The sequence below is a fragment of the Halichoeres trimaculatus genome, unplaced genomic scaffold, assembly GCF_033239565.1.
Source record: "Halichoeres trimaculatus isolate MK-OKI-2021-1 unplaced genomic scaffold, fHalTri1.1 fHalTri1_scaffold_4, whole genome shotgun sequence".
NCBI classification, from domain to species: Eukaryota; Metazoa; Chordata; class Actinopteri; order Labriformes; family Labridae; genus Halichoeres; species Halichoeres trimaculatus.
In genome coordinates, this window is record NW_027437182.1 from 2919274 (window position 1) to 3063452 (window position 144179).

The window sequence follows — 144179 nt, forward strand, 5'->3', positions numbered from 1 at the left end:
AGCAGGGGTCCTTTCCTTGAAGATGGGAAATTTATTGGATACATTATGAATTTCATGTTCATCTTTTATGAATGGTAGCTACATATCACTTGTAAGACACTACATTTTAAGTTAACATGTTACATTTCGTGTACTGTCAAATATGTATGTTTAATACAATCTCAACAACTACAGTGAAGTACTTCTAAAATAATAATAATAGTAATAAATTATTGTTATAAATATTAGTAGCAGTAGAAGAATTACCATGATGACAGTCTTCATTTCAGATGTCAGTCTTGCTCCAAGTGATTGTCGATTATTTTCAGCCACATATTTCAGCTTAAACCTTGGGTCCACTGCAGAGGCCATATCGAAGAGCTCTTGTGTTTCAGGGTCATCATATTTCTCTCTGAGGTAATCCATGATCTTCTGCTTGATGCTCTTGGAAAGGTCTGTGTCATTCTCATTTACTGCTAGTATGGATGTTTGGAAGAGGTGGAGAGTTGGCTTCACAAGTGATACGCTCACATATTGTTCCCCAGAAAGCGCATCTGTAAACTCAACCAGAGGGCTGAGGGACTTGTTGATGGCCTCTAGAACATCGATGTCCTGACATGAGGGTCAGATGCCTGGTTTTACGGTCATTGGACAGGACCTGGGCAATGGCCTTCTGCTGCTCAAGGACCCTGCTGATCATTGCTTGGCGAGATCCCCATCTGGTGGGGCACTCTGTCTTCAAGGAGTGCTCAGGCAGATTCAGTTCCTTCTGGGCTTCTGTTAGTTCCTCTTTTTTTTCTCCAACTGTAAGAAAAGGTGCTGACCACTTTTTTACAGACTGCCATCGCACGGTCAATCCTGCTGTCCTTCATTGCATTCTCTAGGATGACAAAAATAAGACATGAATGTTTATCATTCCATTTACTTTAGATGAACATTACTATAATCTACAAATCATCCTGTGAAACTGAGTTGTTCGATAGAGGTCACAGTGTGGGTCACATGGTATTATCTATTTCTTGTTAAAATCAATTAATGACATGTCACAGGTTTAGTGATCTAGAGGAAAATAACTACACATTATTTTTTGTTATGCAGAAAGTATATAATAAATATGTTATTTTTCAATTTGCTTCTTCTTTACATCCACTCCACATCATTTAAGTAAAATATTTAAGTGACTTTTATTTTTCATTTGCATAATATTCAAATATCTTGACACACCCTTATGTTTGCAGCGGTAGCAGTTTGATACGTTCTAATTTACTATTTAATAAATAACATCACACGTCACACAGTCAGGAAAGAAGAAAATTTCTTACCTATAGCCAAGTGGAGTCTGTGCCCGCAGCACTGCAGCCTTATCCAGCCATTAAGTTCAGCTGCCAGCTTGACGTCTGAGGCATTGTCCGTGGTTATGCACACAAGGTTCTCCTCCTTTAAATCCCACTCAGCCATAGCTTGCTTTAAACCATCAGCGATGTTTACTCCTGTGTGGTCATCAGGAAAAAATGCTGTTTGAAGACATTTTGTCTTCATGTTGAAATCTTCAATCAATGTAATGTATAGTGAGGGATATATATGGCTCCATCCTGCGGCTTGACCACAGGTCAGTTGTTGTGGCAAAATAGTCAGCTGTGGCGACATCTTTTTCCACTTCAGTACGACATTTATCGTACAGACCAGGCAGTGCAACTCAGCTGAAATATTTACGTGATGGCAACACGTAACGCTTGTCCAAAGTTTTAATAAGTTTCTGGAATCCTATGTTGCTCACAGTGCTGATGGGGCACATGTCCTTTGCTAGCATACATTTCACCGCCTCCGTTATCTCTTGATGTCTCTGGGAGCTGGTGGGATATGGAGTGGCACTGTAAAGCGTGTCCTGAATGGAGGACTGTGTTGTCGTGGCGCTGGCTGAAGCTGACGAGCTCGCACTTTTTTGGCTCTTCTGGTCCTTTAAAACCTGGTCGTAGACTACTTTGTGACTGGACTTTAAATGGTTAAATAAATTGGTCGTGTTGCTTTGTGGAGCGGACACAACAGCGTGACAAATTTTACAAATAATGTCCCTCTGCTCGATGTCCGATGACTTGAATCCAAAATGCTTCCAGACGACTGAAGTAGTTCTACCTTTCTTGTTGACTAAAGGCTCCTTTTCTGCCATGTTTGTAAACGGCTATCTTCACGTGTAGCTGATCGTTCGAGCCCTTACTGCAGCTGCGCACACAACACTGACGCATTCACGGTGCTTGGGCAGCGTAGGAAATTAGATATGCGCCGCACCTTGCAGCACATTAATCGCTTTTGTCCGATTATGACGTTTTTATGATCGTGAGTAACCAAAATCGTAAACGAGATTAAAATTCAATTAATCGTCCAGCCTTAGTGCTGAGATTGTTTTCATGTTCCAATTATAGAAACATGAAATCATATCCCTTTATAGTACGGACAGTCATGCCAGTTAGAAAAAATAATAGTTTTTGATTGTTTTTTTTTTGTCTTAAAATAGATCCAGTAAACAAAATCTAAAGAAATGTTCCAAAAATAAAAATTAAGAAATTTTACATTTTTGGGGGGTTTCTTGCCTTGAGGAAACACTGTACCATAATGTTGTGAAATTAAAAATAGTATTCATATTTCAAAACATTTTTTTAGATTTTGTAAAAAAAAAAACACATGCACAACAGTTGTTGTTGATGACCTCAACAGTTTACAATGAGTGTTGTCTGAATGTTGCCTGAAGACATCACCGTACCACTGAGGAAACGCCCCATTGGAATGAATGTGTCAGGGAGTCTCAACATATTACCCAACTCTACATGAACTGTTTAATAGAAGACTTCACTTCTGTTGCTGTCAGTAGACAGACTTTCCATTGTGGGACTGGAGGAAAGCTCCTGTTAGTTTTACTCTTACTTCATCAGCCCTTTGAGCTGCTTCTCGGGGAGGAACTGAAAAACAACCAGACGTCCCAAACAAGCAGAAAAGAAAATTCTTTTGAAGAAAATGAATGATCAATGTATTTTATAACCTATCTCATAATAGTAGAACCTGTTCTTCTAGAAATACCTGTCACTGCACTTTTACCCTCAGATGCCCCTTTTCCACCAGTGCCTGTTGGTGCTGGTGCTAGTGCCTAATTGGTTCAGCTCACGTTCCTCCTGAGGAACCGGATTAGTTTTCCATTGGCAAAGAGCCAAGTTGGGACTACGGAGGACCAAAACCAAGTCTGAACTTTACTAAAACTAACATCAAATTTATCTAGGTGAAAACTGTAGAGCTACAAAAGAAAAAAAAATTAATAAGCAGATCGCTTTTGAACAGTTTGTAATCCCAAAGACAGTCTACCAAAATGTTGTCATGGTTAATCTGTAAAGGTACAGTGTTGCCTCAGGGTAACATTTGCATGTTTACACGTTTCTTTAAATAAAATATCAAAACATGTAAATTAAACTATTAGAGATTAAGCTTCACTTGTCTGTTAATATGAATTTATCTTTTCTAGACTGAGAACGGCCGGGTAAAAAAAAGTTATTGGACAGTTTTAAGGAGAGAATTGGACAAGTTGGTCCTTGCAAGAAAGTCTGCAAAACAGAGAGTCTGCCTAATCTCCAGAGAGTCACATGACAAATTCAAACACTGCTATTGATTCTTTAAGGTTTTCTTTCTTTTTTAATGTATTTCATGACAACTGGGATGGATTGTGGGATTGCAAAAGGCAAAAAATTGGCATGCTGCCTAGAGGCAACAAAGTACCGTATCACCCAAAGTTGTTGGAAATTATATTAACTATGACAACATACATTGCCTTCGTGACTTGTTTGAGATCTCCTCAGTTTGTTTTCTCTCTTCCTGCAGAATGGATACACCCATTTCAAAAGCTCATCTCAAGAAAATGTTCATCATTTTGCTTCTTTCAACACTGGTTCTGTGCAGCCTGCTGTTGGTCACCATGACGGACAAGCAGATCTTTCAACATTTACCACCACTTGAAGATATTAAGACTTTCCACAAGTACAACATCAACTGTAAGGCCATTTATGATCTGGACCCTGCGGAGTTGGAGAAATCACGCATCATAAGGAAGCAGCACATTGTTAAGGACACAGATGAAAGTCTGTTTAATCTCACCTTAGACTGTCCAAAGTTCATCAGGGCAAGAGGTTATAACGATGTGTGTGTGTCTAAGGAGGAGAGAGATTTTCCCATAGCTTATTCGATGGTTGTGCATAAATATGCCTGGATGGTGGAGAGGCTGGTCAGAGCCATCTACTCCCCTGCTAACATCTACTGCATCCACTACGATGAAAAGTCTCCAGATCACTTCAAATCGGCCATCGAGGGCTTTGTGCGCTGCCTGCCAAACGTCTTCATCGCTTCTAAGCGAGAGATTGTCTATTACACCGAGTTCAGCCGGGTACAAGCCGATCTCAACTGTATTGATGATCTCTTGAAGTCAGATGTTAAGTGGAAGTATCTCATCAACCTCTGTGGCCAGGATTTCCCCCTCAGAACAAACAAAGAGCTGGTGTCAGGTCTCAAAAATCTAAAGGGATCAAACATGCTGCTGTCAAAACAACCAGGGAACAAGACTATTAGATATTTGTACCACTATGAGCTGAAAGGCCCCTCTAAATACAACAAATGGCTGGTGAAAACAGACCAGTTGAAGTCACCACCTCCACATGGTATCCAAATGTTTGTTGGCAGCACCTACTTCTTCTTGTCAAAAGAATTCATTGTTTATATGAACTCCTCAGCTGTAGTCAAGGACTTTCTGGCATGGACAGTGGACACCCTAGTACCAGAAGAACATATCTGGGCTTCGCTTGTGCGAATTCCAGGTGTACCCGGGGAGGTGCCCAGATCCCATCCAGACATCACTGACATGACGAGTAAGACCAGGATAGTAAAGTGGTTATGGAATTCCCGTTATCCACCATGCACTACCATACACATTCGGGATGTTTGTATTTACGGTGCAGCAGAGATAAACTGGTTACTTAACTGTGGTCACTGGTTTCTCAACAAGCTGGACCCTAACGTGGACCCTGTTACAGTTCAGTGCCTTGAGGAGCTTCTCCAGGAAAGACGGGAGCTTTTTGGCCGTTAGTGGAAAATTATATCTTTATGGGTTTTCATTTTATTTTGTTTGTTTGTTTGTTTTACTGGCCTCAAAATTCAAAACGGTTAACTTCTTGGGTTCAGACACTGATCCAAATGACTTTTCTCATCTAGACATGATTCATATGCCCAAGAAAACATATTCTGGTGTGTTGTTGTTTTGGACTTTATTTTTAATGCAAATGTGTAAAGCTTTTGGAAGATAAAACCATGAAACTTTCCTGATGGATGAGTTTTTTAATGTCATTGAATGTGATGCTTGTTTCAATGAAAAAAAGAAGTATTCAAACAGGTGTCTGGGCAATAGAAAAAAATCAAAAAGCCTGGAAGGAGACAGGCGTCTGTTTATTTGTAACCCTTTAATGTTTTTTGTATCCTTGGGGCATAAGTGTTTTCCTGTGTTATCGTCCTTAATTCCAAATAATAATTATTTATGGACCTGAACGTTGTGATTTCTTTTCATGTGTGGATTATCTGAGTTAGTAACAATGCCTGGTCGAAATTTTGTTTGAATTGCATCTTTGGAAATAAGCGTGATGAGAAAAAAGTTGACACGTTCAATACTTATTTTCCCCACTGTATGTATATATATATACACTGCTCACAAAAATTAAAGGAACACTTTTTTTATTGGGCCTTGCATGAAATCAATTAAACCTGTCTGATAATTTTCTGGTTGGTTAAGCAGCTGAGGACATCATTAATCACTTTCAGCTGTATTGGTGTTCATGGAATTAACAACAGGTGCACTACAGTGGCAACAATTAAGCCGCATTTCCACCAAGCAGACCGGTTTGGTTCGTCTCGGTACGGCTTTTTGCGGCGTTTCCACTGACTCATCCCGGGACAGATCCCTAAAAACGAAGACGAGCTGACATACTTTTTTGGGACCCTTTGGTATGGGTGCCAGACTGAACCGATCCGCTCTCCGAAGGTGGAGCAACACACTGCAGACCGTTGATTGGTCAAAGGAATTGTCATTTACCCCGACAGCGGCTGCATTTCTCCAGGCGGCACTCAGTCTTCACTGAAACAAAGCTTGATTGCACTTTGTAACAGAGAGCTACATGAAAATCACAGAGAGGACGAAATGCTGGATGTCTTTCATCCGTGCTCTTTGTTTACTGTGTCGCGTTTCTCTTCTTTGTTGGATTTAATAGCGGGGTAAGCTGCTACGGTGTTGTGCTATTGTTTAACAGCTGCGGCTTCCGGCGTCCGGCATCCGGCTTACACGCTGCCCACCACGAGAGGGCACAGTTTGCTGTGGAAACGCAAACGGGATCAGGCTTAACTGTACCAAACTGTCCCAAACCGCACTGAACCGACCCGAACTGCTTAGTGGAATCGCAGCTTTAGAAAACCCTCAAAACAGGACTGGTTTTACATGTGATGGTCATTTCAAGTTACTCCCTCTTGAACTTTCTTGGCTGGTTTTCCATTCGTGCTGGTTTTGGCTTGAGTAATTGTCTCTACTGGCAGAATGAGGCGATTCCTTAACCCTACAGAAATTGCACAGGTTGTCCAACTTCTCCAGGATGGCACATCCACACGTGCTGCATCAAGAAGGTTTAATGTGTCTTCCAGCACAATCTCCAGAACATGGAGGAGATTTCAAGAGACTGGTGGTTATTCTCGGAGAGCTGGACAGGGCCGTAGAAGGTCCTCAACCCATCAGCAGGACCGATACGTGCTCCTTTGTGCAAAGCGGAACAGGCTGAGCACTGTTCGTGCCCTACAGAATGACCTCCAGAGGGCCACTGGTGTGAATGTCTCTACCCAAACAATCAGTGACAACTGATGGTGTCTTGTGGCAGGAGCATGCCGCGACATTGTCAAGCATGCATACAAGCTCGGGGGGGCCACACAAGATACTGAAAAGCATTTTGAGTTGCAGAAATTAAGATATGGAAAAAATGAACAAGCTTGCCACATCCTCATTTCACTATGATTTTAGGGTGTCTACACAATTGAGCCCTCTGTAGGCTGAAAACTTTTATTTTCATCAAAAGACTTGGCATCCTTTTGTTCCTAAGACATTGCCCTGTCGTTATTTGTATAGATATCCAACTTCATATTGAGATCTGATGTATCTAATGTGTTTCTTTAAAATGCTCTTTGAATTTTGGGGATTTATATATATATATATATATATATATATATATATATATATATATATATGATATACCACTCAAGAATTAAAGAGAACAAATTATCATAACGATGTAACTCCAAGTCAGTCACACTTCTGGAGTATCAACCTCTTCAGTTAGAAAACTACACTGATTTTGAATTAATTCCAGGTGCTGTTGTGCCATTGGAAGAGGTAATGTGTAAATGAAAGGCAATAAACAAGACAACCCCAATAGAGGAATTGTTAAGCAGGTGGTGGCCGCAGACCATTTCCCTGTCACTGTCTGTTTTCATTGATAATGTTGATGATTTTTATATATAGTATAGTATTGTATAGTATAGCACAGAGTAGTATGTTATAGTATAGTATATCACAGACTTATTGCATAAACCTGTTTCCACAGCTCAAACATGTGTAAAACATTTTCAAATGTTCTGTTTTTCTCCAACTATTTTTAAAAAGTTGTGCGCTAGATCTAAAGGGGACCTAAATAATTGCTGTTCTATATGTTTTTAAAAGTTAAAAATATCACATTTTAAAAAATTGGTTAAATTTAAAATTTTTACCCCCAAATGGACAATGTGTCCCCGAGGGTACAGAGCGTAAAGTTGAAAATATAGATATTCTTTAAGAAAAAATCATGGAAGTGTGTTATTTAGCCTAGATAGATTAGAAAATAACAATTAATTGGTTTTCATAAATATCTTTATTTGCTTGCCAATTAAAGGGTTAATGCAAATGTTTAAAGCTTTTGGAAGATAAAACTATGAAACTAACCATGGTGGATGTTTTTTTGATGCCATTGAATGTGATGTTTATTTCAATGAAAAATAAAAAAGTATTCAAACAATTGTCTGACCAATAGATAAAAATCAAAGAGCCTGGAAAGAGACGGGCGTTTGTGTAGAATCCACTGGTTTTGAAGTCCTGTGTAAAGCGTCTAATGATGGTTTGGGTTGACATGTCATCTGCTGGAGTGGAACTACTATGTTCATCAAGTGCAAAGCCAGAGAAGTGGTCTACCTGGAGGTTTCAGAGCTGGGTTATCTGTCGGTCAGCTCTAACAGCTGTTGGTGTGTCTGCTCATTTGCATATAATAACTTTAATAACACATAAACAGTAACAGTGCTCTGTCTGTATCTTTAAACTTTTCAAGAAACACATTCACATGAAGAAAACCTACATTCTGTTTAGGAGCACACAGATCATTTTACCAGTGAAATGCCTCATCATTTGATCATTTATGATTATTTAGACTTTACCTAGTGCATATCTGATGGTGAACTCTGACACTTAATAGTACAATATTGCGTGTTGTGTCTCAGGAACGCTGGATATAAGTTATTTATTAGATCTCAGGGAAAATATATATCATGTTACTCTTTACAAACCTCGTTCTCTTGAATGAAACTTTATGTCTTTTAACAGATTTCTAACGGACTTTCTTCTCCAACTTAAATTATCTTCATAAAGTAAAAGAAAATCTACAAGAAAATGAAAAAGAGAAAAAACTGATCGCAAAATAATATTTCTTTTCTATGTACTTTAACTATATTAATTATCATAGCTGTTAGTGCTAATATTGATTTCAACCCACAGTCAGCAGTTATTCTGCAGTGGTCTGTTCAAACTTGAGAGTCTATCAATAAAATGAAGAGTGAGGTTACGTTAGCTCTGATTGGTAGATGACTGGCAGGACATAACCAGGATTCACTAACGTTACACATTACAGACACGTCTCACAGCACAGGGCTGCCAGCTGAGCTAAATATAGACAGCTACTAAACTACTTACAAACTGACAGTGTTCACTTGTTGTCACATTAGCCTACAGATATGTCGGAGCACCAGGCTAACATATAGCCGGCAGCTACAAAGTTTGCTTGATGTCACGTTGCAAACCGTAGCACTACGTAACTGGATTGATAAATACCTTACCTCCGTGTGATGTATCCAAGAAAAAAGTTGTCTTGAGAAAAGAAATTTGTTTGGGTCGGAACTCCTTTTAATCCCAAAACAAACACCCGCCTCGCTAAAAGTAATGTGCGACAGTGTGCAGAGACTCCGGGCCACCAGGTGGCGAGGAAGTGCAATCAAAACATATCACAGCATCTTAAACTTGTTACAAGCAATTCAGACCTCATGTTTGTTTTTAAATACCTTGAAATAAGACATTCTTCTGGTCTTGTCAGTCTGGACACTTTCTACTGAAAATAAGGGTAACACTTTACAATAATGGTACCTTCGTTAATGTTAGCTAATACATTACAAATCATTAGTTCTAAGTTTATTAAGCATTTTAACATTATTTTACATATCAGTTAAGCATAAAGCAGTTTATTAATGTCTACTGTTTAGAGTTAATTGTTAAGCATTAATAAAAGTTATGTTGTGAATTTACCTATCCTTCAACATCAGTTACCTGACATGAACCTCAATCAAAGTATAAGAGTGCCTTATGAGCATTACCAGGGTTCCTACAGCTCAAGGTAAGTTAAATTTAAGACTTTTTAAGACTTTTTTAATGACGTTGGAAATCAAATTTAAAAACAAGTCGACAATGAACCACAATTGAAACAAACAAAACTAACAAACAAAACTAACAAACAAAAGCACCACATGAATTACCTGGGTTAGAGGCAATTTTAACCCAATGTTAATTTTACATAAAACATCAATTTTTACCTTTTTTTAACCCAATTTTTACAACTTTATACCTATTTTGCCCCCATTCATCTTTTTTTTGGCCACTGTCACAAACATTTTTGGAATTTTTCCATGGTTTTTGAAATTTAATTTCAAATTTAATTCTCAATTTTGCAGCCATAATCAATTTTCCAAAGCCACTTTTGAATTTTTTGCCAATTTTTGCTAACTTTTTTCTCTCTCCAGGCACCCTAGGTAGAACCAAGACATGCATCTGCTTTAAAAGTTCCTGGTGCAACCACCAAACCGTTTTGTTAGTTCCGCTATTGTGATTACTCGATGTTGCCACGAAAGTAAATGAGGAAATTATTTAGAAAAATAGATAAATGTTACTTTTTTTTTTTTTTTTACTTCAAACGAACATAAATCTTACCAATGTGTTCAAATCTTTAAGACTTCTGAAATTTGGATTTAAGACTTTTTAATGCTAATTCAGGCCTTATTTTTAGAACTATGAATTCAATGCCTTTTAAGACTTTTCAAGGATCCGCGGGAACCCTGATTACTGAACCATAGTTAACCATTACTCAACGCTGTTTGGGCCCTTATTGTAAAGTGTAACACACATATCTCTCAGGTAACACCCATGCATGTTACACTTTTGTTAACTACACACTATAAAGTATTAATTAAGCATTTGCTAAGTATGTATGTAAAGCATGAGTTGCAAAAGCAGTTATTAATACCATTTTAAACCAGCAACACCTGAAGACGCAGAATTCATATATCTATTCTACAGAACAGAGAAAGTGAGACAGCACAAACTCAAAGTGAAAAATACTGACTTCTAAACCTTTAAATATTCAAATGAATCTTAAAAATAAAATTGGTGGTGCCTACACTTAGTAGGATCGTATAGTTCAGTGTTTCCCACAGGATTTTAGGAGACTGTGGTGGCAGAGTCGCTGACCCTCGGTGGTTTTGATGTGTGTGTAGGTTTTTAAGCGCGATGTATCGGCCTTACAGTAAGTGCAGTTTGGGACCATGGCCATGAACGTATGCTGATAAATAAGAACTTACAAAGGCATATCAGAAATATTTTAAATTTGATTCAGAAACAAGACCAAAAACTCACTCACTCACAATATTTTGAAAAATTTACTGAACAGCATTTCAACAACAGGTTATTTACACTATTTCCATGATCTGTGATCCGTTATCAGGCTACTGAGACTGTAGCCTACCGTTATTCTCTCACCTGAGTTAACGAGGTGTGTGTTTGAAGCTGATGAGAAAAAAGAGAGCAAGAGGATGTGAGTAGGTGAAAGGGAGGCAAAGTGGAAACCCTTTATATTGTTTTAACATCTTAAAAAATATTTTTTGGGATAAGGGGTCAGATTACGATTCTTCTTCTCTCTGCTCCCTTATCTGGATTTAGGAGTGATGTGTTTTCATTCTGTTTTTTTTTCTACAGTGACTGCTGAAAATTGTCTAAATAAATAAAGATTCCTAAATTTGCTGCAGCCCACTTCATCACAAAATGTAGCCTAAATCAATGTAAGATCATTTTCTGACTGATATTTCCTGATATTGCTGTTTATCTGGCTTTGAGAGAAATTCAGCTTCTTCCATGCTCTCTCCATATGTTGTGTTCACCATCTTACGCTGATGTCGCTATAAAATCCCACAGCGCACATGGCTACTTAATATGCACGTACTGATTTGCATTGACCATATATGGTTATGTTCGGGCGTGCTGAAGGCGGGAAACGAGGTGTGTCACCACATTTACGCTTTTCTCGGCGCGGTGTGGATTATCAGGGGGAATAGCGTGCAGTCGTGTGTACGCAGAGTTTGATAGATCTGAAAAGAGTGTAGGCTATATGTTTTGGTCGTATGCACGTTTTGCCTTTTCGTCGTAAGTGAAACTTAAGAGGACTTTTACACGCTGTAAAAAATGAGGCCCCAGGAGAGGAGAATATGAAATAATAAGCCGCGTCAGCTCGTTGGTATTGTAACAGGTGATTGTACTGTGTGCCTGCTCTTACTCTGAATGTGCGGTGATAATGAAACAGTGTGGTCGCTCTCGTCACTGAAACTCTGGAACCGAGACGTGCGCGGTGCAGCCGCTCCTCTTCCAGTGAAGGGAGGCAGACAGCGCAGTCAGCTACTGTGGCCACGGCCGCAGTAAGCATGAGCGCTAATGCCCAAAAAAGAAGTTGCACGTACCTTAGAGTCAGACGCCCCGCTCCAGTTTCTCTGGAATCTGGTTCGTGTCAAACGTATCAAGTAAAGAGCGACGTGTATGAGTGTGACCAGTGCGCGCACTCTTGTTCTCGCTTCTTTACGTGCGGTAGGAAATTACAGCTGTGCAATGATCTGACCGAGTGACGGATCGTATTTTTTTCTCCATATGAGACTGTGGCGGAGCCAAATGAGACTGTGGCGGGCCGCCACAGTCTCATTAATTAATGGGAAACACTGTAGTTTGTGTATTTTAATACTGATAAAAAAAAGTATTTGTAACAGCAAAATTCCCTCAGTGAAGTTAAAAACAAATCCTTAAAAAGGGAAATGTGACCCAGACACTTCACTTTGGTTTCACATTTTGGAAAAATCCATAAAAACAAACATTATTTGTCAAACCAAAATTATCTCAGATAAAATATAGGCATTAAAATAAAATAGCGCGTGCATGGTCTGGTTACTCACATGTCCTTCAGTTCCCCTCAGCTGTGAGGATGAAGGGGAGAAGCATGGTGATGGTTGATGGGCAGATGAATGAGGGAGGGCTCACAAAATGGCGGCAAACAGTCCAGAGTGAAGTAGTAGCTGACGCCATAGGAGAGTCTAACCTCCAGCAGGTCCAAAGAGAGCGTCCTGGTTCACTGTGGACATTAACACATCTCTCAGTCTCGTATTACTCCTCTAAAGCTCCTTAAACTCTCATACTGAGTCCATAAAAGCTTCAAACGAGCTAACAACACTAACAGAACACAGCAACATTAACTGCTACTGCACTGAGAACACATGCTAATTCCGCTAGCATGCTAATGCGCTAATGACGGTTAGCATCAAGTTCAAACATACTACATCTTGCTGAAGCAGTACAAAAGATTACACACAAAGTATTTACCTTTTGAAAGTCTCAAACAGTCTGTAACTCATCTGTAAACTCTGCATCCACCGAAGTGTCGGACACACGAACCTCTGAAGATTTGCTCCTGACTCTGTCTGTTAGTGATGTGCGGATCGATACTGAAATATCGATACTTCCAATACCAGCTCTCTGTGCTCTAAAATAGATTCTAAAACCATAATATCGATACTTTTGATACTTCAGTCACTGAGGGCCTGTAAATCATTAACAGGAACACAGTGAGTCTCCAAACTGTTAAGAACGTATCTGAATGATACGCCGTTCTGTCGGAACTACTTTTCCTTCCGCCAGACTAAGTGCGTAATGCGTCAGTGCAGCTGCACGCACGTGAGTCTGTCACTCACTTCTACACTGTCACAGGACAGAATGGTAAAGTGCAAAAGAGGTCATGTGTGGAGCTATTTTAGCTCCACAAACAGCCAAGAAAGAAAAGGAAGAGGAGAGCTCAGCGTCAGGTGCTGCTAGGGTGAGACACACCTCTCTAAATCCTTCAGTGCTGCAGGCGGACACCATCCAGGTACAGAGGGAGAAAATGTGGGGCTTTAAGTGTTGCTAAGCACTGTTGCTATTGGTCCAATTAATAGATATGGCTATGAAATAAGTAAAAAATAAATAAATACATGCTTCAATAAATAACTGCATGAGTTCATTTAGAGTAATAAAACATGAGTCAAGGAGATAATCTCACATAGGCAAAACAGCCTAGATTAATCCAGGTAAGGTTCCCTAAGGAATTGATTATTTGAAGTGGATTACAAACAACAGGTGTCATTAAATTACACAGAACAGTTGTAATAAAACAGTCATGTTGAGTTGAGAAAACTATCTTCTGGAAAACATAAATAAAAGATAACATTTATCTATAAAATATACCCATTATGAATTTACAACCCATCTAATTTTCTTTAACTGTTGAATAAATAATTCAAAATGTAGGTATTGACAAACTTGTGAACTCATTGGGGCATTTATTTGTTTATTTAATGATATATTGTACTGGCAAATTCAAGTTAGTGGTATGATTTGAAATGCACTAATTATTTTTTCTTTAGATTTACCAGACACATTACATGTATTTACACTAAGTATCAGTATTGGATAGGTATCGCACATACCAGCCTGAATTTTACTCAGTATCGGAAAGGAAATCAGTGGTATCGAACATCACTACTGTCTGTGCCGTATCACCTCACGTCATCTTGAGATTAAGTCCCGCCCCTCGACCTTCCTGAAAGAGCTGAAAGGGCTAAAAAGAAACAGTTTAAAATGAGCTGAAAATACTTCCGCTGACCCAATATCACATGATTTTGAGATGCCAATCTTTTGTTTCTTTGATTTTATTGGTTGCTAACAATCCATCAGCCCTATCACAAAGGCAGAGGGGGGAGTGATGAGACATGAGACATGTCAGAAACTGCAGAAGTTCATCATGTCCAATACTTTGGTGGATGCAGAGTTTACAGGTGAGTTATGTTATGACGTTTCTTGGTTTATCTGAGAGCAGATCAGACAGCAGCAGACTGTGCACTGACTGTCTCATTGAAACACATGGGAGTGCACAGATGCGCGCGAATAAGATGGAGTGAATCGTCCGCGATCTGTTACTTATATATATATATATATATAAAAAAAAGCTCAGGAACATGTTTGTGTAAACCTCCAAAGTGAGTTATGTCTAATTTTTTTTATAGAGATGTTCACTTTTAAAATCAAAATATCAAACAAACAATTTTGAAACAATCTTTTATTATTTTTCGTTTTTCCATTTTTAAAACCAGGACAGAAAAACATGTTTTTTCTGTTTTTCTGTTATTCCAAAGCAACTCCCTGTGCGAGTGCTGTAGAGTTTAATATAGTTATCACTATGCATTTTTTTAGCTCTTTCTGTGTATTTTTACTCGCTCGCGTCACCCTGTATGCTCTCGGTTGTTGAATTTCTGCAGGTGAGGAATAAAAAAGTGCGTGCGGCAGGACCTTGAAGCATGAGTCCAGAGCTGAAGCTATAGACAGCTCATCCTTCAGGCCCATACAGGTTATATAAAGACAAAAATGAGGTCTGATTTTCTTGTAACAAGTAAAAAAAAAAAAAAATCCGACAATGTTGTTTCAAGCAATTCAGACCTCATTTTTGGTCTTTAAATAACTTGAAACAAGACATTTTTCTGGACTGATATGTTGAATGTGGCAATTTTTACTCACAATAATACAAAAACAAGAGAGTAAGTAAGATATCCGTTTTTTTGCACACAAAGACAACACCAAGACTGGCAAGCTTAATGTCTAGATATGTGGAGCATCAACTTTTTGGTACAGCAGTGTGGGCGTGAAATAATTACTACTTATAAAATAAAGAGCTGAGCCACCTGGGCAGGTGTCAGGCAAACAACAAACCCAGCCTGCACTCAAAGACAACACCCAGATTGGCAAGCATTAAGTTTGGATAGGTGGAGCATCAACTATTTAGCCCTGGTCCTGATTTACCAGGCCATCAAGTTGTCTGCTCATCAGGCAAATATAATTCTGACCCCAGAGACTCTGATGCACTTTCTTGACTGTAACCGATGAATAAACATCCAACTGAGAACTTGGCCGACTCCTCGTCATCCTCACCACCTTTGTTTTTTGTCTGAATAACAGTGGGTGTGTAACCTCTTGTTTTTCTAATGTCAGAGTTTTCTCTGAATTTTAAAATATCACATGTGATTTTTTTGAGATGATGGACTTGACAACCTTTTCTTTCCAGGATGGTTCAGCAAGCCCGGAGATCTAACATCAAAACCTGACAAAGACACTGAAAAAGAATCATCACACAGGTAATTTTGGACCCGTTTTTAATTTTGGAGAAAAATTAGCAAATTGAATCTGATGATGAAATGAATGGACTGCTTGTGTAAAAATGGGGAAAACTGTTGTCATTTCATCCCTCCTTTTGGTGGATTTTGTCTCATATATTAAAGCGACCTTGTCTAAGAAAGTAATTCAACTTTTGGATGAATAATAACTGTAAATATGCATGGTTCACATGAGAACAACTTAAAGCTGGTGTGTTTGGTTTTTGGACAAGGCAGCTTAAACTGACACCTCCAATCTTGTCTGAGTGATTGGGCTCCAGGTTGGTTGACTCCAGTTAGCTCAAGAAGTCACAGCTTAGTGGTTCACGTACTGTTTCCACCCTGTGCTGAGATTGTTTTCATGTTCCAATTATAGCAACATGAAAACATATCCCTTTATAGTACGGACAGTCATGCCAGTTAGAAAAAAATAATAGTTTTTGATTGTTTTTTTTTTTTTGTCTTAAAATAGATCCAGTAAACAAAATCTAAAGAAATGTTCCAAAAAATAAAAATTAAGAAATTTTACATTTTCCTGGGTTTCTTTCCTTCAGGCAACACTGTACCATAATGTTGTGAAATTAAAAAATAGTATTCATATTTCAACACATTTTTTAAGATTTTGTAAAAAAAAAAAAAATCAAAACACATGCACAACAGTTGTTGTTGATGACCTCAACAGTTTACAATGAGTGTTGTCTGAATGTTGCCTGAAGGCATCACCCTACCACTGAGGAAACGCCCCATTGGAATGAATGTGTCAGGGAGTCTCAACATATTACCCAACTCTACATGAACTGTTTAATAGAAGACTTCACTTCTGTAGCTGTCAGTAGACAGACTTTCCATTGTGGGACTGGAGGAAAGCTCCTGTTAGTTTTACTCTGCACTTCATCAGCCCTTTGAGCTGCTTCTCGGGAAGGAACTGAAAAACAACCAGACGTCCCAAACAAGCAGCGAAATTTTGAAGAAAATGAATGATCAATGTATTTTACACTCTATCTCATAATAGTAGAACCTGTTCTTCTAGAAATACCTGTCACTGCACTTTTACCCTCAGATGCCCCTTTTCCACCAGTGCCTGTTGGTGCTGGTGCTAGTGCCTAATTGGTTCAGCTCACTGTCCTCCTGAGGAACCGGATTAGTTTTCCATTGGCAAAGAGCCAAGTTGGGACTACGGAGGACCAAAACCAAGTCTGAACTTTACTAAAACTAACATCAAATTTATCTAGGTGAAAACTGTAGAGCTACAAAAGAAAAAAAAAAAATAAGCAGATCGCTTTTGAACAGTTTGTAATCCCAAAGACAGTCTACCAAAATGTTGTCATGGTTAATCTGTAAAGGTACAGTGTTGCCTCAGGGTAACATTTGCATGTTTACACGTTTCTTTAAATAAAATATCAAAACATGTAAATTAAACTATTAGAGATTAAGCTTCACTTGTCTGTTAATATGAATTTATCTTTTCTAGACTGAGAAAGGCCGGGTAAAAAAAAAGTTATTGGACAGTTTTAAGGAGAGAATTGGACAAGTTGGTCCTTGCAAGAAAGTCTGCAAAACAGAGAGTCTGCCTAATCTTCAGAGAGTCACACGACAAATTCAAACACTGCTATTGATTCTTTAAGGTTTTCTTTCTTTTTTAATGTATTTCATGACAACTGGGATGGATTGTGGGATTGCAAAAGGCAAAAAATTGGCATGCTGCCTAGAGGCAACAAAGTACCGTATCACCCAAAGTTGTTGGAAATTATATTAACTATGGCAACACACATTGCCTTCGTGACTTGTTTGAGATCTCCTCAGTTTGTTTTCTCTCTTCCTGCAGAATGGATACACACATTTCAAAAGCTCATCTCAAGAAAATGTTCATCATTTTGCTTCTTTCAACACTGGTTCTGTGCAGCCTGCTGTTTGTCACCATGACGGACAAGCAGAACTTTCAACATTTACCACCACTTGAAGATATTAAGACTTTCCACAAGTACAACATCAACTGTAAGGCCATTTATGATCTGGACCCTGCGGAGTTGGAGAAATCACGCATCATAAGGGAGCAGCACATTGTTAAGGACACAGATGAAAGTCTGTTTAATCTCACCTTAGACTGTCCAAAGTTCATCAGAGCAAGAGGTTATGACGATGTGTGTGTGTCTAAGGAGGAGAGAGATTTTCCCATAGCTTATTCAATGGTTGTGCATAAATATGCCTGGATGGTGGAGAGGCTGGTCAGAGCCATCTACTCCCCTGCTAACATCTACTGCATCCACTACGATGAAAAGTCTCCAGATCACTTCAAAGCAGCCATCGAGGGCTTTGTGCGCTGCCTGCCAAACGTCTTCATCGCTTCTAAGCGAGAGATTGTCTATTACACCGAGTTCAGCCGGGTACAAGCCGATCTCAACTGTTTTGATGATCTCTTGAAGTCAGATGTGAAGTGGAAGTATCTCATCAACCTCTGTGGCCAGGATTTCCCCCTCAGAACAAACAAAGAGCTGGTGTCAGGTCTCAAAAATCTAAATGGATCAAACATGCTGCATTCAAAACAACCAAGGAACAAGGCCAGTAGATATTTGTACCACTATGAGCTGAAAGGCTCCTCTAAATACAACAAATGGCTGGTGAAAACACACCAGTTGAAGTCACCACCTCCACATGGTATCCAAATGTTTGTTGGCAGCACCTACTTCTTCTTGTCAAGAGAATTCATTGTTTATATGAACTCCTCAGCTGTAGTCAAGGACTTTCTGGCATGGACAGTGGACACCAAAATGCCAGAAGAACATATCTGGGCTTCGCTTGTGCGAATTCCAGGTGTACCCGGGGAGGTGCCCAGATCCCATCCAGACATCACTGACATGACGAGTAAGACCAGGATAGTAAAGTGGGTAAAGAATCGCCGTTATCCACCATGCACTACCATATACATTCGGGAAGTTTGTATTTACGGTGCAGCAGAGATAAACTGGTTACTTAACTGTGGTCACTGGTTTCTCAACAAGCTGGACCCTAACGTGGACCCTGTTACAGTTCAGTGCCTTGAGGAGCTTCTCCAGGAAAGACGGGAGCTTTTTGGCCGTTAGTGGAAAATTATATCTTTATGGGTTTTCATTTTATTTTGTTTGTTTGTTTTACTGGCCTCAAAATTCAAAACGGTTAACTTCTTGGGTTCAGACACTGATCCAAATGACTTTTCTCATCTAGACATGATTCATATGCCCAAGAAAACATCTTCTGGTGTGTTGTTGTTTTGGACTTTATTTTTAATGCAACTGTGTAAAGCTTTTGGAAGATAAAACCATGAAACTTTCCTGATGGATGAGTTTTTTAATGTCATTGAATGTGATGCTTGTTTCAATGAAAAAAAGAAGTATTCAAACAGGTGTCTGGGCAATAGAAAAAAATCAAAAAGCCTGGAAGGAGACAGGCGTCTGTTTATTTGTAACCCTTTAATGTTTTTTGTATCCTTGGGGCATGAAGTGTTTTCCTGCGTTATCGTCCCTAATTCCAAATAATCATTATTTATGGACCTGAACGTTGTGATTTCTTTTCATGTGTGGATTATTTGAGTTAATAACAATGTCTGGGAGAAATTTTGTTTGAATTGCATCTTTGGAAATAAACGTGATGAGAAAAAAGTTGACGCGTTCAATACTTATTTTCCCCACTGTATATATATATATATATATATATATACACACTGCTCACAAAAATTAAAGGAACACTTTTTTTATTGGGCCTGGCATGAAATCAATTAAACCTGTCTGATAATTTTCTGGTTGGTTAAGCAGCTGAGGACATCGTTAATCACTTTCAGCTGTATTGGTGTTCATGGAATTAGCAACAGGTGCACTACAGTGGCAACAATTAAGCCGCGTTTCCACCAAGCAGACCGGTTTGGTTCGTCTCGGTACGGCTTTTTGCGGCGTTTCCACTGACTCATCCCGGGACAGATCCCTAAAAACGAAGACGAGCTGACATACTTTTTTGGGACCCTTTCGTATGGGTGCCAGACTGAACCGATCCGCTCTCCGAAGGTGGAGCAACACACTGCAGACGGTTGATTGGTCAAAGGAATTGTCAGCGGCCCCGACAGCGGCTGCATTTCTCCAGCTTGATTGCACTTTGTAACAGAGAGCTACATGAAAATCACAGAGAGGACGAAATGCTGGATGTCTTTCATCCGTGCTCTTTGTTTACTGTGTCGCGTTTCTCTTCTTTGTTGGCGAGGTAAGCTGCTACGGTGTCGTGCTATTGTTTAACAGCTGCGGCTTCCGGCGTCCAGCATCCGGCTTACACGCTGCCCACCACAAGAGGGCACAGTTTGCTGTGGAAACGCAAACGGGATCAGGCTTAACTGTACCAAACCGTCCCAAACCGCACTGAACCGACCCGAACTGCTTAGTGGAATCGCAGCTTTAGAAAACCCTCAAAACAGGACTGGTTTTACATGTGATGGTCATTTCAAGTTACTCCCTCTTGAACTGTCTTGGCTGGTTTTCCATTCGTGCTGGTTTTGGCTTGAGTAATTGTCTCTACTGGCAGAATGAGGCGATTCCTTAACCCTACAGAAGTTGCACAGGTTGTCCAACTTCTCCAGGATGGCACATCTACACGTGCTGCATCAAGAAGGTTTAATGTGTCTTCCAGCACAATCTCCAGAACATGGAGGAGATTTCAGGAGACTGGTGGTTATTCTCGGAGAGCTGGACAGGGCCGTAGAAGGTCCTCAACCCATCAGCAGGACCGATACGTGCTCCTTTGTGCAAAGCGGAACAGGCTGAGCACTGTTCGTGCCCTACAGAATGACCTCCAGAGGGCCACTGGTGTGAATGTCTCTACCCAAACAATCAGTGACAACGGATGGTGTCTTGTGGCAGGAGCATGCCGCGACGTTGTCAAGCATGCATACAAGCTCGGGGGGGCCACACAAGATACTGAAAAGCATTTTGAGTTGCAGAAATTAAGATTTGGAAAAAATGAACAAGCTTGCCACATCCTCATTTCACTATGATTTTAGGGTGTCTACACAATTGAGCCCTCTGTAGGCTGAAAACTTTTATTTTCATCAAAAGACTTGGCATCCTTTTGTTCCTAAGACATTGCCCTGTCGTTATTTGTATAGATATCCAACTTCATATTGAGATCTGATGTATCTAATGTGTTTCTTTGAAATGCTCTTTGAATTTTGGGGATTTATATATATATATATATATATATATATATATATATATATATATAATATACCGCTCAAGAATTAAAGAGAACAAATTATCATAACAATGTAACTTCAAGTCAGTCACACTTCTGGGGTATCAACCTCTTCAGTTAGAAAACTACACTGATTTTGAATTAATTTCAGGTGCTGTTGTGCCATTGGAAGAGGTAATGTGTAAATGAAAGGCAATAAACAAGACAACCCAAATAGAGGAATTGTTATGCCGGTGGTGGCCTCAGACCATTTCCCTGTCACTGTCTGTTTTCATTGATAATGTTGATGATTTTTATATATAGTACAGTATAGTATTGTATAGTATAGCACAGTGTAGTATGTTATAGTACAGTATATCACAGACTTATTGCATAAACCTGTTTCCACAGCTCAAACATGTGTAAAACATTTTCAAATGTTCTGTTTTTGTCCAACTATTTTTAAAAAGTTGTGCGCTAGATCTGAAGGGGAGCTAAATAATTGCTGTTTTATATGTTTAAAAAGTTAAAAATATCATGTTTTAAAAAATTGGTTAAATTTAAAATTTTTACCCCCAAATGGACAATGTGTCCCCGAGGGTACAGAGCGTAGAGTTGAAAATATAGATATTCTTTAAGAAAAAATCACGGAAGTGTGTTATTTAGACTAGATAGATTAGAAAATAACAATTAATTAGTTTTCATAAATATCTTTATTTGCTTGCCAATTAAAGGGTTAATGCAAATGTTTAAAGCTTTTGGAAGATAAAACTATGAAACTAACCATGGTGGATGTTTTTTTGATGCCATTGAATGTGATGTTTATTTCAATGAAAAAAAAAAAGTATTCAAACAATTGTCTGAGCAATAGATAAAAATCAAAGAGCCTGGAAAGAGACGGGCGTTTGTGTAGAATCCACTGGTTTTGAAGTCCTGTGTGAAGCGTCTAATGATGGTTTGGGTTGACATGTCATCTGCTGGAGTGGAACTACTATGTTCATCAAGTGCAAAGCCAGAGAAGTGGTCTACCTGGAGGTTTCAGAGCTGGGTCATCTGTCGGTCGGTCGGCTCTAACAGCTGTTGGTGTGTCTGCTCATTTGCATATAATAACTTTAATAACACATAAACAGTAACAGTGCTCTGTCTGTATCTTTAAACTGTTCAAGAAACACATTCACATGAAGAAAACCTACATTCTGTTTAGGAGCACACAGATCATTTTACCAGTGAAATGCCTCATCATTTGATCATTTATGAATTATTTAGACTTTACCTAGTGCATATCTGATGGTGAACTCTGACACTTAATAATACAATATTGCGTATTGTGTCTCAGGCACGACTTGAATTATCTTAATAAAGAAAAAAAAAATCTAGAAGAAAATAAAAGAGAGAAACAACTGATCACAAAATAATATTTCTTTTCTATGTACTTTATTTAACTATATTAATTATCATAGCTGTTAGTGCTAATATTGATTCCAACCCACAGTCAGCAGTTATTCTGCAGTGGTCTGTTCAAACTTGAGAGTCTATCAATAAAATGAAGAGTGAGGTTACGTTAGCTCTGCTTGGTAGATGACTGGCAGGACATAACCAGGATTCACTAACGTTACACATTACAGACACGTCTCACAGCACAGGGCTGCCAGCTGAGCTAAATATAGACAGCTACTAAACTACTTACAAACTGACAGTGTTCACTTGTTGTCACATTAGCCTACAGATACGTCGGAGCACCAGGCTAACATATAGCCGGCAGCTACAACGTTTGCTTGATGTCACGTTGCAAACCGCAGCACTACGTAACTGGATTGATAAATACCTTACCTCCGTGTGATGTATCCAAGAAAAAAGTTGTCTTGAGAAAAGAAATTTGTTTGGGTCGGAACTCCTTTTAATCCCAAAACAAACACCCGCCTCGCTAAAAGTAATGTGCGACAGTGTGCAGAGACTCCGGGCCACCAGGTGGCGAGGAAGTGCAATCAAAACATATCACAGCATCTTTAACTTGTTACAAGCAATTCAGACCTCATGTTTGTTTTTAAATACCTTGAAATAAGACATTCTTCTGGTCTTGACAGTCTGGACACTTTCTACTGAAAATAAGGGTAACACTTTTCAATAATGGTACCTTTGTTCATGTTAGCTAATACATTACAAAGCATTAGTTCAAAGTTTATTAAGCATTTTAACATTATTTTACATATCAGTTAAGCATAAAGCAGTTTATTAATGTCTACTGTTTAGAGTTAATTGTTAAGCATTAATAAAAGTTATGTTATGAATTTAGCTATCCTTCAACATCAGTTACCTGACATGAACCTCAATCAATGTATAAGAGTGCCTTATGAGCATTACCAGGGTTCCTACAGCTCAAGGTAAGTTAAATTTAAGACTTTTTAAGACTTTTTTATTGACGTTGGAAATCAAATTTAAAAACAAGTCGACAATGAACCAACTGAAACAAACAAAACTAACAAACAAAAACACCACATGAATTACCTGGGTTAGAGGCAATTTTAACCCACTGTTAATTTTACATAACACATCAATTTTTACCTTTTTTTTAACCCAATTATTACAACTTTATACCTATTTTGCCCCCATTCATCTTTTTTTTTGGCCACTGTCACAAACATTTTGGGAATTTTTCCATGGTTTTTGAAATTTAATTTCAAATTTAATTCTCAATTTTGCAGCCATAATCAATTTTCCAAAGCCACTTTTGAATTTTTTGCCAATTTTTGCTAATTTTTTCTCTCTCCAGGCACCCTAGGTAGCACCAAGACATGCATCTGCTTTAAAAGTTTCTGGTGCAACCACCAAACCGTTTTGTTAGTTCCGCTATTGTGATTACTCGATGTTGCCACGAAAGTAAATGAGGAAATTATTTAGAAAAATAGATAAATGTTACTTTTTTTTTTTTTTTTACTTCAAACGAACATTAATCTTATCAATGTGTTCAAATCTTTAAGACTTCTGAAATTTGGATTTAAGACTTTTTTAATGCTAATTCAGGCCTTATTTTTAGAACTATGAATTCAATGCCTTTTAAGACTTTTCAAGGGTCCGCGGGAACCCTGATTACTGAACCATAGTTAACCATTACTCAACACTGTTTGGGCCCTTATTGTAAAGTGTAACACACATATCCCTCAGGTAACACCCATGCATGTTACACTTTTGTTAACTACACACTATTTAGTATTAATTAAGCATTTGCTAAGTATGTATGTAAAGCATGAGTTGCAAAAGCAGTTATTAATACCATTTTAAACCAGCAGCACCTGAAGACGCAGAATTCATATATCTATTCTACAGAACAGAGAAAGTGAGACAGCACAAACTCAAAGTGAAAAATACTGACTTCTAAACCTTTAAATATTCAAATGAATCTTAAAAATAAAATTGGTGGTGCCTACACTTAGTAGGATCGTATAGTTTGTGTATTTTAATACTGATAAAAAAAAAAAAAAGTATTTGTAACAGCAAAATTCCCTTAGTGAAGTTACAAACAAATACTTTAAAAGGGAAATGTGACTCAGACACTTCACTTTGGTTTCACATTTTTGGAAAAAACATAAAAACAAACATTATTTGTCAAACCAAAATTATCTCAGATAAAATATAAGCATAAAATAAAATAGCGCGTGCACTGTCTGGTTACTCACATGTCCTTCAGTTCCCCTCAGCAGTGAGGATGAAGGGGAGAAGCATGGTGATGGTTGATGGGCAGATGAATGAGGGAGGGCTCACAAAATGGCGGCAAACAGTCCAGATTGAAGTAGTAGCTGACGCCATAGGAGAGTCTAACCTCCAGCAGGTCCAAAGAGAGCGTCCTGGTTCACTGTGGACATTAACACATCTCTCAGTCTCGTATTACTCCTCTAAAGCTCCTTAAACTCTCACACTGAGTCCATAAAAGCTTCAAACGAGCTAACAACACTAACAGAACACAGCAACATTAACTGCTACTGCACTGAGAACACATGCTAATTCCGCTAGCATGCTAATGCGCTAATGACGGTTAGCATCAAGTTCAAACATACTACATCTTGCTGAAGCAGTACAAAAGATTACACACAAAGTATTTACCTTTTGCAAGTCTCAAACAGTCTGTAACTCATCTGTAAACTCTGCATCCACCGAAGTATCAGACACACGAACCTCTGAAGATTTGCTCCTGACTCTGTCTGTTAGTGATGTGCGGATCGATACTGAAATATCGATACTTCCAATACCAGCTCTCTGTGCTCTAAAATAGATTCTAAAACCACAATATCGATACTTTTGATACTTCAGTCACTGGGGACCTGTAAATCATAAACAGGAACACAGTGAGTCCCCAAACTGTTAAGAACGTATCTGAATGATACGCCGTTCTGTCGGAACTACTTTTCCTTCCGCCAGACTAAGTGCGTAATGCGTCAGTGCAGCTGCACGCACGTGAGTCTGTCACTCACTTCTACACTGTCACAGGACAGAATGGTAAAGTGCAAAAGAGGTCATGTGTGGAGCTATTTTAGCTCCACAAACAGCCAAGAAAGAAAAGGAAGAGGAGAGCTCAGCGTCAGGTGCTGCTAGGGTGAGACACACCTCTCTAAATCCTTCAGTGCTGCAGGCGGACACCATCCAGGTACAGAGGGAGAAAATGTGGGGCTTTAAGTGTTGCTAAGCACTGTTGCTATTGGTCCAATTAATAGATATGGCTATGAAATAAGTAAAAAATAAATAAATACATGCTTCAATAAATAACTGCATGAGTTCATTTAGAGTAATAAAACATGAGTCAAGGAGATAATCTCACATAGGCAAAACAGCCTAGATTAATCCAGGTAAGGTTCCCTAAGGAATTGATTATTTGAAGTGGATTACAAACAACAGGTGTCATTAAATTACACAGAACAGTTGTAATAAAACAGTCATGTTGAGTTGAGAAAACTATCTTCTGGAAAACATAAATAAAAGATAACATTTATCTATAAAATATACCCATTATGAATTTACAACCCATCTAATTTTCTTTAACTGTTGAATAAATAATTCAAAATGTAGGTATTGACAAACTTGTGAACTCATTGGGGCATTTATTTGTTTATTTAATGATATATTGTACTGGCAAATTCAAGTTAGTGGTATGATTTGAAATGCACTAATTATTTTTTCTTTAGATTTACCAGACACATTACATGTATTTACACTAAGTATCAGTATTGGATAGGTATCGCACATACCAGCCTGAATTTTACTCAGTATCGGAAAGGAAATCAGTGGTATCGAACATCACTACTGTCTGTGCCGTATCACCTCACGTCATCTTGAGATTAAGTCCCGCCCCTCGACCTTCCTGAAAGAGCTGAAAGGGCTAAAAAGAAACAGTTTACAATGAGCTGAAAATACTTCCGCTGACCCAATATCACATGATTTTGAGATGCCAATCTTTTGTTTCTTTGATTTTATTGGTTGCTAACAATCCATCAGCCCTATCACAAAGGCAGAGGGGGGAGTGATGAGACATGAGACATGTCAGAAACTGCAGAAGTTCATCATGTCCAATACTTTGGTGGATGCAGAGTTTACAGGTGAGTTATGTTATGACGTTTCTTGGTTTATCTGAGAGCAGATCAGACAGCAGCAGACTGTGCACTGACTGTCTCATTGAAACACATGGGAGTGCACAGATGCGCGCGAATAAGATGGAGTGAATCGTCCGCGATCTGTTACTTATATATATATATATATAAAAAAAAGCTCAGGAACATGTTTGTGTAAACCTCCAAAGTGAGTTATGTCTAATTTTTTTTATAGAGATGTTCACTTTTAAAATCAAAATATCAAACAAACAATTTTGAAACAATCTTTTATTATTTTTCGTTTTTCCATTTTTAAAACCAGGACAGAAAAACATGTTTTTTCTGTTTTTCTGTTATTCCAAAGCAACTTCCTGTGCGAGTGCTGTAGAGTTTAATATAGTTATCACTATGCATTTTTTTAGCTCTTTCTGTGTATTTTTACTCGCTCGCGTCACCCTGTATGCTCTCGGTTGTTGAATTTCTGCAGGTGAGGAATAAAAAAGTGCGTGCGGCAGGACCTTGAAGCATGAGTCCAGAGCTGAAGCTATAGACAGCTCATCCTTCAGGCCCATACAGGTTATATAAAGACAAAAATGAGGTCTGATTTTCTTGTAACAAGTAAAAAAAAAAAAAAATCCGACAATGTTGTTTCAAGCAATTCAGACCTCATTTTTGGTCTTTAAATAACTTGAAACAAGACATTTTTCTGGACTGATATGTTGAATGTGGGAATTTTTACTCACAATAATACAAAAACAAGAGAGTAAGTAAGATATCCGTTTTTTTGCACACAAAGACAACACCAAGACTGGCAAGCTTAATGTCTAGATATGTGGAGCATCAACTTTTTGGTACAGCAGTGTGGGCGTGAAATAATTACTACTTATAAAATAAAGAGCTGAGCCACCTGGGCAGGTGTCAGGCAAACAACAAACCCAGCCTGCACTCAAAGACAACACCCAGATTGGCAAGCATTAAGTTTGGATAGGTGGAGCATCAACTATTTAGCCCTGGTCCTGATTTACCAGGCCATCAAGTTGTCTGCTCATCAGGCAAATATAATTCTGACCCCAGAGACTCTGATGCACTTTCTTGACTGTAACCGATGAATAAACATCCAACTGAGAACTTGGCCGACTCCTCGTCATCCTCACCACCTTTGTTTTTTGTCTGAATAACAGTGGGTGTGTAACCTCTTGTTTTTCTAATGTCAGAGTTTTCTCTGAATTTTAAAATATCACATGTGATTTTTTTGAGATGATGGACTTGACAACCTTTTCTTTCCAGGATGGTTCAGCAAGCCCGGAGATCTAACATCAAAACCTGACAAAGACACTGAAAAAGAATCATCACACAGGTAATTTTGGACCCGTTTTTAATTTTGGAGAAAAATTAGCAAATTGAATCTGATGATGAAATGAATGGACTGCTTGTGTAAAAATGGGGAAAACTGTTGTCATTTCATCCCTCCTTTTGGTGGATTTTGTCTCATATATTAAAGCGACCTTGTCTAAGAAAGTAATTCAACTTTTGGATGAATAATAACTGTAAATATGCATGGTTCACATGAGAACAACTTAAAGCTGGTGTGTTTGGTTTTTGGACAAGGCAGCTTAAACTGACACCTCCAATCTTGTCTGAGTGATTGGGCTCCAGGTTGGTTGACTCCAGTTAGCTCAAGAAGTCACAGCTTAGTGGTTCACGTACTGTTTCCACCCTGTGCTGAGATTGTTTTCATGTTCCAATTATAGCAACATGAAAACATATCCCTTTATAGTACGGACAGTCATGCCAGTTAGAAAAAAATAATAGTTTTTGATTGTTTTTTTTTTTTTGTCTTAAAATAGATCCAGTAAACAAAATCTAAAGAAATGTTCCAAAAAATAAAAATTAAGAAATTTTACATTTTCCTGGGTTTCTTTCCTTCAGGCAACACTGTACCATAATGTTGTGAAATTAAAAAATAGTATTCATATTTCAACACATTTTTTAAGATTTTGTAAAAAAAAAAAAAATCAAAACACATGCACAACAGTTGTTGTTGATGACCTCAACAGTTTACAATGAGTGTTGTCTGAATGTTGCCTGAAGGCATCACCCTACCACTGAGGAAACGCCCCATTGGAATGAATGTGTCAGGGAGTCTCAACATATTACCCAACTCTACATGAACTGTTTAATAGAAGACTTCACTTCTGTAGCTGTCAGTAGACAGACTTTCCATTGTGGGACTGGAGGAAAGCTCCTGTTAGTTTTACTCTGCACTTCATCAGCCCTTTGAGCTGCTTCTCGGGAAGGAACTGAAAAACAACCAGACGTCCCAAACAAGCAGCGAAATTTTGAAGAAAATGAATGATCAATGTATTTTACACTCTATCTCATAATAGTAGAACCTGTTCTTCTAGAAATACCTGTCACTGCACTTTTACCCTCAGATGCCCCTTTTCCACCAGTGCCTGTTGGTGCTGGTGCTAGTGCCTAATTGGTTCAGCTCACTGTCCTCCTGAGGAACCGGATTAGTTTTCCATTGGCAAAGAGCCAAGTTGGGACTACGGAGGACCAAAACCAAGTCTGAACTTTACTAAAACTAACATCAAATTTATCTAGGTGAAAACTGTAGAGCTACAAAAGAAAAAAAAAAAATAAGCAGATCGCTTTTGAACAGTTTGTAATCCCAAAGACAGTCTACCAAAATGTTGTCATGGTTAATCTGTAAAGGTACAGTGTTGCCTCAGGGTAACATTTGCATGTTTACACGTTTCTTTAAATAAAATATCAAAACATGTAAATTAAACTATTAGAGATTAAGCTTCACTTGTCTGTTAATATGAATTTATCTTTTCTAGACTGAGAAAGGCCGGGTAAAAAAAAAGTTATTGGACAGTTTTAAGGAGAGAATTGGACAAGTTGGTCCTTGCAAGAAAGTCTGCAAAACAGAGAGTCTGCCTAATCTTCAGAGAGTCACACGACAAATTCAAACACTGCTATTGATTCTTTAAGGTTTTCTTTCTTTTTTAATGTATTTCATGACAACTGGGATGGATTGTGGGATTGCAAAAGGCAAAAAATTGGCATGCTGCCTAGAGGCAACAAAGTACCGTATCACCCAAAGTTGTTGGAAATTATATTAACTATGGCAACACACATTGCCTTCGTGACTTGTTTGAGATCTCCTCAGTTTGTTTTCTCTCTTCCTGCAGAATGGATACACACATTTCAAAAGCTCATCTCAAGAAAATGTTCATCATTTTGCTTCTTTCAACACTGGTTCTGTGCAGCCTGCTGTTTGTCACCATGACGGACAAGCAGAACTTTCAACATTTACCACCACTTGAAGATATTAAGACTTTCCACAAGTACAACATCAACTGTAAGGCCATTTATGATCTGGACCCTGCGGAGTTGGAGAAATCACGCATCATAAGGGAGCAGCACATTGTTAAGGACACAGATGAAAGTCTGTTTAATCTCACCTTAGACTGTCCAAAGTTCATCAGAGCAAGAGGTTATGACGATGTGTGTGTGTCTAAGGAGGAGAGAGATTTTCCCATAGCTTATTCAATGGTTGTGCATAAATATGCCTGGATGGTGGAGAGGCTGGTCAGAGCCATCTACTCCCCTGCTAACATCTACTGCATCCACTACGATGAAAAGTCTCCAGATCACTTCAAAGCAGCCATCGAGGGCTTTGTGCGCTGCCTGCCAAACGTCTTCATCGCTTCTAAGCGAGAGATTGTCTATTACACCGAGTTCAGCCGGGTACAAGCCGATCTCAACTGTTTTGATGATCTCTTGAAGTCAGATGTGAAGTGGAAGTATCTCATCAACCTCTGTGGCCAGGATTTCCCCCTCAGAACAAACAAAGAGCTGGTGTCAGGTCTCAAAAATCTAAATGGATCAAACATGCTGCATTCAAAACAACCAAGGAACAAGGCCAGTAGATATTTGTACCACTATGAGCTGAAAGGCTCCTCTAAATACAACAAATGGCTGGTGAAAACACACCAGTTGAAGTCACCACCTCCACATGGTATCCAAATGTTTGTTGGCAGCACCTACTTCTTCTTGTCAAGAGAATTCATTGTTTATATGAACTCCTCAGCTGTAGTCAAGGACTTTCTGGCATGGACAGTGGACACCAAAATGCCAGAAGAACATATCTGGGCTTCGCTTGTGCGAATTCCAGGTGTACCCGGGGAGGTGCCCAGATCCCATCCAGACATCACTGACATGACGAGTAAGACCAGGATAGTAAAGTGGGTAAAGAATCGCCGTTATCCACCATGCACTACCATATACATTCGGGAAGTTTGTATTTACGGTGCAGCAGAGATAAACTGGTTACTTAACTGTGGTCACTGGTTTCTCAACAAGCTGGACCCTAACGTGGACCCTGTTACAGTTCAGTGCCTTGAGGAGCTTCTCCAGGAAAGACGGGAGCTTTTTGGCCGTTAGTGGAAAATTATATCTTTATGGGTTTTCATTTTATTTTGTTTGTTTGTTTTACTGGCCTCAAAATTCAAAACGGTTAACTTCTTGGGTTCAGACACTGATCCAAATGACTTTTCTCATCTAGACATGATTCATATGCCCAAGAAAACATATTCTGGTGTGTTGTTGTTTTGGACTTTATTTTTAATGCAAATGTGTAAAGCTTTTGGAAGATAAAACCATGAAACTTTCCTGATGGATGAGTTTTTTAATGTCATTGAATGTGATGCTTGTTTCAATGAAAAAAAGAAGTATTCAAACAGGTGTCTGGGCAATAGAAAAAAATCAAAAAGCCTGGAAGGAGACAGGCGTCTGTTTATTTGTAACCCTTTAATGTTTTTTGTAACCTTGGGGCATGAAGTGTTTTCCTGTGTTATCGTCCTTAATTCCAAATAATCATTATTTATGGACCTGAACGTTGTGATTTCTTTTCATGTGTGGATTATTTGAGTTAATAACAATGTCTGGGAGAAATTTTGTTTGAATTGCATCTTTGGAAATAAATGTGATGAGAAAAAAGTTGACGCGTTCAATACTTATTTTCCCCACTGTATGTATATATATATATATATATATATATATATACACTGCTCACAAAAATTAAAGGAACATTTTTTTTATTGGGCCTGGCATGAAATCAATTAAACCTGTCTGATAATTTTCTGGTTGGTTAAGCAGCTGAGGACATCGTTAATCACTTTCAGCTGTATTGGTGTTCATGGAATTAACAACAGGTGCACTACAGTGGCAACAATTAAGCCGCATTTCCACCAAGCAGACCGGTTTGGTTCGTCTCGGTACGGCTTTTTGCGGCGTTTCCACTGACTCATCCCGGGACAGATCCCTAAAAACAAAGACGAGCTGACATACTTTTTTGGGACCCTTTGGTATGGGTGCCAGACTGAACCGATCCTCTCTCCGAAGGTGGAGCAACACACTGCAGACCGTTGATTGGTCAAAGGAATTGTCAGCGGCCCCGACAGCGGCTGCATTTCTCCAGCTTGATTGCACTTTGTAACAGAGAGCTACATGAAAATCACAGAGAGGACGAAATGCTGGATGTCTTTCATCCGTGCTCTTTGTTTACTGTGTCGCGTTTCTCTTCTTTGTTGGATTTAATAGCGGGGTAAGCTGCTACGGTGTCGTGCTATTGTTTAACAGCTGCGGCTTCCGGCGTCCGGCATCCGGCTTACACGCTGCCCACCACGAGAGGGCACAGTTTGCTGTGGAAACGCAAACGGGATCAGGCTTAACTGTACCAAACCGTCCCAAACCGCACTGAACCGACCCGAACTGCTTAGTGGAATCGCAGCTTTAGAAAACCCTCAAAACAGGACTGGTTTTACATGTGATGGTCATTTCAAGTTACTCCCTCTTGAACTGTCTTGGCTGGTTTTCCATTCGTGCTGGTTTTGGCTTGAGTAATTGTCTCTACTGGCAGAATGAGGCGATTCCTTAACCCTACAGAAGTTGCACAGGTTGTCCAACTTCTCCAGGATGGCACATCTACACGTGCTGCATCAAGAAGGTTTAATGTGTCTTCCAGCACAATCTCCAGAACATGGAGGAGATTTCAGGAGACTGGTGGTTATTCTCGGAGAGCTGGACAGGGCCGTAGAAGGTCCTCAACCCATCAGCAGGACCGATACGTGCTCCTTTGTGCAAAGCGGAACAGGCTGAGCACTGTTCGTGCCCTACAGAATGACCTCCAGAGGGCCACTGGTGTGAATGTCTCTACCCAAACAATCAGTGACAACGGATGGTGTCTTGTGGCAGGAGCATGCCGCGACGTTGTCAAGCATGCATACAAGCTCGGGGGGGCCACACAAGATACTGAAAAGCATTTTGAGTTGCAGAAATTAAGATTTGGAAAAAATGAACAAGCTTGCCACATCCTCATTTCACTATGATTTTAGGGTGTCTACACAATTGAGCCCTCTGTAGGCTGAAAACTTTTATTTTCATCAAAAGACTTGGCATCCTTTTGTTCCTAAGACATTGCCCTGTCGTTATTTGTATAGATATCCAACTTCATATTGAGATCTGATGTATCTAATGTGTTTCTTTAAAATGCTCTTTGAATTTTGGGGATTTATATATATATATATATATATATATATATATATATATATATATATATATATATATATAATATACCGCTCAAGAATTAAAGAGAACAAATTATCATAACAATGTAACTTCAAGTCAGTCACACTTCTGGGGTATCAACCTCTTCAGTTAGAAAACTACACTGATTTTGAATTAATTTCAGGTGCTGTTGTGCCATTGGAAGAGGTAATGTGTAAATGAAAGGCAATAAACAAGACAACCCAAATAGAGGAATTGTTATGCCGGTGGTGGCCTCAGACCATTTCCCTGTCACTGTCTGTTTTCATTGATAATGTTGATGATTTTTATATATAGTACAGTATAGTATTGTATGGTATAGCACAGTGTAGTATGTTATAGTACAGTATATCACAGACTTATTGCATAAACCTGTTTCCACAGCTCAAACATGTGTAAAACATTTTCAAATGTTCTGTTTTTGTCCAACTATTTTTAAAAAGTTGTGCGCTAGATCTGAAGGGGAGCTAAATAATTGCTGTTTTATATGTTTAAAAAGTTAAAAATATCATGTTTTAAAAAATTGGTTAAATTTAAAATTTTTACCCCCAAATGGACAATGTGTCCCCGAGGGTACAGAGCGTAGAGTTGAAAATATAGATATTCTTTAAGAAAAAATCACGGAAGTGTGTTATTTAGACTAGATAGATTAGAAAATAACAATTAATTAGTTTTCATAAATATCTTTATTTGCTTGCCAATTAAAGGGTTAATGCAAATGTTTAAAGCTTTTGGAAGATAAAACTATGAAACTAACCATGGTGGATGTTTTTTTGATGCCATTGAATGTGATGTTTATTTCAATGAAAAAAAAAAAGTATTCAAACAATTGTCTGAGCAATAGATAAAAATCAAAGAGCCTGGAAAGAGACGGGCGTTTGTGTAGAATCCACTGGTTTTGAAGTCCTGTGTGAAGCGTCTAATGATGGTTTGGGTTGACATGTCATCTGCTGGAGTGGAACTACTATGTTCATCAAGTGCAAAGCCATAGAAGTGGTCTACCTGGAGGTTTCAGAGCTGGGTCATCTGTCGGTCGGTCGGCTCTAACAGCTGTTGGTGTGTCTGCTCATTTGCATATAATAACTTTAATAACACATAAACAGTAACAGTGCTCTGTCTGTATCTTTAAACTGTTCAAGAAACACATTCACATGAAGAAAACCTACATTCTGTTTAGGAGCACACAGATCATTTTACCAGTGAAATGCCTCATCATTTGATCATTTATGAATTATTTAGACTTTACCTAGTGCATATCTGATGGTGAACTCTGACACTTAATAGTACAATATTGCGTGTTGTGTCTCAGGAACGCTGGATATAAGTTATTTATTAGATCTCAGGGAAAATATATATCATGTTACTCTTTACAAACCTCGTTCTCTTGAATGAAACTTTATGTCTTTTAACAGATTTCTAACGGACTTTCTTCTCCAACTTAAATTATCTTCATAAAGTAAAAGAAAATCTACAAGAAAATGAAAAAGAGAAAAAACTGATCGCAAAATAATATTTCTTTTCTATGTACTTTAACTATATTAATTATCATAGCTGTTAGTGCTAATATTGATTTCAACCCACAGTCAGCAGTTATTCTGCAGTGGTCTGTTCAAACTTGAGAGTCTATCAATAAAATGAAGAGTGAGGTTACGTTAGCTCTGATTGGTAGATGACTGGCAGGACATAACCAGGATTCACTAACGTTACACATTACAGACACGTCTCACAGCACAGGGCTGCCAGCTGAGCTAAATATAGACAGCTACTAAACTACTTACAAACTGACAGTGTTCACTTGTTGTCACATTAGCCTACAGATATGTCGGAGCACCAGGCTAACATATAGCCGGCAGCTACAACGTTTGCTTGATGTCACGTTGCAAACCGTAGCACTACGTAACTGGATTGATAAATACCTTACCTCCGTGTGATGTATCCAAGAAAAAAGTTGTCTTGAGAAAAGAAATTTGTTTGGGTCGGACCTCCTTTTAATCCCAAAACAAACACACGCCTCGCTAAAAGTAATGTGCGACAGTGTGCAGAGACTCCGGGCCACCAGGTGGCGAGGAAGTGCAATCAAAACATATCACAGCATCTTTAACTTGTTACAAGCAATTCAGACCTCATGTTTGTTTTTAAATACCTTGAAATAAGACATTCTTCTGGTCTTGACAGTCTGGACACTTTCTACTGAAAATAAGGGTAACACTTTTCAATAATGGTACCTTTGTTCATGTTAGCTAATACATTACAAAGCATTAGTTCAAAGTTTATTAAGCATTTTAACATTATTTTACATATCAGTTAAGCATAAAACAGTTTATTAATGTCTACTGTTTAGAGTTAATTGTTAAGCATTAATAAAAGTTATGTTATGAATTTAGCTATCCTTCAACATCAGTTACCTGACATGAACCTCAATCAATGTATAAGAGTGCCTTATGAGCATTACCAGGGTTCCTACAGCTCAAGGTAAGTTAAATTTAAGACTTTTTAAGACTTTTTTAATGACGTTGGAAATCAAATTTAAAAACAAGTCGACAATGAACCACAATTGAAACAAACAAAACTAACAAACAAAAGCACCACATGAATTACCTGGGTTAGAGGCAATTTTAACCCAATGTTAATTATACATAAAACATCAATTTTTACCTTTTTTTAACCCAATTTTTACAACTTTATACCTATTTTGCCCCCATTCATCTTTTTTTTTGGCCACTGTCACAAACATTTTTGGAATTTTTCCATGGTTTTTGAAATTTAATTTCAAATTTAATTCTAAATGTTGCAGCCATAATCAATTTTCCAAAGCCACTTTTGAATTTTTTGCCAATTTTTGCTAACTTTTTTCTCTCTCCAGGCACCCTAGGTAGAACCAAGACATGCATCTGCTTTAAAAGTTCCTGGTGCAACCACCAAACCGTTTTGTTAGTTCCGCTATTGTGATTACTCGATGTTGCCACGAAAGTAAATGAGGAAATTATTTAGACTTCAAACGAACATAAATCTTACCAGTGTGTTCAAATTTTTAAGACTTCTGAAATTTGGATTTAAGACTTTTTGATGCTAATTCAGGCCTTATTTTTAGAACTATGAATTCAATGCCTTTTAAGACTTTTCAAGGATCCGCGGGAACCCTGATTACTGAACCATAGTTAACCATTACTCAACACTGTTTGGGCCCTTATTGTAAAGTGTAACACACATATCCCTCAGGTAACACCCATGCATGTTACACTTTTGTTAACTACACACTATATAGTATTAATTAAGCATTTGCTAAGTATGTATGTAAAGCATGAGTTGCAAAAGCAGTTATTAAAACCATTTTAAACCAGCAGCACCTGAAGACGCAGAATTCATATATCTATTCTACAGAACAGAGAAAGTGAGACAGCACAAACTCAAAGTGAAAAAATACTGACTTCTAAACCTTTAAATATTCAAATGAATCTTAAAAATAAAATTGGTGGTGCCTACACTTAGTAGGATCGTATAGTTTGTGTATTTTAATACTGATAAATAAAAGTATTTGTAACAGCAAAATTCCCTCAGTGAAGTTAAAAACAAATACTTTAAAAGGGAAATGTGACCCAGACACTTCACTTTGGTTTCACATTTTGGAAAAACCCATAAAAACAAACATTATTTGTCAAACCAAAATTATCTCAGATAAAATATAGGCATAAAATAAAATAGCGCGTGCACTATCTGGTTACTCACATGTCCTTCAGTTCCCCTCAGCAGTGAGGATGAAGGGGAGAAGCATGGTGATGGTTGATGGGCAGATGAATGAGGGAGGGCTCACAAAATGGCGGCAAACAGTCCAGAGTGAAGTAGTAGCTGACGCCATAGGAGAGTCTAACCTCCAGCAGGTCCAAAGAGAGCGTCCTGGTTCACTGTGGACATTAACACATCTCTCAGTCTCGTATTACTCCTCTAAAGCTCCTTAAACTCTCATACTGAGTCCATAAAAGCTTCAAATGAGCTAACAACACTAACAGAACACAGCAACATTAACTGCTACTGCACTGAGAACACATGCTAATTCCGCTAGCATGCTAATGCGCTAATGACGGTTAGCATCAAGTTCAAACATACTACATCTTGCTGAAGTAGTACAAAAGATTACACACAAAGTATTTACCTTTTGCAAGTCTCAAACAGTCTGTAACTCATCTGTAAACTCTACATCCACCGAAGTATCGGACACACGAACCTCTGAAGATTTGCTCCTGACTCTGTCTGTTAGTGATGTGCGGATCGATACTGAAATATCGATACTTCCAATACCAGCTCTCTGTGCTCTAAAATAGATTCTAAAACCACAATATCGATACTTTTGATACTTCAGTCACTGGGGACCTGTAAATCATAAACAGGAACACAGTGAGTCCCCAAACTGTTAAGAACGTATCTGAATGATACGGCGTTCTGTCGGAACTACTTTTCCTTCCGCCAGACTAAGTGCGTAATGCGTCAGTGCAGCTGCACGCACGTGAGTCTGTCACTCACTTCTACACTGTCACAGGACAGAATGGTAAAGTGCAAAAGAGGTCATGTGTGGAGCTATTTTAGCTCCACAAACAGCCAAGAAAGAAAAGGAAGAGGAGAGCTCAGCGTCAGGTGCTGCTAGGGTGAGACACACCTCTCTAAATCCTTCAGTGCTGCAGGCGGACACCATCCAGGTACAGAGGGAGAAAATGTGGGGCTTTAAGTGTTGCTAAGCACTGTTGCTATTGTTCCAATTAATAGACATGGCTATGAAATAAGAAAAAAAAATACATGCTTCAATAAATAACTGCATGAGTTCATTTAGAGTAATAAAACATGAGTCAAGGAGATAATCTCACATAGGCAAAACAGCCTAGATTAATCCAGGTAAGGTTCCCTAAGGAATTGATTATTTGAAGTGGATTACAAACAACAGGTGTCATTAAATTACACAGAACAGTTGTAATAAAACAGTCATGTTGAGTTAAGAAAACTATCTTCTAGAAAACATAAATAAAAGATAACATTTAATCTATAAAATATACCCATTATGAATTTACAACCCATCTAATTTTCTTTTACTGTTGAATAAATAATTCAAAATGTAGGTATTGACAAACTTGTGAACTCATTGGGGCATTTATTTTTTTATTTAATGATATATTGTACTGGCAAATTCAAGTTAGTGGTATGATTTGAAATGCGCTAATTATTTTTTCTTTAGATTTACCAGACCCATTACATGTATTTACACTAAGTATTGGCATCGGATAGGAAATCAGTGGTATCGCACATCACGACTGTCTGTGCCGTATCACCTCACGTCATCTTGAGATTAAGTCCCGCCCCTCGACCTTCCTGATAGAGCTGAAAGTGCTAAAAAGAAACAGTTTACAATGAGCTGAAAATACTTCCGCTGACCCAATATCACATGATTTTGAGATGCCAATCTTTTGTTTCTTTGATTTTATTGGTTGCTAACAATCCTTCAGCCCTATCACAAAGGCAGAGGGGGGAGTGATGAGACATGAGACTTGTCAGAAACTGCAGAAGTTCATCATGTCCAATACTTTGGTGGATGCAGAGTTTACAGGTGAGTTATGTTATGATGTTTCTTGGTTTATCTGAGAGCAGATCAGACAGCAGCAGACTGTGCACTGACTGTCTCATTGAAACACATGGGAGTGCACAGATGCGCGCGAATAAGATGGAGTGAATCGTCCGCGATCTGTTACTTATATATATATATATATAAAAAAAGCTCAGGAACATGTTTGTGTAAACCTCCAAAGTGAGTTATGTCTAATTTTTTTTTATCGAGATGTTCACTTTTAAAATCAAAATATCAAACAAACAATTTTGAAACAATCTTTTATTATTTTTCGTTTTTCCATTTTTAAAACCAGGACAGAAAAACATGTTTTTTCTGTTTTTCTGTTATTCCAAAGCAACTCCCTGTGCGAGTGCTGTAGAGTTTAATATAGTTATCACTGCATTTTTTTAGCTCTTTCTGTGTATTTTTACTCGCTCGCGTCACCCTGTATGCTCTCGGTTGTTGAATTTCTGCAGGTGAGGAATAAAAAAGTGCGTGCGGCAGGACCTTGAAGCATGAGTCCAGAGCTGAAGCTAAAGACACCCCATCCTTCAGGCCCATACAGGTTATATAAAGACAAAAATGAGGTCTGATTTTCTTGTAACAAGTAAAAAAAAAAAAATCTGACAATGTTGTTTCAAGCAATTCAGACCTCATTTTTGGTCTTTAAATAACTTGAAACAAGACATTTTTCTGGACTGATATGTTGAATGTGGCAATTTTTACTCACAATAATACAAAAACAAGAGCGTAAGTAAGATATCTGTTTTTTGCACACAAAGACAACACCAAGATTGGCAAGCTTAATGTCTAGATATGTGGAGCATCAACTTTTTGGTACAGGAGTGTGGGCGTGAAATAATTACTACTTATAAAATAAAGAGCTGAGCCACCTGGGCAGGTGTTAGGCAAACAACAAACCCAGCCTGCACTCAAAGACAACACCCAGATTGGCAAGCATTAAGTTTGGATAGGTGGAGCATCAACTATTTAGCCCTGGTCCTGATTTACCAGGCTATCAAGTTGTCTGCTCATCAGGCAAATATAATTCTGACCCCAGAGACTCTGACGCACTTTCTTGACTGTAACCGATGAATAAACATTCAACTGAGAATTTGGCCGACTCCTCGTCATCCTCACCACCTTTGTTTTTTGTCTGAATAACAGTGGGTGTTTAACCTCTTGTTTTTCTAATGTCAGAGTTTTCTCTGAATTTTAAAATGTGATTTTTTTGAGATGATGGACATGACAACCTTTTCTTTCCAGGACGGTTCAGCAAGCCTGGAGATCTAACATCAAAACCTGACAAAGACACTGAAAAAGAATCATCACACAGGTAATATTTGACCCGTTTTGATTTTGGACAAAAATGAGCAAATTGAATCCGATGATGAAATGAATGGAGAGCTTGTGTAAAAATGGGGAAAACTGTTGTTATTTCATCCCTCCTGTTGGTGGAATTTGTCTCATATATTAAAGCGACCTTGTCTAAGAAAGTAACTCAACTTTTAGATGAATAATAACTGTAAATATGCTTGGTTCACAACTTAAAGCTGGTGTGTTTGGTTTTTGGGCAAGGCAGCTTAAACTGACACCTCCAATCTTGTCTGAGTGATTGGGCTCCAGGTTGGCCGACTCCAATTAGCTCAAGAAGTCACAGCTTAGTGGTTCACGTACTGTTTCCACCCTGTGCTGAGATTGTTTTCATGTTCCAATTATAGAAACATGAAATCATATCCCTTTATAGTACGGACAGTCATGCCAGTTAGAAAAAATAATAGTTTTTTAATGTTTTTTTTGTCTTAAAATAGATCCAGTAAACAAAATCTAAAGAAATGTTCTAAAAAATAAAAATTAAGAAATTTTACGTTTTTGGGGGGTTTCTTGCCTTGAGGAAACACTGTACCATAATGTTGTGAAATTAAAAATAGTATTCATATTTCAACACATTTTTTTTTTGATTTTGTAAAAAAAAAAAAAAAACACATGCACAACAGTTGTTGTTGATGACCTCAACAGTTTACAATGAGTGTTGTCTGAATGTTGCCTGAAGGCATCACCGTACCACTGAGGAAACGCCCCATTGGAATGAATGTGTCAGGGAGTCTCAACATATTACCCAACTCTACATGAACTGTTTAATAGAAGACTTCACTTCTGTTGCTGTCAGTAGACAGACTTTCCATTGTGGGACTGGAGGAAAGCTCCTGTTAGTTTTACTCTGCACTTCATCAGCCCTTTGAGCTGCTTCTCGGGGAGGAACTGAAAAACAACCAGACGTCCCAAACAAGCAGAAAAGAAAATTCTTTTGAAGAAAATGAATGATCAATGTATTTTATAACCTATCTCATAATAGTAGAACCTGTTCTTCTAGAAATACCTGTCACTGCACTTTTACCCTCAGATGCCCCTTTTCCACCAGTGCCTGTTGGTGCTGGTGCTAGTGCCTAATTGGTTCAGCTCACGTTCCTCCTGAGGAACCGGATTAGTTTTCCATTGGCAAAGAGCCAAGTTGGGACTACGGAGGACCAAAACCAAGTCTGAACTTTACTAAAACTAATATCAAAATTATCTAGGTGAAAACTGTAGAGCTACAAAAGAAAAAAAAATTAATAAGCAGATCGCTTTTGAACAGTTTGTAATCCCAAAGACAGTCTACCAAAATGTTGTCATGGTTAATCTGTAAAGGTACAGTGTTGCCTCAGGGTAACATTTGCATGTTTACATGTTTCTTTAACCCTTATGCACTGCTTAGGTATACTGTACGCTCGTACTGTCAAGGCTGTTTTCAGCCACTAATGTTTTTACTGCTCTAAAAACATATCAGATCAATATTTTCTTCTAATTTTTTCACACAATTCTCTTAATTCACATCTGCCCTGCTCAAAACTACCAAGCATTGAAAAATACTTTACAAATTTTAATACCTTAAGGGCAATTAATCTGATAGAACATCACTGATTATTGGAGGGTTAAAGACCAAATGACCTATATTCTATATAAAAAGCCATCAGAAACCAGAGATTTTTTACGTGACATCATAGTCTTAGATATGTCAAAGATTTGTCGCATCATTGACTTTTAATCATTTCTCATTTTTTTGTAGCATCAATTTTTTTTTTCGAAAAGTAACGCTGGTGCTGTTATGGCTGTTTTCAGCCACTAACTTTTAACTATGCCAAAAACCCATCCCATCAGTATTTTTTTCTACTTTTTTTGCTAAAATCTCTTAATTCACTTCTGTCCTTGTCAAAATTACCAAGCATTAAGAAATTAATAAATTTGTTTTACCCCTATTCTATACGAGATTCTTTTCTGTGTGTGTTTTTTCTCTCATCCCATTTCGCTACCATAACATGGCACTAATGCACCAATTCGCCATTTTCTTTTTCTGTGTGTGTGTGTGTGTGTGTGTGTGTGTGTGTGTGTGTGTTTATGTTTTTGCTCTCTTTTTTGTGTTTGCTTTTATTTTTTGTGTTTGCTAATTTTTAGTTTTTTAACTTTGACAAGGACGGAAGTGAATTAAGAGATTTTAGCAAAAAAAAGTAGAAAAAAATACTGATGGGATGGGTTTTTGGCGTAGTTTAAAGTTAGTGGCTGAAAACAACCATAACAGCCCGAGTGTTACTTTTTGAAAAAAAAATTGATGCTACACAAAAACTAAAAAGACATTAAAGTCAAAAATGCCACTCATCTCATCTAAAATCTCTTAATTCACTTCCGTCCTTGTCAAAATTAAAAAACGTAGTTAAAAGTTAGTGGCTGTAAACAGCCATAACAGCACCAGCGTTACTTTTCGGAAAAAAATTGATGCTACAAAAATATGAGAAATGATTAAAAATCAATGATGTGACAAATCTTTGACATATCTAAGACTATGGTGTCACGTAAAAAACCTCTGGTTTCTGATGGCTTTTTATATAGAATATAGGTCATTTCGTCTTTAACCCTCCCATAATCAGTGATGTTCTATCAGATTAATTGCCCTTAAGGTATTAAAATTTGTAAATTATTTTTCAATGCTTGGTAGTTTTGAGCAGGGCAGAAGTGAATTAAGAGATTTGTGTGGAAAAAGTAGAAAAAAATACTGATTGGATGGGTTTTTATGGCAGTCAAAAAGTAAGTGGCTGAAAACACCCTTAACAGCCCGAGCGTACAGTAAAGTTGTCCACAGTGACTTTTAACCCTTTGAAATTTTTTAAAATCATATTTTCAAAATGCATGTAAAAATAAGGTTCCTGCCCAAAATTCATTCAATTTGCTGTAATACAAGAAAAGTTATGGTCAAATAACTGATACAATTTTACCCCAAGTGGCTGTTTTCAGCCATAGCAGTGCACAAGGGTTAAATAAAATATCAAAAAATGTAAATTAAACTATTAGAGATTAAGCTTCACTTGTCTGTTAATATGAATTTATCTTTTCTAGACTGAGAAAGGCCGGGTAAAAAAAAAAAGTTATTGGACAGTTTTAAGGAGAGAATTGGACAAGTTGGTCCTTGCAAGAAAGTCTGCAAAACAGAGAGTCTGCCTAATCTCCAGAGAGTCACATGACAAATTCAAACACTGCTATTGATTCTTTAAGGTTTTCTTTCTTTTTTAATGTATTTCATGACAACTGGGATGGATTGTGGGATTGCAAAAGGCAAAAAAATTGGTATGCTGCCTAGAGGCAACAAAGTACCGTATCACCCAAAGTTGTTGGAAATTACATTAACTATGACAACACACATTGCCTTCGTGACTTGTTTGAGATCTCCTCAGTTTGTTTTCTCTCTTCCTGCAGAATGAATACAATTATAAAATTACGCCTCAAGAAATTGCTCATCGTTTTGCTTCTGTCAGCACTGGCTCTGTGGAGCCTGACGTTAGTCAGCATGACGGACAAACAGACCTCTGAACATTCACCACCACTTGAAGATATTAAGACTTTCCACAAGTACAACATCAACTGTAAGGCCATATATGACCTGGACCCTGCAGAGTTGGAGAAATCACGCATCATAAGGGAGCAGCACATTGTTCAGCACACAGATGAAAGTCTGTTCCAACTCACCTTAGACTGTCCAAAGTTCATCAGGGCAAGAGGTTATGACGATGTGTGTGTGTCTAAGGAGGAGAGAGATTTTCCCATAGCTTATTCGATGGTTGTGCATAAATATGCCTGGATGGTGGAGAGGCTGGTCAGAGCCATCTACTCCCCTGCTAACATCTACTGCATCCACTACGATGAAAAGTCTCCAGATCACTTCAAATCAGCCATCGAGGGCTTTGTGCGCTGCCTGCCAAACGTCTTCATCGCTTCTAAGCGAGAGATTGTCTATTACGCCGAGTTCAGTCGGGTACAAGCTGATCTCAACTGTATTGATGATCTCTTGAAGTCAGATGTTAACTGGAAGTATCTCATCAACCTCTGTGGCCAGGATTTCCCCCTCAGAACAAACAAAGAGCTGGTGTCAGGTCTCAAAAATCTAAAGGGATCAAACATGCTGGAGACAATTCTACCGAGGCACAAGGCCGGTAGATATTTGAACCACTACGCGCTGACAGGCCCCTCTGAAAACAACAAATGGCTGGTGAGAACAGACCAGTTGAAGTCTCCACCTCCACATAGTATCCAAATGTTTGTTGGCAGCGCCTACTTCATCTTGTCGAGAGAATTCATTGTTTATATGGACTCCTCAACTGTAGCCAAGGACTTTCTGGCATGGACAGTGGACACCCTAATGCCAGAAGAACACATCTGGGCTTCGCTTGTGCGAATTCCAGGTGTACCCGGGGAGGTGCCCAGATCCCATCCTGAGATCACTGACATGATGAGTAAGACCAGGATGATGAAGTGGTCATGGCATGAGAATCGCCTTTATCCACCATGCACTTCCAAACACATTCGGGGTATTTGTATTTACGGTGCAGCAGAGATAAACTGGTTACTTAACTGTGGTCACTGGATTCTCAACAAGCTGGACCCTAACGTGGACCCTGTTACAATTCAGTGCCTTGAGGAGATTCTCGAGGAAAGACGGGGGCTTTCTGGCTGTTAGTGGAAAATCATATCTTTATGGATTTCAATCAAAATACTTTTCATTTGATTATCCCAGTGATTCATTAATAATATGATGTTTTTGTGTTATGTCTGTTCTACTACATCTCAGTTTCATATGTATTGTTTCTGTTGCTGGTCTGCTGGATGTATCTCCTTTATTAGAGGCTCAGGATTTAGACGAGCCTCTCTCCCCCATAGCAAGCTATGGAATGCTCTTCCGTTCACGTCTTTTTGCTTCATCTTTAGGCGAAATTTTTGATTCTTTTCTCTTCCTAGAACTTTGAGAAAAAAAAAACAAATTATACATCAAAACATGTGGTTTGGCCGGGAATGATGTGCTATGACTTTTTTGGCTGTTGTGCCAATCTTTGGCTGAGTTATTGTCCAAAAAAGGCGAAAAAATGTCTCATAAGGAATGAATGGAAATCTAGGACTCTCTCTCCCAGATTTCCTCTAACTTTGAGATGCTAAAACTTTGGCTTGCTTCCACTTACAGGCACCATTTTTGCCTCAAAATGTTTACTGATCTTTCAGCCCTTCAGCTTTGACCTCACTTGTAGATATCTTTTACAGTTTTTGAGATTTCACTGTTTAAGCATTATGAACTTTTCAGTTTTTTCCCTCAAACCTCAGCTCCTAGAGTGCGGAACTTCTTCAGCTAGAGTGAGACAGGCTGCTGCTGAAACGTTTCAACTGTTGTGAAGAAATTGTCATAACTTCCAAAATTTACCCTGTAGAAAAATAAAAAATACATTAAAATGTTCTCTGACTTCTTCTGTTTCTTTCAAAGGGAGTATTTTACCAAAAAAAAATGCTCTGTTTTGCAAAAAAATACCCAAATGTGAGAAAAAACCTTGTGCCTGCAATCTGGGTGTAATGTTATTTTCTGACCTTTTTGTCTTCTCAGCTCCATTCAAAACTACATTTGTAGATAGCTGTCCTGCCCTCATTTATAATCCTACTGACTTGGAAAACACATCATCGTGTTCATCAGAGTCTCCAGATTCTCACTATGTTATCATTTTTCTTCTAGCCTTAAGGGTTTCAGCATGAATGCAGGGTTTTCTGACTTGTGTCTAACCCAACACTCCTGCTTTAGATCTATGGGCACAAAGGAGTTCCGGAGTTCCATTGACACATCACACCCATTGTGACATCATCACTGTGGTAACCACACAGCTGTGTATACTGACTGATGATGTCATTGAGGGACAGAGAAACACGTGTTTGTTTGTTAATGATGCCTAAACAGCCAACACACACACACACACACACACACACACACACACACACACACACACACACACACACACACACACATACTGCCTTCTCTAATCCTCTTTTTATTTCTTCCCCTCATACACACAGGTACTTTTACATGTTCTTATATACTGATTTGGGTCTTGGGCTTTGCAAAGAGCAACACTACCCCATGTATCATGTGATGGTATTTACCCAAAGCTGTACCACGTATATGATATACACAAAATAGTGTTTGGAGCTAGAAAAGTATATATAAGAGAGTGTGCGCGCAAAGTGTGCAGGACTGTGAATAAGGTACTTTTGACCTCACTTAAAGTGATACTCCGGGATGGAGCAAGTTGGGTCCTATCATAAGGTTTAGGGCAGAAATTACCCCTACAGCAGTGATTTTGTGCAGCAGAAGCCCAGAGCGCTCACACCAAACACCCTCTCCCTGCTCCTCTGCCGGTTTCCTCTGCACTCAGACGGGGCCATATTTTACTTGACCAAAAACACAAATAAATGGACTCCCACCAAAAAAATCTGATATCAGTCTGCATTCACGCTTTATTAAGATAATTTTCAGTGCGCTACTTTCACACAAAAACACAGCTAAATAAGGCTCTAGTCCTCATCTCTCATGAGCTAACGATGCATCAGATGTGAGCAGCACTGCACTTATGTCCATGACAAATTTCCCTTCGGGGACAATAAAGTTTATCTTATCTTATTTTCTTAAACATTGTGATAGGACCCAACTTTTTCCATCCCGGAGTATCACTTTAAACCAGAAACCAGAAATGTATGGAAGTGTTTGGTAAAGTCAGTCTCAGACATGTGAATAAGGTATGGTGACATCCCTCCTGTGTTTCTAAACTATTTCAAGAATGCAAAATATATAGAAATAGAATAGAATAGAAAATACTTTATTTATCCCCGAGGGGAAATTCAGGAGTCACAGCAGCAATCAAGAAAACAAAAGTAAGAAAGTGAATAGAAAGTGTAAAAAGGTCCACAAGAAAATAGATGATGACAGCCCATCCACCTCTCTCCAGCCAGCCTCCACCTCCACAGGGTCCAGGACTGAGCTTCTTCAGCTCAGTGTGTTCAGTCTCTGTCTCCTGGATCCTGTCTGCTCACAGCAGGCGAAGCTTCTCTAATGTGGCGTCCGATGTCAGCACCGTCAGCCACGTCAGCGAACAGAACGATGCCACTCTGCCCTCCGGCAGCCCCTCTGCGTCTAGGCTAGCACGGCTAGCTCGTCCATCCCATCAGAGATAGATCCCACGTTCCCAACAACGATGGATGGAAGGACAGGTCCACGTCGTCACCTCCTTCTCTCTCTCTCTCTCTCTCTCTCTCTCTCTCTCTCTCTCTCTCTCTATATATATATATATATATATATATATATATATATATATATATATATATATATATATATATATATATATATATATATATTTAATCCTTTGAATAAGTAATGTTCGTCAGTTTCATCATTATGAATCAGCAGCCTACAGTTTTTACGACAGAGCAAAGTTACTCAGACTAAACAGGAAAAACTGGCTTAATGCTGGAGTGCAGATGATGAGTTACAGAAATGAAGCCTGCAGCTTTGGAAATCTTTATTGAGGCTCGTGGAGTTGCTGGAGCCTGTTGGTGGAGAATGTCTCGTAGAGACCACTAGTCTGTCTTAGAGCTACCTGGGGACAGGGAGCACATGCATCGTTTATCAAGTCATGTCCTGTAGTTTAAGGGTGTGTCCATGGCACCACCTCAAACTCCAGAATTTGGCCATTAACCAAGAAATGATTTCCCCCTCCTTCGTATGAGGTCTAATCTGCTTCAAATTTCACACACACACACCATCAAGGTCCACCTCCCAACAGATTTATAAACCTCAGCTCTTGTAATAGCGCCATCCTCTGGAAATGCATGGTAGTGTCTTTCACAAATGTTATCCAATCTGTTTCAAACTTAATATCCCTGGTGAAAAAAATGTACTTTATTGTATTTCAATTATATACATTTTTTCAAACGTATATTAAAAATGTATTTACACAAATTATTTTTGTTAATATGCAAAAAGTAAACTAACATAATGCTTTTACGCCAACACTTTTAACACACTTTAAAATAGTTACACTATAATGCACTTAATAGAAATATATTACACAAAAACACTTTTTTTTATTACTTTTTACTTCAGGACATTCTTTTGGAAAGTGTTCAATAGCATTTCTATGAAAACACACTTGTCTTTTAGCCTGTGGTATACTGGTAATACATTTGCAAGAATGTGTAAGGAAGAAAGTATAGCAAAGTAATAATAAAGTATATTGATTATTAACTACTGAATATGCTCTTTTAGTATTTGGAAGAAGCTAAAAGTATAATTGAGCATATTATTACCACAGTAGGAATACCCTAAAAGTACAAAGCTAATATATTTTTAAGACACTAAAAATAATTTTAATGTATTTAAAATACAACCAAAACACTCTTTAATTTAGCTAAATTAACATATATTAGTACATATAAAGTTGGATACTAAAAGTATACAGAATATACTTTAAGTTGTTCCACTTCAGTACATAAAGTGCTTTAAATAAACGTTAGTTAGTAGTTGTTTTAACATATGCACAGCTGTATATATTTCAAAGATGTGAACAGTCGCTCTGGTCTCTGACTCTTCGCTTCTCTTGGTTCCAGAGTCGTGACGTCAGGACCTCTGTGACATTTCCGACGGCGTGGTTTATTAGTTTTCCTGACCTGATGTCATGAAAGGTCAGGAGCAGTGAGAGGCAGTGGAGTAGTTTGAGCTGCCAGTCACAGACGGATTATAACGTCACATCCCACCCTCCACATTTCCTCCAGTGTCCTTTGACGTCTCTGCTCGTCGTGTTTGACTGTATTTCACCTGTACCCCACTTTCAGCTGCAGCAGCGAAGAGGACGTCCATTTTGAGGCGATGATGGATCCGTTTAAAACTCTCTGCTGTGACAGCTGACGCTCTGATGGTGGAGGTGGCGTCTGCAGTGACTCATCAACTGACTCTGGTGATTGATTTCAGGGTCAGTGAGTCTGATTCCTTTCCTCTGAACTTATCCCTGAGTGCAGCCCGCTGGTGGGATTTTCACTGAGTTTGGTTCAGTTTCCATGGGAAAGGAAAGAAAAAGTAAAAAGGCAAATTGAAAGGAAAGAGAGAGCGAGAAGGAGAGAAAGGATATCAGGAAAAAACTAAGGAAAGAAAAGAAAAGGAAGAAAGAAAAAGAAAAGGATAAATATTACAGGTTAGAGTAAAAGGAGTAAAAGAAAGAAAGAAAGAAAGAAAGAAAGAAAAAGAAAGAAGGGCAATAAGGAAGGAAAAGAATGGAAAGAAAAAAGTAAATTTGTAATGGAAAGGTAAGAAATAAAAGTAAAGGAAAAAATGCAGGGAGAGAAAATGCTTCCAATAAAATGTAAGAAAGTAAAGGAAGAAGACAAGAAAAAAGACAAAGGAAAGAAAAAAAGGGATAGAGAAAGGTTTCCATTTAAAGGCAAGAGTAAAAGAAATAAAAGGCAAAAAGAAAGAAAGAAAAAAGGAATAAAGAAAAAGACAAGATTTCAAATTGAATGTAAGGGTAAAAGGAATAAAAGGCAAAAAGAAAGAAAGAAAGAAAGAAAGAAAGAAAGAAAGAAAGAAAGAAAGAAAGAAAGAAAGAAAGAAAATTGTAAAAAATAAATAAATAAAAAAAAGGAAGTAAATAAAGCAAAGAAAATTTAAGGAGAGGACAAGAAAAGACGAAAGGGGAGAAAGAAAAGGAAGGAAAGGAAAGGAAAGGAAAGGAAAGGAAAGGAAAGGAAAGGAAAGGAAAGGTCAGAATGGGAAAAAAGTGAAGAAAGATTAAAAAGAAAGGTAAAGAAAGAAAAGGAGGGGAAGGAAAGAAGAAAAGGAAAAGAATGACTGGAGAATATCAGAAAGGAAAGGAGGGTAAAGGAAAGACAAGGACTAAATTGAAAAAAAAAAACTTAATAAAGAATGGAAGAAAAGGAAAGAAAGGAGAGAAATGTATGATAGGAAAGGAGGGGAAGGAAAGTAAGAAAAAGAACAGGAGAATATCAGAAAGGAAAAAAAGGAGAGGAAAGAAAAAGAAAAAGGGAGAGTAGTAATGGGAAGGTAAGAAAAAAGTAAAGAAAAAATGGAGGGAGAAAAAGGGTTTCTATAAAATAAAATAAAAAAGTGAAGGAAAAGAAAGAAATTAAGGAAGAAGGCAAGGAAAAAAACAGAGGAAAGAAAGGGTGAGAAAGCCTGGGAAAGTCAAAGAAAGCTGTGAAAGATAAGAAATGATTAAAGAAAAGAAAATTGTAAGAAAAAAAGAAATAAAGCTATTAAAGAAGGGAAATGAAAGGAGAGGACAAGAAAGAGGAAAGGAAAAGAAATAAAAAGAAAGGTAAGAAGCAGAAAAAATAGGAAGGAAAGGGAAGAAGGAGAGAAATGTATGAGATGTACAAAAGAAGAGGGAAAGGAAGGAAGGCAGAAAAGGAAAAGAAGGACAGGAGGATATATAAAAGGAAAGGAAAGAAAAGGAGAGAAATGTATGAAAGGAAAGAAAAGAAAAGGAAGGACAGGAGAACATCAGCAAGGAAAGGAAAGGTAAATAAGGACACAAAGGAAAGAAAAGGAGGAAAAGCAGAGAAAGACTTGCTGAGAAAGGAAGAGGGGAAGAAAAGAAATGATGGAAAATAAAAGAGAGACGGTTTGGAAACACAAAGGCTCAGGTAGAAGTGACAGCAGGAGGAGCATTGGGCAGGCTCTACCTCTTTCAGCTCTCACCTAGACTCAGATCAGAAAGAAAAATAAGAATGAATGAAGGGAAATGATGCAGCCTCGGGAAGCAGCACCTCAGACTGCAGAGTCTGCAGAACAGGGGGCGAATCAGAGGCTTCTCCCTCCAGCCACGCATTCCTCCTCCGGACTCCACAGAGCAGAGACGGTGGGCTCTCCGTGGGTAGTTCTCATCATCAGTGCGTGTAACCGCCGCGGGGCGCTGGGTCTGCACAGTCACACATGCTGCGCTCCTTCCTCCAACATTTACGCGCTTTGAGGTCGTGAGGGGAATGCTGACACATCGCACATCGTGAGCTGTCGTTTGATTTTTCCTTCACTTTTTGTGGATGTAGCACAGATTCAGTGCGCAAAAGTCTCTTTTCCTTCGTGCGTAAAAGCCGTCCGGTGCGTGACGCGAGCGTGCGTGAGGGAATCACAACTGGGTAAGTTTTCAGATGCACCGAGGAGGTTCTGTTGGCATCTTTTCGGAGCCTGTCGGATCAATAAAACTAGGATTATTTTAAGCTCTGGGGAGTCTGGAATTGTCGCTCTGATCCGGATTGTTGCGCATGTCTGACCCCTCAGCGTCCTGCGCAGCTTGAGTGCTCGAAACGATGTTTTTATGCAACACGAGCGCCATAAAGGACTGGAGCTATTTCCTGTCCCAGATTCTGCCCCTGATGAATAAAACCACAGGCTTGGTGAGCATGGACAAAGCGGAGGACGTGACGACCACCATGGTGACAGCTCTGCAGCCGGACAGCGCCATGAGTGCGAGCAACCCTCCCCTGGACTCCAACCATACCTCAGGCATGGAGCACATCTTCCAGTACTCTTACTCTGAGAGTGACCTGCTCTACACGGACTACAGGACCCCCGCACGGGACCCAATGCCGCTGCCCAAAGCGGTTCTGTACCTGGTGATGGCTGCGCTCGTGGTGGTGGCTGTGGCGTACGCGATCGTGGGACACATCGTGAAGGATGTGGTCAATGACTTTGTGGGTATGTGACCTCTTTTATTTTCATTCCTCGCTAACAAACCACAAATTTACACTTTTACATCTGAGTAGCTTGGAGTTAAATTAACTGAACTTGACTTTTTTCCACATTCCCTCCTGGAAAAATCCAGCTCCTGCCCTGTTCCCCCCTGAGAGTCTCTGTTTACTAAAGACCTAAAAACAAGAACAACAGCCTGAAACTGACAACACTGACTCCAACAGCTTAATTCATTTATGTAAGGAGTGATGCGGGGACTCTCTGAAGCAGGTTGCTGAATTATTAAATGCACATAATGACCGTTTTAGGTAACTTGCCTGGTGCATCAGTGAAAGCTATCAACAAGAATGTGAAATAATCACCGCTCTGCTTTGATTTCATCATGACCTTGTGTCTGAGGCTTCTGGCAAACTTCATCATCAGCCGCCTGCACTGTAAAAAAAGGATCTTCAATCAGTTGGAGTGATGAAATTATTTTAATCAATCGAAGTTTCCAATGTATTTTCATGGATCACATATTAACTTGAAATTCTGATGTAACTTAAAAAAGGAAACAGTTGGATTAACTTAATTTATTTCTTCGATTGGTAACATCTAAATGAAGTAAGTACTTTGAAATAAATTCAATATGATTAATTAACACAACTTAAAAGGTCAAATGAGCTCATTTTTAATTGTTCTCAAATCAACATTTTGCATTATTCATTATCATTTTTAGTTGTTTCAACTCAACAATTTGCAAAACCCAAAAGGAGGGAGGAGGGGGCGCTGTGGATATGAGACCCTGCTGCACTTTAAAGTGACTCTCCAGGATGGAACAAGTTGGGTCCTATCACAAGGTTTAGGGCAGAAATTGCCCCTACAGCAGTGTTTTTGTGCAGCAGAAGCCCAGAGCGCTCACACCAAACACCCCCTCCCTGCTCCTCTGCCGGTTTCCTCTGCACTCAGACGGGGCCATATTTTACTTGACCAAAAACACAAATAAACGGACTCCCACCGAAAAAATCTGATATTGGTCTGCATTCACGCTTTATTTAGAGAATTTTCAGCGCGTTACTTTCACACAAAAACACCGCTAAATAAGGTTCTAGTTCTCATCCTGTTGTAAAACGGCACTACCTCCGCTGCAGAGCCACAGCTGGCTAAGAGGCGCTTGCCGCTTAGTGTATAAGTCCGCGTGCGCGGGTGCCAGATATAAACAAACGCAGGTAGTCTGCCAGGACGAAGAGACACGATGAGAACTAGAGCCTTATTTAGCGGTGTTTTTGTGTGAAAGTAACGTGCTGAAAATTCTCTTAATAAAGCGTGATGGCAGACCGATATCAGAGTTTTTTGGTGGGAGTCCGTTTATTTGTGTTTTTGGTCAAGTAAAATATGGCCCCGTCTGAGTGCAGAGGAAACCAGCAGAGGAGCAGGGAGGGGGTGTTTGGTGTGAGCGCTCTGGGCTTCTGCTGCACAAAAACACTGCTGTAGGGGTAATTTCTGCCCTAAACCTTGTGATAGGACCCAACTTGCTCCATCCTGGAGTGTCTGTGCTCCACAGCATAGGCTGCCTGGCTGCAGTGAGGGCTCCAATTAAAGTACTGTCTCAGTAATAGTAATTTAAATATAACTGAAGACAAAAACCAGTTTTTTATTTCTGATCATAATTTTAGCCCATCAACTCATTAATTAACAACATAAACAGTAAACCTTAAAAAGAAAAAAAAATAGGTACATGGTCCATGCCACAGGGCACAGACAGCAGGTCTGTGCCCTGTGGAGCACAGAAAGCCTGTGCCCTTGGCAGGTTAACTTCTCAATATACAGCAGGGTTGAATATTCACTGCATTCACTTATTGTTAGGCGATTAGCAGTTCTCTCTTCTCTCTTTGTCCGTGTCTTTAATTTTTTTGTAATCTTTGTATTTGGAGTGGGTCATTACTTTCTATGGTTCATTTGTTGGTCATGGACACCAAACTGGTTTTGTCTTCAGTGATATTTTTACTATTTTTCCTCCTTTGTTTGTCTGGAGATCCCACATGTAACCAAAGCTGCATTGTTGACATGTGAAATCAGCTGTTAGCAGCCTGTAGCATGTCAGTGCTAACTGGTGCTAGGCCGGATGTTTCCCCACAAGGTGAGGAGAAGGAGGTGAGGACGACGTGCTGGTTCTCAGGTGTGAGCTAAGAAGTGACGACGTGGACCTGTCCTTCCATCCATTGTTATTGGGAACATAAGATCTATCTCCAATAAGATGGACGAGCTAGCCGTGCTAACCCAGCAGCAGAGGGAATACCAGAAGGCAGAGTAGCATCATGCTAGGATCCAGGAGACAGAGACCGAATAGACTGCTGAAGACGCTTTTTGCTCTGTCGATACACTTTCTTACTTTTCTTTTCTTGAGTGCTGCTGTGACTCCTCCTGAATTTGCCCCCAGGGATAAATTAAGTGTTTTCTATTCTGTTCTATTTCCTTTTCACTCACGGTTGAAATCAAGTCAGTTCAATAGGCTGAAAAGTAAACTTTACAAGTACAATAGACATAAAGTGAACTCAACTTAAGACTTTTAGTTCTATTTACTAACCTTTCTTAGTGCAGTGGTTTCCCAGATTCTTTTAAGTTAGCTTAACTCGTCACATTTTCACAGTGAAACACCTCGTCATGTTTTGCTTTGAAGCACTAAATTTAGTTGGTCCAACTGTTTCCTTTTTTCAGTGTGTGAGAGAAAGGGAGAGGCCTGCTGCTGCTGCTGTTTCTCTATCTTTGAAGAGTTATACATAATAAATGAAGAGACGAAACAATGAGTCTGTTCTGAGGACACGAGTCGTCTCAAAGTGCTGACTGGACCGGTTTGTCGGCTCATTACTTCAGAGGAGTCAGAGACAGATTGAAAATGTCGCTCTCCTGGTTCACCTGGGGCAGATCAGGTCAGGGATGCTCTCTGGAGACGGTTTTTAACAGCAGCACTGTTGAAGTTTTGGTAATTTAGCTGTTCTACAGCTGTGTTATTTATCACCCAATAAGAAAAAGAGTACTAAAGTGGTTGTGGCATGAGCTTATGACACATTTCAAAGGGAATTTGTCGGAGGAAATTATGTTGGCATACAAAAAACATTCAGGGCATGTGCCTAATGATATACACCTTTGAGATTTTTATCTTCATTTATAAAACCCCAGATCACACAAAACACAGATTCGGTCTGGCATACATTTACCATACACATACTTTCCCAGTTTTCAGAACCCTTCTTTTGGGTCCTACCAAAATGGACGTCATCTTGCTCAGCTCGAAGTGAGTTCGCCACAAAACCTGCTCCCCCTGGTGGCTGGCTACAGTCAAAAAATCCATCTCCCCAGTCATTCCAGATGGGCTGTGGCCAAACTTTAAAAAATCAATACACCTGGTAGAAATGTTTCTCACGTCTGATTGTTGAGGTGATTTGAAGATATCATTTGGCTGTCTTGTATTCAAGTCCTCTGCAAAATGTGTCACTATTATTACTAGTAACCTGAAAAATGTTCACTAGTAGTACTAGTGAACTACGAAAACTACAGGCATCGTTTATAAACCCTCCTACTTCATTTGCATAAAATCTACCAGTACTACTAGTGACTCTTTCGGCTTTACTAGTACTACAAGTAATCTACAAACAGTCTACTAGTACCACTTGTGAGAAATTTGAGTTTACTTGTATTACCAGTAAACCAAGATTTTGTCCTACCAGTAAAGGTTTTTGATGCACTAGTGCACAAGTAGACCTTACTAGAAAAGCAAAGTCATCTGCTAGACCAGGGGTGGCCAACCTGTGGCTCACAAGCCGCATGTGGCTCTGAACCTTTTGGTGTCTGGCTCTTCAATCCATTCCTAAACATATATATATATAGAGAGATAAATATATATAGTTATGAGTAGTGGTGTGCTGATCAATCTAAAATATTGATATATTGATGCCTACATTGGGATTAGTATTGATCAATACTTGGGTGATGAGATTGATACTTGAAGTTTCGGTTTCTCTTCTCTACAGGTGCTCCTCTCAATTGCTCGTGCTTGTAGCTATCTATCTAAAGATAGATAGATAGATAGATAGATAGATAGATAGATAGATAGATAGATAGATAGATAGATAGATAGAAAGAAAGAAAGATGGAAATGTACTACTTTTCATTTTATGTCATTTCATTTATGTGTGAGATTCATGTGAAATGTGGCTCTTTGTAGTACCATGGTACATTTTTGTGGCTCTGGGTCTCTGACTGGTTGGCCACCCCTGTGCTAGATAATAATGTGTTACTTAGGGATGGGTACCGAATTAGGTACTTTTATAGGTACCAACTGAATTCTGTCAAAAGTACCGGGTACCAATTCATGTAAAATCAAAATATACCATGTTTAGGTACCTAAACCCAGCCTTGTGACTGTGAGGGAGAGGAAGAGTAGGAGATTTTCCATGCTGGACATGAACACAGCATTGCAAGGTTGTATATTGAAGAATAAATTTGTTACATTGAATTTGTTCATATTTCATGATTAAACAAAATGATATTTTTTACCTGGCATCGGTACCGTATCGTTTCAAATGTGAAAGGTACCCATCCCTTGTGTTACTAGTTGTACTAGTAAAGTTTTGATTTTCACTAGTGTCATTTTCCAAGTCTACTCGTACTAGTGACATAAAATTGTTTACTAGTAGACAATTTTGCTTTACCAGTAAGGTCTACTTACACACTAGTGCGCCAAAAACCTTTTCTAGTTAATTAAGATTTTGGTTTACTGGACTTTTTGTAGTGTACTAGTCCTACTAATAAAGCTAAAGGAGTCACTAGTAGTACTAGTAGAACTAATGCAAATAAAGTAGGAGGGATTATTAACAAATGCAGCACCCTGATTGGTTGTCATATTTCCAAAAGCCAATGGGAAGCCTGGATTGTTTTTTCCATCCACTTATTAGCATAAATGGCTTACTAGTAGTACTGGTGGTAATTTTAAAGTCTACTAGTAGTATGAGTAGACTTAAAACAGTCTACTCGTACTACTAGCAAACGTTTTTCGGTTCACTAGTTGTACTAGTGACACTTTATGCTTCACCAGTAAAGTCTACACGTGCACTAGTAAACCAAAGTTAAGTACATGTACCCTAGAACTGAGCATTAGTAGAGCTGAACTATGGCTGATATCACTGATACTAGTTTTATGCTCAAAGGCCTTTCCTTAAGGGTTGATGGGTGAACATCTGAAACTTTTTTTAATGACAGGTGATGTAAGAGGTGCGCAGGAGATAGAGGACCCCGCCACCATGTAAGAAGAGGTGTGACCAGAGCGCACTGAGAACACAGGGAGCGGAACAGCCGGCAAAAAGAGCGCGTGGGGCACATTATGAGACATGACAATACGCCAGTGTTGGGTGGCGTTTTTTTTTTTTTAGAGTTTGTGTTAAGGGGGGGTTAGCTAGGACCGCCCCTGGTTGTGTCTCCTAAAGCTGCTGCTCCTTTCAGGACATTATCCTTCTCCTTTGTTTTGCACTTTTTTGGACAATTTTGTTCACAAGTCAAACAGGAAGGACACAGAGAAATTGAAAATAGATTAACAGCTCACTGCTGCAGCTACTACCACTTCTAGGGACAACCTAAAGCTGTCAGCTGAAGAGGAGTAGTAAAGCAATATGAGCTCTTTGAGACGAGCTGGTGAGCGTCCGTCTCGAGCTTTGTTTATGAAAATCTCAGCAAAAGCCGCCCTGAGGCATCAACCTCAGCTCTCTGCCTTTTTGCTCATATTACCACACCTGTCAGCTCGAATTTAAACGGCTTCTGATTCGTCTGTTTCCATCCCGTCATAAAGAAACAAAGAGCCACTAACACGTCTGTTCTCTTCCTGTTGAAGGCGGAGGCCGACCTGAAGGTGACGGAGGCAGAACCAGTGAACCAGGTAAGAAATAACAACGCTCACGTGGGTCACAGTCTGCTGCACTTATCTGCGCCACAGAGACACGCTGACCCCTCAGCGGGTCGGCGGGAACAGTCACGTGACCTTCTCACACGGACACTTTCACACTATGGGACCTCCTGGGTGTGCTGCTGAGGTGTAAATGTTTTCAACCCTCAGCAGGATGTGTCAGGTTTTTAAAATTGTGCAACAGCCACGTGTTAATGTGACTTAAAGGTAGACCGTTTTTGGCCTCCTATGTTTCCCTCTGTTTGTTTCAGAGATTAAATGAAGCTAAGCTGTAAACATCCTCTCTGATAATCTCACCGAGCAGGTTTGGAGAATCTGAGGAATCCCTCTCCCCCCGCCTGCCGTCTGCTCCTCCCGCTCTGGATGTCATGAATAATCTCAGCTCCTCATCTGTTGATGATTGATGTGTCCCTCTTCAGAGAGGCTTCAGCACGCCTGACAGGCCGGCGGTGCTGCACACGTCTCCCGCAGAAACAATTTTATGGTGCTCTGCCTCTAATGTGAGAACAAAGACTGGGCCCATCATAAACTTTCTGTGAGATGAAGTTTGCAGCATCGTTCTGCTTCTCTTTAAACCGCGAGGTCACAGGATTTTGTATGAAACACAAATGTTTCATTATAGATGTGGCTTTACTTTATAATAGTTTTTAGTAGTTGCATCAGGATGTCTAATTGGATCCATAACTGATGTTTTTCAGAGCTCCAGACTGACCCCAAACTGTTGCATTTGAGACGACAAAAAACTGAAATCTTATCAAGTGTTTTTTGTCTTATTAGGGGCTTGGGCTTTGAATTTTGGTTGGGCGACTGCTCAGGGGGCTTTGAAAACCCCCCCACAAATTATACATCAAAACGTGCGGCTTAATCGGCTATAGTGTGCTGTGACTTCTTTCACTAATTTGTAAAATTTTGGCCGAGTTATTTGCAAAAAAACACCGGAAAAAGTCCCATAGGGAATGAATGGGAATCTTTGACTTTCCCCCGTGAATTTCTTAACTTTGAGATGCTAAAACTTACGCATACTTCCACTTACAGACTCCATTTTTCCTGGAAATTGTTCACTGATCTTTCGACTGTTTATGTTTGAACTAACTTGTAGATATCTTTTACAGTTTTTGAGATTTCACTGCTTAAGCAACATCAACTTTTCCGATTTTGCCCTGAAATCTCAGCTCCTAGAGTGCGGAACTTCTTTAGCTAGAGTGACAGAGGCTGCTGATGAAACGTTACAATGTTCTCGAACAAATTGTTGTAACTTTGAGAATCTTAACTCCAGAAGAATAAAAACACATTTAATCATTCCCTAATTTCTCCTGCTACTTACAAAAAGAGTATTTTACCAAAAAAAAATTACAGTTTGGCCAAAAAATGCCCAAATGTGAGGAAAAAACCTATTTTCCTGTAACTTGGTAATGTTATTCTCCATTTTTAATTTTTTCATGAACTATTCCATCCCTAGTCTGTAGACAGGGAGGACGTCTCAAGTTGTCTTAAGGTATCACTATTCACTAATCCTTTTTTAAGCGGTTGATTTTATCTTTTTTTTCAGTTTAACTTTCATTACTAATGTTGAAAAAAGAATGAAAAACAATATGACGTAATCAGCATTTAATGATATAACATTAAAATGAACTGAATGTTCGTTTCAGTTCGTCTCCGTACGACGCATTTTCTGGCGTTTCCACTGACTGATCCTGGGACAGATCCCCAAATAACCGAGACGAGCCGTCACACTATTTGGGACCCCCCTTTTTGGTATGGGTGCCAGACTGAACTGATCCGCTCTCTGAAGGTGGAGCTACAACACTGCAGACGGTTGATTGATCAAAAGAATCGTCATTTCCTGTGCGACAGCGGCTGTATTTCTCCTGGCGGCTCACAGACTTCTCTGAAACAAAGCTTGATTGTTCTTTGTATCAAAGAGCTACATGTCAATCACAGAGAGGACGAAACGCTGGATGTCTTCCATCTATGCTCTTTGTTTACTGTGTCGTGTTTTTCTTCTTTGTTGGATTTATTGGTGGGGTAAACAGCGTCGCGCTGCTATGGCTGTGGAAACGCAAACAAGACCAAAATTAACCAAACCAACCCATACCAGACTGTACTGATCTGGCACTCAGCTGATCGTTAATCCTCCTCGCGCTCATACAGGAGTCACCTTTCTTCTCTCTTTGGGACAGAAGTTTTAGTTTGTCTATCTTTCCTCTCATTCTTTAAAAATCATCAGAGGAGTTTTCCTCCAGCTTTTGATGATCAAACCTGAGAGTCTGTCAGCTTTCATATCACAACGCTACTGTGTGTCTCTGTGCAGGGGCGTGTCCAGACTTTCAGACTGGGGTGGCTCGATGGGGGCAGGGAAGGTGCACACTTATAAACCGTCACCATTTATCTTATTCAACTTCGCTCCCTGATTTAAGAACTATGAATGACTATGATTGTTTAGATATTAAATTCCAGTTTTTGGTTTTATTATAAAAACTGTATGATAGATAATGTGCGTCAGCCAGTCTGTTATTTTAAAGAAGAGCTTTTAAGACAAAATTGAAAAGATAAACCTTTGAATTACTACACAAGAGACATTCAAATCAGAAATAGAAAGACAAATCAAAGAACAGCAGTCATCTTATCATCAGCCACCCTACTGACTGCTAACATGTAACGGATGGTGACTGCAGGTAACACTAAAGTTCCATTTTCTCATAATGTAAAAGGTTAAGTCAGCACCTGATCTCTACCTTCTCACGCAACAAACTCACTCCTTTCTCTTTCCTCAGACTGGGTGTTCGACTCTCGCCGCCTCCAGAACCGCAACAAGCCAGAAATAAACTGCATCACCAACAACCTGAGCAACTCCACCGAGCTGGTCGAGCGTCCCCGGCTCCTGGAGATGAACTACGTTTCTCTGAACCACACAAACTGCCTGAGCGCGGACAGAGCCGAGGACGTCGTGGACGCCGTGGTCACCGTGGACGAGACGCTGCTGCAGCGACCTCCTGATACCTAACCGTCACCGTCCAACCTCTCCTGAGGGAAACACATCGATGGCTTCTTTAAGTGGATCTACAAACCCAGGTCTACCTGCTGTTTTGTCCACTGCAGGTGGGCTCAGATACCTGTGAACTGTTGAGCAGAAAGCTGGATAGTGGAGGCATGTGGTCCTGATTCTGGACTCAGATTGGACTCCTCCTGTGGAGATAAGCTGTTACTGAACACGCAGACGTTTTTTAGCTGTTTTTTTCCTCGTCAGTGTCGCTAGGCTGTGATTCCTGTAAAAACTGCCGCTAGAAACCACTTTACCCTCATTTCACAGGATTTACTTTGACTTTCCTCAGTGCTGTGAAACTCTAAATCGTCTTTTTCCTCTCAGAATAGTCACCGTATGACAATAAATGAATTGATGTTAGCTTTACGAAAAGTGCTTTGATCACTCCTGACTGCAAAAAATCATACATGACACTTCCTGCTCATACTTTCTCTTGACATCTCTGATTATTAGCATCATCTCTCTTTGGTTTCCCTTTGTTTTGTCACTGTCTAAGGGCTATGAACTGTTTATGAGGCATTTTTGCAGGTGTCTGTTCCAGCTAATCTTGCAAATTTCGGAGATACAAAACATCAAACTGATCCTCAAGCTAATGCACATATACTTCTTTGTAAGGGCATTAATAAAATGTTGTAAAACAAAAAGTTGAGAAACAGAAACTGAAGAAAAAAGAAGAAAAAAGTGTATTTTTATTTCACCACCAGAGGTCACTGTACTCCTGTACTAAATCAGATAATAAATACACATGGGTCAAAGCGTTCATGCTAACTCTTTTGCTGTTGTCTTATGCAGTGTTGTGCATGAATGAGAAGGAATGAATGTCATTACTGTATCAGTTTGTCTTCAGTTTATTTTTCTTCTTCCTTTTTGTTGGATCATTTAGCGGTTGGCGAATAGCTGAAGGTGCATTACCGCCACCTACTGGACTGGAGTGTAGATTACCTGGGCTGTGGGGCTGTATGCGTCACATGTAAACAGATCAGCATGGAGGAGGAGAAGCCCAGAAATGAGGTCTTTTTATTAAATTGTCACCCTGTTTAAAAACCAAGAGGAGTTCATTAAACCAATGTTAGCATTAGCGTTAGCTGCAGAGGGCAGAGGGGGTGAACTGTTTGACCTGCAGGTGAAAAGACTGAGGACACATTTTTATTTATTTGCCTTTTGGGCCCAATAAGTTCTTCATCTGATGGCATAACAATATATTTTCTGATTCTTTAAGTGACAGTACATTCATATCATTTTTTATACTTTATAAAAGTAGCATCTGGTCATTTTAATTATGTTCAAATATGTTGTTTCTTTGTAAATATCTTTAAGCAAGCAATAGTCATCAACTAAAATAACAACGCATGTTTAGTTTTGCTAATTTTACTATTATGCATTTCATGCTTTTATTTTCAGAGTCATCGATTAATCGTAAATACAATCGTTGAGTAATCGATTACTAAAATAATTGCAAGTTGCAGCCCTAGATCATTTAACACACTCATATTTTCTTGAATAGTGACCTGAACCGCTCATGAGCTAAACGTGAGTGTAGTTCACCCCGACACTTTCCGTACATCATGAGACTGGCAGTAGCTTTGAACGTTTGCTGGAGTTTAATGAACAGATCATAAACACTGAGACTAACAGGAATCAGAACAGAAACCTGTGGTGCTGAGATAGCATACAGAGATTGAATTACTTTGAGAAGTGGTTCGAGGGCTTGGTGTTAAAGTATGTATGCCTCTGTTGAAAAAGAGAACTTGCAGCAAAAAATGAATGTGAACTAATTCTTTTGAATTGTTGTGAACTGAATTTGAGCTAGCTCACTGTTTGTGTAAGCTAGCACAACTCTCTCACATTCACCGTCACATCACTCTAACCAAGGTGTGTGTTTGTTTTTACCTCCACCAAGGAGTTTGTGTCTGTGAACAACTCAAAAAGTAACAAATGGATCTTGTTGAAATTTTCAGGAAATGTTCAAAGTGAGATAAGGAAGAAGTGATTAAATTTTGGAAGTGATCTGGATCATCGTCTGGATCCAGGACTTTTTTAAAGGATTCTTTATCATTGTGAGATAGAGCTGTTTTCACCGTATGTGGATATAATTCCACATGGTCGGATTGCTTTGCAAAACAATACAAGACAAGGTCACCATCATTTCTGACAGATGTTAAAGTACGATCCAGATCCTGGTAATATTCTGGATACTAAGATCTGGAATATGAAATATGTACTGGGTCATCATCATTTTCAACACTGTCAGGAAACAAATTATCGTACAAACCTGCGACTAACACCAAATTGCAGCAGACAGTCTGCTGAAAGGGAGTATAACATTAAAGTAGGACTAAAGTGTTGGTGACAATCACACAGTATGCTTGGTGGAGGTCTGTGCTCCCTGTGTGCTTTTCGAAATCTTCTTTTTAATTCTACATTTTGTTCAACACGACTTTCTACATGTAGCTACATGTCATAGAGACTTTGACATGCCAAGAATCAAACGGGAAGATAAGAAGTAGCATTTCAAATCAACCTAATTTGGTGCTGATAATCTGATTTTAAACTCTGGATTACAATCAGGGCCTGTATGCACATCAAGTCATTAAACAAACGGGCGTTAGCCGCATGCACAACTGCAAATAATCGGCCAGTTAACTAATCACACTATGAAAGAGACACAGGTGCAGATTACATCATAATTCAGGGAAACCTCCTGGAAAAGCCCATCAAACAAACTCCAACTGTGCATGCCTACTACTCATAAACAGCAATAAACCTGGCGAGTGGTCACGGTGTGACTGAGAGAAGTTCAAGAAAAACATTTTTCAGACGGAAAAATGGAGATTTTATCACAAGAATACACATAGATGAACAGCTGTAAAGCGTCAGTCAATCAGGAAAACAAAGAGAAAGAGAAAGTTTGGCGATCTTGAAAATGTAAGCAGTAGAAAAACTCAATAATAAAATCAGTATTATGAAAGCTGCTTTGAGGAACAAGTGATGCAGCAAAGCCCCAGTACCTCGATGAATAACTTTTAAAGCAGAGAAATCCAACATTTCACCACTAACATCTTAAAGGAACCAGACGCATAAAAGCAAAGAGTGAATCAAACTTGGTAAACTGACGGCAGCGAGCCTCGCTGGTTTGAGACTTCGATTGTCTTCCTTCCTTTTTTTTTGTTACTACAAAGAACAGTCCGTTACCCCGCTAATGGCTGGTTATGCATACAAGCCCAGGCATATATCTGTGTTGATTTTCACACTAAAGTTCAACCACTAGAAAGTCTTCTTGTTGTGATCACAGCTGAGGGAACTTATCTTTGTGTAGTAAGAGTTAGCCATTTACCATTTCTTTCACTTCATTGCTTTTCCGTGCAAAGCTTCATGTACAGTTTGAAAGAAGAACCATACAACGAAAACCGACAGAGCCAGCAAAGAGAGATCTTAAATGTCCAGGTGAGGTCAAAGAAACAACAGAATCTAAATGTTATCTCACTCGGTGTCCTTCTTAAGCAGCAAAGCGTGAAATAATGTTTCCAGCAGCGCATCAGTAGACTGTGGAGAAAATCCTGACTGCACAGTTTGAAGGTTTTACCCTAAAACCACCAAATCCAGAGACGTTCCAGGCAGAACATGACCTTGAGGAAAAATACTGCGGTATGTTTTTGCTACATCCCGTCCTGCCTCAGAGACTCTTTAATGCAGAGCCCAACTGCTGGGAGGACGCAGAGGAAATACTAATGAGCGCTGCACATGGCTCACACGTGTGGTACTGTATCAGGGGAACACGGTGCTTCTGTGTCCAGATCTGAGATCTGAGGAGCTGCTGTCTTCTGTCCATGGCCAGCAGGGGGAGACATCTGGTTTCAAAGTGGTGTTGTGTCAGAAACCAGGAGAGAATTTTCCTTCGATTAATGAATGAAAGATTTTAATCTTTTGTCTCCTGTCTTCTGAGCTAAAATGGGTTTTTCGTTCAATTAAATCAGGATTTTAAGTCGATGAAAGTTGTCAGCCATTAATAACCTGTAATGGAGACCATGAAGTAATTAAAAAATGTTTAGTAATCAATCAATCAAGTGGGAACTGAGATAATTTTCGCATGGATTTCAACAGGATCATCTGTTTTTAACAGCAAGGAAGTTGCCCCCTACTGGTCCCTAGACAAATGCAGGGTTGAGACAAATTGGCAGCGTAAGAGGCAACGTACAGGTCTAAGCGCTTTAAACTTAAATTCCCTCATCCAGGTCTACCCTCCTTCTGGTCCTCTACACTCTGCTTGTGAAAGACGCCTGGTGCTCCCAGCCCAGCGCGGCTCCAAATCACTAGCCAGACTCATCTCCCCTGTTGTTCCTAAATGGTGAATGAATTACCTGCTAAATGAAACTGTAGAACTGTATTAACATGTTATTGTGATAAATCAGAATCCAAACCTCTAATAATCAGTAGGTCAAGGAAAGCAGAGTTTACGGTATGCAGCTCTTGTGGCTCTGACTGAGCTGAAGGAGGACTTGGATCTGGCGGATCTGGTTTCCTTAAGTCTTTTTCAAGTAGACTGAGGCATTGGAGGAAGATGATGGAAAAATCTTGTTTTATCACAATCATTAAAAAACCATTGATAAAACTTTGACTGACTTTGAGATTTTACCTTTTATGTAATCAATATGTTGTTTCCATGGTAACTTATTGTCAATCACAACCCTAAGAAATTTGGTTTGGAAAAATCTTTCCATGCAAACATTACTAATTTTAATTGTTCTATCCTCATTTATTTCACTTTGATTTTCAAAAACCATGAATTTAGTTTGTTTTTTTAGTATTGAGAGATAATTAATAAACATGATAATAATATACGTTTGCATCATTGTTAAGAAAAAAAAATGAATATTTTTGGCTGAATCTGCTCTAGCTTAACAAGCTTCAAGTTCTGCAACACCAAAGTGCATCCTCAGAAGTCTTTACACCTTGTTTTCTGTCTTTTCTAATAAACAGAATCAAGTTTTATTGCCACGTACATTTGCACATACAAAGAATTTGACTTGGTGCAACAATTAACAAGAAAATAATGTAAACAGAAAATAATACAGAAATACTAGCTGTACACTCTGTAAAATAGAATAAAGAGAGTAAAGATATAAAGTATACTCATATACAAAAAATATGTAGTGAAAAAAAATAACATAAAAACTAAAAATATAATTAGAAAAATAAAAGATAAATAATGAATAAAATTAGAGAAATCAGATAAAAACTAAAGAAAATATATAGAAAATTAAAAGAAAAACTAAAGAATATATATTAAGAAAAACAAAGTAAAAACTATAGAATATATTCAGAAAAATGAAATTAAAACTGAAGAATAAATACAGAAAAAAATAAAGAATATATATAGAAAACTTAAATAAAAAATAAAGAATATAAATAGAAAAACAATATAAAACTTAAGAAAATATATAGAAAATAAATAAAAAAAAATACAGATAATATAAAGAAAACTTAAATATAAAATAAAGAATATATATATATATATATAAAATAAAACAAAACTTTAGAATATATAGAAAAAAACAAATAAAAATAAAGAATATATCTTTGAAAATTGAATAAAAAATAAAGGATAAATATAGAAAAATAAAATAATAATAGTTGTGTAATTTATTTAATGAGCTTAAAGTGTTTTTTTTAAAAAACATCTTCAACTTGTGGAAATCTGCTTCATATTCCAACAGATCTCTTCTGTAAAATCAGTGTCTCAGAAGTAATTTGAAGGTTGGTTCACCTTTTTGCTACCTTAATGAGCCAACAGAATTAAATCCCCCTCTGCTAAAAGGTTAATATCTGGACCAGGATGTATTTAATCTGACAGCACACACATCACAGCCGACTCTTAATATTTAATCACCTTAAAGCCACGGCTCGGTCTGGAGTGTTTCCACTGTCCTACATTCCCGTGGTTGTTACCTGCCAGCTCCCCCTTCATTAAAGAGGAGCATGACACAGGAGCTAATGAGAGGAGAGGAGAGGAGGCCACCCTGTCCAGCCCGCGCAGGTAACCATCTGTTCCACAAACCTCCCCACCCAGCACCGCCCGGGCTCACAGAGACCTCCTGTCATCTCAGCAGCTCCGTCCTGAGAGCTGTCACCTTTTTTACTCTCCTGACTCTGACCGTTCCTCCAGCAGCGACAACCAACGGTGAGAAAGCAATGGTCAAGAAACTACAGTCATTCCTCAGCTATCCTTATTTCAACCACCAGTGTTTCCCCTAAAAGGGTTTTGATTTCTAAAATGATCTTTCCAACATTTCAAAGTGTTTCTCTCTTCATTAAAAAAGTACAACAATGTAAAATATTAAAACTAGACTCTTTACATGCTTTAAATCCAGTTGTTAGTGCATGCAAATTCAGAGGGATCCTCAGACTGTCAAAGGGTGAAAGTGCCCTCTAGTGGTAGACAAAAGAACTGCCGTCAGGGGAAATTGATAATTATAATCAAGAATCAGAAATACTTTATTGGTTTAGCAGTAGGAAATAAAAAATAAATAAAAAAGGGTAATAAAGAATATAATGAAATAGAAAGAGCAATAAAATAAGAAGCAATAAACTAAGTGAAGTGTGCCAGAGTAAACAATAAGTAAGCAATAAAATTAGCAATAAGTACCATAAAGAGCTTACATACAAGAAAATCAATATTTACATATTAAATCTTAAAGGATATGTAGAATTAAAGATATTGCACTAATGAATTATATAAAGCAGATAATGCACATTTTTTACAGTCTGGAGTCCAGGTATGGAAATTTTACAGGGATGAGTTATGACACCCGATGGCCACAGACAGGAATGACCTCATGTGACGTTTTGTGATGCATTGTGGGGGAATCTGTTTCACATTCTTTATTTAAAGAGTTTATTTTCTCTATTTTCAACTTTTTACATACCCTGTTTACATCTTTTATACATATCTTTATATCCTTTATATCTTTTGTCTTTGACTCTGAGAGAACCCACAAAAGATTTCCAATGTGTCTGGACTGTCGGTCCATCTACGAATGGCAAATAAAAAACTTGAGTCCTTAAAGATCCTTGAGGCAGATGGGCTACAGCAGCAGAAGACCACACCGGGTGACCCTCCTGTCAGCTAAGAACAGGAAACTGAGGCTACAATTCACACAGCAACACCAAAACTGGACAATAGAAGATTGGAGAAACATTGCCTGGTCTGATGAGTCTGGATTTCTGCTCCACATTCAGATGGTAGGGTCAGAATTTGGCCTTAACAACATGAAAGCATGGATCCATCCTGCCTTGTATCAACGGTTCAGGCTGCTGCTGCTGGTGTAATGGTGTGGGGGATATTTTCTTGCCTCACTTTGGGCTCCTTAGTACCAACTGAGCATGGTTTAAAGTCCACAGAAACAAAAAGAAAAAAGGAAAAAAAGAAAAAAGAAAAAAGAAAAAAAGAAAAAAGAAAAACAAGGGGGGACAAAAGAAAAAAAAGAAAAAAAAGGAAAAGAAAGAGGGGAGAATGGAAAAAAGAAAAAAGAAAAAAGAGAAAAGAAAGAAAAAAGGGAAAAGGGGAGAAAAAAGAAAAAAGACAGAAAAAAGGGGAAAAAGAAAAAAGAAAAAAGAGAAAATAAAAGAAAAATCAAGACAAAAAGGGAAAAAAGAAAAAAAAGAAAAGAAAAAAAGAGAGAGAAAAAGTAAAAACAAGGGGGGACAAAAGAAAAAAGAAAGAAAAAAGGAAAAGAAAGAAAAAAAGAAAAAAGAAAGAAAAAAGGGGGAAAAAGGGGGTAAAAAGAGAAAAGATGAAAAAAGAGAAAAAAGAAAAAAGGGGGGAAAAGGAAAACAAAAGATAAAAAGAAAGAAAAAAGGAAAAGAAAGGGGGGAGAAAGAAAAAAAAGAAAAAAGAGAAAAGAAAGAAAAAAAGGGAAAAAGGAGAAAAGAGAAAAGAAAGAAAAAAGGGAAAAAAGAAGAAAAAAGAAAAATGAAAAAAAAGAAAAAAGAAAGAAAAAAGGGGAAAAAGAAAAAAAAGAGAAAAAAAGAAAAATCAAGAGAAAAGGAAAAAAATGAAAAAAAAAAAAAAGAAAATAGAAGAAAAAAAGAGAAAAAAGAAAAGAAATGAAAAAAAAATCCACAGCCTTCCTGAGTATTGTTGCTGACCATGTCCATCCCTTTATGAGCACAGTGTACCCATCTTCTGATGGCTACTTCCAGCAGGATAACGCTCCATGTCATAAAGCTGGAATCATCTCAGACTGCTTTCTTCAACATGACAATGAGTTCCCTGTACTCAAATGTCCTCCACAGTCCCCAGATCTCAATCCAATAGAGCACCTTTGGGATGTGGTGGAACGGGAGATTCTCATCATGGATGTTCAGACGACAAATCTGCAGCAACTGTGTGATGCTATCATGTCAATATGGACCAAACTCTCTGAGGAATGTTTCCAGTAACACATCAAAAGAGCGTCATGCTTCAGGCCCAGACGTGTGCATGACAACAGCACTGCAGCTAATGTGATCACAATCAGTCAGGATAAGGAAATTAGGCTGCAAGACATTAACTCTCCAGACAGCGCAAACAAGTGACGTGCTTCTTAGCGCAAAAGTTTATCAAACTGTCGGCTTTCATTTCTTTCCTTCAGTCATAAAAACACAACTCACTCTCTAAGCACTTTTTTCTGCATCTTTAAATACAATCTACGCACACAGGAGCTGGATCCAAACTAAATCCCTGCAGGTGATCTGGACTTAGAGGTTGAGGTTACAGCCCAAAAGTTTAATGATGGATTACAGTTAATCTGTCAGTAATTATAATCCAATATTAAAGTGAGTGACTTGGAGTAGAGCTACGATAAAGAGTCGAGTGTACAACAGAAATAAATAAATCCATCTTCCATTTAATTTCTTTGATGCAAAGCACTCAAAACCCTCAGCACAACCTGAATTCTCTTCTCTATCTGCTCATTTGAACTCTTTAAATGCATCAGATAAATCGTGTAAATTAAGAAACAGGCTAATAAATGTCAAAGAAACACAGATTTCACCATCCCCGTTTTTTTCTGACTCAATTTTAACGCAAAAACTCTTGTTCTTTTGTCTTAATTGCTAGTTTTTAATCAAAGTCCATCCACAGTCAAATGCCCGCTAATCTCCACACATGGCCCCTGTCCCAATAAATCCCTGCAAGTGAGCTGGTCTTAGCTTAAAGTTCAAGGCTGCAGCCAAAAAGTTAAATGTTGGAGCTGAGCATCGACCTGCCTGGATGCAGATATTGATTTCTCAGAAAGAGCTCCCAACCTTTATCTGGTTGGCCAGGGACAAGAACAGGAGGACCTGACATACGGAGATATGGCCGGACGAATTAGGAAGCACCGAGCAGGAGCATCGACTTCTGCCTGATAGCAGCGTCCTACAGAAAACTGAATGGGGGGCAGGTTATTTTACAAGTCCACACCGCAGTAAAGTCTGAAACAATCTAGTTTGTCTGGTCTTGTGCAGGTGAGATAAACTGCAAGAGGTCGATACGCTAAAATGTGATCACTAACCAGCACAGGGGCTCAGATTAATTAGGTTTTGGATGTGCAGGAATTGCTTTTGGTGATCTTTAAGTGCAAAAGTTAGGGCTTTCCTTTCACTAACATCCATCATGGTGGTTTTGAAGACTACAAAGGAGTAAACAAAGTACAAACAACTAAAAAATGTGTGTACTCTCGATAAAATGGAGGAAAAAGCCAAATAAACAATCCTTTTGCCATTTAATTTGTTTCTAAGTTCATGACAGAAGGGTCTTGCAAGAGATGTATGGTTTGGATGGTCCCTGCTCAAGCTTTATTAAAAAGATAAAATAAAATAAAAAACAATGATATAACCACAAAACAAAACAAAAAGTTTTATAAACAAAAAATTAAAAAAGGAAAAGCAAAAATAAACAAACAAACAAAAATGAAATAAAAAACAAACAAAAAGGGAACAAAAAAAAGAAAAAAAAAAACTAAAAACTAACAAACCAAAAATCTAAACCAGAACAAAAAAATACAAACAAAACAAGAAAACACTAACAAACAAAACAAAACAAAACATAAGAATAAAAAACCCTAAAATAGAATAAAATTAAAAAACAAACAAACAAACAAAATAAAATAAAATAAAAAAACAAACAAAAAACAACAAAAAACTAACAAAAACTAACAAACAGAAAACAAAAAAAGAAAAAGACAAAAAACTAACAAACCAAAAAAAAATGAAAAAATTGAAAAAAAGCAACAAAAATTTGAATAAAATAAAAACAAATAAACAAACAAACAAAAAAATCTTATTTGGAGTATATGTAATTGTGGAAAAAACTAACAAACCCCCTCCCAAAAATCAAAACAAAACAAAAAGCACTCACAAGCAAAACAAAACAATTAAAAAAACAACAACAAAGAATACAATAGAATAAAAAAAACCAAACAGACAAAAAAAAAAAACTGATTTGGAGTACATTCTATTGTGCAAATAACGTGCACTCGATTTGCTCCATTTGGTGCAGCAGTGTGATATTGTGGGGTATAAGCAGATGGAAAACAGATACCGTATAAAACCTAAAATAATTTCTGACTCCCTAGGGCTTTTACCTGTAGAACGGCTCTTTAAAGTGGCTAAGTTTTTTGTCTGGAAAGCTCTGATACAGATAGTAAATATATCTTGGGCAAAAGTCCCAAAATGATCCTGCAGGGCTTCCTTAGTGAACAAAAGTTTGATATATTTATTTCTTAACATGTTTTCAGTCCTACAGGGGGCGGGGCTTCTACAATGGAGCCCACACACGAGCCACAGCCCTGATGTTGCCGTAGCAACGGCTCGCAGAGTAGGGGGACGCTTAGAACAACTTCTGATTGGCCAACTCAGCATGTCAGTTGGTCTTAATCTCCCGCCTGATTCGCTACATGAAGCGTCGCTCTCGCATGCCGTGACGTGATTGGCTCGCTTCTACCCGTAAAGCCCGCCTCTGTGGATAAGCTCTTGCAGCTGCACACAAGTCAGAAAAAGGCGAGCGGAGGAGGAGGAGGTATCACAGTTAAATAAGTGGAAGACGGCTTTTCAAGGGCTGAAGAAGGTTTTTCATATTTTAATCTACATTCAAAGCTTCTTGGGGATCTGGAGACGAACAAATCTGAGAGACATGTAGGAACTTTTTATCTGTTTTTGTCGTTGTTTCACGATGGAGGAACCTGCGCCAAGGCAAGTTGTCAAACCGCGGCTCATAAACGTTAGCTAACTAAACGTCCCGTTTGGGGGTAAATGCTGTTAGTGTCTGTATTATTTTGTTAACTTTTACAAATGTTGGGTTGTTTTTGAACTACGTGCTGTTTTGAGAAGCCAAAGCGTGATAAATATTGACATTACCCTCACAGAGAGTCGGAGATGTCCCTGTCAGACGGTGCCTCGGACGACGACCTGCCCTTAACGTTACCCACAGATGGCAGCCACAGCGGGAGCATCCGAAAGGTGAGACACACACACACTCACACACACACACACACACACACACACGTCTTTACGGTAGCGGTACACACCGGAACTTTGAGGAAATACCCTCTGTGTGTCATAATCTGTAGAGAATTACAGATTAGGTTTTGGAGCCACAGGGACACTCACAATGTGATACCTGATTCAACATCCTTATAATGGTAATATCACAACACAGCAGTGATATTACGATTTAAAGATTCAATGTTTGCCACCCTGTCATATATTACAATTCTGCATCAAATGTTAAATATAATTTCCAAATAGTGTTTCAAAATTATTGTAATAATCAAAGTAAATAAATATATTTACATTGCTTTTTTATTCAAAACAGACATTTCACACCAGCAAGATGATTATTGTATTGTAAAAAGATTTTTCCCACCCCATTAGAGAGGAATGAGTTTCATCCCAAGCTCCTGACTCTTAAAAACACTATTTGTTTTAATAAACATGACTTTTGAGAGCCTGATATTTTGTAAAATCTGAATTATCCTGACTTTTTTTTCACTACATTTTTTTTTCATTGAAGACAAAATTATCAACTTCTGGGTCATAAAAATAATTCTTCAACCACATTGTTAGACGATAGAAACTGCATATGATAGTTGTCATCCTATTCCACTTTACTTGCTTAAGCAAGAATGGTAAGCTAGTCATAGAAGTCTATTTTTGGGATGGGCAATGGTTTTAAAATATTCAGATAGTCATTAATATAAAAAATAAAGAGTTCATGTGGCAATGGCTTTGTCCTGTCTGCGACTAGGTATGGGTACCTTTCACATTTGAAACGATACAGTACCTATGATCGATACCTGGCAGTCGGTACCGGTACTCAACGGTACCAATTTTCGGTGCTTTATTTAATTTATATGGTAAAAAAATATCATTTTTTGGGGGAATGAAGTATAAAAGAAAATTCAAATGTCAATTCAAATTCTTTAATATATAACCTTGTAGTTCTGTGTTCATGTCCAGCATGGAAAACTGCCTACTCTTCCACTCCCTCACAGTCACAAGGATGCAGTTAGGTACCTAAACATAGTACCTTTTGATTTTACGTGAATCAGTACCCGGTACTTATGACAGAATTTGGTCGGTACCCATAAAAATACCTGATTTGGTTCCCATCCCTATCTGCGACAGGTTGCAGTTTTATGCTGGATACTGGAGCTGTTACGCGGCAATTTCACACGAAAGCAGGTTGAGTGGGACAGGAAGTTAGGCAAGGAAACCATCTAAAATGCTAATTGACTTTTGAAATAAAGCAAACCATGTCTAAATCAGATCGTGTTAACTTGACTATGGCAACAACAAAATTACAAAATGAACTCAGCCCGACCAGAAGTCAACAGGTTGGAAGTTTTTTACATCAAAAGCAACAACTTGGGAACTCCTTTCAAAAGATAACCGAACAAAAGATGCAGTGCAAACTCTGCAAAGTTAGTCTCGCACCGAATATCAAATAGCTCTTTTGCTTGAAATGGCCATTCCTAGTTTATTTTACTTAAAATATAAAAATAGAAAGTGTTCAATGAAGCAGATATTGCAGCGGTACTCTAAGTATCAGGTATGTACACCAAACAAAACCGTGATATCAAGAGGAATAAAATTCAATTAGATTCAATTCAATTTATTTAGCAGATCAGAGGATAGTATAAACCAGCAAGGAGCTCAGTCTTCGATAGATTGAGTTGAAGTTGGGGATTATTCATCCATTTAGAGATATCAGCAAGGCATGATGGGATTCTTGCTGAGACTGTAACATTGTCTGATGAGAACGACAGGAAAATCTGGGTATCGTTGGCATATCAGTGGTTTTAGAAGCCATGTGAGCAGGTTATTGAGCAGAGTGAGATTGTGTATTTGGAGAACAGATGGGGACCGAGCACTGACCCTTGGGGTACCCCGGTGTATAAGCTGCTTGTTTCGGACACTCTTCCTTTCCATGACACTCTTAACTGATCGCCCAGAGAGATGGGACATGAACCAGTAGAGGGCATATCCTGAGATGGAGTTCAAAGAACGTGGGACACAAGGATTACAAAGTCAAATTCAAACAAGGTGTTTAAACCTTTCTCCTTGCAAAATGAGATAAAACTCTGAAAGACTCGATTTACTATCAGACGTAACACGGAAAAGCATTTACACCCCTGACAAAGTTTTTAATAAATCTTTGCAGTGGCTTTGTTGGGACAGGAGTTGCAAAAAGCAATGAAAGTTGCAAATTGATAACTCCTCACAGGAAAAATCTATGTCAAAGTTAGAGGCATGAAAATGACTTTTTAATTGTGCATGGTAATGCCCATGCAGTTTTAATGGCACTAATTTACTTCACTGTTTTGTAGAGTGGGACTTTCAGGATGTCTGTATCTCTCTCTGACACTTGTTTGCCATTACTCATCAAACAACCTGGAGAAAAACAACAACAATGTGACAACTTTGCTTTGATATTACAACAAATAACTTGCAGTTAGCCTTTCATACCAGGGCGAGCAAACTAACAATTTTTTTTCTTTCTATCATGATGAAATCTGCTGGATAATGGAGGGGAAGGCGTGTAAACAGGTCGATGGTGTTGTCCTTTTTCGTAAACTGGAGTGACCACAAACGTCATGGATTTGTTAATATTTCCCAGAACCCCCAAACTGTGGTGAAATCCCGCCCCTCAAAGCTGGATTGGGTACCATACCATACCATACCAGCTTTATTTATAGAGCACTTTTAAAAACAACCACAGCTGTAGACAAAGTGCTGTACAGGTAGATCAAATGAAATGATAAAAACAGATAATTAAAAACAGACAAATAAAAGAAAAACATTTTAAAAACAATAAAAAGCAAATAAAAAGGGAATAAAAGAAAATAAAAGAGAATAAGACCAGGCAAAGAAACTAAGTCTCGCTGGAGTTAAAAGCCAAAGAATAAAAATGGGTTTTAAGACGTGTTTTAAAAGTGGACAGTGAAGGGGCCTCTCTAATGTGCAGGGGAAGACAGTTCCACAATCGGGGAGCAACATTAGAGAAGGCCCTGTCCCCTCTGAGCTTCTTCCTGGACCTTGGTACCTGCAGGAGCAGCTGGTCGGCCGACCTGAGGGACCGAGAGGGTGAGTAGGGCTGAAGAAGCTCAGAGAGGTAAGGCGGGGCAAGGCCATTTAAACATTTAAAAACAAACATAAGAATTTTAAAATCAACTCTAAAAGTCACAGGCAGCCAGTGGAGTGAAGCCAGTACTGGGCTGATGTGCTCTCTTTTTCTTGTACCGGTTAAAAGTCGTGCAGCGGCGTTCTGGACCAGCTGCAGACGGGAGAGCAGGGACTGACTCACTCCAACATAAAGTGCGTTGCAATAATCCAAACGTGATGAGATAAAAGCATGGATCACTGTTTCAAAGTGCTGCCTGGACATAAAAGATTTGACCTTTGCCAACCGCCTTAAGTGATAAAAACAAGACTTCACAACATTTTTAATTTGGCTGTCTAGTTTAAAATCACTGTCCAGCTTAAAACCCAGATTGGTAACAGTTGATTTAAAATAAACTGTCAGGGGTCCAAGATCAACAGAGGTGGACTCACAGGGGCCACTTGGTCCAAACACCATAACCTCTGTTTTCTTTTCGTTACAGTTTAAAAAGTTCAGGGCCAACCAAGATTTAATGTCTTCAAGACAAGCAAGGAGGGGTTTGACTGAAAAGCAGTATATACAAAGAAAAGAGTAATGGCCCCAAGACTGAGCCCTGTGGGACCCCACATGACAGAGGAGCAGAAGATGACTCTGAGCCTAAAATATTAACACTGAAGGACCTATCAGTCAGATAGGATTTAAACCAATCAAGTGCAGTGTCACATAGGCCCACTTGGTTTTTTAAACGAGATAGGGCAGTGGGAAGGGGCCAATCCGTGGTGCCAGCTCTTCGCCTTTTTTTAATCAGCGCTCTTGGCTACTTGATTTGGGATGTAACCTGTGAGACACTGTCTTTGTTTTTTGCTACATTACCAGTCTACAGGGTATAAAAGTTTTCAGTTGAATAGTTATTTCTGTACATTCTGAAGCTTTGTTTTTACCAAACTGCTGGTAAACATTTAACTATTTTGTAGTTTTGATTAATAAAAACTTCAGTTTTTCAATCAACTCATTTTTTGCCTTTGAACTTAAATATTAACATCGGTATCAATTGATACCCAAAGTCCGGATGTTGTTGCTAAGCACTTTTGTAGGCGTAACAGATGTGGTCCCTCCATCTAGACCACGTCACTTCTCCTCATCCTGTGTCCACTTGTTTGTCTCCGGCTGAACAATAAGATTTGTGCTCAGAGATGTCCATCCCACTCCATCCTCCTGCCCCTCTGACGGAGGAGCAAAGGTGGGAGCTGGTCCAGGAGTCTAATCCACGCAGGCCCTCTGAGGATTACTTTGACGTGTCCATGCTGAACAAACAACTTAACGTGGTGCAAGAGGATGACAAAGATAGAGAGGAGGAGTTCACTGCAAAAACTGAAATCTTATCAAGTGTTCTTGATAAGTGTTCTTATTTTCAGTAGAAAATTCCCTTTTAGACTCAATATGAGCCAAATTCACATGACCAATCCAGAAAAATGTCTTGTTTAAAGTTATTTAAGGAAAAAAATGAGGTCTGAATTGCTCGTAACCAGTAAAAAAATCTGCCAATGGAACAAGAGAAAAGTTACTTGTGTTAAGACATTGTTCTAGTCTCAAGGAAATTTTTAAGCAATTTTTTCTTGTTCCATTGGCAGATTTTTTTTACTGGTTACAAGCGATTCAAACCTCATTTTTGTACTCTGATAACTTGAAACAAGACATTTTTCTGGATTGATAAGTTGAAAGTGGCTCACGAGTATAATAAGACGTTTTTTACTTAAAAAAAGACAAAAACACTTGATAAGATTTCAGTTTTTTGCAGTGTTTAAGAAAAGGAGGGAAAGAAGAGAAGAGAGGAGTCTCCGGGATAAGGGCAGGGAATGTGCTGAATGTTTACAGTCTTCACACCAAACTGTTCCTCAAACTGAGCACGCTCAGCATCCACAGCCGCTCTCAGCTCCGTCACCACCTCACGCTCTCTGACACCCATCATCTTTGGCTGCTTTCCTTTTTGCCCTGAACTAAGCCTCTCAGGCAGCTTTCTAATCGATGTGACGTTCACGGTCACCAATGAGATGTACTATTAAAATGCTGCAGTTCTCCAGGTAGGATTAAAGGGAGATTCTGCCAAGTTTCATGTTGATGTCCAATCTGTGAGATGGCAGATTCCACAGTGAGCTTTACATCCTGACAACAGTACCAACATGTGTTTCTCTGACTGCTTCTAGCTGACAAGAATTATGCAAAACATTGAGTATATCCACATCCATGACCAGTCTTTCCACAACTCTAAACAGTATCAGTGTGGGCGCAACATTCTGGTGTCGTGTATCCTGCATCTGTCCAAAACCGAGGTATGACTATCCCCAACTCTGAGAAGATAAAGATTTCCATCAAATAACAAATACATTTCAAATGTAGCTCAGAGGGAAGTTAAGCATCTGTCAGTTCTTGAGTCAAAGTATAAAAGATTATATCGACTAGAGGTGAGTTTTGGCAAAAACCTCACGATACGATAATATCATGTTATCACAATATTGTGATAAAATAGAAATATTCTACACAGTTAACTATTTGATTAAAAAAAACTTTTCTAATTTTTCATGTTTGAAATAACTAATGTCAGATGCAGAGTTTTATACAAACACTAAACTCAAAAACATAAAGTGTGTCAAGTTTGTCACTTATACTACTGGGACATTAAACTAATGTTGCAAAAAAAAAAAAAAAGACGTGGTCAGTCGGCGAAACTGATAAATGTCACTGTAACCAATGTAACTCAAAAAAATCTAATATCATCTAACATCAAGTTTAGGAAAAAATACTTAAGAATATACGTTGAGATTATATTTTTAATACAGTTTATGGGCAACAAAGGAGGTGGCAGGAATAGCTCTTTAGCGCCATCTATTGCAATGGAGGTGCAGAAGATGTATTGTACCTCCAACTCACCTGAATTTTTTTTTAAATAAAATATCCTTTGTTGAAATATTACTTTTTTATCACAGGTCAAAGTATTGCAATGTAATGCCGAATCAGCATTTTTTCGCACCTCTAATGTCGACAAGAAAAAAATGTGTGTCAACATCCTGGGCCGTAGGATTCTCCATGTCACAAGATGCTTTTTTTTGCTTTTAGTAGCTGTGTTTCAAAGTCAGTTTGCAGTAAAAGCACAATGGGATTCTAGAAATTTACAAGCACAGTTTAGTAAAAGCTGCACTTAGTCGCTGTAGGAGTCAACTCAATGCTACACTGTAAAATTTACAACAAATTACTGGTAGATAGTTACATTAGCTTCACAGCAGAACTACAGGTTTATACTGTAACTTTACTGTCTATGCTCAAAGAGCTTGGAAACTGTTAAAGCTTGAAAAGTGATAAAGTGATAAAGCAGCAATTTATCGATATGTCACTGTTGAATATTGTCAAACATGCTAATATTTACAGTGTAGAATGAAAGATTTTTAGGTTAACCTTAGAGGGACGAGAGATATCATCAGGGGTCAAATTCAAAAGAAGCTTAAATGATATGAACTTTTTTAACATGTTTCCGAAGCTAGTTTACAACTAAAATTATTAAGAAAACATATCAACAAAGAAACACACATTATTATAAATAAAATGGACGTCATCTTGCTCGGCTCAAAGTGAGGTCGCCACAAGAACTGCTCCCCCTGTTGGCTGGCTGCAGTAGAGGTCAAAAACTCTGTATTTTCTCGTGTATTTTTGGGGGGGATTGTAAAATATGTCAGGAGGTAGAGTCAAGAAGTGATTAGTCTCTTGCAGGACAAAAGTAAGACAGTCAGCAGCAGAAGAATGGATGATAGTGGCTGCTGTTTGGGGAGTGTTTATTGGCTGTAGGCAGGGGTCTTGCACTTCCTGTAGAAAGACATACAGTATTTCTCACCTGGCTGCCACCTCTGTTTTTAGCTGTTGAAGTAAACTGGCCATGCTGCGTTTAGCTCCAACAGTCTTTGAACAGACTTCGTTGTGGTTTGTTTGAAATCTATCAACACTGATCCTTTTTTAAAGGGACAAACTGTGTATTAGTAATTGATGCTGCTAGCCATGTTGCTGTTGTGTGAGTCTCTATAGGAAATAAACATGAGAGGAGGGCACCTCAGAGGAGCTGGACTACAAATCATCGATCAATAAAATCAACTATCTAGATGTTTTCTCAAGCTACATGCTGAAACAGAGTTTTCTGAACTTGCATGCAGGGATGTGCCAGAACCTTTCTTCCTCCAGCACTGGAGAGATAAACATAAATATACTGATCTCTGACATTTTGCTATCTTTGACCAACATTACACTCTCTGCTGGCATCTCACTGTTATTTCTGTTACCATCACAGGATGATTTAGGTCCAAGCTTTGAGTTTTAGGGAGGCAGATGTGGAAAGTGGAGAGGGAAATATCAGAGGGAAGCGGTATACTCTCAATATCTCAACATCATTTGGTGATATCTTAAGAGTTATGACAACTTAAATTAAAGCTGCAAGCAGCTTTACCTGTTTCCCCTCCACTGTCAGGGTTTCATCCCTTTCTGGGCCTCTTAGTGCTATAACAGTTGATACCATGTATTATTTCCTCTGCTTAGTCACATGACCAGCTGCACGGGACTCCTCATCAGTGTGACATCATCACAGAACTGCAGCAGCCACAGAGGGAGGATTTAAATTCACAAAAGTTTACAAACAACTTATCATATAAGCCAGAATGTTGAGCTAATCTGTGTAAAAATATGATATTCTATTAGGAAATTTTGTCAGGAATCCATTCATGTCATTTTTAAAGCTGTATGACTTTTATTTTTTCATCTAGAGGCCCAAATGCAGCAGCAAGCGCAAAGTGGAGGCTCCTAACCTATTGATTCTAATGGAGGGAGCTGAGAGGGCTTCTTTGAGGTTCGCTGACTTTGAGGGCTCGCCATTCAAAAACCGGGACCAAAATAACAACTTCCAGAAGAACTTTTGTATAGCAGGGTCTAGTTTGTCATATCAGCGATTTACAAGCCGACACCACTTTTGGTTTTGGAGGAGATAATTTTTGCAGAAAGGGTAAAAAAGTGGTGAAATCTTATTGTGAGAGGCAAATTGCTGGCTTCCTGTGCGAGATAGGTCAGGGGTGTCGGTGTATAATTTTTACGTCCCAGTGAGACAAACATTTTGGTGTTGGTTTGATCTCTCTATGACATTCCAACTGGCCGCTAGGGCTGTTTTAGTGTGCCTAGGTGGTGCTAGAGAGCATATTATGGGATGTTTCGGTTCATGTTTGGTATCCAGATTTTTTGCGATTGTGGGGTGTGTGCCAATTTTTTAAAATTGACACACACACAATTAACTTTATTGGCAACTTATAGTTGATAAAACTTTATCAGGGTCCTCGCCCTGAGGGAGAGGACCTCTTTCTCACACTCACTCTGCCGCTAAATCGCTTATGAGAGCCCCTGAATGTGCTCAAAAACTCATCAAAATTGGCACCTACCTAACATGCGTCAAAAAAATTCGTAAAATACCAAACTTGACCCCCAACATCCCTTACTTTTCTCTCTAGCGCCACCTAGGCACTTAAGAAAACACTAAAACGGACAGTAGGAATGTCATAGAGAGATGAAACAAATGTCAAAATGTTCGTCTCAGTGAGACCCACAAATTGCTCCTTGGGCCCAAAAGCCCTATGTCCACAGGAAGCCAGCAATTTGCCTTTCAAAATAAGACTTTTCTACATTTTTGCCTTGTCTAAAAAACTATCTCCTCCTAAAGCGTAAGTGGTATTGGTTTGAAAATGGATGAGATGACAGATTGGATCCTGCTTTACAAAAGCTGTTCGGGATTTTGACGTTTCGGACCTGGTTTTCGAATGACTAGCCATCAAAGAAGCTGTCTCACCTCACCCCCTTTAAAATGAATTGGACTACACGGAACATCACCGTGAAAGCTGCCACATTTGGGCCTCTATACAAAAAAGTAAAAGTCAGCTTTTAAAACGACATAGGTGGATTCCTGACAAAATTCCCTGCAAAAATATCACATTTTTGCTGAGATTTGGGTAAAATTGTGGCATCTATGAGGAGTTGTTTCCGGAACTTTTGTATATTTCACTCCTCACTGAGCAGCAGTTAGTGATGATGTCACACACTGATAAGGAGTTCCGTGCAGTTGGTCATGTGACCGAGCAGGAGAATGATACATGATATCAACTGTGAAACAGTGGTTAACTAGTAATCAAAAAATCTCTTTACATGATCAACAGAATCTATATAAATGTCAGAAAACAGCGCCATCAGTACGGGCGTTGTATCCTTGCAGCGTGAAAGCACGGGTGCTGGTAATCCCACGTCGAACACACAGGCTTGTGAGGTGAATTCCCAGCGTCATCGTACCAGTTTGAGTCACGTTTTATCTCTCTAATTAAATTGACCTTATCCTCTGATTGTCTTCTAATCTGTTGTCTGTGTCAGAGGAGGTTTTTTTGCAGGGAGAACATTAGTAACCTGGCTGCAGCTTCACCCGCGTGGCTGCTGCCAGTCTGTGGATTAATTCACTAATCCTCTGCTGGTTAATGCTGTCTGTCTTTCAGATAGTACGATGGAGCTGAAATACAACCAGTCATAGTTTGACATTTGTTCTGTACGTTTTCAAGCCCCTCTGAAAAACCCAGGTCAGGTTTCTGGGGGTGTTGAAGCTGACTCCACTCCTCCAGGTGTCCAAATGCTCAGATTTACTGATTGTAACCCTGGTTCATGTTTCCCTACAGGGCTGTGATCCTTTTGCTCAGACCCAGCGCAGCAAACTCCAGCACCGGCGAGCTCGCATCAACCAGCAGATCAACAAGGAGATGCGGATGAGGGCGGGGGCAGAGAACCTGTTCAGGTGAGGGGTTCAGGAGACTCTCAGGGGCATGCTCCATCCCTCTGTCAGCACACACTCTGTAGATAAAGTTTTCTGACTTTCTTATTGAGCCGTCTCCTGTGAGCAGCTCTTTGTTTCCCTGTGAGCTCTGTGACGGTTTTGCTGGTGTCCTGTGATGGGAAAAGGTCAGAGGTCACTGCCCTCTAAACTACACAAACTGCAGCACAGCCCAGTTTTATGGCTCTGTTTGTGCGAACACACAGCTTCATGTTGTTTCTCTGCGTGGGTGTCCTCTCCCTGTTTTCTGTATTTTTGCGCTCATTCAGAAAAACATTTGAACTTCCATCAGGTTTAAAGCCAACTTGTGAGTTTTATTGGTGGAGAAACGAGGGAATAAAAAAAGAAACGGTGGCAGAACATCAAAGTGGTCTCTCTGAGAACATTAGCGTCATCTTTATCCTCACAGCTTCTCTTCCTCTCTTCTCAACACATCCTCAGACCACGGCGTGTTTCTCCTTCACTCTCACTCAGGGCTGGAAGTTTCCTCCTAATATATGTGCATACATTTGGAGCAGACTTTTGTTGTGGTAGCTTTGTGAATAGAGCGCTGTGTAAAACTCACTCACAGTGATTTTGCAGGCACTCCTTGTACTCATAAAGCTTCAACTTGGGAGTGTAAGGAGGAGGAGGAGGAGTATGAGGAGGAGGAGCCTCCTTATTAAAGCAGGGAGCTGCTTTCTTCTCTTTCTGTGTCAGAATCTAATTAGATCGACAGAAAACAACAGTGACTTTAATTAAGGGCCTCTTTCCTGCTGTCCCAGCACTCCCTCCCAAATCCTCTCGTCAAAGGTCAACGGACAGCAGACTTTAGGATTACTTGTAATTATAATGTATTATGACTTATTCTTCTGTATTAATCTATTAAAGTACTCCATGATCCTAAGAATCCTGAAATCAAACAGAAAATGGTCAATATTTGCTTGAAAGATCAACAAGCTCTTCATTAATTCTCAAACTTTTATGCAATGATTAGGGATGGGTACCGAATCAGGTACTTCTATAGGTACTGACCGAATTCTGTCAAAAGTACCAGGTACCGATTCATGTAAAATCAAAAGGTACCATGTTTAAGTACCTGAATGCATCTTTGTGACTGTAAGGGAGTGGAAGCGTAGACAAGTTTCCTTGCTGGACATGAACACAGTATTGCAAGGTTATATATGGAAGAATCAGCATGTTAAATTGAAAAAATATATATTTTATTAATAAACAAATTGATACTTTTTACCACACAAACTCAAAAAAGTACCAAAAAGTGGTACCGTTGAGTACCGGTACAGATTGCCAGGTACTGGGCATCAGTACCGTATCGTTTCAAATGTGAAAGGTACCCATCCCTAGGTACCAACCAAATACTATCTGTAGTACAGAGTACCACTTCACATAAAATCAAAAGGTACCATGTTAAGGTACCTAAACGCATCCTCGTGACTTTGAGGAAGCAGAAGAGTAGGCGACTTTCCATGCTGGACATGAACACAGCATCACAAGTTTATCTATTGTAAAATAAACGTGTTAAATGGGAAACTTTGATATTTTTTTAATAAGCAAATTAATATTTCTTACCACATAAACACACAAAAGTACCAAAAAACTTGATATCATTGAGCACTGATACTGGTTGCCAGGCCAGTATCATTTCAGATGTAAAAGGTACCATCCCTAAGGATAATCGTGTTCTTGGTTAATCCATCAATGCTGCTGGATTGCAGGTTGGAAATTATTAGGAGATACGGCAGGAATTTTTTTGATTGAGGCTGCAGATGATGACGACTCACCCTGGACCCACACCCGATCCGTATCCGCTCAGTTTTAAATCTCTAAGTGGCAGCTCACACTAGCTGTTTTGTTGCTCAGGGGAAAATACAAGTCTTGTGTATCTGATCAGGGGGCGCACCAAAACTACCCAAGAAAACGGGACTCTACTTTTTTTGATCGCATTTATCTCAGTCGCTCCATCCTTTGATCCTCTCCATGATCTCTGTCGTCTTTTCTCACGATGGCGCCGCTCTTTCTCTCTGAACTATCGCGACACATCCTCAGTTGGAGCGTGAGCTGCCTGAACTTTTCTGACTTGCAGCGTCTCGCTATGTCTCTGTCATCTCACATCTTCTCCTCATATCCATGCTGAGCTCTCCTCCAAAGAGCTCGCTGCTCTCACCCACAGTAGGTGAGACCCTGCCTCTATAGACATTTGTAATGTCCTCGAATTCAGATTCTTTATTTAGGGACCTTAAGCAGATATGAGATTAAAATGTGATTAATTCAATTAATTAATTACAAATCCTGTAATTAATTACATTAACTTTTTTAATCGCCTGACAGCACTGATATTTACTTTTTTGATCCTCGATCAGGATGTAATGTCGGATTCTGATAGAGTCTGGAACCAGGTGATTGGCCCTAGTTTCTGACTTTATTGCTCTGATATTAGGTTTTAAATACTTCCCCTACCCTCTGTTGAGTGAGATGAAAGAGAAAAAGAAATGAAGAAGCTCTGCTGGTGTTCAGAGGCTGATGACTCGGTGGTTTCTGTGTCTTTGAGGACCTCTTCTCTGTAATTTTCTAAGAAAAACAGTCTGAGCCTGGTAACAACAAGTGCTTCAGTGGGTGAACTTTTATTGGACGCTTTATCCCACAAATGCTCTGAAAGGCATCACAGCCTGTCCTGGAGCTGCTGAGTGAAGCAGTCTTATAAAACATCTTCTTCTGACTCATCGTGGATCAGAGTTTCTTTTTCTTTCTACCAAACTCTATTTTTCAGACAGCGATGAGGCTTTTTTCCTCAAAGTGATGACTCAGTTCAGGGGAAATAAAACAAGAGCTCCTGCCCTCTCTTTTTGGACGATGGGTCACAGAGACAAAGAGGACCCCCGCGCGGCCCGCCCGCCTGTAATCAGCCGGCTTTGTGTCCACCTCCCGTCCTGTTCCCATGCAGAGATTCCCAACAGAGCGGGCTCATCCCCCACTTATTTGTCTGGCACCGTCAGACCTTTTTGTTTTCCTCTTCTGTCCTCCCTCTTTCTGGTCACTGGACCAGTCCACATGCACACAAAGGTTTCAGTTTCACTTCATGGACTCTGAAACAGTGTCAGGAGTGGGTTGTTTGAGTCCTCACGGAGGGGTTAGGAGAGGGTTTAGATGCTAATTAAAGACCGAGTGAAGCATAAACTCACCAGGGTTTCTGTCACAGTGTGTGCTCCTCACCCAGGTCTCCCCATCACTTTGTGAACTTTACACATGAATATTTTTAAGCAGGAAGTAGTTTCCAGCTTCTAGTTAAACACGTCGGTTTGCACACTCAGATTTTTCTTCCTAAAAAGCAGCACAGAGGTGTGCGTGCAATGGCCGTGTGCGTGAAGGGGATATTTGGCAGCCTGTGTAAAGCTGACTAATCAGATTGCCTCAGGCTTGATCCTAGATATACAGTAGGAGTGTGTGTGTGTGTGTGAATGTGTGTTTGTGTGTGTGTGTGTGACTGGAGAAGGGAGAAAGGGACAGCTGAAAAGAGTAGTAAAGGTAGAGTGGTCTGACTGGACAGATTAAGATTATCACAGGAGCTTGCAGGTGAACTTTGACCGCGTGTGTGAGCTGAGGGTTAAACAGTCACAGCTTTCAGTTTCTGCAGAGGTCACCTGCCGACGTGACAAAGCAAATCATTGCCAGAGGAGACTGAAAAAAGGAGAGCTTTAAGATTAATTTAACACTCTGGTGACAAACGTTTGTCTCTACATGGAGGATGAAGAGTTAGATCTCCCTCCCGCTGATGCTTCAATAACTCAGGCTAAAATCCTTGTCTTTTGTCTTTACCTGTATTAAAGCTAACAGTTCATCCCAACTGAAGCTCCTTTTCAGTGCCGCCCTGCTCCAACCGTTTCCCAGTGAAGGGGACTTTCCTGCAGCGTTTCCAGCTCCGTGTGTATCACCCGTTACCACAGCATCCAGCGATGATGCCTCAGACTTACAGGAACATTCTGTGCTTTTTTACTCCACTGTGTGCAGAGCGTGTGAGCTGGCTTTACTCAGCAGGTCGACCCCTCCTCCCCCTCCCTGTGTGATGTAAGGAGGAGCAGGGAGTCTTACCGAGGAGGATGGGGGAGGAGTGAGGAGTGAGGACAGACTTTTGTCAGACTCAAGTTCACTGATCACATCCAGGAGTGAAGTCAAACCTGCAGGCTAGCTTCAGAGTGTGTGATGACAAGTCCCCTGGTGCAGCGGTTCCCCATCCTTACTAAGCCAAGGCCCCCAAACAGCATTTGCTTCAGTCTGGGGACCCCCTTTGGACACCAATGTCAATGCTTTAGAATATGTACAGAAATATCAACTTTAAGAATGTTTTTTTTTTTTTTACATTTATTCACTTTTTCATAATTATTACTAGTGCTGTCAGGTGATTAAAAAAATAATCTAATTAATTACAGGATTTGTAATTAATTAATCTAATAAATTGCATTTTAATCTCATATCTGCTTAAGGTCCCAAAATAAAGAATTTGAATTCCAGGACATTAAAATTACATTAAAAGACATTTAAAAATAAGGTGGGAATATATACAACACATTTTTAGGTACCCTGAAGCATAAGGAACACATGAAAAAAGTGTTATGGTTCTATCTTTACAAAATCTACACAGTCCTGCACCTAAGATAAGCTGATTTGATTTTTAGGACGTTTTTTGCTTCTGTAACATTTTTACTCGATGTGGACTCAATTTTCACTTTAATATGAACTTCTATACTTCTATGAGGTCAGGAGAACCAGGGCTAAAGGCTAAAAACTGTGAGGAACTATGTACAAAACACTTAATTCAAGTCTTGGATCAAAGAAAAGTGAAGTATTTTCAGTTTTACATGCTCTGAACACACAAACTGTTGCTGATTGGTGCAGAGCAGCCCCAAGCTGAAACATGACACCAGGAAGATGGAAGGAACTTTTTAACTTACTTTTTAGATATAAATTCAAGACATTTTTCGATCATTCAGGGCTTGTTTGATGCAGTAGAGAGTGTAAAATTACCTGTTTTTTACAGAGTTGAGCTAGAGCAAACGGTTGATTTTCTGTAGATTTTCAAAAAGGACGGGTGAATAGACGAGATGAGGACGGCAGTCCCCTTAACAGCGCTCCCTCTTCCCCCCGTTCAAAGCATGTTGCTAGGTGTGATACATTCAGGGACTGTCGGAAATTTGAAAATCTGACGAGAACACCACTTTTTCCAAGTAGGACAAACTGTTTGTAAATGCCAGACATTTGAAAACAAGTACGTCTTTGAACGCCTCGCGGGTTTGGGATCTAGATTAATCTGCGTTGATTTTTATGACGCGTTAATTTGCGGTGTCATTAATTAATCTAATTAACGTGATAAAATGACAGCCCTAATTATTACGTTTGTTTAGAACAGGAAATTATTAACAGTCAAAAGCCAGACTCACACAAGTCGGCTGTTGCAAAGAGGAGAAGACATTTCAGGGCTCTGTCAACTAAGGTGGCATGCTCCTTTCTCACAAGTACTCAGTAGTTTTTTGGGTAACTTATCAACAAGCTTCTACAGAAACTTGAGAATCCAACAATTTTGGCGCTTTACGTGTTACATGTTCAGGAAAAATGCATTAATTCATTCATTTTCTGAACCGCTTATCCTGTTCAGGGTCGCAGGTGGCTGGAGCCTATCCCCGCTGTCATTGGGCGAGAGGCGGGGTACACTCTTGACTGGTCATCAGCCAATGACAGGGCTGACACATAGAGACAGACAACCATTCACTCACACACTCAGAGGCTGTTTACACAACAACGGTTTTTTGGGTAAAACGCAAAAGTTTTGTTGTGTTTCAGCCTCACGTTTATCAGCCGACCTAAAATGCAAACTTTTAGAAATAGAAATAGAAATAGAAGCGTTTTCTCATATTCTCAGATCAGAGTTTACCGCTTGCTCATGACAAAAATATAACCTCCTTTTTACCATCTTTACCAAGAGTGTATCTCTTTTAATTTGGAGCTACTGTATTTACACTGAATCATTCAGCACAACGTTTGACAACCTTCGTTATCTCAGCTATTACAGACGAGCTAATGAAGCTAAGCTCCAGAAGCTAACTTTAGCTTAACTAGAGCCCTTTGGACAACAGCTAACAATTATGATCACCAAAGAATAAAAACTAGAACAAAACAGGCCAATGAACAACACAGCTAGGAGCTAATGCTAGGCTCACTTTAGCTAATGTTAAAGAAAACCCCAAAGTGTCTGTCAGACTGCAGTGGTGGTTCTAGTGTTAAAGATAACTTTATATTTCTTTACAGCAAAGTCACACGTTATAGGTCAATTATCAGCCTACAGCCAGATATTCAGCCTACAGTCACAAAACCTACAAGGTATTTACATCTCACAAGGTGGATTTAGAGAAGTTTGTCTATTTTGCTTAAAGTTCACAAAAGCTTACTGTTAGAACTAGATAAAGTAGTAGTTAAAGGTCAGCTCTCTTACAGTTCAAGTTTATATCTTGTTCTTTAATTCAACAACCTGAACAGCCTTATGTTATTTTTATTTATGTTTCAGGATGTCATTTCTGTCTTATTTATTTATTTATTTATTTATTTATTAAGCACTTTTCTATTATTTTTTTTAATTTTTCTTTATATTTCTGTTTTTATTAGCCTTTTCTTTTGTGGATTCTTCTATAATTCACTTATTAATTCATCATTTATTTATTCTTTCATAGATTCTTATATATTTTTATTTATGTATTTATTATTTTAAAGATTCTTATATAGTTTATTTATTAGTGCGTTCACAATTCTCCTCTACTCTCTGTATTACGCATGGTGAAGTTCATAGACACGCAAACACATGAGCACAGAAACACAGATGACCACAAGAAGGCTAACGTGTGTGAGTGTGTGTTTATGTCCGTAGAGCAACGAGCAACAACAAGGTGAAGGAGACGGTCGCTCTGGAGCTCAGCTTTGTCAACTCCAACCTGCAGCTGCTCAAAGAGGAGCTGGAGGAGCTGAACAGCAACATGGAGGTGTACCAGACAGACAGGTACACACACACTCACACACACTCACACACACTCAGAATCATCCTCCACTTGTTAGCTTAATGAGAACGATAATTGGAGAAAACAAGCATCAGTTTCATGTTTGTGTTGACACCACGCTCTGTGTTTACCTGCTCCTGGACTGGTGTTTTTGTGGGGACCACTTTGTCACCTGGGGACTCTGGGAGTAGACTTCTTGTAGACCATATTTTCAAACGATGCCTCCTGTGGACCCCCTATAATCATCGTAGTCCACGTGTGTTTGTGTGTGTGTCTCCTCTTCACACTCAGGGGATTTTTCTACGCTGCCGGGTCGTGGGAAGGATAAATCCCTGATTAGAGTGTCACTAAGGACCTCGTGGCGTGTGTGTGTGTGTGTGTGTTTCTTGTGAATGGGATGGGGGTCGGCTGCGGGGCGTGTGTGCTGGGATGTGAAGGGTTAATGCTTGGATTTGGCTTTGCTCATTAGCAGGATGAAGCTGGGAGTAGTAAACATGCTGGTCAGCAGTGTGTGCTCCTGGTAGTGGTCTGTGTGTGTTTACATGTTTGTGTTTATCAGGTGTAATCCCTGAAACACTACGCTCAAACACACACACACACACACACACACACACATTTTCAGCACAAAGGGACTCTTTATTGTGTTTTGGGGCTTTAACACTTTTACCCAGTGAGCAGTGAGTGGAGGAGGAAACTGGGACAGAGTGTGGGGAATAAGAGAGGAGGTTGAACCTGTTTTAAAAGCTGTATTACTGTACTGTAGTAAACTGATGTACAAACCAGTATCCACAAACAGACACTATGACATTAGATTTCTCTGTGTTTGGAGCAAGCCTGAAACTTCAGCACTTTGTTAGAGAGCACAGGTGTTATAATCCCAGGTAAAGCTCCTCACCAATAGACAAGCTTCATGTACCACTGAGTTTTTTATCTTTTCACAGCGAGGCCATCAACGTCCCCATGATCCCACTGGGGTTAAAAGAAACCAAAGAGGTGGACTTCACGGTTTCTATCCAGGTAAATGCCTCGACTCTTCATAGCCCACATGCACGTCCAATGATAAGCAAGGAAAATGAGTTTGTGAAGACGTTTCTTCTTTTATCCATGAGGCTTCATCAGCTTCATCCCAAGCTATAAACAGCCCAGTTGTCTCGGTTTGAAGCATTCAGAATACACTTCCTGTGAGCAAACACCATTGTGTGCGTTCAGTTTGTTTTTACTTGTCGATCAAACACCTCAGTGAGTGTTGTTGGGATGAAGGCTCTGCATCTACAGGTGCAGTTTCCTTCCCAGGTACAAAAACTGGGTCGGTTGGTTGCGTTTTAGGTGAGCGTGCGAGTTCCACACTGGGGCTGTGGCGTTTCACTTTACAATTATATTTTTTCCTCCTAATTTCTGCTACGTTAACCTGCGGGTCCCCAGACAAGCTAACGATGCTCACTTGCTGCACTCCGTGCATTTACGCTAGCCTGATGCTAGCAGCCCTGCATCACTCTGTTCATTTAGCTACGGAGCAAACAAGCCTAGATGCTGAGAGTGATGAAGAAAGTGAACACTATTGATATCAAGCCTGTGTGGAAACAAGAGACAGAGAAAACATGGCGATATACCGAGGCCATCAAAATTATCCTGTTCATTTCATTTCTCCTAAGATTAATTGATTTATTGACTAACGTCCCAGGCATAACGCCAGAATTGTCGCTGTTTATGTGCAGCAGACATGTGCAGTTCAGATATGTTTGATGGGGTTTTCCAGGAAGTTCACCTGAATTATGATGTAATCTGCACCTGCGTCTTTTTCATGGTGTAATTAGTTAACTGGACGATTATTTGTAGTTGTGCATGCGGCTAAAACTGGCTACGTTTACATGCAGTCTATATTCAGGTTAAGGTCAGTATTCCTGTTTCTGAAACATTTGGAATAACCCTTTACATGCATGATCAAACAGGGTTATTCCTGTTTACATGGTATCCTGATCGAAACAACCACGCACGGACAACACCTCAACACACAAACGTCATGACACAACAGGCGTCATTTCCACTTTTTCTTCCTGTATCCATAGCAACAGCAGCGTGGCGGACTTCCTGTAGATTCTTTGTGAACAGAACATGCGCAGAACACAAAATAATGTGTGTGGATAATAATCTGTGGATGTAGATTTCCTGATAGGTGTATACATGACCACATGTTCAGGTAGGAAGAGGAGGAACCCCGTTTTCAGGTTTTTAAAAACAGGTTATTGCTAATATTCTGAATATGAAAGGGTTAATGACTGCGCGTAAACGCAGCCAGTGTAGCCAAACGGGCTGTCCCAAAACGGTAGGTTAGGACGTACCTTGTCTGTTTCTGTCTAAGGCCACTGAGGGGCGATTAAATCAGTGAAGTCCTCTGGAGTTTATTTAAGTTTAAAGAAAACCTGAACCATACTGCAGATTTCTCTCTGTGTCAGTCTAACGTCTGTCTCCCCCTCACAGGACTTCATCTGCGAGCACTACGGAGAGGACAGCTCCCTCTACGACAAGGAGATCAAGGAGCTTATGGAGCTCAGACAGGTTAATAAATGCTCTCATGAAAAACTTGATCTGGTTTAGTATGAACTCAGTTTTTCATCAGAAAAGAGTTTCTGAAGTATCTCATCATACCTGGAACAAATACGTGATTAACGAGAACTGAGGATGTTGGACTCTGTGTCATTTTGTGCCAGGCCATGCGCACACCGAGCCGTAACCAGGCCGGTCTGGAGCTCCTGATGGAGTACTACAACCAGCTGTACTACCTGGACCAGCGATTCTTCCCTCTGCACAGGAACCTGGGGGTGCACTTCCACTGGTGATGTGCTTTAAATATCTGACTGCTTTACTTCGCTGTACTACACTCGATTTCATTCTTTCTCAAAGTGACAAATTTCATCTTTATCATCACAGTCTGTGGCCCTAGAAACTTTTGTGCTTTGACCTGGTTGCTTTGAAGTCAGATACTTTATGTCACTATAAAAACAGTTGTGCATTGGTTTTAGTTTTTCAGTTGCCTCAAATTTGATACTATTAGTCTCAATGCTCATTGATGAAAATTCAGAAATGGATGAAAACATACTCTTTATTTAAGTTCAACACTTCCTGATGACTTAAATTAGGGGTGGGTATTGGCAACAACCTCTCAGTATGCATCACAATACTCAGGTCACAATATTGTGATATATCCCGATATGCTGCACAATTAACTAGGGCTGAATGATTTTGGAAAATAATGTCATTGTGATTTTTTGGACCAATTTTGCAATTGCAATTTACCATGCGGTTTTATTTGAGGAGGAAATTTATCTTCTGCATTATCAACTATACAGAAGCAACAAGTCTTTCTATAGTACAACCAACGGGACGAAGGATACTGTCAAAATATGGACAATTCTTTCTGCAGTTTTTAATTGTAAAAGAAAAAGAAACACTGTGAAACTTTACGGGCCTTCAATTGTCAGTAAGAGTAAAAAACTGTACTGAACAAATTGAACAACGGGTATTACAGGAGAAGATCAGGGCCACTCAAAAAAAAAGAAAAAGAAAGTCAAAATTTCAGAATTCTGACTTTAAACTGAAATTCCTAGTTTTCTCATATAAAGAAAAATAAATTTTAAAAATTGATGCGTTCTTTTCAGTGGCCCTAACCCTCTCCTGTCGGGTATGGCCCGACAAGCCACAGTCAGTCATTCTATTGTAGATCTCTGTAGCTCACAGGTTTTTGCTGAAACCCCCCCCCCCAGCAGATTGACTTTTGCACGTTTGAGGAACAATGAGTACAAGTTACTGCATTTTCTCCAGGTCTCTGTACATTTTTTTTTTAATTGCAGCCTTTGGGATTTGAAAATTGCAGCATATAGTATTGTGATATTGTTTTCAATTAGAGTAAATAATTTAGCCCTACAATTAACTAGGAAGAAAAATAAGAGATGATGTTAATGGAAATCAAAATATTACTCTAAATTAAAAGGACCAAGAAAACATTGATGTCTATGGCACACTGACTTGCTCAGTGAAACAAAAACCCACATTATCAAGTTTAGAAATCAAATATGTTAGATATACTTTAGCTCTTTGGCACCATCTACTGCAGTGGAGATGCAGAAGTCGTATTTTACTTCCAACTCGGCTAAAATATGAATTTTTATTTTTTACAAAGAATCAGAATCAGGTTTTTTTTGCCTTGTACATTTGTGCACACAAGGGATTTAATTTGGAGTATTGGTGCCAACAAATGACAGGAAATAACATGAGACCAGCAACAACTTAATACAGAGTTACAAGCTGCACACTCTGTAAAATAAAATATATAGAAAGTTAAGATCTAAAATATAAAAATGTAGAAAAAATAAGGAAATTAAAGAACAGGATAAAGAGAAACAAAATATACATGCCTCCCAAGATAAATGAGATACAAAGATATAACTGGGATGCATCAAGTCATTTTGCGCCCTCTGTTTTGCCTCTCAGGTATGACTCTCTGACAGGCGTCCCGTCGTGTCAGCGCACGTTGGCCTTTGAGAAAGGAAGCGTATTGTTCAACATCGGCGCTCTGTACACACAGATCGGAGCTCGACAGGACCGCTCCGCTACAGCCGGGATAGACAAAGCTATAGATGCCTTTCAGAGAGCTGCAGGTACTGAAACAGCACATACTCTCCAGAACCTTCCTCTGGCTGCTCGCCTGTGTTTTTCTGGGTGACAAGGCCGGGTAGTGAAAACTATTAAAAGCCCGTTGTTTTACAGATTTGTCCAAAAGAAGCATCTGTTGGTTGTTTTGTTGTAAATGACAAAGTTAATATTTAATATCTTTGTTTTTTTTTACTAATTTTCATGTATTTTAGGATCATTTAATTACCTTAAAGAGAATTTCTCCAACGCTCCCAGTCTGGACATGAGCTGCCCGTCCCTCTGCATGCTGGTCCGCCTCATGGTGGCTCAGGTGCAGGAGTGTGTGTTTGAGCGTGTCATTCTCACCACGAAGGACACACACTTCACCTCCCAGCTCCATCTGGCACAAGAGGCCGCTAGAGTGAGTGAATCTCTCTGAAATCCTATGACTCCGACTGTATGTGTGTATTTATAAGTGATGAGGCCTCATGAACCGTTGCTGCACTTTACCCAAACTGTATTAATACTGTGTCCTTCCTGTGTAACTGTGTCGCTCAGTACTGACACCTGCTGGATCTTAGGCGTCACGGCAGGCAACTGAGTTAAAAGACTGAACTGCACTGATTCAGTAACCTGAAATAAACAAAATTATTAGGTATTATAGTATATTCTAGTTATTTTTATTATATTTCATAATGAGCAATAATCCCTCAGTTAAATAAATGATGAGACCAGTCAGATATAAATTATATAATTTAGTATGTCATCACAAAAGCATCTTACATGCAACTTGTAACATTAATAATGCAGCGCAATTATATTGCTTCTTGGGCAGAAAAAGAAAATATTCATTAAAAATACAGAAAAATGATCAAAAATATGAATAATTATACTCACAGCAAGTGGGAGACACTTTTTTAAATGAACCCTCTGGATCCCAAACGTGGACAGGTTCAAATACGCCACTGAATTACAGCTTTTTAAGTATTTTACACTACATAAAGACATAATGAGCTACATCAGCCTATAGCAGGGGTCTTCAACCTGTGGCTCTGGAGCCTCATGCGGCCCTTTGACTTCTTTGCAGTGGCTCCTTGTAGCATTAAAAAAATGTTATTGATAGACTTTTTTTTATTCTTCCAGGGGGTGTTAATGATAACACAGACACTGAACAGTTTACAATTTTGTTGCACTAAGTATGTATCACTTCTTGTAATAAAGCTTTTAAATTTGGGGGGATTTTTTAGGGGGAAAATTTTTGTAACTTCAAATTTTTACACTTTTTAAAATTTTGAAAAGGGGGGTTGCACATTTTTGAAGTTTTTATCTAAATCCCATTTTTAACTTTATTTGTAATTTTTAGATTTTTTTTAAACTTTTTTTTGTAAAATTTTGAAATTGCATAATTTAGGTTCTGTATTTTTATTTTTTATTTTTTTGCACAATTTTTCAATTTCATTTTTTTTTTAATTTTTCAAACCTTGTTTAGATAAATATTCACTAGATTTTTACTTTGCCCAGAATGTTATACACTTTTTGTCTTTATTGTGAAGATGAAGTTTATTTTGTGGCCCTTGAAGACATAAAAAACAAGAATGGACAGAAAAAAGTTGATTTGTAGTTGTAAATATATCTATTTTGTTGTTTTTTTCCTGCTTTCTGTCTCTCCCACCTTATTTCTCCCTCCTACAGAGTCCATGACAATTACATGCAAATGGATTATTCTGCAAATTTGACAGCAGCGCCATTTAGTGGTTTTTAGTGGCTTCTGGGACAGCCAATAGGGGCTTTCCTTACTGAGGAGCTGGCATGTTGAAGCTAGCAATGTTTCACTCAGCTTTAATGATGTTTAAAATGGGAAACAGCCTCATTCTTTCAGCTTTTTCATGACTATACCTGACAGAATGGATTAAAAATAATCTAGTAATAGGAGGTTGTTAGGGTCTTTGCTAATCTGGGGTGTTAAAAACAACAAAAATGTACACCAAACCGAAAACCATGAGAGGAACTGAACCATGGATGTTGTGAACCGTTCCCTCCCCAGATGCTTATGTACTTGTTTTGGGAGCATGGAGGGTTTTTTTTAAAACAAAGATTTATTCAAAAAACAAGTATGCTTTTGAAAAGTATTGGTATTCAGGCAATTTCGTTTTTTTTGGAGCAAGTTCTCCAGCTTCAGACTAACTGGAAACTGAGAGAAACAGGATGAAACAATGAAATATAAAAGAAAAACAACTTATTTACCGATATCAGATCAAAATGGTCCCAAGTGGCTGAAATCTTTGTTAAGAATGTAGAAAAAGTTAAGATTCACAAGATACACATATGCAGGTGTGTATATATATATATATATATATATATATATATATATATATATATATATATATATATATATATATATATATATATATATATATATATAGAGACAATAATAATAAAATGAAATAAAATAGAAAAAAAAAATTCAGGAAACAATAGTCAATATGATGAGAAACTAGGGATACAAAGTGCAACTGGAGCTGTGCAATTAAAGTTTCGTGCACCGTCACGGGGCTTCTCTCCGTAATTTCATGAATTTCCCTTCGGGGATGAATAAAGTATTTCTATCTTATCTTATCTTAAGCTTGAAACATGAAACATGCGCTGAGGCATCAGTGTTGTTGGACCCATCACTGTTATCTGTGTGTGTGTTTGTCCTGCAGGTGTCAGACGTCTACCTGCTGGTGCAGCAGACCATGGCTCAGCCTCTGATGAAGGACTACGTGCCCTTCTCCTGGGCGTCCATGGTTCAGGTCAAGTCTGAACACTTCCGCGCGCTCTCACATTACTACACCGCTGTTGCACTTTGTGACCACACCTGTAAGTCGAACACGGTCGTTACCAGCAGAGCTACTCATCAAACATCTGTACCTTTTCATTAACACCTGTTTCCTGATGCGTCAGTGTCTGCTGATGAGGAGGCTGACGAGGAAGCAGAGAAGGCTTTCCTCCATTTCTACATCAACGTTCCTGCCGAACCGACGCTCATCCAGGTTTTACAAGACCCTGAGAAAAGAAGAAAGCTCGGTGAGCTCCTTTGAAAAAAGTTACTGTCGGTCGGTATACAGAGCAGTGGAGACGTCTGTCTGAAATCTCCTTCTATTGCAGGTAAAGCTCACCTTCGCCGTGCAGTCATCCGACACGAGGAGGCCATGCGTGTCCACAGCCTGTGTAAGATCCTGAGGAAGATGGACATCCTGCAGGACGTGCTGTCTCTTGCTCACAAACGCTCTTTGGACAAATACTCTGAGCTGGACAGAGAGGACGACTTTGACGAAACCGCAGAGGCTCCAGAGATCCAGTGTGAGTACAGCCTGTGTTCAAAGATCTTATAATGAATGTTTGAGTTTGTTTACAGACTATAAGTGATTGATTTCCTCTGCTGACAGCTGAAACACACATAAAACCAGACATCACTCCACCAAACTTCTCCACGGTCCACGTTACGGATATCTTCCAGAGACTGGTGAGACTTTGCCACAGACTTTTTTCGCTCTTACGATCTGAAGTGAAGATAGAAATCAAACTGAAGCTGACTCCTCTCTGTGCTGCAGGGGCCTCTGTCGGTCTTCTGTGCACGCTCTCGCTGGGGTCCTGTGCGTGTTATCTGCCTGCTGAGAGGGGAGGGGGGTCTGGGTCTCACCCTGAGAGGAGACTCCCCAGTCCTGGTGGCTGGAGTGGTGCCTGGAGGCTGTGCAGCGGTGAGACGGAGAGAGACGGAAGAGTCCAGAAAGAAAAGCTTCAACTCGACTTCTTTTTTTCTAAATTAGAAATAAATACCGTCTCTTGTTCTCTGGTGTTTGTCTGATGCTCAGGAAGCCGGTCTGAGGGAGGGGGACTACATAGTAGCGGTGGACGGGGAGGACTGCAAATGGTCCAAACACAGCGAGGTGGTCCAGATGCTGAAGAACTGCAGCGAGCGCGGGGTGGAGCTCAGCGTGATCACATTACACTCCCATGATGCACAGGTACGTCACTGTGAGGCGGTGTGTGTGTGTGTGTGTGTGTGTTAGAGGCAGACATTATTTGGGGGATTGGGACAGTACAGGATTAAAAGTTAACGGTGTATGTATGTGTATATAAATGTGTAAGTATGTATGTATACTTTTTATTTTTTGTCATAGAAACTTGTGTAATAGATTTCTCTGCATTTGTTTGATTTGTCTCGACCCTGCCTGTGCAGGAGGCAGGATTTGGGGAACGTGTGGCTTTTAAAGTCCTAGAGACTGCTGCACTGTTTTTTTTTCTTTTTCTTCTGAATCAGGTTAACCTGTTATTGGTCGTGCATATAATCTATTCAGTTTTAAGTAATTTATTTTCTTTTTTTATTTTGAATTAAATTTTAATGATTTAATTTTCCTTTTTTTTCAATGTCATTTTATTGTATTTTTTCCCTTTTTTATTTTTTTAAATGTCTTTTTATTGATTATTTTTCCTTTTTTTTTAAATTTCATTTTATTGTATTTTTTCCTTTTTTTTAAATTTTATTTTATTGAATTTTTTCCTTTTTATTTTTTTAATGTTATTTTATTGTATTTTTTTCCTTTTTCAAATGTCCTTTTATTGTATTTTTTCCTGTTTTTAAAATTCATTTATTGATTTTTTCCTTTTTTATTTTTTTTATTTCATTTTATTGTATTTTTTTCCTTTTTTTATTTTTTTAATTTCATTTTATTGTATTTTTTTTCCCTTTTTTCTTTCGAATAATATATCATGTTCCCCTTAAGAAAATTGACGTGCACGATTATTGTTTTTATTATGCAACTTGTAAATCTCAATTAAAAAAAAAAGAAAAGTTAACGGGAGCAGGAACCAACCAGGAAGATAAAATATAATGTGTAACATGCGCCATGTAACATGTAGTTTATTTCCTATAAGCCTACATTGTAATGCAAGTGAAAAGAACTACACTTCCCACAACCCAACAGTGCTTCTGGCAGCTGTCCTCCACTGAAATTCAATAGAGAACAGCAATCGAGGGAGTAAACACTGACATAAAATCCACTGTGCTAAAAAATGACTGACAGCAAATAGTGTCTACAGTCATTGCAGCACTAGAGTCTCCATTTTTTTTTTGCGAGCTCCGATGGCTCACTGGAGCCAGTGAAATAATGCCTTTAAAAAGGCAGCTGTAATGTAGAATAATTTTTTTCATCTGAATTTAGCGAGCAAACCGGTCATTTTCTGCAAATGTTCTAAGACATGAAATTTAAAGTAATGTTGATGAAATTCTCCCGTCTTGTACAAAGACAAGCGCCGTGTTAAGACATGTTTCCAGCTTTGCGTGTGATACATTCAGGTACCTTCGAAAACTTGAGAATCTGACGGTTACCCCAGTGTTTTCAGTTTTTGGATTGGACAAATGGCTTGTAAATGCCAGTCATTTAAAAAAAGTGAAAATTTGATTCTGCTGTTGGGTTTGGATCCAGAGAGTTTTAGCTTCAAAACTAGCAGGACTTAGTTAAATAGACTTAATAAGCTTTGACTAATTTTTTACTATTTAGTACTGCTAACCCACAAAACAAAAAAAACTGTGCTGCTTCACTTTCTCACTTCTTTAGCAAAGTCTATCTCCAAACCCAAAAATTGGATCAGGACTCGGCCGATACTCAATATTAAATAATCAAGAATCGGGACAAAAATGCTGATTGGGACATCCCTACTTGTAGTCCGTGCGTGCTTAAGATTCAAGAGAAGATGATCTGTGAAGATTCTCATGTATGTGATACAACACGATTTCAGAGTCGTTTAAGATTTTTAAAATCCTGTAGTGTGAGCCCGGCTTAGCGCAAAGTAAGAAGAAAAGACCTGTCTATTAAACTGACAGAGCTGGACAGATCTCTTGTTACATAGTAATATAGGCCTTTTTTCAGCTGCTGTAACCCTGACTCCACCTGTGTGTGTTTGTATGTGTGTGTGTGTGTCAGCAGGTGGACAGAAGAACCTTGATGCTGTCCAACAGTAGTGATAAAGAAAACACACGGCAGCAGCGTCTCCTGGGCGCCGCCAAGGGCCAGAGCTCCGCCTCCTTGCTGAACTGGAACAGGAAGAAGAAGAGGGAAGGCAGCGGGCTCAGCAAGAGACTAGGAAGCACTTTCAGTTTGTCGTTCGGGAGCCTGAGGGACACTGAGGCCATGTACTGAGACGACTGCAGAGGAGACACTCAGGGAGCCGGAGCCACACGGCAAGAGGTACAGCTAGGAGCAGAGATGGGAGTGCTGCACTGAGACACACCAGCAGAGGGCGCTGCTGCGGAGCAGACCAAGAAAAGCAATAATCCCTGCAGCACAAAGTAACAGAGCAACATTTAATGAGCTCCCTCCTTAAAAACAGGGGATGGGGATTCATCTTGCTGCCTTAGATTTTTACAATCATCTTTGAGGAGCAGCTGAACCACACTGACCCTGGAGTCCCCAAAACTTCATTTCATGGCTAAAACACCAGATGTTCGTTTGCTCTGCAGACAATGAGGCAGCTAAATAATGTGCATTGATTCAACAGACAGACGTTAGCTCACTCTGTCTTTTCTTGATAAAAGTATTAGCGCAGGACTATCTGCTGTTAGCCGGACTGAAACAGAAAGCTACGGAAAGATCAACACATTGAAACAGCTGATCCAAACCAGGTCAGTGAGTTAGATAAAAGCCGTAAAGATCAGCTAATTTTGAGTTAGTTTAATCATAAATAAGTCAGCCTTTGTCAACTTAAGTTACCAATGCTCAGTGTGTTTTTGTGTCGAGGTTTGTTTGACGTCACTTCAGCAGTGTCGATATCAGGGCTGGAACGCTATGCTCCTTTCAGGATTCATTTCTATTCTTCGATATTTACAGTTTTTGTGACCATGTGAAAAAGTTAAATAATGATAATCATGTCCACAGACTTTATCAGGAGCCATGTTTTCCCATAAAATGCACATTTCATGAGTCAGAGAGAAACATTTCACCCCCTACTGGAGAAAAGTGGAAACTTTTTTACAATCCAGTTTAACAACAAAGACTGAAATGAAGAATCTGAATTTGAAAAAAAAGCATTTTTTGAGACAGAATCTGATTTTGATTTTGTCAAACAAAAAATACAAAATTGTCGTATATCTCTTAAAAATCCTGCTGCCTGATCTTTACCTCCTGTGCTGTGATTGGAAGACTAAAAAGATGAACAGAACGTAAACAACTTCAGCTTCTGTCCCTTAAAAAAGTGGACGTCATCTTGCTCGGCTCCAAGTGAGGTCCCCACAAAAACTGCTCCCCCTGGTGGCTGGCTGCAGTAAATGTCAAAAAAATCCATCTCTCCAGTCATTCCAGATGGGCTGTGGTCAAACTTTAAAAAATTAATACACCTGTAAGAAATGTTTCTCACGTCAGATTGTTGTGGTGATTTGAAGATATTATTTGGCTGCCTTGTATCCAGGTCCTCTTTTTTCTGAAAAGTTTTGTTTTCATTAGTTAAAAGAGGTTAAAAACAAGGTTTTACGTCAAGTTTAACAATAATTGACAGCTGCCGTTCTTGTTTTTTGGGGGATTCTAAAATATGTCGGGAGGTAGAGTCAAGAAGTGATCAGACTCGTTTGAATTGTTTATTTGGCAGCAAATATATTTTATGTTTGGCGTCCAGGCTCTGGCCTCATCACCCCTTACAATAAGTTTACATGGTGACATTGAGGAGTGATGAGCAAAACATACTGAACATAATTCCCCCCGGAGCCTGCAGGTCGTTGCTGGGGTGGTGGTGGGGGCAAAGAAACATGCAGCATTACAAACGCAGGGCAGCCAAGGCATTGACAGGCAGAGAGGGATGAGAGACTCCCGGTTTAAATAGACCGCCCAATTGAGAGGCAGAGTGTGACAGCAAGATGGTTATGACGTGTGAGACACGTGGTATGTGCATAGCAATGCTGCTCGAGTTGACTGCCTGAACTAGCCCGCAGAATATTCTAAGTGTGAAGTCTTGTGTCCTTTGAAATGGAGATACAAGCAGTCGGTGTCAGCCAATCACAGCAAAGGAGCGTAAGATTATGAGGTAAAGGCGTTTAATCAAAGACGGAGCAGCACAGTCTCAGGCTGCAGGTGTGAGACGTTTGAAGTGAACACTCTTTAATCAACCCCACGTGGACTCACCTGGACCCCACACCTGTTGAAGTGCTCTGAAACAAATCATCCACAGACACTGTAACCCACTGAGAAACACCACGTTAGCTCCACGCTGCGATCTGCGCTGTGCAGAAACATTTAGTCGCTGTTCGACGATCTGAAGCACTTCAACGGTTTGATCAGACCCTTCGTAGTTTTCTGAGTTTTTGATGCACTGTGAATATTAAAGAGGAGAAATATCTCTTTGATGATGTAGTTTTCACACTTTGAGAGATTGCGTGTGTGTGTGTGTGTGTGTGTGTGTGTGTGTGTGTGTGTGTAAACAGTTGATGTCCAGCCACTGCACTGTGTTACAGTCAGCCAATAGGAGTCGTCGATGAGGATGTTAGTGTTAAAATGTTTAATTAACTTTGTTTAAACTTTTGTTACATTTTGATACAAGTAGAACAATTTCAGAAGAACTGTAGCTTCGTTTAGTCCAGATAAGAATTTAATCTGTGTTTTATTCTGTAACATGTTTGTGCCATGTTGGTCTGTCAGAGTACGGAAAGTCTGAGGGGACAAACAAACTTTTTTTTCTTTTTTTTTTTAAATTGGAGGTAAAATTTGAGATATGCTTTTTGTAAATTGTCTTAAAAATGTGTGGCTTCATTAAGTGAAAGTTTCTCAATCTGTGGAGTCTTTTTTTTTTTTTTAATTTTATTTTCAAAGAGAATATTCACTTTTTAATCTGCATCATTTTTTAAAATTAATTCGCCTTTTTACTTAAATTTGGGAGACTTAAACTTAAATCCACGATCCTTTGAGCTCCGCCTCAAAATGACTCCAACACGCAACGGTACATTTCTACAGAAGGGGATTAGGGCCACTTTTGATGAAAAAAATAATTTCGGGCAAAGTCAAAATCGCCACAATTAAGTCAGAAAAAAAAAATCAAGCTTTAAGTCAAAATGACAAGAAAAAAGAAAAAAAAATTGCCCGCCCTGATGTTTACCTGTGATATGCCGGGTACTCTTGACTTTAATCTTGTTGTTTCAACTTTAATCTCAATTTCCCAAAATGATTTCCTCCATCAGAACTGACCCTTATCCTCTTCCGTACATTTCTGTGTAATGTTTAGAAGCTCTTTTGTTTCAGTTTGCTTTCTTCTATTCATGAAGTGAGGTTTTAAACAGTGTTGACAACTTCTGCCAAAACTTCAGAAAAAGAAAAAGTATTTGTAGTTGCTCAATCTTGGAAATAATCCCTGACTTGAAGGAAACCTGTTGGGTTTTCAGCAGCTCTGTGAGTGTGGGTGAGTTTTTTGTGAAGACAGGTTTGAGGAGGAACTATCTGTGACTGAGTATCTGACCGTCCCTGAAAGACTGCGTTTGGGGGAATTTGCACAGTTTATTTTTTTTCATGTGTAAATAAAATAAAAGAAAAAAAATGACCTGATATCTGCAGCATTTTGTTTACACTGTTTTCCATGTTGTTACTTCACCTCTCATTAAAAAGGGAATTAAGAGTCCAACACTGCACGTTTATCACAACAGCAGCTGAATGAAGATGTCACTTTAAACGAGGCGTGTGTTTGCTTTGAAAATGAGTGAAGATCAAATCTTTTAAACTCTATTTCTCTTGGTTTAAGACAACTTTGTACCGTAGGAATCCTGGTTCTGTCCTAACAGAGCTCATCTACCAACTCCAACCTCACCAAACAGAGCTAACGTAACCTGGCTCTTCATTTTATTGATAGACTCTCAAGTTTGAACAGACCACTGCAGAATAACTGCTGACTGTGGGTTGGACTGAACATTAGCACAAACAGTTTAGCCCTTGAAGCCTTAAACTCATGTTTCAGCCTTAACTCATGTTTTAGCCACAAGCTTATGTTTTAGCCTGTGCCTTAGCCTTAAGCTCATAATTTACCCTGTGTTTAAGCTTTGGTTTTAGCCTTAAGCTTGTGTTTGAGCCTTAAGCCTGTGTATTAGCGTTTAGGCCGTTTTTTAGCCTTTAGCTCATGCTTTAGCCTTTAACAGGCCTTTCAGCCTTGAGCTAATGTTTTAGCCTTGAGCTTGTGTTTTAGCCTGTGCCTTAGCCATAAGCTCATAATTTACCCTGGGTTTTAGCCTTTAGCTGTTGTTTTAGCACCTAGCCTGGATTTTGGCCTTTGGCTCATGCTTTAGCCTTAAGCTCATGTTTTAACCTTTAGCTCATGTTTGAACTTAAAGGTCATGTTTAAGCTTATAGCTTGTGTTTTAGCCTTTGGCTTTTGTTCAAGCCTTTAGCTCATGTTCTAGCCTTTTGCTTATTGTTCAGCTTTTAGCTCATGTTTAAGCCTTAACTTGTGTTTCAGCCATTCGTGGGTGTTTTGGCCTGTAGTTTGTGTTTAGCCTTGAGCCTATACTTAAGCCTTTAGCTTGTGTTCTAGTCTTAACCTTATGTTTTAGCCTGTGTCTTAGCCTTTAGCTCAGAATTTAGCCGTTTTTTTAGCCTACAGGCCATGTTTTAGCCTTTAGCCTGTGTTTAAGCCTTTAGCCCATGTGGAAGCCTTTAGCTTGTACTTTAGCCTGTGCCTTAGCCTTTAGCTCATAATTTACCATGAGTACAGGCCTTAGCTTGTGTATTAGCCTTAAACCCATTTTTTCACCACCTAGCCTGGGTAGCCTTAAGCACATGTGAAAGCCTTTAGCATATGTTTTAGCCTTGAGATTATGTTTAAGCCTTACCTTCTATTTAAGCCGTTAGGTCATTTTTTTTTTTTGCCTTTAGCTCATTTTTTAGCCTCAAGCTCTTTTTTTAGCCTTTAGCTCATGTTTTAGCCTTAAGATCATGTTTCAGCCTTTAGCTCATGTTTTAGCCTTAAGATCATGTTTCAGCCTTTAGCTCATGTTCAAGCCTTAACTTTTGTTTCATTTTTTTGTGTGTCTTAGCCATTAGTTTGTGTTTCACCATTTTACCAGTGTTAGACCTTAAGCATATGTCTTAACCTTTAGCCCGTGTTGAAGACATAGTACTGCTCTTTAAAGTATCACTTGTGTTTCTGAGGGAAACCTCAATGACTTTGTTGATTTATATCTTTCACGCCACTGTCACAGCTTTCAGCTAACAGTGTTATTATCCTGTTAAAAACTGAGGCTCAAAATTTGTTGTCCTTTTACCAAATATCACCGTTAAAGCCAATACGTGAATAAATGTAAAGATTTTAGTCTGATGCCTCACAGTGATCGGTTTACAAGACACTGGAGGACACCAAACTTTATGCTTCAGGTTGAGATCTGAGTGTACATCAAGCAGTCATAATCTTAAAATTTATGCATTTATAAATTTCAAAATGTGAAAGGAAAGCTGGCAGAGGGAATGATTTAGTTAACATCAGGAAACAGAGGGTCAGGTAGATGGTTTATTGAAGACCATGAAGGGATACCGTGCACAGATAGTCCTTGATGATCCGTGCTCAAATGGAGGGAAGGATACAGAGGGGGTGTTTATGTTACAGCTGAATAATACAGAACTATTCTTCGGTCATGGAGTTATTTACAATGAAAGAGATGAACACATCGAACGAAGAGGCCGATGATCCTCGGACAAACACTTCGGCCTGGGTGAATCAAACTTCACAGTCTCTGGAGATCCAACAACCTCCAATCTGTCTCCCTACGATCTCCCTGGAGCGATCTCCGAACCCAGTCCGCTCTGCTCCAGCTCCGCTATCACCGACATGTGTTTGAAGTCTGCAGGGTTGTGGTTGAACGTCTCCACCAATCGGAACGTCTCCTGCCTCTGCGTGCCGTAGAAGAGCTGCACCTGATTGGCCAAACACTGAGCCTGGTGGACGGTCTGTGGAGAGGAGGGACAGACGATGAGTCTACAGCCAGGTGAGTGTTCGGGCTGACGCTGCAGGTAGAGAACTTACGATAAACTTAGGATCCATCTCTGCCGTCATGAGGACGATTCCCTTCTCCTCCTTCAGGTCGGGGTAGTGGTACAGGATCAGCTGACTGGGGGCGTTCTCGCCGAGCATCTGGACACCAACAGGAAGAGAGGATCATCAAATCCAGCTCACAGAGCTCCTTTACTGCTACTTTAACCACTTTACTCTGCTTATGTCTCAGAGTGACCTGCTCATCATGGCGGTCTGCGAGCTCACCTGGACGTTGATGAGGGAGGTGAAGTGGAGCTCGTGTCCGGACCACTGACCGACGAAGAACTCGTAACCCTCCTTCTGAGGCAGAGCGTAGAGGAACTGAAGAGGAGAGAAGTTCATGAGGGACTTCAAATAAAACTTTTCAAATATTGAAAATCATACGAAACATTCTGTGAGGAGGATCTGCAGCGCCACCTTTTGGCCCGGAGTACCATACACTGTGGTGAAGATGTAACCGTAAACAAGGAGTGTGCTTATTTTAGGATTAATGGAGATCAGATCTTGTTTTTCTTTGTTGAGGAAAAGTTTTTTTACTGAAAAAACGAGGTAGGATATTTATCAGCGCTACAGTTTGAAACGTGACAACAAGCTAACTTTGTCAGTTTGTCCCGTAGTTTAGTAGCTCACTATATTTGCTGCTACTGACAGCCCTATGCTCTGACACATGTCTGTAATGTGTGTGAATCCTGGTTATGTCCTGTGTTTTAGCCTTTAGCTTGTGTTTTAGCCCTTAGCCCATGTTTAAACCTTAAGCCTGTGTTTTAGCCTTTAGCTTGTGTTTTAGCCCTTAGCCCATGTTTAAACCTTAAGCCTGTGTTTTAGCCTTTAGCTTTCATTATGATTTGGATTTGGCTGTTAGACCTTACCTTGTGTTTTAGCCTTTCACACACGTTTTAGCCTAAAGTTTGTGTTTTAGCTTTTAACCACTGTTATAGCCACAAGCTCTTGTTTTAGCCTTTAGCTTCTAAATTGGCCTTTGATTGTGTTTGAGCTCATGATTAAGCATTTAGCCTGGGTTTCAGCCTTGAGCTCATGTTTTAGTCTTTAGTTCGTGTTTTGGCCTCAAAATTATGTTTTAGCCATTAGCTCATGTGTTAGCCTCTTGCTAATGTTTAAGCCTTAAGCTAGTGTTTTGACCCATGTGTTAGCCGAAAGCTCCTTTTTTAGCCCATGTTTTAACACTTAAGCTCATGTTTTAGCCTTTTGCTTGTGTTTTAGCCCATTTTATAGCCTTTAGCTCATGTTTAAGTGTTTAGCTCATGTTTTGAACCACGTCTTAGTCTTTAGCTCATGTTTTAGCCTTTTGCTCGTGTTTTAGTCTATACTTAAGCCTTCAGCCCAAGTTTTATCCTTTAGCTTGTGTTTTAGTCTATGTAATAGCCTTAAGCTTATGTTTAATCCTTAAGCGTTTGTTTTAGCCAATGTTTTAGCCTGCAGCTCATGTTAAAGCGTTTAGCTAGTGTTTTGACCAATGTCTTAGCCTTTAGCCCATGTTATAGCCTTTAGCTCATGTTTTAACCTCTAGCACGTGTTTTAGCTTATGTTTTAGCCCATGTGTTAGCATTAGCTTGTGTTTCAGCCCATTTTTTAGCATTTAGTTCAGGTTTTAGCTCATGTTTTAGCCTTCAGCTAGTGTTCACTTAGAATCTCTTTACAGGAACTACAAGCTGATACTCCCAAACCTGTTTAGTTTCAAAAAGACAGTAACAAAGTTAAATTTCCAGCTGTGGTCTCACCATCTGACAGGACTTTGTTCTGTTGAAAATCACCTCATAGATCTGAGCCTGCAGTATGAGAGAGGCAGGGTGTTAGATTATTACAGAACAAATACAAATCAGACCATTCTTCATCATCAGTGGATCCATAAGAGCGTCTCTATCTGTTTACAAGCTTCTCTGAGCGACTGCCAAATGTCTGACAGAGCCAGAGCAGGGTTTCTGAACACGATAACGTTTGTTTAACGGGAAGGAAAAGACTGATGTTGAACTCACAGGGATGACAGCGCTGATCGTGTCTTTGGTGGAGTAAAACTTCATCCAAAGCTGCAAGAAGGAAGAAAAAAGTCAAAATCAAAAGCTTCAAATGGGTTCAAGTGTTACAGCAAACTATGTGGCACTGAAGGACTCACCTCTGAAATCTCTTCCCCCGTCTTGTCCTGGATCATCTCCAGGTTGAGGATGGAGTTGAGCGTCTGTTAAAGTTTACAGAGTCTGTTAGCATCACACACATCTTCATCATCATTATTATAAAGTCTGCTTTCCGCTGTGTAGAGTAAGTCCACCTTGTTCTTTGTGAAACCTCCTGATGCTCCATCACTCGCAGCTTTCTTGTCCCTCTCCTCCAGCTACAAGAGTTCACAAGAAAATCAGCTCACACTGATCCACTCAGCTCACAGTTTAAGAAATAAAACCCTAAAATCAACCTCTTTCATGATTTAGATTTTAAAAAGAGGTGTTCAGGAAACAATGAACAATAAAAAGCTGATGCCTGACATCCCACCTCCTTCTCCATGAGCCGGACAAACTCTGCCTGCTTCGAGTGTCCCAGCACTTCCTTCTTTTTCTCATGCCTGCTCTCCATACGGGCTTTAAACTCCTGAGGTTTGGAGCTGAAAACAACACAGGAAGTGATACAGAAATTTGACATCACTTATAGATCATGCTTCACTTTAAAAGTCTGAAGGGTCTAAGGGTAAAAGAAAAGCTGATTCATATCATTAACACAAATAAACAGTCATAAAGAATTAATTAAACCAACTACATCAACAAAAACTGTAATAGCCTTTAGCTCAGGTTTTAGCCCAAAGTTCATGTCTGAGCCTTTAGCTTGGGTTTTAGCCTTGAGCTTCTTTTTAGTCTGTGTTTTAGCCTAAAATTCATGCTTTAGCCTTTTGCTTGTGTTTTAGCCCATGTTAAAGCTTTTAGTTCATGTTTTAGCCCTAAGCTCATGTTTTCGCTTTTTGCTTGTGTTATAGCCTTTAGCCAATATTTTAGTCTATAGCTAGTGTTTTAGCCTTTAGCTTGTGTTTTAGCCTTGAGCTCTTGTTTTAGCTCATTTCTAGCCTAAAGCTAATGTTTAACCCTTTAAATTGTGGTTTAGCCCATGTTTTAGCCCTTAGCTCATGTTTTAGCCTGTAACTAATGTATAAGCCATAAGCTCATGTTTGAGGCTTTAGCTTGTGTTTTAGCGTTGAGCTCATGTTTTAGCCTTTAGCTTGTGTTTTAGCCAATGTTATAGCCTTCGGCATAAGTTTTAGCCTTTTGCCTGAGTTTAATCAAATTGAATAACCTTTGGCTCATGTTTTAGCCTTTTGCTTGTGTTATAGCCATGAGCTTTTGTTTTAGCCCATTTTTTAGCCTAAAGCTCATGTTTTAGCCTTTACCTTGCGTTTTAGCCTTTTGCTTGTGTTTTAGCCTTAAGCTCTTGTTTTAGCCCTTTACTTGTGTTTTAGTCCATGTCTTAGCCCTTAGCTCATGTTTTAGCCTTTAGCGTGTGTTTTAGCCTTTTACTTGTGTTTTACCAAATGTTATGGCCTTAAGCTCATGTTTTAGCCTTTAGCTCATGTTTATCCTATAGTGCATGTTTTAGCCTTTGCTTGTGCTTTAGCCCATGTTATAGCCTTTGGCTTATGTTTCAGCCCTTAGCTCATGTTTTAGCCCTTAGCTCATGTTTGAGCCCTTAGCTCATGTTTTAGCCTTTAGAACATGTTTCAGCCTGCATTTCTGCATAAAAGCTCAGTTTTCTCTAACTAAACAACCTGTGGGGTCTGAAGGTTAAAGAAAAGCTGCTTCATATCATTGACACAAATAAACAGACAGAATTAAATAGAGCCAACTAGAACTACAAATACTATAATAGCAGGCATGACGATAGTAATAAGAGCTGCAATACTATTTACTATAACGTTTAACGGAGGTAAACCTGATAGAATGAAGCTAAAATAAACCTTATAATTTTCTCCATGGGATGTGGAAAATCAAAGTCTTCATCCAGCATTTATTTATTTTTATTCCATTTAAATGCCATGGCTTTTTAACGACACCCACTGCGTGTTCAAACGGGGTACAGTATGTTATTCATGTCAAATACTGACTTTAAATTAGTGTCGACAGTTTTAATGTTTGCCGAATTTCACTTCAGTTCATTATAGTTCCGATAAACTCTTCATTCACAGTCATTGAAGTAGAAACAACCTAAGAATATGCAGTTATATCTAAATTAGCTCATTTTCAGGCGGAGATTTGTGCTTCGTAAGGGTTGCTACGAGCTAAGCTAACCCTCTGACCTGCGCAGCTTCTGGATCTTGTCCTGGTACTTGCTGAAATACGGGTTCTCCTCCAGATCCGGTTCCTTACGTACTGAGAAGGCTCTGAACTGAGCCGGTACGAGTCCCGGGATCATCGGCCGGATCCCGGTGGCCCTGACGGCCAACATCCCCCGATACAGACAGGACATCTGCACCATGGGAGCCGACATGTTTACATCATCCCCGTCCAACATCTATGACGGTCCGGCGGGGAACAGCTTTCATACGATGGTTCCGGCCAACGAAAAATAGATCATACATGGCAATTTTATTTATTTATTCATCAATATATTAATTTATATTATATTTATTTATTCATTTGGCTGTTAACTAGATATTTAATCAACCATACAAATTAAAAAAGATATATATTCTCAGTTTGAAGTATATATATTTATATATATATATATATATATATATATATATATATATATATATATATATATATATATATATATATATATATATATATATATATATATTGTCTTTTTGATAAAAGAAAAATACTGGTTGGGATAAAAAAAAAAAACAACTTTGTTGTGAAAATCACAGCACTATAGAAAATTTGCAAAAATAGCAAATAACAACACGTAAAATGATCTCAGTGATCTTGTCTTAAAATATTTATTGAAAAAAAAATTCTCTAAGCCTGCCGTTCTTAATTATGTCTTAATATGGTCGATTTAAAGAAATAAAGTGGGAACACAGTATTTTTATTTTAAAATCTCGCCAAAAATGTTTTTTGAATAATTCCCCAGCTGTCTAAATATTGTTGTGTCATGTTGGAACCACTAGAGGTCGCTACATCTCTTCATTAGGAACTGTCTGAATGTCTCACTGTGCAAATGAGCTGCACACTCAGATCATCCTGTATCTGAACATTGTTTATCATTTCAGTTTAAGACAACAAACATATACACATGAGCGTGAATTCAGTCATACTGTGTGTGTGTGTGTGTGTGTGTGTGTGTGTGTGTGTGTGTGTGTGTGTGTGTGTGTGTGTGTGTGTGTGTGTGTGTGTGTGTCACACACAGGCGGTAAACTTAATGAGATGTGTGTGTTTCCCCTGATGACCCTCTGAGTGATTCTGTGTTTACTTTCAGCAGACAATCATTATTCAGTCTCTGATCAATACACAAATCAGCTGGGAGCCGTTCAGGCACATGTGTGATGATGATGATGATGATGATGATGATGATGATGATGATGATGAGAGGTATGATGATGGCAGATGGGTATTTGTTTATGCCTGCTGCTCGTCTGTATCCCTGTGACTGGGTTAGGGTTACAGCTTTTTAAACATTTTTTTTTTTAAAATGTTTTGAAACTCCTGAACCACAATTCTATTTTTCTAAAGGGTCATTTCTTTCTTTCTTTCTTTCTTTCTTTCTTTCTTTCTTTCTTTCTTTCTTTCTTTCTTTCTTTCATTCTTTCTTTCTTTCTTTCTTCTTCTTCTTCTTCTGATTGTTGTTGTTGTTGTTATTAATATTATAATTATTAAATGTAGAGGAGAGATTTCTCTACTTTTATCCAGGCTGTTCTTGTCTAAAAAGTGTCTCATCTACGGTGGCCTGCAAGTGTCAGATGATTAGCAAAAGCCACAACACAATGGTTGAGTTGCTTTTAATTATTTAAATAATTTTATTTTTAAACGTCAGCTATGAAAAGTAGTTAGGATAGCCAACCTCTTAACTTCTGTTGTGTTGTGGCTTTTCCAAATCAGCTGACACCTGCAGGCCACCGTACTCATCAGTAAGGGCCAAGAGGTGTGAAAAAATATTGATACGGCAACATATCGTGATACTTTAATTTTTGATACAACAGCTATATTTCATCTCTTAATATCAATGCTTTTGTTAAATAAAAATTCATATTTAGCCAAGTTGGAAGTAAACTACAACTTCTGCTCCTCCACTGCAGTAGATGGCGCCAGAGAGCTAAGACCCTTTTTGATGCCAGTAGATTGTAAAGTAAATATCATCTTTTAAATACTTCATATTTATATAATAATAATAATAATAATCATCATATAATAATTTATTTTTTTATATTAAAATTGATCACAATGTTATTAAACTGTGAATCATGGTGATGATGCGTTTTGTAACAAGAGATTCTTGTCAATACTCAAACCTCGTAAGGACAAGAGTAGCTGGCTAGAAATCAGACAATTGTTTTGTTTCTAGATTACCGGAAGAAAAATTCTCACATCCCCAGAAATGAATCAGGTAATCTCAAATGAAAAACGCTGATATTTTAAGATAACAACAGAAGTTGATGTCTGGAGGAAACAACCTGAAAGGCCTCACTGTGGGAAACATTTTGTGTCAAATGCATGCATGTCCTCACAGGGCTTCCATAGCTAGCAGCAGGTCAGTACAATAATGCAAAATTACAAATAAATAAATAGATAAATAAAAAAGATTTAACTTTTTTTTTTTTTTTTAAATGTTTTTATTTTCCTGCAGAGCTGCCTGTGTCTCACACACGTCTCCGTCCTGTGCTCACAGACTCTGACTGCTCTCTTTAATCGACTCTGCTTTTCTTCCTCTCCTCTCTGACCCGCTGCCCTCCTCCTCCTCCTCCTCCTCCTCCTCTTCCTCCTCTGTCTCTCTGTCTCTCTTTGTTATGGGGGTCCTGCATGGAGGATGTATATTTTATGTGCGGCTCTGGAGGCTTTTACCATTAATTATAGAGAAACACTAAGCTCTCCATTTGCCGGACAGATGTTATTTTTTACTTAAGGAGAGAAAGGGGACTGTTCCATAATTCAGAGGTAATCCCGCTCACCGGAGAACAAATAAATAAATGAATAAATAAATAAAGCAAAAGCAAAAACCACAAACATTTGGTACCCGGCTGCCTCAGACATGAGCAGTCCACACACACGCACAGATTTCCTCTGTTCGGCCTTTAAGTGCCTTCCATGTAATAAATATGGAACAGCTGCTTTATCATTTCATTTTTTATTCACTGATCGGCCTCTCCCAAAGCCGCGCGCAAAATCACACACACCACCGGGACGCCACGACACCCTCAGAACAAAGACATGTGTCGAGATTTATCAGAGATTACAAGATGAAATATTTTGGTGGGAAAAGAATCAGAAAAAAATAAAAATTAAGCTTTGAAGACGTGTGTATCTCAGCTTTAGAGTGATAAAATGCTCTTTTTTTTATTACAATTGATTTATTTTGATGATTGATTAAAAGTCTATTGAAGAATTTTCTGACAACTTTTCAAATTTGTTTTGTATTTTTAGACACATTATTTGATGTTTTAACAAACCTTAAATTAACAGCTTTCACCCTTTAAATCCTTTATTTGTTTATCATGCAGGATTGAATTGATTTATTCCCTGATGGTTAAAATCCCTCCATCGTTTCAGCCCTGCAGTCGACAGCTGTTCAGCTTCACACATCTTGAAGGTTTTCTGCCCCACAGTGGGCTGAGATGACTAATTCATGCCGTGGAAACTTTGACTCTGAAACAAACAACTTCATTTTTTTAAGGAGGAGAGTTTGAAGTCCAGACTGCCAAGATTTATCAGACTGAATTCTGGGTAATCTCTTTAAAAAAATGACTCCAGACCTCCAGGATTGAATGCTTGTGTAAGAGACGGTCATTTTATTTCTTTATTTATTTATTTCTTCTCATATATCTCATGTGCAACTACAGCCTGTCTGTTGCTTTTTTCACAATCATTTCAATTTTTTCTTTCTTTTGCAAATTGCACAATTCTTCAACAACCTTTTCAGTGCACAATTTTAATTTTTAATTTTATTTTAACTTAGGTTTATATTTTTTTTAGTCTTCTCTGTACAAAGGCCCTTATTATTTAATTTAATTTAATTTAATTTTCCTATTTTATTTTATTTTATTATTATCTTATTTTATTTTATTATAATTTTTTTTTTTACTATTTAAGTTTTTTTTTTCATTCATTTTTTATAATTTCTAGTAAGTGTTTCTAATAACCGTACAGAGAGACCCACCCTCCCTTTGTCCGTCTGTTTTTGTTTTTAAGGCCAAGGGGAAGAGGTAAAAACACATTGTTAAAAAACAAGATGCCACTCAATCCCCTCCACGTCATCACTCCTTGATGCTCGCTGGCGGCTGTAGTCAGAGCGACTGTTTCTTCTCGTCCCAATCTAACACAATTTCACAAAGTGATGATAAACTGTTATCAGAATAGAGCAACACATTCACAGCTAACAGACTTCTTTGAGACAGCTAAGCTATGGGAAGCTAACGTTAAGCCAACGATACAGTATTCAGAAGCTATATTATGTAGCTCCTGAATGCAGCTTATCTGTCTAACATCTGACATCACTGTAGCTATTATTAGCTGTAGCTATAGCAGTGTTAGCTAAATCGTTATGACAAGCAATTCAAAATGCAACCAACAATTCAACAAACACGGCTATTATTTACGTGGCGGGGCAAAGGATCGGATATTTGATTAAGAAAAAAAAATCAGTTTTATGGGAAATTGGTCAAACCCCTTGGTTTCAGCGAAGTCCTGGTTTGTCTTCATCTCAGGTGTAGCTCTTCATCTTCACTTTACAGAGAACTGGGACACCACTTCAGTAGACCTGCATGTACAAAACCAAGGGCTAAGGGGCAGAATTGTGATTGGCCCTTAAGAAAGGGGTGGGGCTGACCCTGTTGCTATGGATGATGTCATCTACTACGTCCACAGTGGTTGGCTGACAAGGAATGAACTGCTCAAAAACTGCTCCCCCTGGTGGCTGGCTGCAGTATAGGTAAAAAAAAAAAAATCCATCTCTCCAGTCATTCCAGATGGGCTGTGGTCAAACTTTAAAAAATTAATACACCTGGTAGAAATGTTTCTCACGTCTGATTGTTGTGGTGGTTTGAAGATATCATTTGGCTGTGTTGTATCCAAGTCCTCTTTTTTCTGAAAAGTTTCATTTTCATTAGTTATAAGAGGTTAGAAATGAGGTTTTACTTCACGTTTAACAATGATTGATAGCTGTCGTTCTCGTGTATTTTTTTCGGGGATTGTAAAATATGTCTGGAGGTAGATTCAAGAAGTGATTAGACCCTTGAAAGAAAAAAAAATATATTATTTTTGTCACCTCCACTCAGATTCTCCCAGAATTCCTTGTTGTCTCTACAGCCACGCTGTCCACTCTATATACAGTCAATGGTGAGGACTTTACATAGAAATCACACATTCAGAGACAGGTGTCATGTTAGCCTGTTCAAACAGAGAGCGTGAATTAAAAAATGTTGGCTACTAATCAAACACTAAACCAAGAGTAGCATAACGCTAACGGTTAGCAGCTGTATCTGGTTAAAGGATTAGCAGATCTACTTACATAACCATGGCAGAGGAAACCACAGACTAAAGAAAACGTAAACCAAACTCGACACAAGACCAGCTCAAGTTGTCCAGGACAGGAAGGACGTTATTAAAGGGACATTTCCCAAATTTTCATGTGATTTTGAGTTGGATTGATTCTCTCTGAGTTGGTCTCATTGACTAAAGATTCCTTTTTACTTCTCACAGGTTGAGGAACTTGATGTAGCACTAATTTTTTTGTGAAATACTTTCAGACGGAGAATTTAGTCCAACTTCCACTCCACGGTGAACCATTTGGAGACAGGAAGTCATTCCTGTCTGTGGCCATCAGGCTCCAAAACTCCTCCCTTTACAATCAGACCCTGGACACACTTATTTAAGTAAGTGAGTAAAAAATTTTATTTAGTATAACACCTTTCACAGAGCGGAGTCACAAAGTGCTTCACAGAAAATTAAAAATAAACAAAAATTAAAAATAAATAAATAAATAATAAATATATAAAAATACATAAATTAATTAATTAATCAATTAATTAATTAAAAATAAAAATAACCTGAAAATATTATCTCTTTTTGACACTTTATCTTTTATCTTTTATTTTCATTTTTATCCTATCTCAATATTTTGTTTTGTCTGTACCTATTTTTCACCTATTGCTCATTTTTATTTAGCAGTTTTTGCTCATTTTACATCATTTTTTTCTTTTTTATTTCCAGCTGCTGTAACTGTGTGATGAGCAATGGTAACACTAAATTTCCTCCTGGGATTTATACAGTTTTTCTGATTCTGATTTCTGAGAGTTTCTCCTGAATCAGTGAGTTAGGAGCTACTTTTATCTTTAAGGTGTTTTATGAATATGAGCTTTTTCTCTGTTGGTTATTTGGGATATTTTTCTGTAACTATAGAAGATCTTTGTTGTTTAATTTCAGTGCCTTAAAACCAGTGTGTGGCAGTCAGAAAACATTATTTAGGACAAGACAAGAATCACATGGACTACAGGATTGTTATTTTTTTAACTCTTAAAGTATTTTTCAGGTATTCAAAAACCAATCCTGCTGCTCAGCGAGCGCTGAATCCACGTTTATCTTTCATTTTTCTTATTTTTGCTTTAATGTCTTTTAGCCTTTCTCTTATCTTTCATTTCCCACCTCTTTAAATCCATCCATCCTTTTATTTACTACCTCTATGTTATGTTAACATATTTATGTAGTTACTTACTTTTATTCAGATTTGATCTAATCTGTGACTCACCTTTAATCCCATCACTGATACCCTTTATTTTATCTTTGCTTTAATATTATTATCACTTTATTATTGTTTATTATCTTATCATCATTGTAGCGTCATCTTTTCATATTTGCTGTCCTGCTTTTTGTTTTTAACTTCCTTTTATTGCCTTCTTTCTTTTTCTGACTGAGTTTATGTTTTTATTCTTTATGTTTCATGGTTCTTTTATTGTCTGGGATCCTATGACTTGTGCTTTTTGCTAGGGTCTCATTTTTGTGTCCTGTCTGTTGTCAAAGCACTTTGTAAACTGCTTTTTTTAAAGGTGCTGTATGAATAAATGTGTTATTATTAGTTGTTATTTATCAGCTCTTGTTTCACCTGCGATCAAAAAAAGTACAAATGAAGTCCAAAATCAGGATTTCCCTTTGAGTCTTCACATCGTCTGAAGATCCCAGTCAGGATTTCTCTGGGGGGAGTTTGGAGGTCTCATTTCATGAATTCGTCTATGACAGCTCCATCGTCTGACGATCATCTCTTCATCTTAAAAATGAGCCGGTATAAAGATGTTTTCCTTTTTTTTTGTATCAGACGTGTTTCATTTTGTCTCATACCAACACATAAGCCTGTTGTATCTCTATGTTTTGGAAAATACAGCTCATAATATCCGTCTGCAGGATGTGTTTATCACCCTGAAGCAGATCAGTTCAAAGAAAAATGTCATTTTTTAAACACATTTTGCACAAATCCGTCCACAGAAGACCTCAGCGCAGGAAAAATGAGCAGAAACTGCGACGCTTTCAGAGACAGAGACTTCTGTTCATTCAAAGATGACGAGGAAGAAATTAAAGAGGTGGAAATATGTGAAATACCTTGAACTAAAGGGTTATTCTGGAGTTTTTTAAAGGTATTCCTGCGTCGATCCAAGTCCAACACGTGCACAGAGGTTGGATTTCAAGCCTTGGGGTTTTCAGGGTCTTGGGACCACTCTAACTCTCCCTCTGGCTCGCTGAAATCGCACCCCAGGGCCAGTGGGTGATCCTTACTCACACCTCCTGCACACACACACACATACACACACACTCACAGTTGAGCACTCTCTTCTCACACACACACTCAGGGAGAAAGGGTCGTGCTCGGTGGAGGAATCCCGTCGTTTTAGAGAGGGATCCCATTAAAAGTGCATGAGTGTGTCTGTCTAGGAATCAAGACACCCGCGCTGCTGCTCCACGACCGCTCTGCATGTGTCTGTGTGTGTGCATGTGTGTGTGTGTTATTTATTCATACGCAGAGTTATTAAAGCATCCTGTGACGGGCTTTACTCACCTCACGTCGGACACACTGAGAAGATTTCCACGATAAAAAACCTGATGACTTTGGAGCTCTTCCTCCAGCCACCCTCAGTTTATCTATGATTCATCAACGTGACCTTTGACCCCAGAAAAGACAAAACCTCCAAATCAAATCTCAGAAACAACAAAAATAATATGTGCAGTTTTAATCTGAGGCGATGCTTTTTGCATGTTTGCACACGTCTGTGTGATAAATCGTCTCTCGCTGTCGTTGGGCTGCAGCAGATGTTTCCTCTGCACCTGGAACTCAGCATTTAGGATTAAAAGACGACTTTAACACTGCACAGCAATGCACACACACACACACACACACACACACACACACACACATACACACACACACACACACACACACACACACACACACACACACACACACACACACACACACACACACACACACACACACACACACAGACACATTCACAAACACAGAGGAAGTTAGCATGCACATGGAAGGATGCAGCTGGAGAAAGGTGCATCGTAATAACATTTAAATCTGCACCTGCTGGAGTCTGCTCAGCTGCTTTGCTAAAAAAAATGAAACAAAAAATCAGATTTTGTGACTCCTTTCCCCCCTAATTTAATTTAAGGATGACAAAATATTAAAACAAACTGTGACACTATGTTTTTTTTTTTTTTAAGGTTAAAGCTCTGATTAAAACAATTTGTCACGTTTGATTTTTTAAATTAATTTTCAAATGTTCAAAACTTGTTCAAGAATGAAATAAAATACATTAAAATAATATATCAAAGAAAAAATATTTGAAAAATATTAATAATTATCAAAAAACATTAAGTAGCCTAAAAAAATAAAAGAAATAAAAAAAAATATAATAAATATAAGAAATAATAATTTATTAACATTTTTTAGGTTAAAACTCTGATTTGAATAATTTGTCACATGTTTAATTTTTTAAATGTTAAAAACTTGTTTAAGAATAAAATAAATTACATTAAAATATTATATAAAATGAAAAAAAAAATTCAAAAAACATTAAGTGGCCTAAAAATATAAAAAAATAAAAATAAAAGTAAAATAAATGTAAAAATTATTTATTAACATTTTTTTAGGTTAAAGCTCTGATTAAAATGATTTGTCATGTTTAATTTTTTGAAATTAATTTAATTAATTTTCAAAAGGTAAAAACTTGTTTAAGAATGAAATAAATTACATTAAAATATTTTGTTAAAAATATATTTAAAATAATCAATAATTAAAAAAAAACATGTAGTCTAAAAATATTACATAACATTAAAAAAAAAAAAAAAATACTAATTATTGTTCAAAACATAAAGAAGCCTCAAAATATTATATATAAAATTAAAATTAATAACTATTTAAAAACATTTGGTAGCCTAAAAATATTATATACAAAAAATAAATAAATAAATAAAAATAAAAACATTAAGTGGCCTTACCTTTGCCTAGAATTTGACTCGTTTGCACAAAGGCTCAGACATACTCAAACATAATCCAGAAGAAGGACTTCTTTCCTCTATAACTTCGCATGCACATGTGATATTTAAAGCATGAAATCTTCATTTTACAGCTTTTAAATTAATCTCTAAAAGATTTTGTAAATTTTTGCCTGAAATGAGCAAAATAAAAAAGAAAAGTTGAATTTATTTCAGCTGCACAGATCGATAAACTCTCCAAACGTCGGACTTGTGAACCTTTCAGAGAAGTTAAAACATTTCAGGACAGATTAATAAACTCACCGTCACGTCTGTTTCCTTTCCTCCTCCTCCTGTTTTCCTCCGTGCTCCGGTGGATGAGGAGCGGTGTGGTGCTGGGTTCAGCGCGGAGCTCAGAGAGGAGCACTGCGGCACTCCGCTGCTGCTGCTGCCGGGCTGCAGCGCCTCCTCTTCCTCCTGCGGCCAGCAGGCGGCGCTGCTCGCACACAAACCCGGCAGGAGGTCCGGAGCGAGACAGCAGGGGCCAAAACGGAGCAGCAGGTCCACATAACACCAGAGAGGTCAGAAAAACACACACACTCACACACACTCTCACACACACACAGGACGGAGAGTTTTACACACAGTTTGTTCAAACATTGATTTTCTGATATCGATCAACTCATCAACTTCTTTAAAAGTTCCTAAAATAAAGATTCAGAGACGTGCCATCCTTCAGGACTCATTAAATCCACATTCTTGTTTTTTTCTTTCTCATTTTACCTCCTTTCCTTCCTTCCTTCTCTCCTCTTCTGCTTCCTCTAATCCAGGGTTTTTCCTTCCTGCACCATTTCCTCTTCTTCTTCTCTCATTTTGTCTATTTTTATCTTTTATGTCTCCAATCCTTTTTTGTCTTTTACCTTTTTTTGTTTTTTACTTTTCTTTTTTTCATCCTTCTTCATCATCTTCTCCTCACCTCTCCTTGTTTCCTTGTCTCCTCATCTTCTTCCTCTTCTCACTTTTCCTTCTTTAAATCTTCCTCCACTTCCCCTTTCTCTCAATATCTGAACATCCAAATCTTTCTTTATCTCTTCTTTCCTCTCCTCTCCTCCTTTCTTTTTTGTCCCCTTCCTCACCTCCTTACCTCCTCTCTCCTCTCCCCTCACCTTCGTCCTGGCCGAGCTCCAAGGACGGATGGAGGGGGAGCATCTGGAGCGCGCTCAGTGGCGCTGACAGCTGTCACTTTGGCTGGTGCTAATGCAGACGGGCTAACCTGAAATGAGCAGGGACAGGCCTGAAGCTCGCTGACCACCTCCTCCTCCTCCTCCTCCTCCTCCTCCTCCTCCTGGGGGAGAGGCAGCAGCAGAGAGCCGGTGAGGGCCGAGGTGCAGGGTGCAGTGGTGGGCTGGGAGAGATAAGGCGGTGGATATAAGAGGGGTCAGCGGGGTCAGAGTGTGGTTAGCACTGACAGCAGGGCTCTGAAAGCGATCCAGCTGCAGCTCCAACGCAGAGGCTGAAAACAAGACGAGGAGGAGGAGGAGGAGGAGGAGGAGGAGGAGGAGGAGGAGGAGGAGGAGGAGGAGGAGGAACACTGGCCTGTGAGCTCTGGTTTTAAAAAGCCTTCAGAGTTTAAACTGTTTAAAAATCACTGTTACATGAGGAGCTTGAGAAGCAGTTTCTGCTGACACGACTGAAGGTTTGAAAATGTTCAAACAGGAAGTCAAAGATGTGACGATGGTTGGGTGATTGTTTTAAAAAGCTCAAAGATAAGATGAACCATGAGAGGATCTGAAGAGTTTTCTGTTTCCTCTTTCCTCGAAAAATCATTGCTGTTTTTTACAAAACAACAGCATCAACAACAGAATCAAAGTCTAAAAGTAAGTCGATCACTTCCTGATCAGGAAAATCTACAACAGAGCCAAATTTTTTTCTTTCAGGTCTTTACTCCTGAAGCTTCTGTTTGAACAAGGAATGGACCACTGTTTCTGTGTCTGACTGCAGGTTTTACTCCAACTTTAAACTCTTCTTGCTTTCTCTGGGAGGTATTTCAGTCAAACTTGATAGAAATTTTATCTAAAGTGGGGAAAAAAGTGATTTCTCAATTTCTATTTTTTCTTTTTTAATTATCTATATTTATTTATTTATTGTATTTTGAATGTGTTTTAAAAGTCCAGTTCTGGGCTAATCAATACAACAAATGTACTAAAAGTAGCTTCATAAAGATCTGTGTGTCTTTCCCTTTGGCACCGCCTGTGGCGTGTAGCTGTAACTGCAGTCACAAATAAAAAAAAACAGAGCTTACATATTAAAAACAAAAAAACTATAAAAACTATAAAAACATTTTTTTTTTTTACAAAAAAATACTAATAATAAAAAATACAAACGGATGTCCTGACCATAGAATGTATACATTAGAGATTTTTTTTTCTTCTAAATTTCAGTTGTGGTAAAAGCTTCATCTTTCCGAATATTTACCTTATTATCTATTTATTCTATTTGTTATTTTACATGTGTTTTAAAAATCCAGTTCTAGGCCAATTAATACAACAAAGGCACTGAAAGTAGCTTCTTAAAGATGTGTGTCTTTCCCTTTGGCGCCACCTGTGGCGTGTAGCTGTAACTGCAGTTGTTGTTGAAAGAATCAGATTTATACGGCCGTCGAGACCCGCCACCGCTGCAAACAAAAGTACCTGCAAACAATAAAGAAACACTGCAAACAAAAATAAAAAGCGCTGCAAACAACTTCTCTGTCTTCTTCTTCTTCGTCTCTTTTCAGGAAACGCCGGTGAGGCGGTAAATATAGTCTCCGGTAATCCACTCCCATTGCAGCTTGCCTTTTTTATTTGCAGCGTTAACTTTTTGATTTGCTGCAGTGTTTATTTCATTTGCAGCTGCGTGGGTTTTTTTTTGTTTGCAGTGTTTCTTTATTGTTTGCAGGTACTTTTATTTGCATGAGTGGCGGATCTCGGCCACTGTAGATTCACCTTTATTCTCCAAGTATCTACAAAAAGAAAATAAGACATTTGCCCCTAATTTGAACTGAACTCTGTCTTTGCAAACTTGTATGAATAACACTAAATATCTCAAATAATACAGACCTTAAGTATTAAAAACAATAAAAGCTTTTTTTACACACACAAAAAATGGATGTCCTGATCATTGAATGCATAAAAGATTTTTTTTTTAATTTTTTTTTCTTAATTTCAGTTGTGTTTAAAGCTTCATCTTTCCAAATAATCAGACTATTATTTTGTCCCTCTAGAACTGAAATAGTGAAGTTTTTAACTTCATCACTGATAAACTTTGGAAATCCTCTGAGGCCATAACACTACATCATAAATGATCCATTTCTTGCATTTTGTTTGTTTCACAGACACTGTGAGGTAATTACAGACAGGAAATCATCAGAGTAGGGGTGGGCGTATTGATCCAAATATCGATAGTATCGATACCAAGATGAGTACTGATATCGATACTATCGATATTTAGATATCGAATCAATACTGGCGTTATGAGATCGATACTGCAGTTTCTCTTATGTCGTCCAGCAATTTACTTAACTTAACTTTCCTCCGCTTGCTGCTTCTCTGTGCAAATAGGAGCAAACTTTTTGTTATTTGGCACTTGTGATTTTTTTTCCAAAAACAATTGTGGTGGTAAAATAATTATTTTATTACTTTTATACAGTTAAACTGTTGTTCCATTGTTGTGGTTAGTTACAAAAAAAGGATTTTTGTTGCCTAAAATCTTTGTGCTGTGTTTTACCATAATCATAATCAAAATCAACCAACTCAAGGCAAAATCACAAAATTATTCAATGATCGTTACATTTCATGTAAAAAGTATCGGTATTGGTATCGGTGATACTTGCCTTGTATTTACTTGGTATCGGAGTGATACTAAAATTCCCAATTGGAAGCGACCCAAGAACACCTATTTCTTTTATTGGCGATCTCGACCCGCTTGTTTTGTGTGCAAGTTGGCGTCCATGTGTCAAATTTTTACACAAGCTACAAATAACCGTGTTTTTGTTGGATTTCCCGTCTTCATGTAAAAGCAAACAGGCTGGCGGAGCCTGTCAATCAAAATCCTGCTTGTGAACAACTGTGGGTGAGAGCGGTGCTCTCTTTGGATGAGAGCTCAGCATGGATATGAGGAGAAGATGTGAGATGACAGAGACGAAGAGAGACGCTGCAAGTCAGAAAAGTTCAGGCAGCTCACGCTTCAACTGAGGATGTGTTGCGGTAGCTCAGAGAGAAAGAACAGCACCATCATGAGAGAAGATGACAGAGATCATGGAGCGGATCAAAGGATGGAGCCCCTGGGATAAACACGATCAAAAAAGTCATTTTTGACTGTGTTTTGGATCAAAAACAGAAAACTATAAAGGAATAATAATAATAATAATAATAATAATAATAATAATAATAATAATTATTATTATTATTATTATTGTTGTTGTTGTTATTGTTGTTGGTCATATTATCTATATTTATTATTGTCATATTTATATTTATTTTGTATTTCTATTTTTTGTCATTATTCATAGGAGAGGAATTGTACCCTCAACAACAACAATAACAACAACAATAATAATAACAATAATTATAATAATAATAATTATTATTTTCATAACAATTGTTGTTGTTGTTATCATTGTTTTATTTATATATATATATATATATATATATATATATATATATATATATATATATATATATATATATATATATATATATATATATATATATATATATATATATATATATATATATATATATATACATACATACATATATATATATATATATATATATATATATATATATATATATATATATATATATATATATATATGACCCTTAATAAAATTAATGATAATAATAATAATAATAATAATAATAATAATAATAATTATTATTATTATTATTATTATTATTATTATCATTATGATTATTAGTATTATTATCATTATGATTATTAGTATTAGTATTATTATTCGTATTATTATCTATATTTATTAATAATTTGGTCTTTATATATATTATTATTTATTTTTGTTTATGTTTTTTCATTTTTCATAGGACAGGAATCAGACACTCAGGCGAAATTAGACAAAACTTTGAAAACAAACATGCTGTCAGCTCCTTTTCTAATGCTGTGACCCCTCAGATTTACTTCGTGACCACTGATGGGGCCCAGTCCTCCTTTTGGAAACCGCTGCATTAAAAGAGAGGATGCTGCTCATGGAGGAAAACAGAGGAGAGAGGATGAAGTTACTCCTGCTCATTAAAGCGCTGGTGTCAGTCTTTGTCTCTGCTCCTGTAGCTTTATGAATGTCAGATTCATGCTCACTTTAACTCTGCGTGTGTGTGTGTGTGTGTGTGTGTGTGTGTGTGTGTGTGTGTGTGTGTGTGTGTGTGTGTGTGAGTGTGTGTGCATCCCTCTCCGAGCATATCCGTACAGTGCGTGCTGATTCAGCTCGTTATCTGATGGAGCCGTAGACAGAATGAGTTTAAATCTCAGCATCGCCGCAAGCTGCTCCACACTCACACTCACACACACTCACACACACACTGCACAGAGGATATATTGAGCTTTACAGGTACACGAGTGAGAAACACACCAAAGAACACGGAGTGAGGAATGAAACATGTTATTTCACTGAGGTGAAAGTTTTTATGGCTATAACGTGCCTCCTGCAGAGGATCATGGGAACAGGAGCATAAACACAGACCTGTGTGATTTATACACGCGTGTGTTTTTATCTGGAGACCAGTCGCAGAGATCTGCTCCTAAATGTTCAGCTGTTAATTTTTGAGCTGTTACTCAGGGTTTAAACCACAGAGGATAACAAAGACTCCCATCGAAGGATTATCCCAAAGTAAAAACTGACAAAATTCCAAACTACCTCCTTTAATTTGCGCTCAGAGCCTGGCGAGCCTGTTCCTGTGTAATAATGAGGATTATCTGCTGTAATAGCTGGATTACAGCAGGTTAGTGGGACTGAACTCTCCTCTGGATCCAGACTCTAATTCATTAATCAAATAAAGCCCATTGAAGGCTGCTTAGAGACGCAGAGGGACTCAGCAGTTCAACCCACAGCTGGCTCTGTCGTCATCCAGAGGAGCACTGTGAGGGGGGTAAATAATCTGAATCTGCTTTAAAGAGGGGTACTTTTTCCTCTAACTGCTGATTTAGAAATCTCTTATTTCAGCCTTTGTGTGACACTCTTTGTTTTGGCTACTGTCTCTTTAAAAGCCCTTTGGAGGCAGACCTTGGTGTTTGAGGCCCGCCCCTCCAATAAAGTGAGGATCTTATGCTGTTTTTAAAACGAGCTTCTTTGATTGGTTCACAGACAGACTCAGGGATTAAAAAATCTGCACAGTCTGCGCATCATCCAGCACATCTACAGTACATTTCCCATAATGCCCTCTGTGGAATTAGAAGAAGTAGGTTGCTGACATAACATTTGTCTCCTTCCTTTTACTTCTTCTCCCTTTTTTTTCTTCTAAGTCTCTTTTCTTTCTTCTTGGTCCAAACTTGCATCCCATTCTTTTCTTTCCCTTTCTCCTTCCTTTGTTCCTTCATGGTTAGCATTTCTTCCTTCCTTCCTTCCTTTCATTCTGGCCGTCCTTCCTTCCTTCCTTCATTCCTTCCTTCTTTGCTTCCTTCCTTCATGGTCTTCTTTCCTTCCATCTTGGCCGTCCTTCCTTCTCTTCTTCCTGCTCTTCTTTACTTTTCTTCTTCCTTTCTCCTTCTTTCCACCCTGGTCTTCTGTCCTTCCTTCCTTCCAAATCATCTTCCTGAATTTCCCCACAGGGATATATAAAGTTTTTTCTATTCTATTCTATTCTATTCTATTCTATTCTATTCTATTCTATTCTATTCTATCTTTACTTTTCTTCTTATACCTTCCTTCTTTCCTTCCTTCCTTCCTTCCGAGACTTCTTTCCTTGCTTCCTAACTTCTTTCCTGGCCATCCTTTCTTCCTTTTTTCCTTCCTTCATTCATTCATTTATTACTATGTTTCTTCCTTCCTTCCTTCCTTCCTTCCTTCCTTCCTTCCACCCTGGCCTTCCGTCCTTCCTTCTTTCCAACTCATCTTTACTTTTCTTCTTGTTCCTTCCTTCTTTCCTTCCTTCCTTCATGGACTTCTTCTCTTCCTTCCTTCCTTCATTCCTGGCCATCCTTCCTTGCTTTCTTTCTTCCTTTATGCATTCATAACTTTGTTTCTTACTTCCTTTCTTTCTGCCTGACCTTCCATCCTGGTCATCCTTCCTTCCTTCCTGTATGGTCTTCTGTCCTTTGTGTCTTCCCTCCTGCTTTTTCTTTACTTTTTTTCTTCCTTTCTTCCTTCATGGTAATGCTTTCTTTCCTCCTTTCTTCCATCCTGGCCTTCCTTCCTTCCTTCCTACTCTTATTTACTTTTCTCCTTGACCTTTTTCTTCCTTTCTGTTATTTTGGTCTTCATTCCTTCTATCCTTTTCCTCCTTCCTCTCTTCCTTCATTGTCCTCTTTCCTTTATTTCTTCCTTCCTTTATTTCTGCTTTTCTTTACTTTTCTCCTTTCTTTCTTTCTTTCTTTCTTTCTTTCTTTCTTTCTTTCTTTCTTTCTTTCTTTCTTTCTTTCTTTCTTTAACTTTTTTCTTCCTTCCTTCTATTTCGATCTTCCTTTCTTTTATCCCTGTCTTCCTTCTTTCCTGCCTTCCTTCTATCCTGGTCTTCCTTCCTTCCTTCCTGCCTTCCTTCCATCATTCCTTTTTCTTCTTTCCTTCCTTCTATCCTGGTCTTCCTTCCTTTTCCTTCCTTCCTTCCTTCCTTTCTTTTTCTTCTTTCCTTCCTTCTATCCTGGTCTTCCTTCCTTTTTCTTCCTTCCTTCCATCATTCCTTTTTCTTCTTTCCTTCCTTCTATCCTGGTCTTCCTTCCTTTTTCTTCCTTCCTTCCTTCCTTTCTTTTTCTTCTTTCCTTCCTTCTATCCTGGTCTTCCTTCCTTTTTCTTCCTTCCTTCCTACCCTTCTTCCTTCCTTCCTTCCTTCCCTCCTTCCCTCCTTTACTTCTGTCCTTTTTCTCAGCGTTAGCATTAGCGTTGGTTTGCTGCAGACACACCTTGAACACAGAGCAGATTAACACCCTGGTTATGAGGTTAACAAACACATTATTAGAATATCTGAGCATGAATTAAATATCTGAGCATGTTGTGGTCGGGACGTCAAATCTCAGCCTGACACAGTCACCAAACACACACAGTCTTCGTCCTCCTCCTCCTCCTCCTCCTCCTCCTGCTGCTGCTGCCACCGTCCCCTCTGTGGGCCACAGGTCCGGTGTGAAAGGCACGCAAACATTTAAATATTTCAGACAGTACTCCTGCTCACCAACCAGCCAACCAGCAGCCAGCCGACACACACACACACACACTCACACACACACTCACACACACTCAGGGAGGGAGGGAGGGAGACGGTGGCGGCGACAGCTTCATAAATAGTCCATGAGGAGCGGACGGCCCCTCCTCGCCACAACCTGTCAAAGGGCCACAATGATTTATTGATTTCTTTATTTGTCACAGAAAAAGAGAAACCGGCTCCTCGTGTCGCTCCCTGCTCCTCCTCTCCGTCCTCCTCGTCCTCCCTTCATCTCTGCTCTGACAGAAAGGAGGGAGGACAAATCACCACCTGACAGGTCGAAGGAGAGGGGATTCCCCCCGTGTGTGTATGTGTGTGTGTGTGTGAGAATGTGTGTGTGTACATATGTTGGAGTGTGTGACGCACTCTGTTATTTTCCTTCCTTGAGCCTGAAACACGTCATAGTTGTTTTACTCCTTTTTTTCATCCCTCCTTTTTCCTCCTCCTCTTTTCTTCTCTCTTTGTTTCCATCAGATTTTCTGTTCTCCTTACATCTCCATTTTTATCTTTCCTTCTTTCACTCCATCGATTTCTATGAGTTTAATTCCATCTTTTTCTTCCCTTCCTTACTTCCTTTCTTCTTTCCATTAATTCTTTCCTTCCCCCCTTTCCTTTTGTGTTGTTTCCTCCCTTCTCCGTTCTTCCTTCGCTCTTTCTCTCCTTCCTTCCTTCCTTCTTGACCTTCCTTCCTTCCTTTCTTCCTCCGTTTTTGATCTTCACTTTCTCCTTTTTCCTTTCTTGGTGTCCTTTATTATTTCCTTCTTTCTTGTTTTTTCTTTTTCTTTCTTCCACACTTCCTTCCTGCTCTTCTTTCCTTTTCTCTTCCTTGGTCTTCTTTTCTTCCTTCCTTCCTTCCTTCCTTCCTTTCTCTGTTCTTTCCTTCCTGCCTGACCTTCCATTCTGGCCATCCATCCATCCTTCCTTCCTTCCTTCCTTTCTTCTTTCCTTCATGGTCTCTTTTTTCCTTCCTTCCTTCCTGCTCTTCTTTCCTTTGCTCCTTCCTTTCTTACTTCCTGCTCTTCTTTCCTTTGCTCCTTCCTTCCTTCCTTCCTGCTCTTCTTTCCTTTGCTCCTTCCTTTCTTCCTTAATGCTCTTCTTTTCTTTCTTTCTGCCTTCCTTCCTTCCTTCTTGCCTGGCCTCCTGTCCTGGCCATACATCCATCAGTTCTTCTTTTCTTCCTTCCTCCCTTTCTTCATGGTCTTCTTTACTTCCTTGTCTTCCTCCCTTCCTTCCTGCTTGTCTTTACTTGTCTCCTTCCTTTCTTCCTTCATTGACTTCTTTTCTAACTTCCCTCTTTCTCGGTCTTCCTTCTTTCTATCCTCGTCTTCCTTCCTTTCTTCCTTCTATCCTAGTCTTCCTTACTTACTTCCTTTACCCTACCTTCTTTCCATCCTTCTTTCCTTGACGCTCTTTCTCTTTCTTTTCTTTCTTCATTGTCTTCTCTCCTTTCTCCCCTTCCCTTCCTTCTTAGTCTTCATTCCTTCTCTCCTTCCTATTTTCCTTCTTGGTCTTCCTTTCTTAATTCCTTCCTTCCTTCCTTCCTTCTCGAGCTTTCTTTCCTTTTTTTCCTTCACTGACTTCTTTTTCAGACCTTTCTTTTTCCTCTTCTCCCCTTTCTTCTCTTCCTTCTCTGTCTTTCCTTTCCCTTCTTGCCTCAGAATCCTTCGTTCCATGTTTTTCTTTGTGTTTCTTCTGAAAGTGTTTCCTTTCTTTTTTTCATCTTAAATCTAAATAAAATCCAGACCGTCCGTCTCTGTCACTTCCACTCAGTCTCTTTTTCCTCTCGTCTTAATTTGACCGGGTCCTTCCTCTCCTCCTGTTTCCTCTCCGTCTCCTCCGTCCCTGTCCATCCATCGCGGCGCGTCCCTCCTCCGTCTATCTGTCCCCTGCTTTCAGAGCCTCTGGCGGCGCTGGCAGCCTGTCGATGAGAGGCATTGGTTGGCGGCCGCTGCAGTCGATGACCCTGACAGTGTGCAGTTATCGTTCTAATTAAGATGCCACACTTGAGTTAAACCGCAGCATTAGGATTTGATGGGGAATTGATCAGGGTGTCAGGGGCGGAGTGAGACGGAGAGCGCCAGATGGGGAGGGGGAGATATGGAGGGAGGGGGGGTAATAAACACAGGAAAGAGGAAATGAGGAAGAGGTTGATTAGAGGAAGAGGAGAGCTGGACGCAGAGTGGACCAGCTCCTGCTGGTGGAAGTACGGTGGCCCTGAGGGGCAACTTTAGGAAAAAACAACCTTAGACCAACGTCTAAGGAGCGGCGGGGCGGAGGTTAAGATAATCCTTGATTCCACTTGATCGCAGAGTCAATATCCTCAATGACACGAGCTGAGAGCGCCGAGAGAGGCGTGTGTGTGCACACTCACCCCGCGCTGAATGCTTTGACAGTTTCTTATTGCCTCCGTCTCTCTGGGTTTCCCCTCACACACACACACACACACACACACACACACACTGCTGCTTCACACAGAACATGAACAATAAGTACTTTCACTCAAACTGTTTGCAAACACATGAAATAACCCGAGTGAAGAAAACATACTCTCACACACACACACACACACACATGCGGTGGCTGCAGGTTGTTGCATATTCTAAAACGCACGATTCCACGCGTGGAGGGAACAGCTGTGTGTCCGGATGCATGTATGTGCTGCAGATAAATATGAATGAGCAGCAGATAGGCTTCATGCATTAAAGTGTGTGCGCTGATGCATGTCCGCTCAGCTCACTGCACACGTTCACATGCATTTTAGACACATTCTCACACACTTCACACTCGACTCTGCACGCACCACATGCTCCCTCCTCCGGCCCTCAGGTGGACCAGGTCCGTCCTGCGAAACGAGCGTTAGTGCTTCTTTAAACTGAGGTTAGACTGTCTTATATCAAGGGTTTGACCATTACATGCACAAATTAACACGCCAATTTCTCTTTCAAATAAATACACCATCCATGACTGCGTCCAGCTTTGAAAAGGACGCTGATCTTCTGGGATAAAGTCACTCAAATGTACGCCAAGTTGACAACAACTGAGCTTTTTTTATTGGACAAAAAAATTTAACAAGAGACAGGAAACATGAGGAGTAGAGAACATAGGAAGACGTGCAGCAAACCTCCGCAACCAGGACTGTTCCCTTTGTGTATGAAGTGCACACGTAAACAGCGCCCTGACTTATGTGAGTTTTAAAATGATCCAATCCAGCTTTATTTGTAACCTGACACGCCAGACAAACAGTTTCATATATCCGCCACAGAAATATTTCACTAGTCCATCTGGGAAGCAGCTCTCCCGATTTGTTTTCAGAGGCGGGACTTTAAAAAAAATCTGCAGCTGGTGATTGGACGACCGTTCTGATTAACACACTCACCACGGACCAATCCACATCAAGCCACGGTATGACATAGCTTATGTGGCCGATGCTTCTAAGAAAAAATAGATGAACAACTGCTGAATCACGAGAAACAGCTGTGAAAAAGGCGTTAGACGACAGCTTCTGTTTTTATAAATTTAACTTAAGAATCAAAGGAACGCTGACAAGTACGAAAGTCTGCTGACGTCACGTCTGCTCCCACAGCTCCCGCCTCTCTTTCCTGATTGGGCCGGTTAGAATTTAGCCGAGTGAAATTGTTGGTCATTGGAGCCTGGCAAGATGGACCTGCAGGAGTTCAGAAACTGAATCAGGCAGGTCCGTCTGCTCTGCAAGGTTACTTTATTTGTACATCACCTTTCAAACCAAAGTTACAAAGTGATTCACAATAAAACACAATACAGTTCAAAGGTCCCATATTCTGCTCCTTTCCTGCAGTTTAATCTGGATCATTGATGTCTTCATGAAATGTTAGTAACATGTTTTGTTCCAAAAAGCCAATAAATCAAGCACAGCAGCATTGTTTCCAGGCTCTCATAGCCCCTCTGTTCAGAACGCTCTGATTTAGTGGGCGTGGCCTTCATATGTAAATGAGCCACCGCTGATACCGCCCCGCTCTTCCACATCACTGAGAGCGGCGCCACGAGCTCCGAGTGCACAATGTTTAGAAAACAGAGAAGAAATGTTCCAGCTTACTGAGTGTAGCTGGAACATTTCCTGATAAATGAACTCTAGACACTTAGTCTGTCTTCCTCTGAGATGGGAAGCTTGAGCATGGAACTATGTGGCTGTTTACAGCCAGAAACAGAAAAGTGGTGGCTCTTCAACTTTGGCATTCTGGGAGGGGAGTGGGGGATTTGTGGGTATCTGCTCCAGTGGACCAATCAGGTCAGACTTGCTTCTGATTGGCCAAAAAAATGGAATTGCTGACGTGGCAAATCCCCAAAATCCAAACAGCTCGTTTAAGGTCAGGATTTTATATTCACAGTCTGTACTAAGAACAGGTTTGGTCATTAAATATCACATTTAGTGGGCTAAGAGGAAAGACAAAGACCCACAAATTTCACTAAAAGACTTAAAAAAGTGATTTTTGCATAATATGGGACCTTTGATGTGCTTTAACTGATGATTGCTCAGACAACAAAGTGTCAGACAGCAGCAGCAGGATATCTGGAAGGAAACGGGGTTATCGAGCGTCATCTACCCTTTGCCCTTGACTGTATCGTCATGCCTACATGTGTGTGTGTGTGCATGTGTGTGTGTTTACTTGTTTGTGTCAGCTCCAGTCAATCCCAGCCCTCTCTGGCAGCTGTTAGCAGCGACCAGCACTCTCCAGTTCAGCCGTGTGTCAGGTGTCATTCATGCTTCCTGTCAGGGTTGATGACGAGGTGTCACGATGTCCTTCCTCTGTATCAAGAGGGACAAAAGGGAAACCTCCACGGGACAGATGTTTTCTTTCAGCTTGAGTCGTCTTCTTAGTAAACGCGTTTTCTCCAACTTGATGAAAAAGCCCTCTGCAGGATCCAGACGCAGCTTTTCCTCCACTCCACGGCAAAGCTGATCGATTAAATAAGACTGATGTGGGAGAAAGAGGCTGAGTACTGAAGTATTACATAAAGGAGACATATTCAACTGAACAAACCCTTTTTTAATGATCATTATGAGAGAGGAGGAAAAAAGCCTGGCAGCAATGTGACCCCTCCTCTTGTCTTACAAGGCTTTTATAACCGCGCTGACGAGGAAACGTCGTCTAAATCGAAAACGTTCTCTGTAACATTTAAGACCCTCAAGGCTATCCCATCCATTGATTACCACTGATGGCGATCATTTACATAAGTATGGGAATGTTCAAGGTTAGTTCATGCTAAAATGATTTTCTGAGACCGTTTCAGGTAATCTTCAAAAATAATGCATTTCCCATATAATACCAAGGTCCATGCGTGCCCATCTGCGCGCTCCGCTCTCCCTCTCTGACCGAGGAGGAGAGCTATCGACTAACCATCAAATCTGCTATCTGCACGCCGGGCCATTTCTCCTTGTCTCAGCACTCCACACCTCCTCCATTATAGCTTACAATCTCATCTGAACAGGCAAATGACCCTAAGAGACATACAGAGCCACGAGGAGGGGAGAGGAGGAGAGTTTTAATAACATCCACCTGCACAGCACAAGAAATGTCTGCAAGAAAACAGGAAGAAGAGCTGTCACTGTGGTAGACAATTCACTGAGTGTGTGTGTTTATTTCTCACAGCCTGTGTCATGTGATTAAAAGATGCTCCAGATGCTGTAATTCTGTTTTTCTTGTTACCCTTAAATCCTTTAGTGAAGCCCAAACAAAAAGTAGTTTCATAAAAAAAAGAGGCAGCTGCTGTCTTTGAACGGGTCACTCCAGGTTTTAAGTCATTCTGAAGCCACAAAATCAACTTTATCTCAACAAAAAAGGCTGAAAAGGTGTATGAAATTATATAAATCATAAAAATCTGATAAAAAAAATGATCTAAACCAAAAGTTTTTTAAATTTAAAAAATTGTGCATGTGATGTTTTTAAACAAATTTGTAAAAATAAATAAATACATATATTAATCAATTAATTAATTAATAGATAAATAAATAAATAAATAAATAAATAAATAAATAAATAAATAAATAAATAAATAAATAAATAAATAAACAAATTACACTTGGGAAAATATTTAAAAAATTCTGAAATTGAAAAAATGGCATTTTAAAAATTAGCAATTAAAAAAAAATTGCCATTTAAAATTGGCAATTAAAGAAATTGCCTTTTAAAACTGGCAATTGAAAAAAATGCCATTTAAAAATTTGCAATATAAAAGTTTGCATAATTTGCATAAAAGTAAAATTTTCCAAAATGTATGTTTTAAGTTTGATATATTTGCAAAAATTAAAATAAAATAACTTTAATGAGTTGAAATATTTAAAAAAATGAAATTAAGAATATTTGCAAATCTTAGATTTTTTTAAAAATTCAAAATTTAAAAAATACATTATTTTTGGGGAATTTTGAAAAATGCTAATTTTTTCCTATATTTTACAATCAAAAATTTGCAAAGAAAAAAGCGTTTGCATAAATAATAAAAAAAAAATCTTATTCCAAATATTATTGAAGCTGAAAAATAGCAAAACTTATTGTTTTCTAATGTATTGCCACGTATGTTAAGCCAGAACGTTGTCAGTGAAATGAATCCATCCACACAGAATTAAAATCAGTATTTTCTTCCAGATTAGTCTTTTTGTAGATGTAGTTATCTTCCCAGGGCTGTAAAACTTGAGGTTAGCCACAGGTGCATGGAAAGTTGGTGGGCTGTTGATGTTGTAGGAGGTGAAGTAGAGCAGTGGTCTCAGTCACATGACCAGCTGCATGGAACTCTCAATCCGTGTGACATCATCACCAACTGCTGCCCTCTTAGGAGTGAAACTGAAAGAAGTTTTAGAAACAACTCCTCATAGATGCCACAATTTTGCCCACATTTCTCTAAAAAAAAAGACACTGTTGTAATACATTTTCTTAGGAATCCATCCATGTTTAAAGCTGTTCAAATTTTACTCTTCTGTCCAGAGGTCCAAATCCCACAGCTTGATGCTCTTCTCCCATTCATTCAAATAGGGGGAGCTGAAATGGCTTCTTTGGGGTTCACCAACTTTGAAGGCTCGTAATTCAAAAACCGTTCAAGAAACAACAAATTCCTTCACAGCTTTTGTAAAGCAGGGTCCACTCTGTCATCCATTGTGATTTTCAAGCCAATACCATTTTTGGCCTTCAAGGAGATAATTTTTGAAGAAAGTGCAAAAATGTGGCCAAACCTTATTTTGAGAGGCAAATTGCCAGCTTCCTGTTTGAGATAGGTCAGGGGTGTCGATGTATGATTTTTGTGTCTTAATGAGAAAAACAGTTTGACATTGGTTTGATGTCTCTACAACATTTAAGTGTACCTAGGTGGCACTAGAGAGCAGATTTTGAAATATTGGGGGTCAATGTATGTAACTCACAGATTTTTTTTGCCAAACCTGAGGTGTCAAACAACTTTGGTGAGTTTTTGAGCACATTTAGGCAGTCAAATTAGGGTTTAAAGAGCAGACGGAATAAGAAGAAGAAGAAGAAAGAAATGGAGCAAAAACAGTAGTGTCCTCTCCCTTTGTATGAGGACCCTAAAAAATACTCATTCTGCCCCTAAATCGCTTTTTAGACCCTCTGAATGTGCTCAAAAACTCACCAAAATTGGCACACGCCTCACATGCGTCAAAGAATTTTATAAAATAACAAACTTGACCCCCTACATCCCATAATTTTCTCTATAGCGCCACCTAGGCACTTAAAAAAAAACAATAAAATGGCTATAACTGGGGGTAGGAAAGTCATAGACAGATGAAACTAATGTCAAAATGTTCGTCTCATTGAGATGCACACATTGCTTATTGGTCCCAAAGCCCTATCTTGCACAGGATGCTGGCAAAATAAGACTTTTCCACATTTTTGCCCTTTCTTCAAAAACTATCTCCTCCGAAACCATAAGTGGCATCAGCTTGAAAATCACTGAGATGACAGATTGCACCCTGCTTTACAAAAGTCATTAATGATTTTGACTTTTCAGACCTGGTTTTCAAATGACCAGCCCTCAAAGTCGGTCAACCCCATAGACGCCGTCTCACCTCACCCCTTTAAAATGCATGGGACTAAATGGATCAGCTCCATGCAAGCTGCCACATTTGGGCCTCTAGACAAAAAAGTAAAAGTTGTACAGCTTTAAAATGACATGGATGGATTCTCGACAATATTTCCTGCAAGAATGTCATATTTTTACACAGATTAGGGTAAAATTGTGGCCTCTATAAGGAGTTGTTTACGAAACTTTTGTGAATGTAACTCTTCACAGAGCAGCAGTTAGTGATGTCACACTGATTAGGAGTTCCGTGATGATGTCACACACTGATTAGGAGTTCCGTGCAGCTGGTCATGTGACTGAGTGGGGGAAAAATATATGCAGCATTCAAACAGCATTCAAACCCCAGGATGAGTAAAATGACATCTGTGAAGGTTTGGACCTGGTCTTAGCTCCATGAGGATGGTTACCGTTTGAACAGTGAGGTCACTGTGGGTGTGGCTTTATTATTGTCCCAAAAACAGACAATCAGCGTCTGATGTTTGGTGTATTTGTCACATTTTTCTCTCAGCTCATGTCGAACATGTCTGAGACTCGTCACCGCGTCCGCTGACCCTCTGTCTTTGACTTACGCCTCCAGTTGAGGAGAGACAAATGGCTCCTCATTTGGAGGCAATTCTCAGTATGCATCATTTGCCCTGTTCATGGGGCATTCGCTAAGAGGAACCCTACACACACACACACACACACACAAAGGCACAGAGCGACCAGGAGCAGAGAGTCAGAGAGGCAAACAGGGATCTCAGACAGCAGTGGAGAGTGGCAGAGAAGTCCCCATAAAGCCAAGGTTAATTCCTCTGCCTCTCCATCCATCACTGAGCAGCTGAGAGCGGAGGCTGAGGGGGGCGCTGGGGCTGTGATGGACCACTTTCAGCCAAATATATATGTGAGGGAAGAAGGAAGGGGGGTGAGGAGAGAAATACAGTTCAGAGAGACGGGGCGAGGAGGGTCTGCATCGCCCCATTGTCTCCCCAAGCACCCATAAAGGGCGTAGGAGGCGAGGGATCATAAGCCTCATTTGGCAGGAGTTATGGCTGCCAACAGAAGGCAAGTCAGAGCAGGAGGGAAGGCAGGATGGACCAATGAGTGCTCAGGATGGAGTCGTCGCAGCATCCAGCAGGTAGAGGTGGGTCAGGGGGGATCCTGGGTGGACAGCAGCCAGGACGACACGGGTTGCCTGAGACAAGGTAGAGACGTCACTGTCAGCGATGATCAATGGTCGCCAGAGAGGAACAGGAAAAAGACAGAAAGAAGAAAAAAAAACATGGAGACAAAATCTGAAGTTTATATGAACGTTTTCTGAATTCACAGCACATTTCTCATCTTTCTGCAGCATTTGTTTTGGACTAATGCTTATTTTCTTGAATTAGCAGGAAGTTACAGAGCTGCAGATCTGTTAGCATAATCATGATGCACAGTCAGTTAATCCAAACCAAACAGAAGGTATGTGCACGTTTTTTTCAGGGGTGTTTTAGGTAGTGGAAGAAACATTTTCTTTTTCAGATTTATATTATGTCAATGACTTAATTATTTACAGACGCATAGAGGGTTTATCAGTCTACGTCGTCATAAAGAAGCAGCGTTTATCTCCATTCATTCAGACGAGTTAGCTGTTTTTAAACACTAAATTTAACCTGTTAGCAGCATCAAAATGTTCGGTTGTTCAGTTTTTTGACGATACTATACAACAGAGGTAACGTCTGTCAAGTTTGGACTGTCACAAAGCAACCGGTGTTTTGGAGTTAATAGCGACCATGCTAACTGGTGACTTTCAGCCGACAGTACCTGCGATTAATGGCCGAGAGTCAGCAGTTAACAGGGTCACACTTTACACTGAAACATCAGCGACGTCTGTAGGTGAATAATTAAATATGCCGTCTTTATCCAGCCTCAGTTTACCAGATTTGACCACAAACAAGCATCATTAAGATTTGACTTTGCTTATTTACTGAAAAAGTTGGTTTGGAGCCAAGGTTAGGATGATCATGGTCCGCTCCGGGTTAGTTAGATGAAGACTTTATTTACGTTTGCCCCTCCACGCATGCTCAGTACTCTCTGGAGCGCTGACTCCTTTCTTTGAGGGACAAACGTAGAGAAAGTCTTCGTGAGTTCAGAGGTCAGTACAGCCACACAGCGCTGTCTGGAGTGACACAGACTGCAGTAGAGGACTAACTCTGAGTGGACCATGATGGAATATTGGTGAAAAACACGAGTTTTTGGACGATTAATGCAGTTTTAGGAGCGGCTCTGTCTATGCCCCGATGGATCCCATTATACGGATGTCCTCTGCACGATTTTGGATCTAAATATCTCCCGAAGCACTGCTTGGATCAGGAAAACCTTCTGGGTGAGTATTTTGTTCTACTTTATTCTATAAACAATGTAAAAGCTGTATAAACCAAACTTATCCTTTAAACCTTTTCTGGTTCTTTTCTTGTGAACCAGGTCTCTGACTTTTTTTTGGTCTGGGAGGGTTTCTGGTTTAATGACACATGTTTACATCCTGGTCTGTCACAGTCTGGTAAGTATCCACGGATAATGCAGTCATGAGCATCGAGTGACTGTTGTCTCTTTAAATTCCTGGATTTCTCCACTAAAAACGTCTGTCCACCTAATATCTGTCCACTCACTGCTGTTTCACAAACATGGGAGCCATATTTAGCTTAAAATGTGTTTTTTGGTGGTTAACTTCCGCTTGTTGGTATTAAACTCCGCTGTGCATCTGCTGTTAGTGATAAACAAATAATCCCTTTATACATAATCTTAACAACCAAAGCGCCTTAATTTAACCTCATGTACTTTTTGAGTGTGAAGCAGGCGATGTTCCCAAGGCTTGGTCAACAAATTCAAGTTTTTAAGGATTTTTTGTAAACTTTAAAGTTATAAAAGACACAACTCTCCTTCTTTTCTCCTAAACTTGGATCCAGCTGATAACTCTTTATAGTAAGTAAATCATTCAGCACCTGCTTCTCCACAAACGAGAGGCTGGAGATTGGTGCGTACAAGCGTCAGGTAGCAATGGCCAACTGGAGATCTGCTTTGAGGGGGAACCGCTGCGTCTAGGTGGGATGCTGACTCACCCCTATTTTACACATGAAGAATGAGCGCCACACACTACTAAGAATCCACTTTAGTCAGTCACCAACAGCTGAGTGCTACTGTTAAGCTGCGAGTCTATTTTTGCCGAATTTCGCTGCAGAAACGTGTCAATCTCTGCAGCGCAGATCGAACCAAACAGGAAATCAGACACAAAAACGATTTAAGTATCCGGTCATTTCAAAATAAAGCTCCATGTTCTGGCTCCGGATCATTAATCGCATCGTTGATCAAAAGTGTGACACTGATACATGGCAAGAAGTCATCAGCAGGTAATATCAAGAAGAAATCTGATGTTTAGGATGAGGAATAGAATAGAACAGAACAGAATAGAATAGAGTAGAATTACTTTTTGATCCCAAACTTAACAATTATGGTGTTACATCAGCAGTTATCATCAGAGCCATTTGAACAATAAAATATATACAAGAACATCAGTACTTAAAATAAAAACAGGTAGGATCGTAAAAAAAAAATATATACACCAGGATTAAGTTAACCCTGAGACCCTGCTTTCACGGTTCAGATTTATCCCAGCCTCGACTCCCAGAGCCCGCTAACAGGGCTCCTCTCCCCACCTCACTGGGTCAGTTGAGAAATGATGAGAGTAGTACACTCATCTTTGAATGAGAAAAATATCCTTAGCTGAATATAAACTAACCAACAGTTCAACACAGAGCGTCTCACAGGAAAGTCCTGGCCCAGACACCGGCACAAACAGTTGTACTCTCCGATAGTGGACGTAGCACAGAGGATGAAAAACACAACCAAAGTGAAATGAAACGTCAAACAGATAAAACTTTTTACTAAACGAGGGCGAAACTTGGCTTGACTTTCACCCGCGTCACTTGATGATGAAGAGCAACGTGAGTCAGCTTTTTGCTAACCAGACACATATCAAAACTTCTTGCAGACCCTACCTCTAATGCAACATTTTTTCTTTGATGAATGATCATAATTAACACTTGTTTCCCAGCTCCAGTTTTAATCCTGAGTTTTGCAGCTGACCTGTACCCATCCTGTGTTTCAGTGCAGAAAGAAGCCAGATTTGGTTGAAGGGGGTTGATACCCAAGAGGTCAAGTTCAGTGACTGGAATAAGCCGAGCAGACCCAGCTTTAAGAATTCATGACTTTGAAACTTGATGAAATTTAAATGGGTGGATTATGTAAAATTTCACTCTCTACACAGATCTAACTCTGTACAAAACAATTTGTTGCTTTGACTGAGTTAATTCAACATAAAGAGTCAAATAATTTGAACTATGAAAAAAAAGGTTTAGAAACTACAGAAGATGATTGCTGGACTTAATTCATCAAGTTTGTATGGGAAAGTAACTTTTGTTGTGATAGTTTTGTAACCATGAGTGAGGAGGGAACACAGTTTAGTTTTTTATTGTGATGCATTTTCTTTTCTTTGATTATGTTTTTCTACACATGCTCTGACAGACAGCAAAAAACAAAGGAGAGGGCTGTTTTTTCTGCTTAAACACATCGTACATCTTATTTATCTCTGTTCTGTTTTGTTTTTAACCTGTTTGACCAAACAAAAAAATGAAATAAAAAGAAAAGAACTGTAAGTTGTGATGTTGCTCAGGGGGTACAGGCTGTCTGTGCTGTAAATGGCACAGACCAGCTGTTTATACTCCATGGCAACAACCTACTGTCTTGTCTGTCCTAATCCTAATGCATCAACACATCTCATTTATAAACATAAACACTTAAAGCACTGTAAAAATAATCAAGTACATGGGCCAATGCCCTGTAGAGCACAGATAGTCTGTCCATGCAGTGGAGCACAGACAATCTGTGCTCCCCCACAGTGTAACATAACAAGGTAAAGCAGGGTCTAACTCTAGGGATGGGAACCTTTCACATTTGAAATAATATGGTACCAATACCCAGTACCTGGTACTCAACGGTACCAATTTTCAGTACTTTTTTGTGTTTATGTGGTAAAAAATATCAATTTGTTTTACAATGAAGTTTTTTTTTCTTTCGATTTGACATTTTTATTCTTCAATATGTAACCTTGCAATGCTGTGTTCATGTCCAGCATGGCAAATCGCCTACTCTTCCACTCCCTCAGAGTCACAAGGATGCGTTTAGGTACCTAAATATGGTACCTTTTGATTTTACATGAATTGGTACTGGTACTTTTGACGGAATTCAGTCAGTACCTGTAAAAGTACATATTTCGGTACCCATTCCTAGTTTCCTCCTCACTCATTTTTCCGTGCAATGTTTTTTAAGTGCTGTATTCAAACTAGTTCTGTCAGGCGATTAAAAAAATAATCTAATTAATTACAGGATTTCTAATTAATTTATGTAATTAATCATATTTTAATCTCATTTCCGCTTAAGGTCCCCAAATAAAGAATTTGAATTCTAGGACATTAAAAAATTGTAGTGCAATTGAATACAAGAAGAGAAGATTTTTAAATCCACATTTTTATTGGTGATTGATTAAAAACCCAAGCCTACAATAATACATCAGGCTGGAGCGGCTTCAGTGATATGATTTTTTTTTTTTTTGCATAAGGTACAAGTAACCCTGCTTTCGTTGACTGTCCTGGCTTCTTTTTTTTTTTTTGTAAACAAACTTGCCGTTCAAAGGCCCCAGCAAAAATTCGCTAGCCTCTCTCCCAATAGTCATCTCCTTTCCTGTTGTCACCTCAGCTTCCTTTGGTTTGACTAGTGCCACATATGTGAAGTGACGTGCCGCTCCAATGTACAGGTCCTTTAACTGCCATTGGCATCTATAAAGGCGGAGCTTGTCAATCAAAAGCTTGTAAACTACTGTGGGTGAGAGCGGTGCGCAATTTGGATGAGAGCTCAGCGTGGATATGAGGAGAAGATGTGAGATGACAGAGACATAGAGAGACGCTGCGAGTCAGAAAAGTTCAGGCAGCTCACGCTCCAACTGAGGATGTGTCGAGGAAGTTCAGAGAGAAAGAGCGGCACCATCATGAGAAAAGACGATGAAGATCATTGAGACGAGACGATCAAAGGATGGAGCTTCGTTTGGTACGTTCAGTCTGTTTTTGGATCAAAAACAGGAAGAGAGACAGGAAAGAAGAGAGTCCACTCTTCTTAGGTAGAAGAAGCCTGAGTCTTCCCATTATCACCAGTGAAAGCTCTGGTTTCATCACCAGCTCCGCTGTGATTACTCTCCTCGATCAGCGCTGCATCAATCCACTAACTGAGTACTCTGAGCGGCCATCGCTGCTGAACACGGTGATAAAACCACCAGGATGACACGTCGCGTGGACCCTGCTCTTAACCCCTCTCTCTCCACCCCTCACCCCCTCACCCTCTCACCCCCAGCCAATTCCAGGAAGTGATCACAGAGCAGAGAGAGGAGAGTGACAGGGTGGGGAGGAGGGGGTGATGGAGGTTAATAGTCCGTCTCTCTTTACCGGCTGTAAAGGGCCCAGACAGTCTGTTAGTGCTTTAGTGCCAGGTCAATCGTACATGTCCCTTTGTGTTAGAGCTCAGAGGTGACAGACAGCAGGAGACGCAGGGTGAGGAGGAGCTGGGGGGGAGTCAGGAAGGGAGGGGGAGCTTCACCTTCATTTGTGGTAACTAGATAACCTGAGTCTGGTCTTTCCAGAGGTAGCAGCAGACTCACAGGTGGAGGAGAGGAGTAAAACCTGACTCTGACGCTGCCTCACCACGGCCTGCAGATCTCGTTTCTGGAATAGTTGCTGTGTCGCTGCAGTTTTTATCAAACACAGATGCATTAAGTGACATGCTGTATCTGGTGAGCGAAAAACATTGGATTTTGCTCACATTGCTCCCAGATCATGGAAAAGGGATGTGTCAGCGTTCAGGTGTGTTATGGGAACTGGACGTCACTCGGACACAGAGCGTTCAGGGTGGGACACCAAGAAGAAAACTTCCCCTGCGGTCAGATAAATACATAAAAGAAACACTCAGACTGGATTTGAATGGATTAATGGAAATAAAACACCAGAAATATGAAGGTGTGTGTTTTTTTTTTTTCCTCTTTCCAAGCTGCTAGGTGGTACAGGTGATTGGGGTTAACTCAGCATCCACTAATAAGAAACGAAGCTTGGACAGAGGGAGAAGATTTCAAAAGGCTGGCTGGAGTTTCAGGTGTGAGCGGCTGACCTGTCGCCCCAAAGTCCCGTCTGTGCTCAGCAGTGGCGGCTGCTGGTCAGTCAAGGAGGGGAAGCTCATTTTTTTCAGCCTACATCATAAATTTGTTTATTTCTTTAAACGTAAATTCTACCCTCTGTGTCAGCTTGTTAGCAGCTGGAGCTGCTACGTGAGACTACGACAGGCTGTAAGTGTGAGTGACAGGGGGAGAAGCTCCTCAGCTGTAGCTGTAGCTGCTTATTGGTGAAAAGAGAGAGAATCTTTTAACACAACGCTCGTCGTTTTTAAGAAAAGTAAACTCGCTGGGGATCGATAAAATACTTCAATACTTCAAGATCTCTGACTGGCTCATTTCACTGTCGATCAAAAAGGGATTCAGCCTCAGACAGATCATCCAATCATCATACAGAAGCCCAGTGTCCAGGCCAGCCCACTGCCTCATAGACCCCCAGAGACGCTGAGCGTCCGATGGGCGGGACAAAGCCCAGCGTTTATCCAATGACCGTCCAGTTTCCACAGTGGAACAACCCACTCTATGCTTCCCCGCTGAAGTCAGAAGACACTCAGCGTCCGACTGTGTTACAGCGCTGAGACGCTGCGGGGATGAATGAGAAGGAGGTGGAGCCAGTTACCTGTGATAGGAGCTGATTCTGAACTAAAGATGAAGGAATTCTAGCTCAGATTTTATCAATGAAATGTTCACACAGCAGAACATATCAACACTTTGTTTGGGACATTTTAGGGGAAGCTGAGCTTCCCTTGCAGTCT

At 39.2% G+C, this 144179-nt stretch overlaps 6 protein-coding genes across 7 annotated transcripts; 5 read left to right on the forward strand and 1 right to left on the reverse strand.

The window, feature by feature from the left end:
* The first annotated feature begins 17699 nt into the window (after positions 1 to 17699).
* LOC141788773 (beta-1,3-galactosyl-O-glycosyl-glycoprotein beta-1,6-N-acetylglucosaminyltransferase 4-like) lies at positions 17700 to 18953 on the forward strand. Its single transcript, XM_074667833.1, has one exon. It carries the CDS (start codon positions 17700 to 17702, stop codon positions 18951 to 18953), a length of 1254 nt encoding a protein of 417 aa, XP_074523934.1.
* Positions 18954 to 29837: 10884 nt separating this feature from the next.
* On the forward strand, positions 29838 to 31091 carry LOC141788774 (beta-1,3-galactosyl-O-glycosyl-glycoprotein beta-1,6-N-acetylglucosaminyltransferase 4-like). The gene has a single exon (XM_074667834.1). The coding sequence runs from the start codon at positions 29838 to 29840 to the stop codon at positions 31089 to 31091; it is 1254 nt and encodes a 417-aa protein (XP_074523935.1).
* A 12629-nt stretch (positions 31092 to 43720) lies between these two features.
* On the forward strand, positions 43721 to 44887 carry LOC141788775 (beta-1,3-galactosyl-O-glycosyl-glycoprotein beta-1,6-N-acetylglucosaminyltransferase 4-like). Its single transcript, XM_074667835.1, has 2 exons — positions 43721 to 44363; positions 44430 to 44887. The coding sequence occupies exons 1-2, from the start codon at positions 43721 to 43723 to the stop codon at positions 44885 to 44887; spliced, it is 1101 nt and encodes a 366-aa protein (XP_074523936.1).
* Positions 44888 to 50990: 6103 nt separating this feature from the next.
* On the forward strand, positions 50991 to 61613 carry LOC141789255 (uncharacterized). The gene is made up of 3 exons (XM_074668616.1): positions 50991 to 51943; positions 57801 to 57845; positions 60647 to 61613. Exons 1-3 carry the CDS (start codon positions 51556 to 51558, stop codon positions 60874 to 60876), a joined length of 663 nt encoding a protein of 220 aa, XP_074524717.1. The 5' UTR covers positions 50991 to 51555; the 3' UTR covers positions 60877 to 61613.
* Positions 61614 to 72303: 10690 nt separating this feature from the next.
* rhpn1 (rhophilin, Rho GTPase binding protein 1) lies at positions 72304 to 102509 on the forward strand. Of its 2 annotated transcripts, none has more exons than XM_074667496.1 (15): positions 72304 to 72393; positions 82270 to 82385; positions 89332 to 89460; positions 90400 to 90475; positions 91937 to 92014; positions 92167 to 92291; positions 93947 to 94113; positions 94321 to 94508; positions 96790 to 96946; positions 97031 to 97153; positions 97235 to 97429; positions 97516 to 97592; positions 97681 to 97827; positions 97942 to 98094; positions 100054 to 102509. In XM_074667496.1, exons 1-15 carry the CDS (start codon positions 72310 to 72312, stop codon positions 100267 to 100269), a joined length of 2031 nt encoding a protein of 676 aa, XP_074523597.1. In that variant the 5' UTR covers positions 72304 to 72309; the 3' UTR covers positions 100270 to 102509. The 2 variants fall into 2 exon arrangements, with proteins under 2 accessions (XP_074523597.1, XP_074523596.1); XM_074667495.1 differs by having other exon boundaries at positions 100057 to 102509.
* Positions 102510 to 105572: 3063 nt separating this feature from the next.
* On the reverse strand, positions 105573 to 110646 carry atpaf1 (ATP synthase mitochondrial F1 complex assembly factor 1). Its single transcript, XM_074668265.1, has 9 exons — positions 110409 to 110646; positions 108623 to 108731; positions 108405 to 108467; positions 108252 to 108314; positions 108115 to 108165; positions 107860 to 107907; positions 106346 to 106441; positions 106112 to 106219; positions 105573 to 106035 (listed from the first exon to the last, which is right to left on the reverse strand). The coding sequence occupies exons 1-9, from the start codon at positions 110621 to 110623 to the stop codon at positions 105853 to 105855; spliced, it is 936 nt and encodes a 311-aa protein (XP_074524366.1). The 5' UTR covers positions 110624 to 110646; the 3' UTR covers positions 105573 to 105852.
* Between the last annotated feature and the right edge of the window lie 33533 nt (positions 110647 to 144179).

What these genes read in the sequence shown, in the direction of transcription:
- LOC141788773 (XM_074667833.1), top strand. Translation starts at nt 17,700, where the DNA reads ATGGATACACACATTTCAAAAGCTCATCTCAAGAAAATGTTCATCATT.
- LOC141788774 (XM_074667834.1), top strand. Translation starts at nt 29,838, where the DNA reads ATGGATACACACATTTCAAAAGCTCATCTCAAGAAAATGTTCATCATT.
- LOC141788775 (XM_074667835.1), top strand. Translation starts at nt 43,721, where the DNA reads ATGACGGACAAACAGACCTCTGAACATTCACCACCACTTGAAGATATT. An exon ending in TCTACCGAGGCACAAGGCCG is followed by an intron (nt 44,364 to 44,429) that starts GTAGATATTTGA and finishes TGGTGAGAACAG; the next exon opens with ACCAGTTGAAGTCTCCACCT.
- LOC141789255 (XM_074668616.1), top strand. Translation starts at nt 51,556, where the DNA reads ATGTTTTTATGCAACACGAGCGCCATAAAGGACTGGAGCTATTTCCTG. An exon ending in TGTGGTCAATGACTTTGTGG is followed by an intron (nt 51,944 to 57,800) that starts GTATGTGACCTC and finishes TTCCTGTTGAAG; the next exon opens with GCGGAGGCCGACCTGAAGGT. An exon ending in AGGCAGAACCAGTGAACCAG is followed by an intron (nt 57,846 to 60,646) that starts GTAAGAAATAAC and finishes CTCTTTCCTCAG; the next exon opens with ACTGGGTGTTCGACTCTCGC.
- rhpn1 (XM_074667496.1), top strand. Translation starts at nt 72,310, where the DNA reads ATGTCCCTGTCAGACGGTGCCTCGGACGACGACCTGCCCTTAACGTTA. An exon ending in TGCACTTTGTGACCACACCT is followed by an intron (nt 96,947 to 97,030) that starts GTAAGTCGAACA and finishes CTGATGCGTCAG; the next exon opens with TGTCTGCTGATGAGGAGGCT. An exon ending in CGGATATCTTCCAGAGACTG is followed by an intron (nt 97,593 to 97,680) that starts GTGAGACTTTGC and finishes TCTGTGCTGCAG; the next exon opens with GGGCCTCTGTCGGTCTTCTG.
- atpaf1 (XM_074668265.1), bottom strand. Translation starts at nt 110,623, where the DNA reads ATGTTGGACGGGGATGATGTAAACATGTCGGCTCCCATGGTGCAGATG. An exon ending in GAACAAAGTCCTGTCAGATG is followed by an intron (nt 106,442 to 107,859) that starts GTGAGACCACAG and finishes TCTCCTCTTCAG; the next exon opens with TTCCTCTACGCTCTGCCTCA. An exon ending in AGATGGATCCTAAGTTTATC is followed by an intron (nt 106,036 to 106,111) that starts GTAAGTTCTCTA and finishes TCCTCTCCACAG; the next exon opens with ACCGTCCACCAGGCTCAGTG.